This window comes from Phalacrocorax aristotelis, chromosome 2 (assembly GCF_949628215.1).
Source record: "Phalacrocorax aristotelis chromosome 2, bGulAri2.1, whole genome shotgun sequence".
Lineage (NCBI taxonomy): Eukaryota > Metazoa > Chordata > Aves > Suliformes > Phalacrocoracidae > Phalacrocorax > Phalacrocorax aristotelis.
In genome coordinates this window covers 155391418-155535596 of record NC_134277.1, presented here as the reverse complement: position 1 = coordinate 155535596, position 144179 = coordinate 155391418, and the positions used below count along the sequence as shown (strand labels likewise).

General features: G+C 42.3%; 1 protein-coding gene across 1 annotated transcript; it reads right to left on the bottom strand.

Moving 5' to 3' along the window:
- Nucleotides 1–35272: 35272 nt before the first annotated feature.
- FER1L6 (fer-1 like family member 6) lies at nt 35273–136374 on the bottom strand. The gene is made up of 41 exons (XM_075085760.1): nt 136327–136374; nt 108200–108282; nt 104934–105060; nt 104220–104274; nt 103993–104124; nt 103205–103267; nt 97840–97918; nt 96202–96358; nt 94950–95136; nt 93134–93326; nt 91740–92089; nt 87875–87983; nt 85929–86109; nt 81262–81382; nt 79857–79957; nt 79105–79195; nt 78213–78332; nt 75328–75480; nt 73762–73948; nt 73254–73378; nt 71173–71307; nt 70455–70604; nt 66415–66525; nt 64045–64206; nt 62728–62911; nt 62330–62520; nt 60759–60881; nt 60591–60630; nt 58690–58805; nt 57754–57885; nt 56596–56721; nt 55435–55562; nt 53487–53657; nt 52185–52345; nt 49000–49142; nt 48334–48422; nt 46312–46410; nt 43741–43982; nt 43471–43634; nt 41170–41270; nt 35273–36974 (listed from the first exon to the last, which is right to left on the bottom strand). The coding sequence occupies exons 1-41, from the start codon at nt 136344–136346 to the stop codon at nt 36788–36790; spliced, it is 5589 nt and encodes a 1862-aa protein (XP_074941861.1). The 5' UTR covers nt 136347–136374; the 3' UTR covers nt 35273–36787.
- Between the last annotated feature and the right edge of the window lie 7805 nt (nt 136375–144179).

The window sequence follows — 144179 nt, the reverse complement described above, 5'->3', positions numbered from 1 at the left end:
GGTATAAATAACTGCAAAAGCTACCAAAATCTGCAAGTTACACACTGAACTGTTAAGTCAAGGGCAATTACAAACCACAGTAATCAAATATGAAGATGATATTTAAAATAAGGACAGAGGTGGGGAGAAAAAAAAGTAAAAATAGCAAGCAACAAAATTCAATGTGCTCTGTAGCCTGGAGACATGCAGAAAGGATTGGGACATATTTCTGCCTTTCATTCCCTTATGCCAGTCAGTTCCATGCAGCATGTGTTGTGAAGGACCTGGAGAAACACCCAAGCAAAAGTCATAAAATAGCAACAAGACCACAATGTATGAGGAAACTTAATCCAGAGCCCAGAGCATGGTAGAACTCATGGGTGAAGGTAGCTGTGGTAATTCCTTACAGAGAGGAATTCAGCCAGTTTAAAAATAGAAGCTGTCAGGCAAAACAAAAAGTCCTGGAGACAAGCAAGTGGCTGCAGCAGATTTTTGTTTGAAAAGCTAAGGTGGAGGAAAACTTCTATCTTCATCCAGCCTTTCTGTTTCTTGAGATTCAGAAGAAGCCAGGAAAACAGATCAAAATCTCTTCCCACTGAGCATCCCATTTCATGGGAAAATGAAGATAGTGTGTAATATGAGCTATCGCCTCTTCTTCAGTTACTGTATTGATGCTCTCTTTGCTCCCACAGTTTGAGAGGTTACGTAGAGGCCAGATGCTCTTAAAAATGTAATTTGCTGCCTATGTCAAAGCAGGACTTTTTGTTTGTTTGTTTCTCCAGGACTCAGAAACACTCATCTGCATCCCTACTAATGCTTCCAGCCAGTTGCCTCTGGCAAGGAAGGAAGGGATCTATTCTTAAAGTAACCAGATTATGTCATAAATGGGAATAGGCAGAAGTAGACAAACAACGGCCAGAGCAATCTATCAGTCATTCCCAAGGGGCTCTTAGCAAACAGCTTTGATGCACTCTCAGTACTAGAATTTACTGACACTGTAACCAAATAAAGCTCAATGCATTGCAAGAAGAACAAAGCATTTTCATCGATTATGTGCTGCATGCAAACCAATAAACAAGTCATCAAAGTACATACTTTTCCAGATAATTTATTTTAAACAGACAGGGCATAGACTTTTTGTGCCATAAAATACCTCTGCTGTGGTTAGGTAGGGAAAGATACATCATACCTAAGTTTGGATGGCTATAGTGCACATATCTCCATATGAGCTTCACGTTGTAAGCTCCTGCCACTGTCAATGGAAATAAAAATTAGGCAATTTTAAATAAGATTTATGCAGTGTATTTTAGATATTGACTTTAGAGTGAGATAATGGACACTGCTATGCCTAGCTGTAACCACTGTTAAGTGAAGCCAAATGAATGTCTCTGACATACTGTTCTCTTGATCACATGAACCCCACCAAAGGATCATCCTAACAGAGCTTGGCCTGTGTAGACTCCCAGTCCTACCCGGTAAATGTAACCCTGTGCCCCATCTGGGGACACTGGTTTATCTTTACCTACAGTGTTTGATGGTCATCTGGGACAACCTCACTTATCTGCTAGAGCTGGTAGCGTCTAACCTTTATCTTGGTAGCCCCAGGCAGAGCAACACTGGGAGGACTATGGCTAGGTACAGACCTATGCCTTTGAGGCAGCACCATCTGAAGCAGATCTCTGTTCTGGACTTTGTTTTAGTATCTTTTAAATTCTGGGCTGCATCAAACGCAGCATGGCCAGCAGGTCAAGGTTCAGTGAGTTTGCCCCTCTACTCCTCTCTGGTGAGACCCCACCCACAGGGCTGCATCCAGCTCTGGAGCCCTCAGCACAGGAAAGACAAGGAAATGTTGAAGTAGGTCCAGAGGAGGGCAACAAAAATGATCAGAGGAAAGGAACACCTCTCCTACAAGGACAGGCTGAGAGAGCTGGCATTGTTCAGCCTGGAAAAGAGAAGTCTCCAGGGAGCCCTTACTGCAGCCTTTCAGTACTTAAAGGGGGCCTACAAGAAAGATGGGAACAGACTTTTTAGCAGGGCCTGTTGTGACAGGACAAAGGGTAATGGCTTTAAACTAAAAGAGGGTAGATTCAGACTAGATATAAGGAAGAAACTTTTACAATGAGGGTAATGAAACACTGGCACAGGTTGCCCAGAGAGGTTGTAGGTGCCCCATCCCTGGAAACATTGAAGGTCAGGTTGGACGGGGCTCTGAGCAACCTGATCTAGTTGAAGATGTCCCTGTTCAATGCAGGGGGTTTGGACTAGATGACCTCTAAAGGTCACTTCCAACCCAAGCTGTTCTATGATTCTATGATCTTAAAGGATGCCTGAGCACTACCCATTTCACTTGCTAGCACTGATAAGGACTGCAAGAGCTGTACTTTGCAGAGTACATTACAGAATATTGCTAGGAGGATCGACAGTCTAGTATTTTCTAATTCTGGTGAAACGGGTGTTGACAGTAGTATATCAGCCTGTAAAGATCTGAGGCATAGATAAGGTCCCCCCAAATCTCTTAGTCTTCAGTAACACACTCTGGTATTTAGGTGACTAATTTCCACTTGGCTTCTGCTGTAGATATATCTTGCTCTCCTTGTCTTTCTCTTGAAGCTGCTTGCCATTTCTTTGTTTTATTCCACAGAATTTGTTTATTTTGCAAGCTTATATCTGTTCAAGGGGACCTGAAAAGCATGCAGTAGGCCTGAAGTCAGAGTCTGAGGAGGTTGTCCCTGATTCATTTCTGTTCCTTTAGCTCCTCAGGAATGGCATTTTCCACTACTGGGAAATTCTAGCATTTCTGACGTTTCATTCCAAACAGGAAAGAAAAATTGGAAATCTGGAATTTTATGCCAATACAGACACTTTCAGCTGAGTGCCAGGGAATTAAGGAGAAAAGTTTGAACTCTCCTAAACAACTATTTTTTCAAATGAAAGTTGTTAGAATACGTTCAGCCACAACTTAATGAATTCTACGTCCTTATTCAGTTCTGACTTTCTTCACTAAATTCACTTGACAGGATACTGGCTTAAGAGAGATTATTTTGCCAGCATGCTGTTCTGTAACATTTGCTAATTTTACTCAAATAGCTTTTCCCCAGATTGCCCATGGGTAGCTGGTATAAACAGTAGCATATATATTGTGACTACTTTTCCAGTTTCAAAGCAAGTTTAAGTTTATTTGCTACTGTGATGTCTGTTTGGCAAATGGCTTCTGGTCAAAGCTATGCTGTAAATTATAGAATCACCTTCTGTGTTTCTGCAATTAAAAAGTAAGGATCAGTATTAAAATGTCATACTGTAATGCCAGTAATGACCTTATGTGCACACTCAGGCGATGAGCATTTTCCCTGTATTTCTGTTTATGCTAATGAAGTGGCTTTGTTCTTGTTATTGCCTTTTCTGTGGCAAAGGTAGGAAATGCTAGATGGATCTCTGGTGTAAACCAACACACCTAATGAAGGGACAGATTTGATTAAGTGAATTTGAAGAGCTTTCCTCCGGCTTGTAGAAAATATGGATATGGATCATCAGAAAAAGCACAGCGGGATACAAAGGGATTTTGTTCTGTGCATATGCTGGGGTAAGCAGTATGAGTGCATATATTTGCATGCTCAAGGTACAAGAGGGAGATGATATTTTTTATTGTGGGCAATTGAACATGAACTTCTTCAGTACTCTCTGGGTCCCACCCAAAACCAGCAGAGCGCTTCTGAGTAAGCCAGTTCCACAGGGACTGTGCAGCCATCACCTCGCTTCACCTCTGTCCTGGCCTTCTAATGTTTCCTCTGTGAGCAACAGCTGCACATCAGGGTAAGCTCCCCTCAGGCCAAGGCTTGACCGGCATCCTCTTCCCACATTGCCCTGTAGAGGGATGTCACTGGCAAAATACCTTCATTCCATCCTCCTCCTCCCTTCCTTTTTTGATCAGGGGACAGGAGCATCTCTCTTATGAGGAAAGGCTGAGAGACCTGGGTTTGTTCCGCCCGGAGAAGAGAAGAATGAGGCAGAATCTTATCAATGCTTATAAATATCTGGGGGACGGGTGTCAAGAGGATGGGGCCAGGCTCTTTTCAGTGGTGCCCAACGACAGGACAAGGGGCAATGGGCACAAATTGGAACACAGGAAGTTCCACCTGAATATGAGGAAAAACTTATTTACTTTGAGGGTGACAGAGCAGTGGAACAGGCTGCCCAGGGAGGTTGTGGAGTCTCCTTCCCTGGAGACATTCAACCCTCCCCGGACATGTTCCTGTGCCCCCTGCTCTGGGTGTCCCTGTTGAAGCAGGGCGGTTGGATGAGATGATCTCCAGAGGTCCCTTCCAACCCCTACCATTCTGTGAGTCTGTGATTCTGTGAGTCTGTGATTCCCAGTCTGCTTTCTGCACCTTCAGTTCTCAGGAAATAAAATGTTGTTGCAACAACTGTAAGTGAAATGAATAATTATAATGGCTCATATCCTTCATGTTTCTCAAAACACTTCAATGATGTCTGTAAGTTGACATCTCATTCTTCTGAGGCATAGGTCTCTGGGGCAGAAGGGGAAAATAAGGATTGTAGGGCAGTATCGGTGCCAGTCTTTAGACATCTAAAAATCTGCATGTTTAGTTTTAACTGGTTGCACATGGCTCCTCTATGACTCCACTATGGGTCACGCAACAAACCAATTATGAAAGAGGCATAGGAATCATTTCACTCAACTTTAGACATGTCTATTTGAAATTCTCACCCTAAGTTTCCTTTCCACTCAGTGGAGAGAAGTAGGCTATGATTCATCGTGTCTGTGATAGGGTAAGGTGAACTGCACCTATTCCTCTCCATTGATCATAAAGGTAATTTAGTGACTAGCTTGGCAACTGATGTCTATGCTTTAGAAGCTGATGTTCAGTGAGACGCATTTCATCCATTGTGATAAATGTCAGTGTTCTCTGAGATTATTTTTGATACACCATCAAGACCACCTGCTGCCATGTGATGTACATCATGTTCAGACTCAGCTCCAAGTTACAAATGAGACTGTTTGATGTTGCTTGGTCTTGGGTGTAATTTGTAGTTCTTATCTCACGGATTCAGCAAATTTTGTAACTAAAACGTTCGACAAAATTATTGACTACAAAGGCCATTTGTCAGCCAGAACTTGTGTAAAAGGGTGAGAAAACAAGATGAAAGGACCATTTTTGTGGCCATGACATTAGTCAGCATTATAGAGAGTTTTAGAACCAATTAGCCTTGGTCAAGGAGGATAAACAAGAGGAAAAAAGAACAACTGGACAAGAAATTGCTTTGTGGGCTGTTGCGACTACTGAAAGCCACGTCTTTCACACCCACTACATTCTGGTGTACATCTCTGAAGAGACCCAGGTTTTTCCAACCTTGGGCCATTGCCAATCCCAGGTAAGAAATGTCCTGTCCTGAATTGCCAGATTATCAAGTTTACTCACTGTTAGCTGCTTCACCAGAATCTGCCTTCATTCCTGCTGACTGTTTTGGGAGACAGCATTTGTAGGATTGGCAATATGCAGAGTCAAGATCTCCAGGCAGTACGAACATGTCATATTCCTTTTCTCTTTATTCTCAGTTATATAATCTTGTATGATAAACTTAAAATGAAGTAGTTTTCACTCATTGTATCTTCTAGTAAAGAAGACCCAAGGCATACCTCCTGAGCACGCAGTGTGGAAAGTGTCTCATAACTGTGTGAGACACCTCATCTCAGCACAGACAACCATCTTTGGCTAGGACAAATTACAGTCGTTCCATCTTTGCCTACACAGCCACAGGGATACACATCTTCTTGAGGCAGTTATACTCGAATCCTATCTGAGTCCCTCCTGATAGTCTTAGTACCACAGGAATCATATAGCCATGTCTTAAAGGACAGTTTTGATTTAACTAGAGAAAACAGGGAGATAAAATATTATAATTTATTGCTGATCAAAAAAAAAGACATCTCAGACATAATTTTAATGGAGTGGGAGGGTGGTATGTTTAAAGAATCATATCAATTTTTCTGAATTAATTATTGAGATAAAAATTTCTGATATAATCAACAAGGAAAGATTAAATCATATTGAGAAGCAGATACTGTATTCAGAAATCAAGACATTCAATTGCATATATGCCACAAGAGAAAGATAAAGGGCAGACAGCTTCTTGATCATAATTTCAGTTTTTATCTGTGTCTTTCTAATAATAAGGACTCCATTTCTTCTGGGTTCACTCTTACACAGATGTCAACTTTGCAGGCCAGGTCAGCAAAAATAAAACAGTAAACTGAAATGTAATGGAGGAATATGTTTGGTTTTTACAACATTCTTGTGACTGTCTGTGTAGGGCAGAATCAGCCCTACCTGAGGCATGCTGGGCTTGAAATCATGTCCATTTCCAGGAGAACATTTGTATAAGCACGTTTTGTGTTTATTCCAATGTGGTCATCTTCTCTAAAGTTGAGCTGATTGAATTCATAGCTGAACAAGAAAACAAACAAATAAAATTACCAAAAAAAAAAAAAAAGTGAGAGGAAGTAAATAGCCCAGAAGAAAACAATTTTTATCTTCTATTCAGCCAGGTCTGAAAGTCATATGCTGCATGCCTCAGTGAACTGACATTTTCTTGCAAGTCACATATACCTTGTTTAGCAGAATTAGCTCAAAACTGACTCACTGCCTGCACTCTCATTTCACAGCGCTCATTAACTGGCATAGCTGTCTTAGCAGAGGATCATGTTTGCTCTACATAAAAGCATGAGCAGAACAAGCAATTTCAGACTTCAAGATACGTTTATTGTCTAAACGACAGCTAGCTGTTTGATTGGATGGATTCCTTTGTTATCCAGAGAAACGACTGCTCTAGACATTACCTGCTGACCACAAGTGGAAGGAAAGATGGACCATGAGTCTGGAAATAGATGGAATACCTGTATTGGCTATTTGCAGAAGCAGGCTTCTGAAAAGATGGACATGCCTTCAAGTCCCTGGTACTCAGGCTAATCCCACTGAGGATTCACTGGGGAGACATGTGTTGACTTCAGTAGCAGCTGAATTGTGCCTCATTTCCCCACAGAATTATGATGGAGGATCCAAACTGACTACTGATATATACTCTCTACCATCTGCGTCATAAATGCTGGATTTCTGCACACAGGCACAGGCCATTAGCAGTGCAAAATGTTCCTAGGTTAGGTCCTCTAATGCACTAAATGATTGACTAATGTAATCTATAAGTGGAAATTGTATGTTTTCCTCAAGTTGCCTCTTTGACAGTGCCTTTGAAATACTCCTTGAACTTCCTTAGATATGAAGCATTATGCTGTACCTGCTTTCAGAAATAACCAGTGCTGAGAACAAAAAATAGACAGAACAAGTTTTCTTCACCATGTCCATTTACTTACACGTGACTTTATTTTTTAATTAAAATTTTAAAAATGAACATGATGAGAACATGAAGAAAACCAGGGATCTCCTGTGCTGGTACATTCAGTCCCTGTGTCCCTGTACAGAGGGGAGATTGCCTAGACAAAGCAGTTTTGGGGGCATGTTGGTCAGTTCAGCACAGGAGCAGGTACCCACAGAGGTGGAAGAATCTTTGGTGTTGGAGATCGCCAAAACTCAGCTGCACAAGACCCTGAGCCTCCTCGTCTAATTTTGAAGTTAGCCATGCTTTGAGCAGGAAGCTGGACTAGATGACCTCCAGAGGTCCTTTCCAACCATAAAGTACCTAAACCAAGGGACTATATAAAGCTGTTGAGACGTTAGAAAATACAGTAAGAATAGAAGAAACCATCTACTTGGTGGTCTGAGAAGAAACAGAGACAGGAAATTTAGAAATAAAACCAACCCCAACCTACAAACCTTTCTTTCAAATCTTTCTTTCAAATTATTGAATTGCCATCATACCTAGGCCCATAATAATAATAATTGAAATCAATTGTGTTTTCATTTCATACTGTGTCCTACTGCTACAGTAGAGAACAAGCTTTCCTTTTTGCAGTTTTCAGTTTCTTTTTTTCCCCTGATTTGTGTCCCACTGTTCTACATTTTTGTAGTATCTGTTCACTACCAAAAGAAAACACAGTGCAAGAAATTGCATCTGTTACCACACTCTCCAGTCACTGAGGTTCACGAATGTGAATCCTTAGTGCAACTCTTCCATGGGGTGCCATCTTCCTGTATACCCAGACCCAAATTATCAAGGATATTTGGTGACCATCTACCCCTTTAGGCAAGGCAGGCTGCTGTGTAGGTGTTGCCAGCTCTTCCACAGTTCAGCCTGCCACCCTGATCTCTCAGATGTTATACTTCTCTGCCACTGAGCTTTTACAAATCCACCAGCTGTGCCCTATAGCAACCTACCTAGGGTTAAAGGCCCAAAAAGGTGCAGGTAAGGGCCTCACAGCATGTCTTTGCCTTGAACAGAGAGCTTCAGAAAATCCTGCTGGCACCTTCTGCTTGCTGTTGAACTACCAGTCAAGAACAGAAGCAACAAAGCTCTCTCCCCAAGAAGTACCAGACACTTGGTTATATAAATGTGGTGAAATGGAGGAATATGAGCAGAAAGGAGGGATGGGAGTGGGACACTGAGAGTGTTTCACGGAAAGGAGACAGGACACCTAAGTAAGTGACCTGGAGGGAAATAGAGACTAAAGTCTGGCTGGGACCTGTCTGTGGCTTATCAGCCAGCTATGTTTTCAAATCCCCATCCTGTAGAGAAAGATATAGGTCCAAGGCTGAAACTTTCTAGTAGATGGTCAAGAGGGCCAAGCTGAGCATGACTGCATTTAAATATCTTTGAAGACTTGGCCTTCTCTGATTTATACACCCTCCAGCTGAACTGCCTCTGACCTGGCAATGGAGTGACCAGGCTTACTGTGGGCTGCAGCTTGTCTGTCCATAAGGGCAGCACTGTGCAAACCCTCAGGGACTGCTGAGGATTGTGGAGCTTTTTCTGATCTTGCTGTACCAGAGCTCCACGGTGGAGGTGCCAGCAGATGGCACTCCGGAATACACCGAGCAGTCCCAGAGTGGCCAAGGCTAGGGAGAAATTTGTGTCCGGCAAATAGTTTCCTATGTGCAGCACTTTCTGCAAGCTGCTCTCAAAACACATCCAGAAACAGAAAAGCAGGTTTTATTTCACAATGAATTTTTTTTAAATGGAGATAGATAAAGATAGAAATAGATGTATATATAGAGATAGTTAATTTCATGGTTGCGAGAATAGAAATGTTATTGCAGCCAAGATAGTGGGGGGAAAAAAAGAAAAAGAAATTGAAGTGGGAGCATGAATCAGGTAATTTCCATCAAATTCCAAGACTTCTGTGCACAGGGGATGGAAAGAGATGAAAACTCTACTAAGCACACATTTCCTACTCTAGTCCAATGTGTAAAAGTGCAAACCTGGCTAGAGCGGAAAGAAAAATATTCCAGGAAAGAAAAAATTAGTAATTATATTGGATTTTCAAGTGAAAAAAAATATCATCTTATTTTCCATGAAGGAAGGTTAGAAACAAGGAAGAGTAAGTCACAAACCTCCACGTGTAACCAGCTTTTGCTGGAGTAGAGGGAGGCAGCTGACCCAAGTCACCAGAAGAACTGTGACACAGCTGGGACCAGGCAGTGGGTCGCCCATATCCACATCTAACCTATCCTACCTCCCTTGTGCATCTCATTCAGCAGTTCTCCTCCCTGGATCAAAAATATTACATCTGTTTTTTATTTCCTAGAGTACTTTTCACCTGCCACATTACTTGTTCAGCATTACATGTGAGCTATAAATGAGAAAATATGTGTATTATGCCTCTGTACCAGGGTGGAGAGCTGCTTGTCCAGTCTTGCTTTCCCAATCCACATTTTCCAGATGTGCTGCTTTTCCTTTTTCCTGTGATGAACCTCTCTTTCTCTCTGCTCCTTTCCTGAGTATTTCATTGCCTTTCACCTAAAGTTTCACAGATTTTCTTCCTTCTACCCTCAAAATAAGCAAAAAAAAAAAAGGAGGTAGACACTTTTAATAGCTGCATTTTCTTACTGAAGAATACATGGCTGCAAACTCAGAGGAAGAAGTAAATTTCAAAAATTTAATCAGCTCAATGAATGGTAGATACTGCTGACTGAAAGAAATTATACGAAACTCGCTGCTGGGAAGGAGGTTTTATTGACATTCTGTCCTCACTGAATTCTCAGCGCTGGAAAATGATGAGGTCTTGTATCCATGGAGATACCCAAGGGATTAATTTGGTCTTTCTTGTTACTTCATGTCATGTACAGTGGATGTTACATGGCACAGACTGAAGTACACGGTTTGGTTGAGATATTGACTGTGATATTCATGCAATTACCTGCTGCCTCAAGCATCTCAGTGAAATGGCTCGTGCAATGCACATTTGCAGGGGATGACCACAGCCTTCTCCTTTTTTCATGAGCTCATGTGCCAAGGCAGTATGTTGAACTGTCAAGAGGAAGGATCTGCACTTCTTTCCAGCCCCTTTTATTCAAAACTGCTGCTGCAGAATGGCTCCCTTTGGCCTACGTACTGTGGAAACAGCTTTAGGTTGCCCTTCTAAGACCCTGTCGCAGGATGCAAAGTGCCCAGAGGCAAGGTGCTGAGGTACCAACAGCTGTGTCAGATAGGACCATGGATGGCTGAGCCATAGGCTGACTGAGCCTCTGGACCTCATGTGCCATTTAGCCTGGTATAGATGAGATGGTCAGAAAAGTTACCTGTCTTAATTTAAATTATATCAGTTTAAATTAGACCATGACAGCCAAATGAATAGTGCTATTTTATTCTGTGGAAACTATTTGAGTAAGAACATGAGAACCGACAGAGTGGCTCGGAGCACGGGCCCATCCAAGGGCCCTTTGGTCAGCAGCTGGTGGCTGATGCTTAGGGGAGAAGGTAAGACGGGGGCAACAGAGTGATACTTCCCTCAGTACAAAATTTTGAACCTCCAGAAAGCTGCATCTGGGGGACTTTCCAAGACAAAGTTTATATCTGAAAAAATCATGCTAAATGGCTTCTGATGTCTATCTGTTCTACTGTAAATTCCTTCTGGCCTTTCTTTGAATCCTTTCATACATTTTACCCCCCATAACACCCTAAGGCAATGAGTTCACAGCTTAATTTAGGTATCACATTAATAAATCCTTCCTTTGGTTTGTTTGAAACTGCTGTCAGGTATCATTACAACAGAAAACACTACATGGCTACAGTTAGGTGGGATGCCATGAAAAAGGCAGAATAAAAGATAATGGACATGGATGGACTGGTTGGGATATGCCAGGCAACAATAAAATAGCACTGGCCCACCGGTAAGCCAGCAATGTCAGGAGGTTTTGATGTCCAAGTGCCTAATGTCAAGATAGGGAAGCTGCACTGCTGCCCCCATCCCAAGAGCAGAATTTTTGGTTGTCTGTGCCTTGCAGGTTGTTCCCTGCACAGAGCAATGTTTGACATGGAAGAAGATAGCAGTGCTTATTTGATTTTCTTGGCCAGTCTGGAGGCAATTATCCATGTGCCAGTTAATGGGGGAACTTTTTTCTCAGTGGGTTGCAGACATCAGATCACTTAGATGCTTTAACAGAACTTCAGACATTAATTAAGTACTTCAAGTTAAGGAAAAAAAAAAGCAAAAAGTTTGGAGTTGACAAGCCCCAGAGAAATACAAGTAGTGTCAGGCTGAGACTGCCTGAAGTGCCAGAAGAATTTGCAAGTCAGTAAAGATTTATACTGGGGACTACCCTCTTCTCTTAGGTCCATGGGAACATACTGCAATGTGAATCCTGATGTGTTTGTTCTTAGTGCCTATGATTTAGAGGAAGTCTACACTGGTCATTGAGCTTGCTCCAGCAAGGCACTGCAGCCAAGGATGAAAAATAGGTATGAACAAATTGTGGGTATTCAGCAGGGTGATACTGAGAGAGAAATCATCCTCATATGCTCATGACTGGAATCTAAATAAGACCTAAAAATGTGCTGTGCTGGGATGACTTGGGGAATTTGCAGAGATCCCTTGGCATGTTTCAGGGCTGTTGAAGAAATTATTTCTAAGCCTGCCTTTGCAGGAGGTTCATGATGGCAGAAGTTATTGGTGAGAAAATACTGGGTTCTGGGAAACTCTTGGCTACATTTGGTTTCTTAATGTATAATCTTGGTCCTCTGCATCTGAGAATATGTCCGATGCCATGTTCCCTAGGGGGCACACGAGACCTCCAGGCAACTCCAGCAGTGGGGTCTAATTCTTCTTCAACAGTGAATATCAAATAGCAGCTCTAGTCCTTTTGCTAGTTGCCAAGGGTTCACAACACTTCTTGGTAAAGTGAACAGCCCAGAGAGGGAAGTGATGCTTTTTTACCCTAGGAAGTAGCCTTTAAAGTCAGCAGTCCAGTGATGGATGGGTAGGTGGAAATCTCTGCTACACAATTAACCATGGAATGACCCTTGACCAATATGTGAAAAACAGCAATTTCCAGGGCTGGAAAGCTGCTCCCTTTCCTGAAGACCGTGTATTCACCCTGTTCTGAATGAAAGACATGGGGAAAGCCCCAGTCATACCTCCTTACCAAGCCTTTCAGAGGAATAATGTGCAGGTGCAAACATACCCAGGCTACAAGACCACCTGGCTTCTCTTATTATTATAGTTCTCATTACTGAGTCTGTAGTAATTACATTCAATTCCACACTGTAAGTTTTGGAGCTGCCCTCAGACAGACGTAATACCCTAAATCCAATTAGTTATGATCTCTCTCCTAGAGACAGACCACATCTTTTAATGAAAGACCCATATAATTTTTAAATAACAACAAATTCTTGGCCACCTTGACAAAAACATCTTAAAAAGGCTGCCACCATCACAGTCCTTGGCAGAGAGTGCCAGAGGCAATGGTCTTGGCACAGGATTTATGGCAGTTGGAGATACATGAGATCCAGTACCTGATACTTGAGATACGGCTGTATGGAGAAGTACTTCTCCCCTGTCTGAAGAAGAACAACTCATGGAAATGCTTTCAGATTATGGGTTCAGAAATTCAGTAAAAGCAAACCCAATAATATCAGGTTCCAACACCAAGCGAGGTTAGAAATCCTCTTGAAGCCTTACCTAAGACCATCATTCCTGTGAATACAACTATCACTACTCAAATACCCTTTTTATCTGACAAAAGAACTCTGAATCCCAGGGTAATGTTTTCATTCCTAGACACTATATATACCATCTCTCAATTCTCAGTTGAAAGCATTTAGCTTTTACATATGCAAATAATCACTTAACCTGTTACACCATTGTTTTAATTGGACAGGCAAAGATAACAAAACCCTAGAACCTTGTCATACAGGTTATGTTAATGTATTTCCAGATTAGGTAAAAAAGAATAGCCAAAAAATGTGTTGTATGTAGGGGACACCCCTTCTGGCTCAGTACCTCACAGACCAAGCCTCCAGCCACAGGATGAGGGTAATTCCTGTGACTTGCTTGCTGGTCCTTCAGTCTTCAGATCCCAGCTTCTCTTTTTCCCATGTTTTCCTTTCAATTTAAAATATTGTTAACATCCAGTTGGTTGTCTTTAAATGCCTGGTACAGATGAATCCTAAATAAAGTGATTTGTGTCTACTGTTTGCGTCATTTACGGAGAAATTTCGCATCTGTGATGCTTTGTCGCTTTTTAGTTGTAGTATCACATCCTTTATTTTGCCTTGTCTTGCACTTATTTGTTTACAGTATCCCAGCAACAGCAATCAGGGGCCTGACTGAATTGACATAATTTTCTATTGGCATGGGGAAAGCAAAAATGATGGTGAGACAAGGTAATATGTTGCCTGCTCATTTGAACAACATGGAGTCTGAATACACAAAATGGCATTATTTTAGCTATACCCAAGCTTTTTCTTATGAACCAAAAAAGAGATTTCTTTATGACTGAGATATTGGGCCAAAGGAAAAACTCAGATTTTATTTTCAACTACAGAAAAGAAAGAAACAGGATTTATACCTCAGCCTTCCCCAGATGAATTGTTGCCGTCATGGGATTACGGCTCCATTTAGTGAGTAATGGGACACAACCAACCTCTTTCATAATTTCCCATGAGAAAGGATATTCCTGACTGAAGCATTAACTCCAGGGAAAGTTTTATAGAGAAAGGGACATTTACCTGGTCTCCTCCTCCCTGTCTCATGCCCTGCTGTGGCTTAGGGACTGCACCACTCTTACTTACCACTGTACCATTTGTGTAATATGATTCACGCATCATACTGAGAGTTTAGGCATTGAGGTCAGGACTAGGGATTCAGTGATGGGGCAAGTGGCTTAAGTCCTGGTTCTAGGGTGCTGCATGGTCCCTTCATGGACCTCACTCACTCATCTTTAAGACTTCTCCATGTTTGGTCACTCCCAGGGCTTACTTAATGCAATATCCCATGTTTTTTCTTTAAAAATCCTCTCTGTCTACCCTTTTAAACCTGAACTGATATGTAGCTATATCCTTCTAATATCCACTTTAAATTTCCTTCTAGAAACCACAGCATCCATTTTACAACCAGTACATTAATTTCTTCCACTAGCAGAAACCAGTTTCTGTTACATATTTCCTCTCTTCCAGCCTCCGGAATGTTTTTATTCTTCATTGAAACAGATAAATAAACTGCAGTATTGTGTAAAAAACTTGGGAAAATATTAATCTTATTAAACAAAAGAAAGCATTAAAATAGAAATAGACTGTTCAAAAAAGCTTCACTGGTTATGGTTAGTTGAGATACAACCTCACACAGTGGAATAATGTTGTAGTTCTACTGGTTTTCTGGCTGATTTACTTTGGATGAAGATACATTACAAAAATAAAAATAATTGAGTGGAATTCTAAATGGCTTCAACAATTTTCTATCAACTGATTACTGGTCTAGAGTTACTCTTATGCAAGTCCTTCATTTCTTTTCATTCACCACTCTTTGGATAGCTGAATCACTGCCTTTTATTGCACCAGAAAAGGGATCATAAAATAATTTATAAGCAAGAATCAATCTTCTGCCTAGCCTGTCACAAGTAATCCACCGTTAACAGAAGTGGGAGGCTGAGTTTGTGTTAGAGACAGTCTTTGGGAGATACTATTATGTGGAATATTTTGTGTCTGATCTACAAAGTTCATTTAAGAATTACAATCTGATCTGAGGTCAGGATAAGACATAGAATTTAGATGACGTGCACATAAGCCACATGTCCGCCCTTTACTTCATTTTTGAAGTGTTCGTATTCTCTCTGAATGTCTGAAACAAGAGTTTTTCTCTTGCTATCTCATGCTCAGATTCTGCATATAATAGTCTGTAAGGTCACTCTGCATATAATGACACCTTGGTGTAAAAAAGATTTAGAAGTGGCCTGATACAATAAGGTACCTTCCACAATTCAATGTGTTATGCACATCTGTCCTTATGCTCTTATGCTCCCCAAGCACCTTTCGACTGAAAAGTTGTAATAACAGCTTTACAGATCCACTGAGATTAATGATGGGGAAAATAAACAGTTTGACTATTGTCTTCCTTCTCTTGGGCTGGCTGCAGTACATGCCTACAAAATACAGACAGCAAAGTAACTGGACCTGCCTGACTCCCCCACCCTTCCCCAAACAATACAGCTCAGCTGGTCACACCAGTCTAATTATTAAGGTGACTTTTGCAATTAGCCTACATGGCCCCTGAAGTTTCCCTGCTGCCCTGTTCAGCATGAATTAGGTTTCAACCGGAGCACTTGGGTCCATTCAGAGGAAGTGACATGGAAACATTAAAAAAGTCTTGAAATACACATCAGGTTCCTGATGTAGAACCAAAGGGAGAAAGAAGTAATCCCCATTTCCATCCCATGATGGGCAGGATAAGAAGTAATCAAAGAAACTTGGAAGAACGTACAGAGAGCAGAAAACACTTTCTGTGAGGTCAATGCATGAGGAACGACCTACTTGCCTGCCCTGAAGGCAGGATCCTTCCAATCCTACAATTTGCCTTATTAGCATGTCTCCCATTACTTGTAATTTTGCTCAGCTTTGTTGAAATTTGCTTGAGCCTGGGAAATCTCCCTGGACCTGAGGTTTAGTGAAACTTTCAGCCCTAGCAGCAGAAAAGTTTTGGTTTCCACCACTTCTCTTGGCTCCATTCCTGACTTAGTTTGGGAAAACTGCAGTCTTTGGTATTCTCAATCATCCAATCCAAACTGGACAGGCAACATCAAAAACACCCAAAACCTCAACAGAGACAGCATCACACAGAATCACAGGGAATACTCTGCATTCAAGGTATCAAGCTCAGCCCCTCTTGGCTCTTGAAATACATTATGTTTGATCAGGTGTTGAAGTTCGTTCTGTTGCTACTTTTCACAGTATGTGGCAGTCTTACAAGATGCCTTTAATGTCTCACATGCAGCTTTTTTTCCCCTGTAAACTAAACAAAAAAGTGATGGAAGTGTGGCTACCTCTCCAAGAATTGGTATAGGACTTATCTCAGTCCCATATTTCTGCTAACTTTAAATCCTCTCCTTGATTTTGGGAATTGAGATGAAGCACAAGCCTTTGCCATCTATTTGATGTCAGTCTGTTAGGGTCACTAGATTAGCTGCTTTTGTTGCTGTAGTGCTGTACAAAGCTCCTGCACCTTCATCTGCACCCTGCTGATACTTTCAGGGGGAGAGGACCATGCAGATCCTGCTAGCCTTTCTGAACAGGATCTGCTCCATGCTGTCATTCATGGAACCAGCATCCAGCTTCTGGGCTGGTTTCATTATGAAATGTTTGGGATTTTGGTTTGTGGTTGGTTCCCCCTGCCCCCCAATCAAACACCTATTTACAGCACAGTTTAATTCCTCAGCTGGTTAGCTTTAATAATAGTAATCAGCAGACTGGAAGAGCATACTTGATTTCTGAAGCCTCTGCAATGATCTTCCTGCTGATTACTTGAAGAACAGCAATGCCCTGCACCCCAGACAGGAGTGCAAGAAACTTCTGTGTCAGGACAGTTATGAAAATGCATCAATGATATCACCATTTGAAGAAAACCAAACAGATATCTCATATTCTCCAAAAGAGATTGATGGGTAAATGCTGTGATGAGACGATAGAAGGATAATCGTACTTTCACTTGGTCAAATATGGAGGTGAGATAATTCCTTCTTTCTTCATCGTTATCTTAGATAGGGTCATGCCCCCACATTGGCTGAGGTGAGGCAATGCAGTCCATGTGAGGAGGCAGAGATACCTGCTGGGGCAATCATACTGGGCATGGGCTGTGATCTCAGCAGGATCATAGAATACAAACTCTGAGGCAGGAAAGACCCAAGTGTTTTTGGAGACTGCCTTGTGACAAGAGCAGGCGAAGAGAGATGGGTGCCTGGAGCTGAAGGCTGTCCCTCAGTTGCTGGAGAGGGACCGCTGCCTGGGAGCTGGCACCAGGGGAAACCGCCTTATGAACCCCCCTTACTTTACATGCCACCACTTGTCCTGGGTGGCAGGTCCCAGAGGTGCTGCCTGTGCACATGTCTAATTCGCATTGTTACTGCTGAAGAGTCTTCTCACTGCCCCAAGACTTCTAACACCAGGCAAGGCAGGGATGCCAACATGGAAGGTTTATTTCAGCCAAGCCAAAGGATAGGTAGCTGCATTTCAAGAGGTGAAAAAGATTACAAAAGTGAAAGGCAGGATAAAGGAAACCAACCTCAGATCCTACCTGTGCAGAAACATTACTCCCTGGTACTTGCTGATATGCCCTATGGCTTTTCTCAGCTCCTGGAGAGCAGAAAGGAGTTCAGGCATCGCCACTCACCTCCCTGCATGCTGCTATTCAATGTCAAATCCCTAAAGGGGTTCGACCTCCGAGCTCTTGGCCCTGACCAAACATCTTCCTCATCCCTCCCAGAGCAGCTGTGGCTGAGCTCTTTCTTGATCCTTTTACCTGTGATGGACTTCCTTTCCCAGCTGTATTTGAATTTTGCTTGCTGGTTCTTCCCTGTAATAGGAAGGCAGCCTTGGTGGCTCAGGATATGGGACCATATGCTCTCATGCCTTCCCCTGTCATATCTTTTGGAGAGAGGCTCAGAAGTATAACATGCAAATGTAACAGAAGCTCCTTTGTCCTCCCAGATGACCCCTCAGTTTTAAAGTCTCCTTTGGCTGGGACCTTCCTTCTGCTGTAATGAATCACACGCTGTAGGATGCATCTATTGTAAATACACTGTAGGCAACCCGCGGTCCTACAGATCTTTATCTCTCCACAGGGACCAAGAACTACATCACTAATGCAGAGGATGGAGTTGTCCAAACTGCTCACTCCCACGCCTGCCTGCACACCTCTCAGAGAGGGTTTGCTGGGAAATCAGTATTTATTTATTTATTGTGCCATGGGATATGGGGGAAGCAGTTCATTCCTTTGTTCACTACCTGAGAGGAAAACCTTTTCCTTGATTTAAATAACTATGAATGGCTCTGTTGGCACACTTTTTGAGTGTCTCAAACTCTTTAAAGTTTTATTACATCACTGATACTATGTCAGATTTTACAGATGGAAACGGAAGTTAAGGAGACCAACAACACACTGAGCTGCACTGGAGAACCATTGCCAACAGGTAGAGAGAGGTGACCCCTCCCCTCTGCTCAGCACTGATGAGATATGTCTGGGTGTTGTACCCAGGGCCAGGCTCCCAGTACAAGAGATGGACATAGTGGAGCAAGTCCAGCAAAGGGACATGAAGACGATTAAGGGTCTGGAGCAGCTCCCTGGAGCTGGGACTGTTCAGCCTGGAGACAGAGCTTTGGGGATCTTTTCTGTGTGTATAAATATCTGATGGGGAAGGAATAAAGAAGACAGAGCCAGGGTCTTTTCAGTGGCAGCCAGTGACAGGACAAGACACAAGGGGCACAATATGAAATACAGGAACAACTTTTTCATTTTACAAGGTCTCCCAATTCCATGAACAGCATGGGGACTATTTGCTTCTGCATCCCCATAAGAATAAATACACTGAAAAAGAGAACTCAAAGCCAGGGCTGTGTACCTGCTCTGTGGCACCAGTGTGACAACAGCTCTGGTACTCTGTAAGAAGCATCGTGCTTCCACATGCCCCACCACATCGCAATGTGACTCTGTAGCTAGCATCAGGAGATCATGAAAAGAAGATAAACTTTTTTGTGAAATATGCATCCCACCACAGGCTCCTGCAATATGTGTGCTTGTGCTTAGCTTGTGTTTCAACTGGTTTTGCAAATATTTAATGCTCCAAATAATTAACTGGGTGTTCAGTGCAGAAGCCATTGCAAAAGGTTCAATAAACCATTTGACTCAAATCTCCTGCATTACCTAATACTTGTGTGAGGGGGGATGCTTTGGAAGAAGTCACAGTAGCCAAGGTCAGAAAACAACCTTCATATTGCATTGCAGATCCAGCCATGTTAAGCATCGAGTCAGGAGAAGAGCATAGGGTGGGTTTTCTGCAATATGAAAGAAAAACTTGACATTTTCAGAAAAACAATGGTTTTGGAGAGGTTTGCAGCTGCAGTAGTTTGGCTGCAAAAAGTTGTTATTTAAAAGCGTTCATTTGCAGACACACTAGGAGAAGAACAAGTAACTTTCAACTCTAATTGTATAGTTTGAAAATAGTGCAATGATTTCGAAGGCCAGCGCAATACAGTGAGTATAAATATGGCCTGGTTTGAACCTCCCATTGCTTCACTAGGCTTTGGGTGGACCAAGCACAGAAAGGCCCTTATTATTGCTACTGTTGGATCAGAAGTGAGATTTCTGAGCTGGAAAAGACTACAGGGCTTGGTAGCATTGCAGAAATGTCTGACATGGGAGATGTAGGAAGATCAAGCGACGTACACTGTTCAGACTGATCAGTGCAGCGATGTAAAGCTTAGGAGGTCCTGAGGATGATATTCAGAAAGCATATTAAGAGCATTTAGGCAGGAGGGTAGTCTCAAAGCCACAGAGCTCACTTGTTTCTAATTTGGGCAACACAGTACGTGCCCATTTTCATACACAACAGCCAGGGACAACCAGACAGACGCTGACTTTTGATTCACTAGTGCATTTGCAGCAAAGATAGGACATGCAATCTGGAACCCCACTCTCCTGGACTACCAGGTCCAACTCCTGTAAAAACCTGTGTGGTTTTTACTCAGCCCATACACCTCCCCTTTAAAAGTGAGATTTGGCAGCTCCTCAGTACTGGGGATTTCAAAAACAAAGTTGATGCTTGAAAGAATCAGAATAGTTATTGTAAAACTCTCAGAAATTTTCAGCTTTTAGAAATAATTTAAAAGTACGTCAGATACTACACCTTTTGTTTTCTTCCAGACAGCATGTTCACCAAGCTCAGACCTCCAGCAACTTTCCCTAGTAGAGCTGAACATGGATGCAAGTCAAATGAAAGCATCAGAGTTGCTAAAGGCTGTAAATTAATTTAGGCAGCTTATGTTTTATTTGTTTACAAGAGGCAGCCTTTTGTAAGCCATCAACAGAAGGGGTGGGTACTCCCTGCCACAGCTACTGCAGCTCCCTCAGGGCTGCCTTTGTGCTCAGCTATAAGTCGTACCCGAGCACCCAATTTCACAGCATTCAGCCTCTCTTCAGGACACTGCAGGGCTGCCCAGATGCTGTTTTTCAAGAAGCAAGTTGAGAAAAGAAAGTTAAACACCGTTTAACAGCATTGTTCTTGCAACTTCAAAGAAAGGAAGAAAAAAAAAAGAAATTTCTGTGGACTAACAGAACCTTTTTCCTTGATGTTTTAAGGGAAGACAGGTTTCCGTTGAATGGGACTCAATTGCATCTTCACTGCTTCTGAAGAGTCAGATATGTCTGCCCATGCTTCCTCGCCTCTCCTGCTGCCTGAGGTGGTGCTCGGAGGCTCTCACACCTCCACAGAGTGCTCTTTGCCATCTGAGGCTAGTTTAAATACTGTAAAATAAGATTATCCCAGGCTTGCTTTCATCTAAGACCCAGATGAGATGCAGGCAGTGCCCCCTGAAAGAGTCTATTACCATGTAAACAGGTCAGGAGTTTTGTTTGTTTATGAGAGGCAGCATACCTTAATGGCAGACTGCCAAGAGTTGGAAATATTTTTCACAGAAAGCTTCCAATTTGTTTATTATAGAAGGCATCAGCAGCACCTTCATGTTGAATGAGATCCTCTTCTAAAATCTAATTTCCACCCTAACCTTGATTGCAGTGAATGAGCAGAATAAACAGGAAAGCTGAGAGGAGAGAATGAAGTATCTTCTGAGTAGCTGGGAAGTGCTGGCTCCTAGCTGTGGTGGTGGTTTCAGATGTTAAACTGCATTTGTTCAGTGTGCAAGGGGCTCTCTGGCAGTCATCCTTTGATTTTTTTTTTTGATACTGTAAGAAAGGATCAGTGTTATCACAGGGGAGAGTTACAGCACATCAGTTGTATTAGGGGTGGTTTCCAGGTTTCCTCCAAGTCTCCCTCAATCACTAAATGCTTGATCTTCCCCGGCTGTAACCTCTACAAATAAATTGTACTTTTTCTTGCTTTTTCTTGTTCTCAGTGCAACTTTCTGCTGAATTGGAGGTTATGGTTGTCTTTGCACAAGTGCTAAGAAAACTCAAGGTGAAGAAAAGCCTCAATGTGACTGTATGAGGTCCCAAGATGGAGATGTTAATCACAGCTTAAAGTCTGCTTCAAAGGGCCCACATCAAATAGCTGCTTAATGAGGGCACATAGAGCCAACTGTGAACACAGTGAGAGATGTGAGCAGGAAGGACACTGAGGTCCCTCTGCACTCCGTTGTTTCTCCTGTGCCTGGGAGCAACCCGTTCCTGTGTAGCAATTAAAGAATGCCTCTCCTCAAAAAGCCTATATCCCACCACCAAATTTCCACTTCTCTCCAAAAATTAGCTCACAAGTAGTATATTTTCATAGAGCAAGTATGCTCCCTGAAATTACTGACCACCCAGAAGTCCTATCTCCATCCCCTATGCCCACATCAGGCAGGCAGTGCGCTGAGAATAACCTTTCCCAGCCTTACAAATTCTCAGTCCTGAAACAATCTTCCAAGTAGAGTGTAATCATACAGACTTGATGTATTTTTCACTCTGGTTCCACAAGGTTAAAGCAGCCACTTTCGTTCCTATTAGCCACACAGGGACATTGAGCACAGTCCGCCATCCTGGCTAGGTCCTTTTCAGCTCATCAGAGTGGTTGCAGGTCTTCTCTGAAGAAAATGGGATGGGTTATGGGAAGAGGTTATTTGAATATACGTGATATTCAAGCAATAACAAAGTATACTGCATTCATACACACACATTCCTGCTAAGGTATACTGCTATGCAGAGACTTTAAAAAATCTTCCTAAAATCCAAACTCTTCCTAGTTGTTCTCTCAAAAAAACAGTTAAGGAAACTTACAAAACTTCTGCCAAATATCAGCCTGGGAAGTAAAATTCATATTCTTATTGCATTCCAAAAATCAGTGACTCTGTAGCAATATGTTTTTTATGACACTTACTTTCCCTTCTCCCTGATAATCTCTTTGTGTTCCACATTTTCTACACTATCTTGCCTTCTCTTTTCTCAGGCAATACCTACCTCAGCACCTTTCTCTCCCTCCTGTTAATATGTCTCCACTTGAGAGGTACCAACCATGTTTTCTTCAGCAATGGTCTGATACACAGCTCATCGAACTGTGACAAGTTTTCTCTGCTGTTACATGCCCAAGAAACTTCCTGCTTCTATTGCAGATATGAAGGTGGTCTTGTGTGCTCAAAAATTTGCCTAATTCTTCCTTTTACACAGTTTGGTATAAAAAGAGATGGTGTCTTGACTTACATACCTTGTCTTGACTTAATAATTTTTATATTCTTTATTTGTTAAGGAAATGTTCACATAGGGATTTGCTTTAGGATGCCAGAGTGACTGCGCTCAGTGCTGCAGTTTGTCTGCAGCACAGGGAGGGATGCATTTGCATCACCAACACCCTCATTAGGCCAGGTGGATTTAGAGTCCCTGCAGCACACTAACTGCAAGCTGCACTGGCATAACAGCTTCTCTACCAAAGAACTTACTTTAAAAATATAACTGCATGTAATTATGAATTACTTAGTCTACAAACAGGGAATAAGGAAAAAAGAACAATTTTGCCCTTTAACTAAACCGGTCACTTTATGCTTTACCAGTTGGATTATGGCAAGCCAATATATAAAATTCCAGGGAGTTATGATGAGCTGAGAGAATTCTGGCATGAGTCTGCTCCGTTTCAGTCAACAATAAGAGGTGACCAGTGAAAGCACAGCACAGATTATGGATAAATATTAACATCCCGTTGAAAATGGTAGATGTGGCTCAAAATCACAAATGATGTGCTAGAATCTTCTCCACCTTGTCCATTTGGTCATATTCTCCAATTTTACTCATTTTCAAACTGAAATGTTACTCGTTCTTTTGCCATAGCTGAGAAATTATTTAATTAGACTTCTTTCCAGCTTTTGCAATAAAAGGACTGAAATCAACAAAACTGGAAGGCAGTAGGTTTGTCTATTGGCCCAGCCTTGCTCTGCTGAACTCGCTGATTGTTAACTCAGCACCATATCATAACTGTGACGGTTTGATTGCTAGGTCTATCGAAACAGCTTGTTCTCGGTCCCTGCTGCAAAGCAATCTGAACCCAGGAGATTTCTCTCTGATGTCACTTCAGGTCACCCTAGTGTGTGCTGTATGTGCCTTTTTTTCCAGCTTGAAATGCTCTTGACTAGGAGGGTTCAATTCTGCAGCCACTGACTGCTAAAAATGCTTCATGGCATCACCTGCCCCTTCTCAATATGTCCCATAAGGTGTTATTTTCAGCAATAGTTCATATCCAGGCTTGGAGAAGCATCTGCAGATCTCCTGGTGAAGACAGGCTGGTGAGGTCCTCATATCAGGTGCTGCAGTGGGGGATGGTGGAGTCAGCGCAAGCAGCTGACTGTCCCACTTCTGCTCCTGCCTCACAGTGCCCGCGCCACCATAGCAGTGCAGATGGGGCATCTGAAGTCAACCTTGCCTTGGTGCCTTCCCAGGTAATGTTCCTAAATGGCACCCCCTGCTGCAGAGGTGCACCTGGTGATCCTGGATGAGGGAAATTGATCTCCAGGGCTGCAATCAAACTGCAGGAGTTTAGAGAGGCTTTTTTCTTTTAAGGGAGGTTTGTTGTTTTTTTTTCCCCAGTCCTCATCTTGAGTCCTGCACAACAAGCCTGAAAATGTGAAATCTTGAAGCTACTAACAGCTTTTCTATAGTGCAGCGTTTGATCACAGTGGCTCTTTCTTTACTGTGTGTTCAGTTTCTTCTTACATTCAAAACTATCAGAAACACATATATTTAATGAGCGTTAACAGAGGTTTTTCCAAAGCCTTCAACAGCAAAGTTACTTACTCTCAATCTGTTGATGGTTTGAAGTCTAGCAATCTTAGGCCCAGCACACATCAGGAACAAAACTCCCGCCGTGTTCAGTGGGAGCAAAATTGCTTCCCCGTGTGATGCTTTGCTACACCAGGGGCTGAAGACTGGCAGAGAGGCATTTCAGATTAATGTTTAAGCTGTGCCGGGGATGACTGACCACACAAACCACATTGTCTGTTCGGTGATTAGTTGAGCGTGAATTCTCTGGCACACCAATGTTTCAGGAGCTGTGCTCTGATGGTGGGCCTCACCGCGAGAGCTTTGCAAGGTGCAAGCAGGAGATGTACCAGCTGCACGAAGCTCAGCAGATGACTTGCAACTGCACACACCATTCAGAGCTGCACTCTGTTTGCTTCCCTTTCAGTGAGGCATGTGGTAGCAAGTAAAACCAACCCACAAGGATTCCTGTGTAAATGTCCTTACAACCCTGGGATGAAAGGTATTTTGATGGATTAAAAGAAGAGATCACAGTCATACATACTCATAAGTCAAGAGTTCTGTGAAAGCTCTGATTTAATGTTAATAAGCAGTGTAATCAAAGAGCTTTCACATATGAAGTACGTGCAAGCTGCCCCAGGTTAAAATAACATTTTCACTGATAAATTTGCCTTGCCCTCTCAAAAGCACTGACAAAACTATACTGCTTGTTTTCCTGAGGCAGGGATCATCCTTTATTTAATGCATTTCCAAGAGAAATTGCCAGTGGTTTTGAATCAACTGTAGCCTGGGAGAAACTTGCATAAAGACCTGCAAAAGTACTGAAATGCCAATGGACCCAGAGAGCTGAGATGAGACCAGACCATGTAGGGGTGGGCTAGTAGTGTCAAAGGTTGATCCTGCTCAGCACTGAGGAGGCTCAGCAGTGTCAGAGCCCATCCTCCATCACACATCCCACAGGGCACCTCAGTCCAGCTGGTAAGTCTGCTACCACCATGCTCGGGCTGCTCTGAAACCTGGCGGTAGCAGGACTAGCTGTGAAATTTAGAGCTGGTTCCTCCTCCGGCATCCTGCTGTGGATTGGGATGCGCTGGAGCTGGGTTCCAGGTCTGGGTCTGGTTTGTGCTGCCAAACCTTCTTGTAAAATGCACTTTCTGTAGCTCATTTTCACTTATTTTCAAGCAGGCTGGATGTTTCCTAGTCCCAATGACAGCAGAGATGTGATCCACCTGCTTTTAGCCTTTAATTTACAGCCAATAATTAAAGAAATTCAATAATACAGACTCAGGAAATAATATGCTGTGGGTACTTAGCGCCACACAAAGCACTGATGAGCCCAGTTAAACCAGGTGTGCATCTACTTTTCATTGCTGGTAGAAGATAAGCTTACTCCATCAGTATTTAAAATGAAAGAAGAACACACAAGGTTGCTTTCTTCCAAACAGGGAATTACTTGTCTGCTCTTGCAGTACTGCAAACAGGTGGCACAGGGGAAAATAAACAGGGGGTTTAGCTGTTCACTTGGCAATGGTGAATGGTTAATTTCAGCATTGAGTGAAAATTTATTTAGAAACGTTCTTGTCTTGTGATCAGGGACCTCAGGGAAAGCCTTGTGCTCTTGAAGCATGCAGAGGAGAGGTCTGAAAACGTGGATCACCTGAAAGTTAATTAATGGGTAGGATTCATATTGCATGCTGTGTTCATCCTTCAGCCCTGTCAGATGGGATCATTTAACAATGCAAGGCATGATCAGCAGGGCTTGTTAAATATTACAGCTTTTCCAAGATCAGACTCAAACAGTGATTGATATGTCTCTCTCCAGGTGTCATTCCCCCAGCCTGTCTGGGAGGCCTGCGGGATGCTCACAGTGACATGAGGAACGCCCTCACAGGGGGAACAAAATGAATGGGAGTAAATTCAAAGTCAAACCCATTGCTTTTTGTGCAGCTACTGAGATGTAGGTGACAGTAAGGGTAAGAGTAAGTAAGTGGCAGTCAGTGTTTAGTTTAGTGTGCGGCAAGATAATTTTCTTGCCATAAATAAATTATTGTATTTGAATACTAACCAAGTGGAACAACCTCTCAGGCAGATGTCAGACCTTTTTCTTCCTGTTTCTTAAAAAAGGTTTTATCTCTGGCATTAGCAGTTGAATGTCAGGGATGCCCCACATGCCTGGGTGCCACAGGGTGTCAGCATCCCAATGACTACAGGTGCAAGTGATTTACAGGTGCAGCATCTGTTTTTGGGTCCAATGGGAAGATCACCCTGGATAACCTAACACCTGCTGGGAAATAATTTGCCTGATATAGTAAGAAACATCTTTGGAAAGAGGGCATTCAGCTGTGCAAGTTCCCACCATCTGGAGCATGTTTGTGATACAAGCCCCCAGAGATTGATGGAAGAGTTTAGCCCCTCATACGGCTTTGTGCACAGCTCTGCCACTGACCCTGCTGGCTGCTGCTCGGTGGACAGCCAGCTCGGGCTGATGGCTCACAGTCCATTGGATACAGCAGCCCTAAGTTCTGGTCAGTCTGTGCTTTCTTGTCCCTAAACCCAGGTGACTTCTCAAACCACTAAATGCAAATGGAAACACCAAAGCCAATCTGTAAAACTTCAGCCCCAAAATCAAAGGTAATTTAGGAGGAAGTAAAGTTCTTGGAAATAAAGGTGTTCTGGGACTTGACTTGGGGGGGTCCAGGGGCTCCACAGTCACTGGAATTTTAGATGGCTGTAATGGGATTTCAACTACAAACAGTTGTTTCCAAACTTTTGCTTTTTAGCTGCCTACACAATCTTTGGTTTTACAAACCAAAAAGGCCCTGACCAAACCTGTGGAGTCAATAAAAAGGGTTTGGCCTCTCCATCTTTCTCCTCCCCATAAGAGATGTTACAGAGAAAAAATGCTGATAAGACATCCCAGCTTTACTTTTCAGGCAGAAAAGACTTTCATGTCCAAAACTCAGACAACTGGAGGAGCTAATCCCTATTTCTTGAGCACATGTCCTGGCCCCACCCTCTAAAGGTCTGTCCTGGTGGGCAGTGAGCATCACTGGTGAGAGATGCTGACCCAGGATCACACGGACAGCAGTGGAGAAGGTAGATATTCAGCTCTGTTGAGGGTTGGTTTACCATGCTCCTGGGAGGGCAAATCACAGTACCTGGCTTTGAAGCCCAGCTTCCATATTGTCACACTTTATGCATCCAGTCCATAAGTGCTCCTCACAAATAGCTACTCCAGCTCCCTGTGCCAAGAACAGGAAGACTTGGCCCCGGTACATCAAAAACCACCCATGCTCCCAGAGCTGTGAGAGAGCCCTCTTTGTGGTCATAGCTGCCGATGGGGCATCTGCATGAGCCGCACCCCCTCAGGGCTCAGCCAGAACAAAGTCAAAACAAACCATTTCCAAATAAAGATGTTGAAGGATGAGAAATGTGTGAACCGCGCAGAACAAGATGACTCTCACTAATTCTTTGATTAACAGATTGCTCTTATTATTACTGTTTGCTTAATATATTGACTTCACTGTATGATATTCACTGCGGTTGGGTTCCAAGGCTCTAAAGTAGCCTTTGAAGCTGCTATAGTGTAGTACTTTTGCACACGCATCCATCTGCACTGTGGGAACCAGCTCTACAGAGCTGCCAGTTGAAGGCAGAGCTGTTCCCTTGGGTGAAGCTATTCAAACACCAAGAGCTAAGAACATAATGATGGTGTCAAGAGGTCATAGGCTTTTGAAAAGTGCTTTGTTTGGTGTTTCAGTGAAGTTCTATTACAATAGCTAATTAAAAGTTCATCATATGCACCATATGCAGCCAACATTTATTTGCTGTACAGTCATATTGACAGACCAGTGTTTTGTCAGTGTATTAGAATTATGTGCTTGTTTCTGGAGTAGATTAACTATTGCTTATCTGTCAGGAAAAAGAAACATCACTAACAAATCAGTAAACAAAAAAATAAATCCTTGTCTCTCATGAGGTATCAACAGTCTTTGGAGCTACGTTTGGCTCTTTTTCTAACATTTTCCTGAAATCTGGCATGTAAGTTGCAGTTCACAGCTGGCATGGACCAGCGTACTCTGAGCACAACAAACCTATTCATATTTCCTCATGCTTGAAACCTGTCCCTTAGCCCAGCAGGGGCTTGCAGATGTAACCACTGCTCATGGGCACAAGGTGCTTTGATTGAGGATGAAGGTTTGAGAGGCAGGGCTTCCAAACAAGGCAGCTGGGCCAGCTGTGGCCACTTGGGCTGCAGGTAAAAAGAGTGGGTGAGGGAACCCCTCTGAGTTGTGGTACCCCAGGGTGGCCAACTGCCCTGGTTCAGGGACCTTTCTGGGTGAGAATTGTGGAAAATAACAAAGAACTTAGAGTAAAAGGAACCACTGGAGGAAGGTGACAACAGTATAACTATTTTGTTCAACCATGCTACCTAGCAATGTAGATATATGAAGAATTCTTGGTTTATTTTTAATATATTTGAATAGATATTACAGTATTTCCCAATCACCAATGACTCTCAATTTTGCCTACTAATGGATGCCAAATTTCTGTACATGCCTTTCCTAAAAGACCTTCGGGGAAGAAGTCTTATAACACCTGCAGATACCACCTGCAAGTCTACCATGTTTTCAGTGCCTGAATGGCAAAGGAAAATGCAGGCTGGGGCTGGACAGGGAAATTGGAGTTGGCTTCCTTCCACACTGCCAGCCTCCCCTTCTCTCCAGCTTCTGAGCCAGCAGTTGCGTGCAGTGGACTTGCTGATTTCCACCTTGCTCCCTGGCAGGAGCCAGCTGCTGCAGGAAGACTACCAGCCACCAGTGCAGCAAAAGAGGGAGATGTTACTGGTAACGGTGTCCTCCTGCACCAGCTGGTCAAGCTTTCAAGGAGCTCCTTTCAAGGAGCTGTGATATGAAAAATGATCTGTGCTGTGATGAGCAGGTATCTCTAAAAGAGCAGGGTCCTGGAATTAGCCTGTTATTTAGCTGTCTCTGTCATCAGAGACAGTTCAGCCAGGGCCACTCTTCGGTCAGTGAGAGAGAGGGAATAGACAGAGATTTTTCCAGCTTGCTCTTAATGAATGTGGCCTCCATTACTGCCACAGAGTCCTGGAGCCATGGCAGAGGTACTAATTGAAGTACCTCTGATTAGCCTCCATACCTGCTTGCAGAAGTGATTAAAAGAGATGCAGTCTTGAAGATTTTTATAAATCATCCTTTCTCCATCAGAAATATGTGAAAAGTTGATAATTTTTTGCTTTTGAGATGGGGACTTAATTAGAAACAGGAAGGGAGAGGTAGTTGTCATGTACCAAATGTCTGGGAGCCTGGAACCATATCTTGGGTTGAGTTTTTCCCCAGTCAAAAATAGCTGATAGAAAATGTATAAATTAGTCTGGAAGGAGACAGGACTCTGCACTTAGGAGCTGAAGGCAAACAGGCTATTCAGCCAAGCTCATAAATATCCCTTTTGGATCTCACAGCCACACACAGAGCAATGAGGAGCTCCTCCTGGCAATCAAAAGCATTTCTGTGATTAATGTGTGGAGGAAACAAATTTGTATGTTGCCTCATCAGGGGTTTGTTTCTTCCAAATGTAAAAGTCATTTTAATTTAGTCATTCGTCACTACTGGACCAATCTGCCGGGCGCAGTGCAGTTTGCGGGCTGGGAGCAAGGCAGAGAATATTCTGCATAAAGCAAAGCAGGGCAGACCCCCTGCGAACCCGCCTGACCCTGCTGGCTTCATGACCATGACTGAACCACCTTCCCAACAAACACCTCAGAAGCAGCAGCAACTGCAATGTTACAAGGTATTTCTGTGCTTGTGGAACAATTCAGTGCACTGGGATGGAGCTTTGATTTATAACATTCTACATAGGATAGATACAGCTGACTCTTACCTATATGGACAACAGAGTGGTGACAGTTAAACATGAAAGGCTCTAGGATACCTTCAAAAGCCTTGTGCTTGAAATCTGTCCCTTAGCCCAGTGGGGGCTTGCAGATGTAACCACTGCTCATGGGCACAAGGTGCTTTGATTGAGGATGAAGGTTTGAGAGGCAGGGCTTCCAAACAAGGCAGCTGGGCCAGCTGTGGCCACCTGGGGGGTGAGGGAACCCCTCTGAGGTGTGATACCCCAGGGTGGATGAAAACCTGACTCTCTGTGCCCTCTCAAAAAGCAAGGAAATGGTGTCATTTCTCTCTATTTGTGGTGTTTTTCTACACCAAGAATTCAAACGTCAGCACTTGGCCTGCCACGTGGTTATGTCCCTGTGTAGGAAAAGTCTGCTCTGCCTCTTAGGTGAAGCCTGGTTTATACTGAAAGCTTTAGTCTCCCTGAAACATTTCAGGGATACAGGCTGATAGTTTATTTTCAGTCAGTCAAGAGTCCTCTGGATTGAGTGGCTGAGCTGTCTGTTTTGTGACATTGCTGGCATTTTGGAGCAGGTGTGGAGCTGCTGTGAGACAAACACAGCTGTGCAACCATGGCTCTGCAACAATAGCCATGCAACCACGGCCATGCAACCACAGCTGCTGCTGATTCATTTGGGAGAGCTGTGGTCCAGCAGCAAAGTAGGTGTTAACTGCTGCAGTGGGATGGCTAAAGGGTTGGGGCAGTCAGCAAAAACATGTATTTCCATTGCTCCCCTGAAAATGGAAGGAACTGCATAAACAATAGCCAGCAAAAATTCTTTCCACTGTGGAAACAAATTAGAAAATCTCTGATGAGAAGCACAGTGTGTGAGTTGCTAGAGTTTCTCCCATGTGTGAAAGGGATCTTCTGACGCTCCTGTTCTCCTCCATGTCCTGCTCTTCCAGAGTCTGAGCAATGCAAGGCCATGATGCCAGGGTGGGCTGGCACAGCTCCTCAGATCCTGCCATCACCTCTCACAGTGGCTGCAGGGGCTCCCCCAAGTCTCCTGGCTTGTACTGGCATTGGGGGAGAGGCAAGCACACACCATGCTGGCTTTCAGCACAGGACCTGGAAATATTTGTCGATCAGCTAGGTTGTCAGAAAGGCCCCCACAAAGCCCATTTATTTTGGGATGGAGGCAGACATGCTGCCTCATTCGCAACAGAAGCAAATCAGCCTTTTGCCAAGGTCACATCGAAACAGGAGAGGGGTGTACCTGCTGCCAAGGGCTCTGTGCCAGCATCAAGGGGTCAGATGGCAAAGAAAGGAAAACAGACCTCCAGAGAAGGTCTCTGGAGAAACCACTAAGCTGCAGATGTGAGTGTAGCCCATCTGGACAACCCATGTACCAGCCTGGTCCTGCATGCTGCTGCAATGCTACCTCACCATATGAAATGCAGACTATCTGCACAGCACACAGAAACTGGCAGGATCCTGGTGAATTTTTGCAGAAATGACTTTGCAGATGATAAGCATGTTCTGGCTGGCCGAGCATGAGCCTGGGCTTGAAACTTCATCCTCCAGCACAGCCTCAGGGCTGTACCTTGCTGGAGCCAGGGCTGTTTGGGATGCTGTCGTTGTCCTGGCCAGTTCAGCATCAATGGAGACTTGGTGGGAACTTGGCTCACAGGGAAATCAAACGCTGCTTTTCTCTGCCTCACTCAATGGACAGGGAAGGGGTATTAGAAATTATGGGAGTTTTCTCCCATCCTCTTTTATACTGTGGTATTCAAGCTCCCAAGTTGTGGTGGCAGTAGAGGGAAGCCTATGCTTGAGTGTTCGTGGGGGTTTTGTGATGGGCTGGGATGTTATGAATTGGGACTAGCTAGTAATGGGTGCTGCACGCGGCACCATCCTTAACTCCCATTGAGTCCAGTGATCATTTCGCACTACAGTGTGTTCCGGATGAGCATACATCAACAGCTAGTCTTCAGCAGCTGGGCCAGGGTAACTTTTGCTTAGACAGGTAAATGTTGGTTTTTTATTGCAGATTTGTGTAGCAAGATTCAGGAACAGCAATTGTATTCTTTGGGAGCTGCTATACTGTGCAGTGTGAGACAAGACTTTTTTTATTTCGAATTAGCTATATGGGAATGCAAAACTGTCAAAAGAGGCCAATAACCATGAGACTCACCTTTTACAGTCATGTACCTGGCCATCATGTGGCCAAATCAGTAATAACAGCTCTTTTCTGTCCTTGCAGTAGGAAATCAGGCAAGACTGCAGCAAACCCCACTGTGCTGGTGTTACTGATAACTGTCTGCTTTGATTGGCTGACCTCAAAACTTCTGCTGCTTCTTAAGCATTTCATGTTCTTGCTCGCCTGTAGTATTACCATGCCGCTGTATGTTCCCAAACTGAGCCAATAAAAATGACAGAGGTATAAATGAATAGATATTTTGCTCAAGGACTCATAATTCAGTAATCTGTTGGTGTTTTTTTTCAGTATTGGTCCTTTTTATGGGAGGCCCTGACAGCATAGATTGGATAGTGATTTTTTCTATCCCTTTCCTCCTGCTCTGTTAAAGCAAGTGGTTTCATGTCTGTGCTCTGCAATGGCAGTAATGCTTCTTCCTTCTGACTTCTGTAATAATAAAATTTTATAAAGATTTCATTTTAGTATGCCCATGAATATGCCTGGAGCTGAGCTTTTTCTCTGCAGAGAGCCATTCCTCTTCTTGTGGTTTACACCGGTTCTTGATGAGGTTCTGCTTTGCTTTTCCTCCTTAGAAGCAGACTTTCCATTTCTTTTCCTCAGATATTCTCCAGCTGTATCACCAGAACAAGGCAGAGGTCCATCTTCCCTTGTTGCCCCGTCTCTACTGTGGTGCTGTTGGACATCTGCTGGTAGCATTTTTAAACCTGTACAATTTCTTCTGGTGCAGTTTTGCCCAGTGATTGAAAATGCAGCACATCCACTTACAAAAATGGCCACGCGCATGGGTGACATCAAGTCACTATTTTCTGTGTGTCCTGATGTGTCCTGTTGAGAGCAGCAAAGCTTTGGCACCAATATGTGTTTCCATGCTAGAGCTGGCTTCAGTCTGGTGAGCACAACCATCTGCCATGTCTGTCCTCAGTCACCCAGCTTGATGAGCCCATAGGTCTAATCAGCTACAACTGAAGCAGGAAGAGGTGATCAATGCCCAACAACACTAAATCATGGGACTCTGTTCTCACTCTGATCTTTAAATACCAACAGGATGTGAGTTTGCGTCTAAAAATGTGACACAGGGTACCTGAAATCAGGCACTCAGAAATTATTACACCCCAAAATTGAGTCTATCTTCAACAGTTCAGGCATAGGTCTCTTTGTCTTTCAGGTTTGCCCCCCAAAAGGATAACATCTGCTCCCACCTGACATTTTTGTATGCAAAAAGCAGTGTTTATTATTGCTAACCAAATGTCTCAAAGCAGGATGTGCCTTTTGAGATCAACAGTGCTAGGCTATTATTTCCAAATATTTTGGGGATTCCTGGCTAGCCTTTCCATTCCAAGAGCACAATCTTACATCCACAGATCTTGTATTTGCCAATGGTAGCACTCAGCTATTTAATGAGCTATTTGTGGTCAGCAACCAGTTGATAAAACTTCAAGCTGTATGAGCTGGCCTCAAAATTGAGCTGGCATAATTGCAGACTAATGTTGAGATAACTGGATAATTGGGTAAGGATCTCTTCTTTTTGTATTAAATAGACAGGAGCCCTTGACAATAACAACAAACCTCAGTGTAAACCTCACTCCCTACTAACCACAAAGCCCATGTCACCTAAATTCACTTAAGATGCAAAATCATAACATCTGGCACCTGTATGACTAGTCCAGCATTGAGTGTTGCTGTTTTTTGTCTCTAATACTTACTGACAGCCCTACCTCTCCGGCTACTTTGCAGCCATCTGGAAGATCATGGAAAGGTATTTGATTTAGCTTTTTCCCATAAGACAACACCATCCAGCTCAGCCTACATTTGTCAAGTGTCGTGACAGGCAGTTTAAGAGTTGTGGAAGAGTTAGCTTGCTTGCTTTTTGGCTGCGTGATGCCCTTTTTAGCCCAGACTGCAGGGCTATGCAGGGGTAATGGGACCTCAGTGTTCAGTGATACAAGGGGCTCAGGAATGGTTGTGCTGCAGGGGACTGAAGATCCCAGGGGCAGCAGGAGTGAAGAGGATGGCTATTTGCACTGGGATGCAAGGGATGAAGAGGGACAGGATCTTTGCATGGTCCCTGCTCATCCAGACTCAGACCAGGAATTGGAGGGGGATGTCATTTCATCCATCTTGTCCTAACAGTGCTGCTGCCACTGTGTGCTTGCTGCTGGGGTCCAGAGGCAAGGCTTGGGCCTGGAACCATGCAGGAGAACCGTCTGGCAAGGGCAGGGTGCTCAAGGCATAGTCCAGTGCTTCACACAGTTCATGGCAGCAAGGGCAAACAAGTAGAGTAGACAGATGGACACAGCAGCTGCCATGCAGGATCAGGCCTATTGCCCCGACACACTGGAAAAAAATCAAGAACCATTGGCTTAATGGCTGTCACAACATACCCCCTCTTGTCACAATTTGTCTCCGGCCTTTCGCAACAAAATAATTTTATTTGCTCTTATTGGAGCCTTTAAAATTCTTTTCCAAAATTCATGGTATGGTAAGACATATTAGGAGAAATAACATTTCCGTTTGTGTTTCATACAGGTCCAATTGCAAAATAGCAGAAAATTGAAAAACAAGTGGTTTCAGAGGAATGTGTCACAAGTAATGTGTAAGCAGAGACTGCACCAGATGAGGGCCCAGTGTAAAGGGATACGGGACAAAGAGGGACTTGAGGGTGATCAGCACCTTTTCACATCACTGTCTTCTGTTGCTACATTTAACTACTGCAGATTCAACCACGTAATTTTGTTCTAATTTCCTGGTCATATTAAATATACTTCTAAAGGAAAATAGCCTAACAGTAAAATCCATCCAGTGTGGTCCTTTGCCACATGTCTAGTTGTAATGTAATTACTCAGGTACCTAAATAATTTAGTTATATTTATTTTATACTTAGCACATGAAATTTAGAAGAAATACAGAGTCACAATCTGCTGGGTGAGGAGGGGATGGGATGGTTTCAACCTGCCTGTAGCCATCTGCCTTTATAATGGAATAAGGAAGTGGCACCCTTACAGCAATTCGTCCCATCCAAAATAAGCCTCTAAAATGTTTTTTAAATGTAAAATAATTTCTCTGTGGAAGCTTCACTGATACCCATTTTTCAGAGTAATGCAGTTACCTGTGTTGTAGGGCAGAGAACACAGAGGCTCACTGCACAACCTCAACAGGCCAGGTACAAACAGCACCACACAAGCTTCCCACAGAGGCGGCCTCTGAGAGTAATGCAGATGCCTACGTGTCTATTCCTGCACCTTGAGCTTGGCAGAATTATCAGCATTTCCAGGATTTGTTTTTCTTGCCTTGTGATACTTCAAAATTTGCAAAGGGTGCTTGCACGCTGTGTGATCTGGGCATGATTGAAAGCATTTTCTCAAAGGCCACCTTTACAACATGTCTAACCATGGATGAGACTAGAGGAGATTTCTATAGCTACTTCAAATTCATACGCACTCATTTTAAGGCCAAGTGGGGTCCTTAAGTTAGCAAGCCTTGCCTTGTGCATGACACAGGCTGCAGCGTTTTCTGTATTCTTAAGTAGGATGAGGATTTTCGCATTGACAGCTGTGTAAGGTTTTATTCCTCATTTTCTTTAATCCTCTATGATTTGTTCCGCTCTGCAGCTTTTCTCTTTTCCATTCCTCCTTCCCCCTGCTTTTCAAGCAGCAGGATTCTCCCAGTTGTCTCTCCTTTACAAGGTTCATTTGCTACTTCAGTGCCTGTGGCTGAGTCTTCATCTTCCCAGTCCCTCTCCTCCAGCATCCTCCAGCACTTTCAAACTGCAGCTGAAAAAAGTTCTTTCCATCTCTGCTCTTAACTGTCACCAACACTTACCTCATTTATAAGTGTGTGAGATGTCTTTACAGAGCACAGAACTTTTACTGAGAGGTGGAGGATGACACCGAATGAGACAATTTAATCTTAGATTTTTTCTTTTAATAAACCTTTTATCTCAAAAAAAAGCATGCCATTATAAGGTCATTGAAAAATAGTGTGAATCATTAATTACAAAACTATGCAGACTGAACTATACATTTAACTTTTTATACAGATTTTGCTCTTAATATTTAATCATTTTGCTGTGACAATAAAACCTTGACTGACAGGTCAGTTTCCTAGCATTAAGGAATTTACTTTAAAACAAAATTTTAGATGCAGAATCAAACTTTCATTGTCAATAAAGCTGCAGCAGAATGTTAACGAAAATGTACATTAAGGCTGGGCTTGAATGAGCAGCCAAAGAAGACATTAAAATATTCTGAGAGCTCCCGTTTCTGATACGAATAGTTATGTTTTCTCTTCACAAGGAATGAGATGTGTTTCAGGTTGATTAATTCTGTATGCCTGACTTCTATTTTTAACTGAAGTGTTTGTATATGATTAGTTACAATGAGAGCCATAACTTACCCTTGTCCTACAACTATCCTACGACTGATTGCACCTGGCAGCGTGTAGATGAAAAGCACCAGGAAGACAATGAGAATAAGTAGAATAATGCCAATGATGATGTACTTCTTGTAATTTCTCCAGATCAGATGATACAAACACTTGAAAGGATTTACAAACCAAGAGAAGGATGTGTCTGGTCGGCTAAAAGGGGAGAAAGAAAAAGAATAACTTTTGTAAAGGCAGATCCATCTATTTCCAAAAATACCCCACTGCAAAATGTATGTTTGAGTCTAAAAATTACTTTAACTCCTGGGAAGCTGATGAAGAGTTTAGAGGGAAATTCCATGAGTTTCACATATTATTGGGTCACTCTTCTTCTATCCATCCCTGAGCCCAAGCTCCACACACTACTCAGAACAAAATTCAGTTCACACTTTGTAGCTACTCAATTTAAGGCAAGATATGGGGTTCAAATTTACAGACAAGATCATGATAAATCCTAAAGAAGAAATGCAGACATCTTGAACTTGAGTACAAAAGCTTTCTAATCTTTTCAAGGAACTTAGCATTGCAAAAGCACTAATGAGCCACTATAAAAATTCTGATTGCTCAGTGATAGTCATAGTGCCGTAACAGTCAGAGCCAGCTCAGGCCTGGCATATGGCCCAAAATGGCATATTTTCAGAAGGAGATTTAAAGCAGACGTCCTGAAAACAGGAGATGAGATGAAACCTGAAATCGAGGTAGTTTGCCTGGGTACATAAAGAGGAGCCACCTTCTTCTGGTGGAGAATATCTGCACTCCACTGTCCTAATTTTTTTCCGAACGTTGCCCTATGTCATATTCTCCTCACTAAACAGGAGTTTTTTCACACTGTGCAGCAAAGCTGGCTACAGACAGAGAGGAAACCAATGTTCTCCTTCAGAAAAATGTTAGCATAGTCTCTCCTCCGGCATGCCACCCAGCTTTGGAGGTCACTATGCCTCTGACTTCAACAGCCCTACCCCTGCGATGAGCTGAGGCAACGTCTGTCAGCTTTGTGTGATGGGATGACCTGACGAGTATGGTGGTGTGTAGAAACATTAACACCTGCAAAACTGGGTGCAGGTTGTCTTTCTTAACCAATCTGTAACTGTGCAGATGGTGCAGCAGTAAGGAGAATGAAATTCAGACTGAGGATCACAAAAAGCAATGGCCTTGTCTCACTCCAGAAAGCTGTTTAAGAAATTTAAGCAATGTCTTAGTCAACTGGAGAATTCAGCATTCAGCTTGTGGAAGTGAAAGCCAATGTGACAGAAAGGCTGTAAAAGGCCAAGTGATTATCTTTTCATTAAAAACTGTGTTTTACACTGAGGTGGAAATGACTCAGAAATAAATCAACAAATAAACCCTCCAGGTTAAGAGGAATTATTAAAAAAAAAAAAAAGATACTCCAAAGAGTAAAACTTACTGAACAGACTCATTACCATTAGTCTGCGTGTTCCAACTACTCAAAGGCTTTTCATAACCTTTAAAGACAGGGGGTAAAAGCCGTACTGTTGCTCATTTGTTTTCTTTGCATTGTAGGCAATAGCATTCGGTACCAGTTATAGCAGAGTATTTGTTATAATAGGGTGCATCCGGAAAAGCATCCTGTCTTGATCGGCGGAGATGAAGAGATGGATAACTTCATGGTGCTTTGGCCAGCAGGAAATTACACTCACTGCACCTTATTTCTCATTTGCATGTTTCTCTTTAGTTCCCAGACATTTAATCTTTGTCCACCTTTGCTCTGGTATGTTAAAGAGTCTGCTACTGCCTAGTAGCTCCTAGAAGATAACTCTGGTTTTGAAATTATTTGGTTTCTTAATTTAAAAACTTAATTATACGAAACAATCTGAAAATTTCTCTTTTCCTCTGTGTGAGCCTAGACGATTAGCAGAAAAAATGTGAACCTACAGTCCTGGCATAGAGATACAGAGGTCCTGACACAAAGCTCCTTAAGATCCACGTCTTCCTGAAGAGAACTCATTTCAAGTGCAGAAACAGTAATCTCTTATCTCTCAGTAGATTTTGACTGCTCTGCATGTATGAAGCTCATATTCCATCACTCGGGGATGCTCAGCTGGCAAACTTTAATATCATCTTTATGGAACTGAGGCATGCAATGTCTTCAGCTATGAGTTTCTTTTCTTTCCAGAAATGAGTGTCTAGCTAAAATAGTGTTTATTATCCACATGCTGATATCACTTTAGTAACTTCAGGATTTATTTTGCCTAACTTTAAAACTTAGATGCCCAACCTGGTTAGTCATGTGGGCTGTCTGCGTGTGGGGAGGAAGGATCTTCTGGAGGATGATTCACCTCTTTCCCCAACTCCCATCTTAAGATACGTGTGTTAGGTAAATGGGGTGACTCACCCACCTGTGCATGAGCAGCTACAAAAGGAGTCTGAATGGCTTCCACCTGAGATGGGTGACGTCAAGTGAGACTAGTCCCACCCTAATTTTAATTTAATTGAGGCATACATCTCAGTTAAGTGTAGAGCTGGGTTGAGCCATGTGTTGGCTATGTATTTCATCATAAAAACTTGGATGTGGAGCCTCTCTGATTACTCAGTGCAAGATCTGGAGGAAGACTGGCTTTGTGGCTTCTGGGTCAAAACGCCTCCAGGCTGGCTGTGCAGCAAAGAAGGGGCCACCAGGCTGTTGCAAACCTTTTGGTCCAACAGCATATTTGTGGATAAAATGCCCTTGAGGTGAAAACACAGGGAGCCCTGGAGCCCCAGGACGCTTGGGGTGCATGGGCTGGGCCTGAAAAAATGAGAGGGGGCTTTTGTGCATCCTGTTGACAACCTTCTGGACATGTAATATTTCTATTACACACTACACTGCCTCTTTAAACTGCCTAGGCTGATTGCTTCCCACCAGATGCATTTCAGAGCTATCCCAGTCTTCTTTTCTCTGTAAGACAGTGCTTTAGTTTCATTACTGGAAATCTTTCAGGCAGACATATGTCAGGCATAGATCACCCTGCCTTTGGGTAAAGATATTGGGTGAAACGATTGATTAAAGTCTTTCCAAGGCTAGTTTTCAACAAGTCTCTGATACATCTAATTTTCAGGCTAAATTTATACTCTTTGTAGGGGTATTGGTGATTCCACCTTTATGCTGTTTTCTCCTCTTTCATGTTTGTCCTGAGATATATATCAAACCAACAAAATTAAACAGAATGTGCAATGATTACCATTATGATCAGCAATTGATTTTTAGAAGCTTTGGTAGCAGGAAATATAACATCAATTTTTCTCTCATTACTTTAGTAGAACAAAGTACTTGAGCCAAAATAGATTAGAAATACATTTTTTCTGAATGCAAAAATCTCAGCTGATAATATTTTTTTGATGTGGCAAATACTGAAAGATAAAATGCTCCTTCTAGATCAACTGCCTTTGTTAAACCATTTAAAATGTCTTCATTTAAGTCTTATGATTAAGTATAAACATCTTCATTCTTTCTGAAGTGTAAAAAAATTAGAGATAGATTTGCTAAAGTCTTATCATTCCTGCATGACCCAATTTTCATGTTTTATGAGTCTCTATCTGCAAGTGATTAATTTATGCAAGAATAACTAGATGTATGCATCTAGTTATTAACTAGAGGTCAGTTTTCCATGGATATGTAGCAGCTAAGACACCTTTAAATGTGTGCAGATAATTCTTAGAATCATAGAATTATTTAAGCTGGAAAAGACCCTTAAGACTGAGTCCAACTGTAAACTAACTGCCGAGTTCACCACTATACCATGTCCCTAAGCACCACGTCTACAAGCCTTTTAAATACCTCCAGGGATGGTGACTCAACTACTTCCCTGGGAAGCCTGTTCCAATGCTTGACAACCCTTTTGGTGAAGAAATTTTTGCTAATATCCAAAATTCTTGTTTCCTAATACTAAGACTCTGTCTCCTAATGGTCATATAAAAAAAAATCTGGACAGAGAAAATATTTCATACAGTCATTTTAAAGCACTTAAACATTAATGGCTTATAGTTATCCTCTTAACATAATAAATATCATCCATCTTTGCATAAGTTATGATGGTTTAAGATGTTATCATATGCCAGGTCCATTATGGAATGAGCCCATACGTGAACTGTAGTTGAGGAAAAATGGGCAGATTTATTTTGGGTTCCAGAGGAAGGCATTTCAGCCATCCTGGAAAGTGTTGCCAGCTACAAGTCCTGGCAGCCAGCCCCGCCAAGAGGGAACCCAGCAATGAACAAATTGGCCAAACTGCATGCTCGAGGTTACAGCAGGAAAGAGAAGAAAAGCCAGGGGGGGAGCAAGGACACCTGCTCTTCCCCGTATCCAGCTGAACACCCCTGTCCCAGCTTACTTAATTCGTATGCTCCTACTCACTTGGGTTTTTCCAAGGGCTCGGGCTCCTTTCGAGCTTTGCCTACTGGATTCTTCTCAGCTTCTTCTGCTGTGACTAAGTGAAACTCAGCTTCCACTTTGCCCTGGATCAGAGAGGTGAAACGTAAACATCCAACCCTGGGTTATTGTAATTAAATCACAGAAGAATTCAGCTTGTGGAGAAATTATGACATGAGCTGAGGGTGAAGGAATCTGATTAAAGAAAATAAGATAAAGTCTTTGCAAATAAAGAGAAAACACAAAGGAAAGCCCAAGCACCAAATTCCTGACTTGTGCTCAAGGACCATGAGGAAGGGGAGGTAGTATGTTTTCTTCTAGACCCATAAGTAACTTTTCTGCTTCCTAAATTACAACATAATTCATCTGAACAGACCTGTCTTCCATCTAGCACACATCCTGGTGAAGCCCAACAGCTGAGCTGGAAGCTGTGCTGATGGTTTGGACAAGGTGCAGTCCATCAGTGGGGGGAAATTCAGCCAGTCACAAGCTGTGGAGCAGTTGAGCTGTGGGGTCTCAGCTTGCAAGAAGATGATGAATAGAAATGAGACCTGTGTGCAGAAAATGTCTAGTCCTAGAGCTCTGTTCAGGCTAAAAGAATAGGGGTCTGACAGTTGGATTCCAAGTCAATTTTCTTCATAGATGGCCAGAAGATGATAGTCAGAACTGTGAGAAAAGGATAACTTTGGTCAGCAGCAACTGACTGATAATTTCTAGAATTCAGAAAAGTCATAATGGAATATAACTGCTGCTTTACTGCTTGTTTTTATCGTGACAAGCCATTAAAGCTTGTTGAGTGACTAATAAAACATTAGCACTTATAAAAGATCATGTCTGCTACACCTTGCCATAGAAATATGTAATCTGAGTTATTTGGACTATTAGTATCAACTGTAACTTCTGCTATAGAAGCTAGGGCTTCCTAAATATGGGTTAAATATTTGTTTTTCTCTTGTACCCACAGCACAAATCTGTTGTTAAGTCTGTCTGTGTTATGTTACAGAGACATTCTCCCTTTTCCCTGTTTATTGGGGGTTTTCAGTACTATCTCCTCTATACATTTAATTAAGCCAAGCAAAAAAAAAATTTAAGATTTCAGAGATTTAAAGATTCCAGTAACAATTAAGAGTGGGTAAAAATCAAATCAGCTTCATAAAATCTGTGATGGATGAAAAACAGACAAATGGCTTTTCATGTATTTGTTACTTTCCTACCCCATACATCTGTGGATATCAAAAACTAAAGTGTTAATCTACGGCCAGTGGCTGGGATTCAGCACAGAACTGGGCTGAAAGAAGGGTGCGGATAAAAGGGATTAATGTGGAAGACAAGGAGATTGAGAGGTGAAAGTGGACCAAAGACCATGTGCAGAGTTAACTTTTGTGATGTACTTCATGCCTAGATACATGCACTCCACCTAGGAAACGGAGGAGCAGAGCTGTCTCTCACTTACACTGAGTATCCCTATACTGCTGTACTAGTACAAAGGAGACTTAAAGACAGGGAAAATGGAGAAGTTGTGTTAAATACTGAGAATTTCAGTGTGGCTCCAGATTATACACAGAAAGCATTACAACATTATGAAGAGAAGTTATAGCAGAAAACTCTGAGATAAACGGATACACACTGAGTGAGATTTATAACCTGCTGCAAGCCTTGTTATTTTAGAGGCTTCAGGGAAATTAAAATTGGTGTGGCAGCATTTGTGCTCTTCTTAGGATAATACTTCTAACATAACAAGTCTTGCAGAGTTTGGGGGAAGTTGTCATTGTCCTTTGCATTCCTTAATGCCAAATGTATCCTGCCACTAAACTAAAAAGTGTTCACTTAGTGAGCATACTTCAACCGGAATAGAGAACTGTGCTTTTTCTACTTGAGCTGTGTCGCTAGCAAGGAGAATAATGGTAGACTCCACTCCAAAATCAGTTCCTTGGACCTGGTTGCAGTGCAAAATAAAGAGAAAAGAAATAAATAAGCAGGTGAGATTCCTCCCAGGATTTCCCCAGCTGACAAAGTTGGCTGGAAACATCTGATTTTCCGCTCTACCACTGTGCTGGGAGACAAACATTAGAAGAAAGCAACGAAAAAGTACAAAGTGCTCTGGTTGCCTGGGATTGTATGAACCACATCAATGGGGGACCACTGTAGCATTTGGAGGAGTCCTATGCATTACCAGTGGCAGTTGTTCTTCAGATGCCATATCCAAAATTATGATGTCTGTCTCAGGATCTCAGCAGAGCGTATCAGCCCCAGAGAAAATCTGTTCATCTGTAGTGAGCTGCCTACCGTGAGCTCCCCAGCCTTGACAAAAGGCCACCAGCCTCTGACACGCTTCTGCTGAAATATGGAGATCTTGTTTTCTGCACCTGCTGCCACGACCATCTCTAGGTTACAGCTCTTGGCTGTCTTTGCTGCTCGAGGGAACCCATTCAGGTTCAATTCAAGAGAGCCTGGAGGGATAAGTAATGTGACAACACTCAGAAACCAGACAGATATATAAAATACTGGTCTGGCAAAACCTCAGGTGAAGTTCAGATAGATCCATTGCACACTTACCCAAGAAATCGTCTGAAGAGAGTCTTTCAAAGTCCCACACCTGAAGCACCAGTTCAGCAGGTATTTTGCTCTCTGTCTTTTCCAAGGAAAATATGTTTTCTCTTTTACTAACCACCATTTTTTTCTCTGCTGGGAGATAGTAGAATGGGAACAGAAAGCGCCAGTTGAAGTTGCCCTCTCCTGTCAAGGAGTTGTAATGTACATCTGTCTCCTGTTTGTCCTCTTCCAGGCCCTTTATCCATCTACGGCAAAAACATAGTGGAATACACTGCTGTCACCGGGTGAGCTGGAGTTGTGGTTGTTGTTATTTGGTTACAAGCACGATAATTTACTAATTCCTCCCTAATCAATACAAGGTAACACACCGTTCAGGACGGCTACACACAGTGACAGCCCTGGCTCAGGGATCTCAGCTACCTCTGAGCCATGGCACAGGCTGCAGCAATGGCCAGTGATGATCAAAATTTGAGAGTGAGAACGTGATTTTTGTTTAGATCAGATCCCAAAGTACCAGTTGGCCACTTACTATTGGCCAAGATGTCTGTCTTGTTTGGGACCAGCAAGGACAGCATCATTCATTTATCCACTACTAATCACCCTGTATTCATGTTGTGCCACGCTAATAAACTCTGTGTCGATGTCCCTAGACTGATTTAAGTGCTCAGTATTGGAGTCTAAACCATTTGTAGTTTGGAGGCTATAAATATGCCATAAATAAATAAACCAATCTCCCTGTTTTTTTCTTGTAACTTCCTCTTGATTTCTGCTGCAGTGTGCACAACATCTGATGTGCAATACTATGTTACAAAAGGACAAAACTTTCCTAAACATGATCTTGTCTTCTGGAGAGCTCCACAGAGGTAATGATCCAGCTAGGTATGCTTTAGTTCTGAAGGTGATTTATCACAGCTTGAGTAAAGACTAGCATTTTTGCACTGCATCCAAAGAGTGGCTTTCCCCTGCAACCCCATTATTTCAAAAAGTAATTGGGAAAAACAGTAACAATCCCAAGCACAGCACTGCCCCTAGTGCAAATCCATGCCTGGTGACAGATTCAGTGCCATGTGCACTGTCTGAATGTAAGGGGATTTGTGTCGTCATCATTAAGGCACAGAAGCAAAAAATTATCCACTCCGGACTTTCCCTTTCAGACTGCTCTGGCATTGATAGTGGTGTCCTCATGTTATCACACAGCTCAGCACAAAGGCTGGCTCCCTATTTATTTCCTCTATTTTGTGCTCTCAGCTACTCTGCTGCTGCTCTGAACACATTAGTTTATTGCTAAGTTGGATATATCTGTGTGAGCACCAGTGATTTCAGAGTAGTTCCTCTCAGGGAATTGCAAAGGGAGGTTTGCTTAGTCAGTGTGTGCAATAACCACCCTCACAGCATGCTGGGGGCCTTATGACTATATTAGTGTGTGCTTCACCCAGGTTAATATCACCTGCTCCAAAAGAGTGGTACCGCTCCCGGTGCCCCACACAGCTTGGTCAGAGCTCACACAAATTTCCCTGGTAAAATGCATGTAGATATACCCTGCAGGAGTAAGAGCTGCCACCAGACTGCCCTTATGCTTACTTTGTATTACTTATAATGTTCCTGTAATTTTGAGAACCTGCAAAGTGGAAAATTTCATCCCTTCCCTGCTTCATCAGTTCCAGTGGTCCCTCCTCCAGCTCTTTGCATTTGGTCATTGGCAATACTGCAACAGATTTTCAGGGAAATTCATTCTTCCATATGCCTAGCACTGTACAAATTCAGATTTTTCCAGAACTCCACAATGACACAATTCATATTGGCATATTATTCCCCCTCTCTAGTAGTGGAAACACAGCAAGAAATCTAAGACCAGTCTCACATCTGAGATTTCCAGTACTCCCTACTGCCAGTTATGCCATAATTCCTCCCACCCCTTTCTGGTACTTGTATTCAAATCCTGCTCAGAACCAGGAAGTACAAAGCAGTACTCCGAAACAGTAAATTTAAGAAGTAATCTGCTACGATCGCAGGAGAAAGCTGGTTTGAGTGTCAAGCTCCCCTTTCACTCTCTCTCTTTCATTTTATTTATGTGATATGTCTTACTGATTATCCCAGTAAGACCTGTGGAGCTGTGAAAGACACTTTGTCTGCAGCGGGAAAGAGATGGAGAGCAGAAAAGTGCCCACACGATGTTCTCCGCAGCATGGCCATGTTCATTCACCCACACATGCTCCCCACATGAGGTTAGAATATATTTTCAGTATAAATAGCCTAGAGAAGACCTGCCTTCTTGTTTCCAATGTGGCCACAGTTACCTTTTCTCTGATTACATCAAACATCTCTGCATCTGTGTAAGCTCTTACAGTTCAAGATCTGTAAGTGTTTGATCTCTGTTTGCTAAACTGTGGGCTTGGTTCTCTTCTTGTGCTGTCTCTGCCTGAGTGAGAAGTAACAACTAGAATAATTTTACAGTTACTTGTTTTTAAGAACGGGGGAAAAAAAAAGAAGCGGTATCCAATATAGATGAGTAATTGGGCAGGCATTTAGAGCAAAGTGAAGACATATCCTGAAGACATATCCTGAAGAACTTACCCTTTTACATAGATATCACTTGATTTTTGCCCCGTAAAGATATTTTCATCTTCTAGAATTACATCCTCTGTATTCCAGATTATTACCCTCAGTTCATAGCTGAAAAAGAAAAGAAAGCAGGCCTGTGTATACTCAAGCCCTGGTCAGACACTAATGTAAACCTCTATCAAATCGTGCTTTTATAAAGTGATAAATGTTGTATTTGTGCAAAACTCTTAAAATAGCATCATCCTCAGGCTACTTCTGTTTACAAGAATCTAGTCATAGTGTGGGAATGGTGGCTTCTTTCAGCCTTTGAAGCATGCCAGACAACAGTGGGGTCACAGGCAGCTTCAGAGGGATAGAAAATTCCTTGCTTTTTATGTGCCTGCTCCTTTTCAATTCTTTTCACAAAAAAATGCTGCAGTGAAAAAAGGCAAAGTTGATCTGAACACATCATCAGAGCAGTCTCCAGAACAGCAAGCAGCTTGCTAATGAAAAACAGAGCTACCTGGGAGGTGCTTTTCAGAAGAAATGCCTAAAAAACTTTGTATTTGGTTGGCGTATTTTTGGTGCAATCCAGTGCATTGAAAGGGAAGAGTTTTTTATGGTGGCCATCCAAAGCTCTAGAGGCTTGAACTGAAATACAGATATTACAGGTGACATAAAAAATTGGTACTCAAAAATTTAGGTATGCCTTGAGTCATTGTATGAACTGCAAAATTATTTTAAAAACCCTATGTTTGAGAACATCAACATATGATTTTTCTGATATGACATGTGTTGTCTTGGAAATAGGCTCAATCTCAGGTGTGAAAAATTTTGCCCCAGAAGTTAACAGATATCACAGGCCATGGAACTCTTAAGGAGAAGACGACCATGAAAACCAAGCCTCTGCACTAGCCAAAGAAACTTTTATATGCAATACTCTGTCAGCTCCTTGTTCAGTCGAAGATTGTCAGTAAGTGTTTTCATGAAGTGTTTGAAGTCTTATGGAGCCTGGAGCCTCTTTTGCTGCAGCAAATATGCATTTCTCAGTAAAATGTGTAACTCGTGTTTGCATGTTTACTTTCTTTCTCGTAATTAGTAGTTTGACAATATTTTTCCCTGCTTTTGTAGACCACAATAATTGCAGCAACATTTTGGTTTTGTGGTATGATTAGTTTTAAATTTGGATTTTGTTGGAAAATGCTTGTTGTTAAGGAGCTTTATAGAAAGTTCTGGTCTGAAAAAAGTAATTGTTACATAGACTGTTATTTTTGTCAAATCTTGGCTTTTGTAAAAGGTAAGGAAAAGAAACAAGTTTTTATTACATTGTTTCTTGTTCAAACATTAATAATACACAAATAATACCTGATGCTGCTTCAGACATAAAATTCTCAGGAAAGGCCTCGGTAAAATATTGGAATAAAGCTGATACTGGGTGGGCTGAGAACTCTGTTGCTCATTTTTGTGTTTCAATTACAAACATTCACTTAGCTTGAAGAACTATGTGTAGTGTTGCATATAAAGCAGTATCTGTGTGAAACTTGAGAGGTTATTCTAAATGTATATCTTCTGTCTGTTGCTGCTTTATGTGTTTCTTCATCTTATCTTTGAATGAAGTGCTGAAAATCCATTAGGTGTAATACTATTGCATCAGATTAAAGATCTCAACCAGGGTCAAGTAAGTTATCTAGCTGAAAGAGGTAGTGAAACCAGAATTACTTCTTTCAGCTCAACAAGTGGATGATAACATCAGAATTATTAAGGGACTCTTGCCTCTAGCCACCTGCAATCTCTCTATGAAAAAGGGATACCTTTCTAAAAGAGGCATGTGATGTCCCTTGATGCAAAAATCACCATGTTTTTTGAGTTGTTTGGTGGAAGAGATCAAACTAGATGCTCTCTTTTTACTTAAAGTCATGTGAACCTAAGAAAACATTTCTCAGGATCACAGAAGTTTTTTGTGATAGCTCTTTTCATAGTTCTTTCCAGACACTTAAGAAAGACTCAGTCTTTGAAGACTTATGCCACTGTGCTGGGAAGAAAGCAGAGTATTACCCTTTGGGTTTTCTTGGTGAAATGTCCACCGGGGGTCCTGGCAGAGGCATATCTTCAGGAAACATGTCGACCCACATCCGTACACGACCCTTGAAAACAAAGAGATAAACATCTCCGTAACCCTAATTTAGAGAGACTTCAAAAGGCATTAAATGTAGTTCTGACATCCAAAACCATCGCTTTCTTATAAGCACCAACCAGCTCACTATCCTGTAACTATGATTTCATCTATAAACTTACTATACAATATATTTTTTTCATACACACATTTTATCATTCTCTCAGGAATTTGGTGAAGTTGGAGTTGAGCTCAAACATTGGCAAGTTCAAGGTAAAAGCCATATGAAAATAGGACGTGATGAAAGGATTAAAAAGAACCAAAGCCCAAATACAAGCAGAGTTTGTGTTAACTTAATAAATTAAAGCATTTAAAAGAATGAAAATATGCAGTCACACCTTGTGTAATTACTGTGTATTTAGGTAACTGGCTGTATATATATACATGTGTGACAATTTCCAGGTTGATACTGTACGAAGTCTCATGTATGGTACAGTATTTGGATGCTGTGTCTCTAAGTTTGCAGGTACAAATAGAAACCACAGCAACTGCAGGAAAGAAAAACTGCTCCTGGGTCTACCGTCAGCACGATCTCTGAGCTGCTCTACCTGTTCAATGCCTGGCTTATTCTTATGGTAGAGAGGCCGAGTCTCAACATGCTCTGGGACCAGTTTGTACCCAGCTCCAGGGATTTCTTCCCAAGCGTGTAATACCTTTAAGGAAAGATGTTCATACGATTCAACTGGCTCCTCTATAGGAAAAAGTAAAACAAAAAGAACAAAGACAGCTGAATTATAATATTAAATCTCTTGGTAATATGTTCCATTAATTATTAAAGCTGATCATTCAAAATCAGCTTGGGTTAAAAGGAATGTTTTCTATATCCCAGCTAAGTAAAGAAGTGTCTTGGAAATAAGGATACCCACCAGGGTAACTAGGAGATTAGCAGGAGATTAACTCAGGCAGCAGTCTATCTATAAAACACAGTGAATCATTTCACTATTACAGCAGCAGTTTCTAACAGGAAGGTGGTAGAAATCTGTGAACTACACTTTTTACAGAAAAGTGCAAATGTGAGGCCTTTATACAGTTCATGAAAGACAAGGAGACTTGGATTTTGACAGACCTGACAGTAAATAGGCACTAGGAGTCATATCTACAGCTCATTTTGCCTTGTGATGGCAGCACATAAGAATCCCCTGGAGAACCGAATCACACCTCATAGGAAAAGGGTTGAAGTCCATGGGCAAGAACATGCTACCTCCTGACCAGCTCAGCTTGGGCATTGGAGGAAGGGAGACCCCAGAGAATGGCAGCTCAAGGAAAGACCAATGCTAATAGTGAAGGTAGGGTGGATACTGGAAAGCAGAGGAAGCCTTTGAGCTCTTCAGCTTCTATTTCCTCACTTTTTGTGTGGGCTCCACACAAAAGGAAACCAGACTTTTGAAGAGGGATGTCTTTTACGTTAGGAGAGCAGCACCTAAGAGAGAAGAAAGTGAAGACTCCTTTCTGTCAGCAAACAGTTATCACTTTTCCTGCCGTGTTGCTATCTCTGATTTGCTGGTAGGAGACAAAAGGTTTGTTTGGGTTTTAAACAGCAGGTATTAAACTCTTCTCAATGCCTCAGAGAGGGAGGAAAGATGACCCTATGGTTATGAGTCCTAGTTCCCTCTTGTGCACAGATACGTGTTTGAGACATTGTGGTTTAACCCTAGCCAGCAACTAAGCCCCAAACAGCCTCTCACTCACTCCCCTGCCAGTGCAGTGGGGGAGAGAATCAGAAGGGTAAAAGTGAGAAAACTTGTGGGTTGAGATAAGAACAGTTTAATAATCTAAATAAAGTAAAATGGTAGTAGTTGTAGTAGTAGCAACAATAGTAATAATAATAATCATATACAAAGCAAGTGATGCATGATACAATTTCTCACCACCCACAGTGATTGCTCCTCCCTGAGCAGCTATCGCTGCCTCCTGACCAACTCCACCCGGTTTATATACTGACCATGACATCATATGGCAAGGAATATCCCTTTGGCCAGTTTGGGTCAGCTGTCCTGGCTGTGCCCCATCCCAGCCTCCTCGCTGGCAGGGTATGGGAAGCTGAAAAGTCCTTAACTAGTGTAAGAACTACTTAGCAACAACTAAACCATCACTGTGTTATCAACATTATTCTCATATTAAATACAAACACATCACTACACCAGCTACTAGGAGGAAAATTAACTCCATCCCACCTGAAACCAGGATAGAGTGGTGTATTTCATCTAACTTTAGCCAGCTAAAAGCAAGGTCTTTAGCCTGAGATACTCAGTCAGGCAGCCTCAATAGCAAGGACAGATTGTTCCATGATAATGCATATAATCTCTCAGGCACCTTTCTAAAGATTGTTTTCACCCTCTGAAGATGCTTATCTCTTCCCATTGGCTACAGGTAGTCCTAGACTACCTGGGAGCAGTGGTCAGGCAGTTGGACTAGATGACTGTTGTAGGTCCCTTCCAACAGAACTATACTATTCTATTCTATTCTATTCTATTCTATTCTATTCTATTCTATTCTATTCTATTCAACTTCTATGCTCCTACAGCAATGTAAAATTTTTCTTTTCCTTGCAATTTAAATCTGGATGTAAGGCCCACAAGTATAATTTTCTCTACCTGTAAAGTGGAAATGGTACTACTCCCCCGTTTCGGTACTCCTCTATATGTCAAATCTGTGGTCTTTGTTAGTTTTATAGACCCAAATGATGACCAGCACAGGAACCCAGAAGGAAATAAAGACCCAGATGTACTTGTCAGAACAGCAGTCTGGATAAGGATCATGCAGAAGACTGTATGCTGTAAACTACTTCTTTACAATGTTGAAAAACTTGTGTACATAAAGACTTTGGATCTTGCCATCTGGTTCTGTATTTCCTTGCTTTTGGTTTCCATCATCTTGTCTGAGGCTGGTTTGTGTGAAGCTCATTTTAGTGAACCAGAGTTTTTATCAAGAGATCCTGTTGCTGGCAGTCTTGGCCATCTGCCAGTGAAGAAAACAAACAGCAATGCTGGAGTCACAAATCTCTCTCAGGCCAAGAAACCAAAAACACATCAACTCTTCTCCCTTCAGCAGTGCTACCTGAACAGCCTTCTAGTCGAGGTGAGAGCTATATTTTGTAGCTGCCAAGGGGAATTTTGTTGAAGACAGATAAACACAGATAACGGAGTAGAGGTTTCCCTACACTGCCAGGTGTCCACTACTATCTCCAAGACCAGCTCCTCTTCTTCCTCCTTGAAAGTCTCCATCCTCACACCTCTTTTCCTTACCCTAAGGGTAAAACTGAATCATAGAATGGTTTGGGTTGGAAGGGACCTCCAAAGGTCATCTCTCCAACCCCCTGCCATGGGCAGGGACATTTTCACTGATAGCTCTGTCCCATTCCACCTCTGTGTGATACGGACAGTCAACTTATTGGTAGCTTTGCCCTCTTTTTAATCTGGGGGCTCTGAAAGCAAGTTTTGCCTTGCCCTCTGGATTCATGGACCCCACAGATACCTGGATTTACACAGTGCTGTGTTAGTGCTTCAGAAAAGCAGTCAAAGTGGTAATAATCAAGAGGAAGAAAAAACAAAAAAATATTAGCAATAGCTAATATACACACAGCCTTCATCACCACCGTTATATGAGTATTTCAAAGCAGAGACAGGTTCCAGTAATCTGACTTTAGAGTGCATAGCACAACAGGCCCCCGCTACAGCTTGGGCAGGCTGTTGGTACTGCTACAATGCAGATGAATAATAATGAACTACATTACCGTTCTCATCTTCTGTGAAGACTGTCTGTCCCTTAAACACTTTTGTTCCTACTTGTATCTCTCCTGGCCGCATGAAGGGTCCACTTATTCTGTAGTCCTTACACAGCTTGGTGAGGATCTCACTTGGCTTGGCTGCATCTCGCCATGCATTGTATCCTTCTCTGCAAGGAGGAACAGAGACTGAAGAGAAATGGGTGAGGCTTTCCTTCAACAAAGTGCACAGGCAAATCAGGACTTCCCATGCAGAGGGAAGCAGCTTTGTGGTCAGAGGCCCTGACATCTGCTCAGCAAATTTTTCCTTTGAATTGTCCAGAACTACTTTTCTCTCGAGGCACCCACTCTGTCTGCTCAGGTCCTGGGGCCAACTACTCGCCAGGGGGTTGAGGCAGCCTTACCCACAGCTTAGATAAAGTAGCCGAGGCACTGGCATGTTCCCCAAGAGGAAAAGGACCAGAGCTTTTTCCCTGTTCTACCTAAAGGATTCAAGTCTACACCTCCATTTAAGGGGATGTGTTCTGTTCCTTCCGCGTGCAGATGAGAAGCCGAGGTTATCTGGGACCTGGAACAAGCACGTAAAGAAATACCTCACACTGGAGTTTGAGCTGGCAAGGGAAGTCTTGGGGTTTGGACTGTGCCCCTGGATTGCTTTTTTACGTTGTTTACCCTTTGTTTGTAGATAAAATAAACAGTCATAGGAGAAGAACCAGAAAGCTACATCTCCCAGGTTAGCGCCCCACCCCAGGGCAATGGAGTTATTTTAATTTGGCTTTCTCTGCATTAATTAATCTTTGTGAACAACATCCTTGAGAATGCAGCTGTGTAACAGGTACCAGGAACTCAGCACCACCACCTCTGTGACCAAAGGCCATGCCAGCAGCCTCTCTCTGCTCCCGCTCCCCCCGGTTCCACGCCAGTCCCACTGGCCTTGCTGCAATCACTCCACTTGCAGCTGACTAATGGAGAGCAGGGTAGAGCCCTGTCGTGACTTCTCTGACATATTTTTTTTTTCCATTTGCCCTTTATGCCTGTCCAAAGGCAGTTTATCAAGCAGGTATGTTATACATATGCTGTTTACTCTCTAAAATACTTGGTGAACAGTGTTGTTAATTTTAAAATATCCACTTTCTACCGAGGCTGGCAGCTACCTAAAGCCACTGCTAAGCTCTTTGGTGAATTTTAATTAAAACACCTCCTGTGACACTTTTGTGCTGGGGAAAGCATAATATTTAGCCACATCTGGACTTTCTCTTTCAAGTCAAGTCATTCACTATATGTTCTGTTGCTGTCTGAAGAAGTACTTACATTTCATATTGACTTTGTAACCCACAGGTAGCTCGGTGCATGCTGTAGAAACGATTTTCCAAATCAATTTTAGTCTCTCCAATGAGATCATCTGTTCCCACGAAGTCATGGTCATAGATCAGGACTGTGAGCAAGGAATCCTTGGGGAACGTAGCTTGGATTTCAAATGATCTAGAGCAAAAAATAAGACCTATGTGCAGTCAAATCAGTTTTGAAGCCTAAAAGACTAAGTTAATGAATACTGTGCAAACAACCTGTGGACAGTGTCTCTTAAAATAAGCAGTGGGGTCCTTTGGTAGTGGGTTTTTTTCAATGAAATATATGAACATACTGGAAACACACAGTGCAAAAGTATTTTCTTTCTCCTGCCTACCCTGTACAGTACCTACCTACAGTGGACAGAGCAATGGAACTGAGCTGGTCAGCTGCAATGATTTATCCTGAGTTCAATAGAGGTAAAAGTATGGAAATTATAAGGCAAATGAAGCTGGATGTAAGAGTTCTCACACGCTTTTCAGAACACCCAAAAGGCACATCTGAGTCTTCCCTGTTTTATTCCAAAAGCTCCAGGTTAAATATTGAATATAAGAATCTGGGGCACCCAACAAAATGATCAGGCAAAAGCTTTAAATGAGTCTCAAAAAAGCAAAGATCAGAATTCCCTTTTCCCTCAGTGCATTTTTCAGGGACAGGAATTATCTTCGAGATGTTTAGGGAAGCTGAAAATATAAAAGTGATTTTAAAAGGGATTTGACAGATTAGTGGAAAACAGGACATCCTCATCAGCACAACACTGGTTCCAGGTTTCTCCAAAACACAGGCAAAACTGAGCTTCGTCTCCTGAAGGACGAGTTTGCTCCTTTCTCTCAAAGTGGGCAAAGAAACAGCAGAGCAGTTTTTGGAGGAGAGAGAGAGGTTTGGGAATGGTCTGGGATTGCTAGATGTTGGTGGTGCCATGCTGACCAGGGCTTCTAGGATGACAAGAGGTGGTTACCATGACTGATGCGTTACTGCTGCAAAGGAGTTGCTGGTCCAGTCACCCCAGTGCTGCCAGTGGCAGCAGCAGCAAAGACTATTCAAATGAACAGCCCATTCCTAACCTTGTCCAAAACCAACACTGGCAATTTCCCATTCTGTCTCTATGCATCTATAATAGCTGTGCTTTACAGTTTATCATAATCACAGTTCAGTTGAGATGGCATGCTATGGAGGGACCACTCTGTTCTTGTCTTGTCTCCTTACACTTTTTTCTTTAAGTCTCTGCTTTTGCACACAGGACCCTGGCCTAGGAGGCTTTCAGTCCAACATAGTATAGTTTCTCTGTCTTAATGTTCTTACGGAACAACTCCATCCCAATTCAAAACATTTTCAACCTTCTTAAAACAGGGAAACTTACTGGCAAAATTTCACAGCTATTAGCATTAACAATATAAATAAGTATAAGGCATTGATAACACAAGGTTGATGTTTACTGACAGCTTGCTCCTTTCTCTCCTGTTCAGAAGACTGTGTGGGTTCAAAAAACTAGTTTTTTTGGTCCTAGTCCTAAAATGATGAGATTTATTTGGCACTCTGTTCAACCTCAAATAGCAACAAAGTTTGTGAAATCACACTTTACTGTGCTGATATTTATTTCACTTTAAAGTTAAAAATCGCATTAATTTGCACAGGCAAGATAATTTGTTGTCTCATTTCCTCTCATGCACCATTTTGCAAAACCTCTCACAGATTGCATTCCGTGATGTGTTTTGACTGGTATGAAGATGAAACAATTTATAATCATACAGGATGACACCAATTCTCAACATTTTAACCAGTAAAATTACAAAACATCCAAACAGGCAGAAATCAGCATAAAACACAAACACATTGTAATACTAATAGTAATAGTCATGGCAAGTGATAAAGCAGAAATCACCCCTGAATAAGAAAATAAGCCATCACTGACCTTCCAAATACTGGGTTTAGCTGCTTAGGGATGTAGTTTTCCCTGTCTTTAATTTCCGTGTTGCCCAGTCTCAGTACAATATAGGGATCTGACTTGCCATCTGGATCAGCTGGGCTGAGGTTTAATGCCTGTTAGGAAGAAAGACTGTGTCCTCAAGAAGCTTACTTAAATGCAGCATGGTCACAACACAGGACTGTGGGTTTTCTACCCAGTTCTGGGTGTTCTGGAAGCGCAGGGGTTTTGCTTGCCTTGTGTAATATAAAATTTGGCATTTGGATTTGCAGGCTACTGGGAAAAGATGATCTGGAGGAGACGAGAGCTTGCAAAGGCGAAGCAGATGTAAGTGCAGTCCCACCACTAAGATGGAAAAAGAGATGAGCATGAGAGGCAACACTGAGGAAGAAGCTGGCTGCACAAGTGCATGTAGGAGTGAGGGAAGGTTTCCCAAAACTATTGATCCAGACCCATGAATGGTGCAAAACAACTCTTCAGACTGTATTTATGAGACAGCTTGGAAGTCTTTATATTCAGGAAGTAAAGCAACATCTTCCTATTCTTCTCGTCTGTTCTGTTTGTCATTGTCTCTTTGCATGCCATTCTTCCCCTCTTAGAACACCTGCACCTCTCTTGTCTCTCTGAAATATCAGCTCCTTCTACCCCTTTGACTTCTCACATTGGGCTCCCTCATCATCTCGTCCTCTATATTTCTACCTCTTTCTCTACCCCATAACTTATTCACAACATCTACCTTTGATTACATGCACTTCACAGCACTTAAACAATATGTTCCCATTTCCCCCTTTCTGAGAAGGCTTTGCTTAAATGTGTGTCATTTTGAAATAACTCTACTGATTAAAATTGGCTAGAACATATTTTGGCTGGAACAGGTTGTCCATACTATGCTAGTTGTGTCACTAGCCCTTTCAGTTTTAACAAGCAAAGTGATTCTCCAGTCTTGTGATTAATCATGAGGAATATGTAATGTTTTCTACTCTGAACACCCATTTCTACAACATGAAACATTGTCTGAAATATGTCAAAAAAATTTCTAGCACACAGAGAGGATTTTCAGAAGCTTCACTGCAAAGACGTTGGAGGTAAACTGAGTTGAAGAGAAATGTTCAAGTTATTTCAAGGTTAAAGGAACATCTGTCTACTTACTGCCACAATATAAACCCTGATGAGGACTTTGATGGAGTGGTTTAGTGGTATCCCTTGCAGGATGCGGGGCTGCCCTCCATCTAGCAGGCTGCCGTCCTCAGGACTTGGGTATATGCAGAAGGAGCCCTGAAATACAGTGTCTTTTATCTCCCTCGAAAACAGATCAAGTACAATATAAAAACAACCCTTTGAATGCAAATTAAATATCATTTGTGCAGCCTGTGCTGCAGCACATACATATACACAACACATTTTGTGGTACCACTCAAAGGGAACACAGGCTTCAGTGCACTAAACATCATCTTTTAAAATGTCTTTGATCTATAACATGGTACTATAATCATACCTACATTATGGCAAGAAGTACTTGCATGCTCTTAGCTCTCAATTTTATTATTTAAAGGACTAACACCTGCAGGTGTTCTAAATCTAGTTTTCTTAGTATTATGATTCTAAAAATAATATTTTGCCCTTAACTGTGTTTGAAAATTGATAATTCCACTGAGTTGGTTTTACAACAGTGTGACTGGAATCCACTGCATTTTTGCAGCCGCTATACAACTTATATAAATCAATATGGACTCAGGCTGCTGGGTAGCTCATACTGCCTGAAAGCCAATAGCAAGTAATTTGAACAGAAATTTGCATTGCAAACTAATTGAGGTATCAATGAGTTTAATCAGTTCCTCTACAAAGTGCTTGAAATCTTACTAACATTATTCGTGCTTTGAACTACATTTTCAGATTGCCTAATGGTACCCTGGATCAGGCTGTGCAATTTTTTCCAACCGGAGTAGCTGTAAGGGCCTCCATTGAAATTACTGAAAATTACATATAAGCTGCTGTAACTGATAGTGCAGTAATAAAGTTGCATTAGCGGAATCCAGATAACATAATATATCTCTTCTTCCCCTTCTGTGATTTGAAGCTTTTTTGTAATTCCTTGTTTCTAAACAACAGTGAGCACCTGGTGCCGGAGGTTGCTTTCATCTATCAGATAATGGGAAAGGAAAAATATGACTTGAGATGCAATAAAAGAGATAACTACTTACAACAGACTGTCAATGTATTTTTGTTTGATCTTTGGTATACCTGAAATATGCATGAAGACATAAAAGTCTGTAAAATATTACCCATTTAATCAACATTAAAATTTACCTTAAATTTTCCTATTATTCTGTCTTCAGAGTCAGCATGAACTTCATCATTCGATTTTCCTCTTAAGAGCTGGAAAGTTTTCACCCAGTCCTCAAAGTTATTAAATTCACTCTCCAAGTCTCCATCATAAATCTTTGAAAATAGGAGAATGCTTACTTTTTGTGGTGCAGTGAATATATTTATAGCAACTTTCTTATTACAAGATGAGATGACTAGAAATCAATTTTGACTCAAAATAGAGATTTTAATAAACCCAAGGTTTTGCAAAAGTCCTTGAGGAAAAGAAAAGTTAATTCCCCACTTAAAACAGGAGCAGTTTTGTCCTTAACCAAAGTCCTAGGGGGAAGGGCCTAGACTAGCGCCATCTCCTAAAAAGTGGAAACAGCAGTTTCAAATTCCCCGTTATTCAGCTACAACCTAATCCAAGCAGTCCTAATCTTTTCAAACCTCCTCATCTCTCCAGTCATTTTACATGACCCATATAGTTTTCTTTGAAATCTTTCTGTTGTTACCCAACCAAATCTAATGTAAGCTGAATATTACCTCCCTATCAGGGAGGATGCACAAGCAGTTACAGAAATGCTTTCCATATACTTTTTAAAGTCATTCTTAATAGGTTGTAGTATTTCCAACGTGAAATTTGGGATTTCCAACTTCAGTGTTTTACAGGTGAACAACAAAACTGAATTTTCACTTAAGCCTCTCTGGGTGTGTCCAAACTGGTAAATTGAAGGTCTAAGGCCAAGCAGGCCACATCCACCCTATGAGACCTTGGTTTCCTCTGGGCCCCAAGTGCTGATGTGCATTGTCACTATCATTTTGTGTGTTTTATTCATTTTCAGGTGTCTGAAATAAATGTAAGGAGGGTATTGCTAAACCCAGCTTTGAGTAGCCAGTGAATAACAGCCTTAGCCTCCAGCCTTACTTCTCTCTTACCTGCAGCGTTGCTAGGTTCGAAGTTTCTTTCTGTTTCCTTTTCAGTGTCTTATCCTTCTTCTTTTTGTCTGGATCCTCTTCTATGATCAATGCAATGTGGTCAGAAGTCTGCTTATCTGCAGAGATTTCATGACATCGTGTAGGTTTTGAATTAGCAAAACACATCAAATGCTTCAGATAAGGATGTAAAGTACATTTTTAAGATTCCCCTTTGCTCCTTCTTTAGTCATTCTTCCATGGCCAAGCACAGAGTCCTCTCTTTTCCCACCACTCCTCCCAAGCAGAGAGCTAGCATTTTATCCGCTCTGTGTCTAACAGTTTTCATGATGAGCTTGGTGGACCAGGTGTGATAGTGTCTTGTATCACTCCTTCCCTGCTGGCCATCTCCCAGAACATCCTTTTCCTTCCACTCTGACTGATCCCAGATGTAAACTAACAGATCTTAACAGCTTTCACATAAAATTTAAGGCCTATTGAAAACTGGAAGCTGCTGTTTAGGCTGACCAGTACTTCAGATGTCAGGTGATTCAAGTCCATCTCTGCTTAATGGCATCACAAAATAGTGTGAATCTCACCTTGGGAAAGCTCAGAAGTATGAGAAATGGGAGGAGGTGTCTGACCAGCCTCAAGCCAGACTCTGAACACTGAGAGGGGACTTCCCAACAGATAGAGGATGAGCCCTCAAAAATGGCACTGAGATGGTTCAGTTCTTTGGCTGAAATCCGGGTTTTGAGTTCACTTTACTTTTGTTTTTGAATACTTCATCTGTGTTTGATATCACTAAATGCTTCAAAATACATATATCTATGTATATGTTATATCAGCGCCCTCCTGTATGTATAATGCTATCATTATAGGTAAAAATATGTAACAAAAATTATCAGAAAAAAATTTACAAGACCTGAAGTTATCAGTCAAAAACAATATGCTACAATTGAATAGCATGTGGGTGGATGAACACAATGTCAAGTAAATTTCTAATTGTAAGTGAACATCGCATCTTTGTAGAACATTTTCTATCAAAATATTTCCTTGATGTGGACAAGTGACTTCCACTCAGAAACTGAACTCTGACTCATCTCTCAGCAGCCCTGATAATCACTGAAACACCGTCAGCTGCTATTTCCAGAATTCTACCATCTGACATTTAGGTCATGTCTTCCATCCAGAGCAATACTAACACAGTTTAAAATAGAAATCACCTCAATCACTGGCAAAGTGCAGTCAGCTCTGGCATGGGAAGATGCTATAGTTTAATTCTGAATAGTAGCTCTGTGTAAACAGTAAACATTTTTCTTTCCCAATCTGCTCAAGCAGTCACATTTGTCCAAAACCGCTTTTTTTCTAGAGCTCTGTTTGATTGTGGGAGGACATGCTAAGCCATGGAGTATATATGTATGGAGATACATATACATACACACACAGAGAGCATATTTCTGGCCAACTATTTTAGGTTCTTGTTCTTGTGCAAAAAATTTCTGCTAGAACTTGAGCTAGACACAGAGTTTTTCAGCTATGGAAGTAACACACATGACTACAGAGTCTCCTAGCAGAAGCTGTTCCTACATCATTGATCCTGAATTGGATTCAACACTGAGAGAAGTTTCTTTTTCTGAATCTGTTACAAATGCAACCTAAGTTTAGGATAATCTCTACCTTCTACCATTTAGGACTTTGACTTTGCAAATCTTTGTACATGAGATTTGAATGACAGGAAACTCATATTAACCCAACACTGCCTGAGAAGTTTTAACCTACCCACCATCTGATCAGCTGTACAGGGAAGAACCCAGTATACTGACAGTACTCTGTTACCAGACATTAATTTCTGATAGCAAAATAGTAGAGAAGCAAAACATTAGTAGCACAAAACAATAGAAAGATTCAAATAATTTTCTTACCATCTTCAGGGTTTCCCTCACTGGAAAAAATTCCTTTTGACTTTCAAAAGAAAAAGACAATGGACAAACTCATTATAAATGTAATACCAAAAAGGAATCATTCAGCAATAAATCTACTTTTACAACATTGCTCATCCATGACAGTTCTGGGCATGCTGGGTGACTTACCTTTCCCATTTTGAGCACAGAAGCATGGTATTTGGACCACCAGTCAATAACATTTTCAGCTGATTCATCTGCAATTGTTCTTCTTCTTCTCTTTGTTGACCGTCGGATGGGTTTTTTCATGTCCTACCGAAACATGGGGAAATAACTGTTGAACCCTAGAACTGTTTAAAACTAATCACCTGACTCATGACATCAAGCATGAAGTATGTGAAGAAAATGTCAACCTCCAAGAGCTAAATAAAATGCAATATAAATTAGTGTATCTGTCTTTTATTCCAAAACACTTCATCATGGTCATCAGATTATTAAAGCTATCTCTCTATTACCTAATGATGATGCCAAAACTTTGAATGTTTGAGACATTGCCACAGGTGCAAGCCATACAACAGGTAAATCTACAGAGAAATAGATAATGATGTTTTAAGGGATGCAAATATTCAGTTACAAATTGGGTTCTCCATTTAAGTCTGCAAGTATTTTAAGAACTCCCATTATTACTTTATTGCCTTTTAGAAGAAGAAAGAGTCCCAACAATTGCTGCAGTTCAGCTGTTCTCTTCTTACAGAAAGCTAAAATCTGAACCTGAAGATCACCTGCTCATGTGGCAAATCTTACTAACTTTATTCTTGCCTAAAGATAGGCCCCTGTTAAATAGCGTGTTTCATCCTACACCCCTACAGAGAGTTGTCAGCTTGGCTGGGGAGACCAGAGCAAAGATAGATAATTGGGAATGATGGATAGATAAGTGGGAATGATAATTAATATAACACAGATGGCTAAATTACAGGGTTCCCTTTACTACTCTTTTCTTAGTATACTTTGTTGTCATACATTAAAATTGTTCTGTACCAGATGAAGAACCCAGACTGGTGTGTACATCTAGGGAACAAGATGTCCCTGCAGTTTCTTTGACCTCCTAATTGTGAAGGATGCTGGAAACATCTGACCACTGAAATATCAAAGGTTAAAGAAGCATGCTTTATGTAGCTGCAGAAACAGCTTCTGAAATGAAAGTCAGTCCTGCATCCTTTGCTTTTACTGTTGTTAATAAAAAAGGGATTGTGATGGGGGAAACTACAGAGAAAGGAGCATCACGTGCTTCTGAACAAAAAACAATGTGTACTATCTAGAGCGTATACTGTACTGTAAACACTATGCTGACCAGAATTGCCTTGTTTTCCTGTGTGATAACACAAGGGGGCTTTCATCCCTGCCTAAATGCCATGGGCACAGAAACAGTCATTCACAGTAAGAGTTTTTCAATTAAGTTAGATCATTCAAGGCCAGGAAAAGCAAAAATCCTACTACTCCAGTGGTACTTGCCACTGAGATGACCATTTAGCGCAAAAGGAAAGAAAGGAAGTATCTGTTAATGGAAATAATGAAATTATGTGGGCTCAAAGATGTATTGCTAACTAGTCTCTCAAGGGCCAGCAAGCTAGCATGAGTGTTAACATCAGTACCCAGAATCTCTAGTCCTGAGATAAGTAAGAGGTTACCATTTTATAAGGGAGGGCTGAAGTCTGGAAGACTGCAACAGAAAGTTAGCTGGCAGCTTCAGCTATACCCACCTTCTGTTTTCTATCTTTCCCTGGTTCAGAAAGAGAGTGCTCTGTTGTTGAGACACTTGTTCTGTGTGTTGCAAGATATGGGTCTGGCTCTACCACTGTACATTTACCCTGTTCCACCTCAGCGTAGACATGATCAGCTAAAAATGGTTCTTCTCGGGATAATTCAGCAGGCTGAGATGACTCAGGTGAAGCTGAAATTGAAACTTTGCAAGTTAGGTAAGATTTTGTCAGAAATGCTATCATCATATTTGGTGATCATGAAATGATCATATCATTAAGGGTTTGACTCTACACTCAATACAATAAAGCATATCTCCAAGTACGTGCCTAGTGTTAAGCCTCTGAGTAGGTGCTTTGTCTTTTTATCTTTTTATTAGAGGTCATGATTGGACACTTACCTTTCCCAGTTTCTACAATGTCTAGTCTGTTTGGTGTAGCTTGAGGACCCAGCTGGGCCTTACATAGGAATTGCTTGAGGCAGTTGATGGTGTGCGTTCCAACAAGAGTACTCCTCCCAAATGCTCTCCAGTCAACCACGCAGATACTTAGTGGCGGATGCAAGAGTTCATTTTCAGGCAGCTCCTAGTGGAGAAGGACAGACAACAGCATGAGAATTGCAAGAGAATATAGAATATTTGTTGTGCACAGCAATGAGGCTTTTACTCTTCCTTCCCTTTTCCTCCTTGGCTATTAACATACTCAAAATGCAAAATGCATACAGCATAGGCAATATAGTCTGTCCATGGTTTTCTGCAAAGTCTGGAGAAAGACTTGGTCTTAAGAATACAGAGTGGACTGTACAGACTGCCCTACAGAGTTGAGTCCCATGCTGTCATATATAAGCATCTCTTGTTAGAATAAACTGGGATAATGAGGAACATTCAGAAGGAATGAACACTGTGTTTGAAGTTGTGAGTCTTAATGCCACTGCTGCTTTGCTAAAGGCTATTAACTATCTGTCTCAGTTTGTCCAACCATGAGATGTGGACACCAGGTGGTTACATGCCTTATAGGATGAATTACAAAGGGTAAAATAGCCCTTTGGACATGTGATGTACAGTGGAATCTAAAAATACTGTAGCAACCATACTTCAGTATCCAGGTTAGTGTTTTGACATCCTTTTGTCTCATAAACTTCTCTCTTGATGCTAGCAACTAGAGCAAATCAAACAGGTTATTTTTTTCTGATGCTGACCTTCATCCACTGAAAGTGCTAGTTCTTATAACCCAGCCAACAGGTGATAATTAAATTTCCAGTCCTTAACAGCAAGTGTTACAATATGAAAAGGTCCAGAGCTCATAAGCCAGAAATGATCAATCCCCTTAATAGCCCATTAACATACAAAGGAAAATTAAAATACTGAAAGAAAATAAAGGAAACTGAGCAATACCCTGCAAAATGGGAAAGGAGGAGGAAAAAGTACTAAAAATATCTGTTATCTGCCAACAAGTTCCAACCTCTCAGTAAAAATCTGATTGCAATGCATTTCCTTGCCTACTTGGGACATAACATGGGGAACATAATCTTTTATCATACAGTTGTAGCAGAAGTCTTTTAAAGCATCTTCATTTAAAGCATCTTCAAAAGAACTGATGTTCCTTGGTATTTAATCAAGACAGAGAGGAAATTATTTCACAATAAATGAAGGAAATTAGTAATTAACATCTTGCCTAACCAGAGAACAGACAGGCAAGGAGCAGCATGCTGTACGCACCACTTCAAACCAGTCTGCAAGGCCAACGAAATTGGGGTTTTTCTTGTAGCTCTGGATAACAGAGGATTTCACTCCTTTCCCTGCACATTCAATGAGAACCTGGGGGCGATCTACAGAAAGGAGCTGGACTTTCTTCATCTCTCTAACACCCCAGAACAGGACCTGTGGTGGACAGAAAGAGAAACATTGGTAGCCTGCAGAGACCCCTCAATCTGGGGAAAGCCACCACTGGGATCCCATCACCTTGTGTACCTTTTGGAATGCAGGAAAAAATGCAAACAACTTAAATCTGATATCAAATAACCATCAGGATTATGGTGGAAGTTAAAGCAATGCATAACATCCAACTGTTATCAGGAAGCTATTGCCAACAGCAAGCCATAATAATCATGTTTGCAAAAGTTGTCTTTTCAGCGGGGCAAGGGGACCATCCATCTGATCAGCAGGGGCTTGGTTTGTTTAAAATGTCAGAGCAGTTGAAGGAGCGAACAAATCCCATATGAGCAGAGGTGATTAATAGAGGTTTGCCAGCTGAGCTAGCCCTCAGGTCTGCAATGGATGGCAGGAGGTCTTCAAGCAGCTTTCCTTCAAAGGACTGTGCTCCTGGTCTGGAGGACAAGAAGGAGTTTGGGTCTGTAGAAAAAAATGGGTCTTTATACAGCACACATTGGGGGGCCCTGAAGGAGAGGGCTGGGGCGGTGAGAAATGGTTACGTTATGGTTGGTGAAAGGTGCTGTGAGTCTCACGAAAGTGAAATGAAGACTGGAACCGAAAGGGAGCTTGGGGGGCTTTGTGAACAGCTTGAATGCTGGCAGGACTGGGGATTTGTGTGAGTCGGGGAGTAGCAAAGGGTGCTGGAGGGTCCTGAGGATCGGTAAGATCTTTGTTGCTGGAGGCTCCTGGTTAAAATTGGGACACACTTCTGCAGTGACAATGTCTCCAAGGTCTTTTCCGCAGTGTGAGATATAGTATATAATATCTTAACAAAAATAGTTGCGTTATATTCATTCTGTGTCATTTCCTTGCTGGATACCCTCCAGAGTTCATATTTCATTATATATGCATGCACTTCAGCTATAAACCTGTTCTTGTAGCAATTTCACTGTCTGGATCTGGATGCAATTTCCCCAGTTTTAAGCTGCCCAAGGTATCAGACTGAGAAGTGGAACTGTCCTAGGCTCCCTCCAAAACCAAGGGAGATAGAGATGCACTTCCAAAACATAATTTAATATATTTAAGATGTGAATCACTCTTGGAGGGTCTGCTCTGCTCAGGTGTCCAAACAGGAAGCCTACAGTCAGGATGGTTCTAAGCTGGGTGCCTTAGAGCTGGTTGGGAAGAATTTCTATCTTATACAGCAGTATAAGATAGAAAATTCACAAGCAGTGCAAAGCAATTGTACTGCAAGGGCAGTGGGAAGGCCTTTATAGCACAATACTTAGAGGAACACCTAAGTTTAAGAATTTAAGTTGTCCCTCTAGTGTCAGCAGAGTAGTTCATGGCTTATTTATCTTGCAGGGTTTGGTGTAAAAAAAAATACTGCTAACAAAAATTATTTCCTATGTACAGAGAAGAAGAGTTTTACTAAATGATAGAGCAGAGCTAACAGTTGTTCTCTCCTTTTCAGCAGCTCTATTGCTTGATCTTTAAAGCCAAAGCCGGAACTGCTTTTGGGCTCCCGAACAAGTATTTCTGGGGAAGGGCCACCAGTTTATGCAAGCAGGGTCTGACTTGGCACAGCAAAATCGGCAAGTAAGCTGCTGGTGTGTAGGCTGCAGGATGACTGACAGGGAGTGGTGAGGCTGGGCAGCATCCAGGCATTACACTGACGTTAAAGGCTGCCACATTTCCCTGCTTTCTAACATAAAGGGACTTTGGGTCCAAATGGGAGCTGACTGCTCACAGATGCAAGAGAGGGTGGGAGAGAAGGCGCAAACATTTGTATGCAAGCAGGTCACATCGCTTGGCTGAAGTTTGGGACCCAGAAAAAGCCTGGGAGGTGACTGATGTAGAACTTCACCTCCAGTGAGGTCAGCTGCATGGGGAAGCTCTCCATCTCCTGCAGAAACTTCCCTGGCTGCACAGAGCGCAGGTCCATCAGCCATGTTCTGCCACAGGAGCAGTCCTTTGCCAGCAGGTCAGGACTGAGACATAGCTTTTTCTGGCCTCAGGTGGAAGCACTGCCTCACATGCCCAGCCTCTGAGAATCAATTTGTTTGGAGCTTACCACATATATTTTGGTATCCGTATGCTATTTTTACATGATTCTTATTCATCAGGATTTTAAAATCATCATCCCTTACTGTCACAGTTCAGTAAGAGAATAAAAGAAGATGACATCTGGAAATGGAAACATTCTAAGTAACTCACCTCCACTCTGTACTTGCTTAAAACAGGCCGGATGTTAGCTGGGACTGGGTAAATCTGGCCAACATCCGGTGGATCCAGTGGGGGAAGTCTGTCTGGATCTGACTCAGGAATCTGAAAAATTAAGCAGTCATAACTTAGGCTGTTTTTTTTTAATAAAACCAGTATTACACGTATCTGTGAATGGTACATGGAACACATCAATTTAATGCAGTTTTACAAGACCTGTTGCAGAGCAAACAGGTTATGCTGTGAGAGGAATGTGACCTGGATTGTTATCTGTCATGCTGTGATGCTAAAACATTTGGCAGGAAGAGTATTCAATAGATTGGGTTTATGCACCTTTCTGAAAAAAAGTCTCCTTTGCCCCAGCAGGACGGAGTCTGCCCTAAAGACATGCGTGTGCTAAGGCATGGTAATTCTATTTGTTAAAAATGGAAAGCATGGTAATTCTATTTAACAAAAATCCTGCACAAAATTTCTTAGAGGATTTTCATAGGAAAATTCTAGATCTGACTTTAGTTAAAAAAGGCTGGTGAACAGAGAGTACACATCAGCTAAATCGCACATTTGCCAGACAGACATAATGCTCTTCAGCCACTATGAGATAGAAGCCCTGCATTATTGCATGCTGTCAGTGTATGAGAACTTGCAAATCACATCTCCAGTGTTAGGGCTTGGTCTTCTCTGTGCAACTACTAAAATCTTGTGGCAGGCGGCTCTTAAGCTCTTTGTGTGTGATTGCACATAATCCTGGCCCACGTTCAGGAGCTTATTTGGGCGTGCAGGACTGCCCTGTGCTAGGTGAGTGGGAGGAGAGCACACTCCACCATGGCTCCGAGGCTTGACCATCTCTTTGCCTCTTGCTGCGCTCCAGGCTCTGCTGCCTGTTTGGTTCACCATCTGTGGGAAAGCTCCCTGGCTTCGTTTCCCAATTGCTTCCTAATTTTCAACAGTGTGTTATTTATGGCCTTCTCAGTCACATGCAGGGCAGGTCTGAAGCCTGAGCTGATTTAGCAAATTTCTACATAAAACCGTTGAAGCCAGGACCTGATGATAACTCCTACTAGAAACTCAGTTGGTGATAGCAGAGAACAGTAGGAACACGGGTTTCACAGGTGAGCTAACAACCTGCAGACAGAGCTCTCCTCAGCTTTCACATCAAGTACAGTACCTGAAGTGTACGGTACGTATGGCTTCCAGGAAAAAGAAACACAACTTTTTGAGTGTTTCAGTGTTCCTAAGCTAACTTGTCACCGTTGAAAGGTGAAGCAGCTGAGGTACAGCTCTCAAAGGACCTGTAAAGTTGAAGTCTTCTGCTTCTTTTAACTAGGCCATCTGTCTGTTGTCTGCATTTATGTACACTTGTGTGCGAGTTTAATTAGCATAAGGGATAAAGGGTATGTTCCCTAGTACCTTGTGGGTGAAGTAGGAGATGGGTGGAAAACATATCTTCTAGCATAGCACCCGCAGCATATGTAAGTATTCACATAATTAACAGCAATAATTCACATGCACGTTTACTGCCTTTTATGAGTAAAAAGCCTAAGCAATTCATTTAATAGAATTTGTGGAACTTGAGCCCAGAGATGTAGGTCTAGTTTTGCTGTTCCCCAGTGTATCTGGTTTCTATCGGCCACCTCTGTGATGCAGTTTAAAAAGCCAAACAGAAACACACAACTTTGTGAACAATACCTGCCTGTCTAGAAGTCCACCTGTTTAGCTTTAATTATATCCAGAGCTTCCAACACTATATTAACTGACATTAAATGCTCAAAAAAATTGCCCAGTAATAGAATAACTGGTACTTTAAATAAAACAAGAGGCAAAGACTACCTGAACTAGATCACATACCAGGTGTAATGTCCCTTCACACAGTTCACATCTCAGGGATCCACTTCCATTGCATTATCTGACTTGGGTACTGATGATAGGTGATCAACACAAATATATTAATCTGCATGATACAGTGATTTATGCATATGTAATTTCTGAACTACGCTATTTATTTAAATTTTTTAAGAACTAGAACATACGTAACTATTTGTATCTCCTCTTACAGCTGTGAGAAGGGATTCGTTCCAAAGGACATGGCTTAGAAGAGGAAGGCTGGTGAGATCTCTCATTCGAGGGCAGAACTGCCTCATAAAGAGTTTTATTAAACAGCACTCCAGGACTGCAAAACCAAAGACTGATATCAAATCATGCTAGCCTGGATCTTCTCTTTTGTTCTTTTTAAGTGTTGCAGTTCACTGAACAGTTTGATATATTGCAAAGTCCCCAGTGTTCCAAAATCTAACAACCACTAGTGGAGTTGAGAGTGTTTCTTTACTACACGGTGAAACTCTGTTAATTTCAGTTAAATTAGCTTGGTATAACTCAGAAAGGACTTTGCTTCATGGTCACACTGAAAATGCACAGAACAAGAGGTGAAAAATCTAACACTCAAACAACAGTAGAGGAAAATAGCCACAAAGTGCGTTTGCAAGAGGATTTTGCTCTTTTGATTAAAAAAAACAACCAAACAAAAAAAAGGCCCACCAAAACAAAACAGTAAATCCTGAGTCCACTTTGAGTAAAACCAATACTCCTAATATTCATTAGTCTGTATTTTTGTAGTGTGCTATTTTTCTAATTGCCAAGATCTTTAGTTATAAGAATAATTTTATCCCTCCAGCAATACCCAGCATAATAGCATTCATTTTGAGAAAGGAGCATTCACTTCTTACACAACATTTCTTCAGCTGAACAAAACGGTACCTGCAGATCAGAGTTATTGAGCACGGTATGTCATGGGAAAGGTTATAGGCTCAGAATGAGAATAAATCAGTGATGAGAGATTTTTGTTTCCATCCTCATGCAGAGCATCATCAGGAAGCCCCTGATGTTGGAAGAAGCCACCAGCACACTGGCTCTGGGAATGCTTTGAAGCCTGCCAGATGTTTACATATTTTTTTTTAATTTCTTTAATGTCCATATTGTTATTATCTGCCATCTGAGATGCTCTAGAGTGTTGTCACTGAGAAGAATAATAAAGAGCATGAAAACAAGGAGGGCAGGGTCTTTACTTACAGTTCTTGTCAACATTCTAGAGAAGTCTTAGGGGTACATTTGGATATATCCCAGAAGCAGTGCCGCTTCCTTTGTCCCAAAAGATGGCAAAAAAAAATACAATGCCCTCTTCGTTCACCAAAAAGTGGATTTCAAGAAAAAAGTGGTAAAATTATGACCAAGGTACTAGATTCTATCCCTAGGTACCCACCATAATGAGGAAATGTTCCACATGGTGACATATTTCAGGCTTTCACTGAGAACATAATTAGCCCATCATGCTTAAAAGCCTGTTTTATCCTGGCAATTTCTCCAAAACTTTTCACAGAGTTCCACTTTTTTCCCATTTCAGATTTCAGAACAAACTGCTGTAGGTTTTCAGCAGAGAGGTTTCCTCCAGCTGGTGGTTCTGCAAATTTCACTGGAACTCCCTGAAATCCCAGGCACCATACACCCCACCGATGCATCTGCTGGACTAGTCCCAGAGGTACGCTGAATTTGCTTTGTGTCTAACAGTTGGAAACCAGTGTAATATTTCTCTTAATATATTAGGGGCATCTGAAAACTGAGACTCCCTAATCCAATCCTTATTATTCACCACTCCCTTTTTCTAAGAGAGGAAGTAGTGCTGAGACCTTCAGGGTTGCTAAAATCAGGGCCATGTGCTACTCCAAAGAACAACTTGTTGCAATGGCAGTGGTATTTTCACAGTTGTTCTCAGGCCAAAGCCTAATTTAGGGCAGGGCAAGTGATGGGCAAATGAGGCTCAGAGCATGCGAGGGCTGGTGGTGGTGTGAGCATGGGCAGTGGCTCTGTTACCCTGGTAAGGTGGAGGCAGTGATGGAGGTTGCATGGGGACTATGAGGACCAACACTAAGATCCTATTTCAGTTGCAGTTCCCACTAATTCAAGAGGGTGATGGGCCTTGATGCCACAGCTGCTTTTGTAAGCCCAGGGTGTAAAAGTATAACCATCCAGAAAGTCTAGTTTACCTCCAGAAGCTCAAAGGTAGCCAGAAGGTCTCCTCCTGAAAGATTTCCACAATACACTGGGTGGTAAGAAAGTTTAGGTGGTTGATACTTTTGATGAGCAAGTGTCACCACAGGGGCAGCCACTGTAGACCCAATATATTCTGCTTTACCCTAAATAAAGGAGAATATAGATGTCAAATCCATTTGAATTTCACAGCTGTCACAGGAGCCAAAACGATGCAGACCTTAGTATTTGTGAAAAAAAAAACCAAACACCTTCTCCTGAAGTAAACAGCAAAGCAAAATGCAAGGCAGCTATGAAAATGGAGGAGTTGAGTATTTAGTACTTCTTCAAAGCATCCAAAGTTTCTGAGCTCTAGATTGGACCAATGAGACTGTGTCAGAGTTTGCATGGTCAGAGCTAAATCCATGTCTCCCCAGCCTTAGACACAATATTTACACTTGTGTGCAAGGGAGGTGGGGGCAAGGTGCTTCTGATTTCTCTAAGCCAGTCTATGGGAGCAAGAATCACTTGGGAAAAAACAAGGCCACAGCATTGCAAGGACATAAAGTGAGTCTCAGGGCTCACTTTCAGATGTTAAACTGCAAACCACTGTAAGAATGAGCTCTATTCGGCAAGGTCATCCATTTAATGCCTATTCAGTGACACAGCTTTGCTTTCACACTGGCAGTAAGATGTAAGAGCCCAGGTTTTTACTAAGAAGGATTTCGAGTTTACCACTGCATCATCATCATACAGCTCGATGACAATCTCTGGTGGGAACTGAGCAATCTCCTCTCTGTCGCCGTGAAGCACAATGCTGTTGAAAAGCAGCATCTGGTTCCAGGTGGGGGATAACGTCTGAGAAATGATCTAATGAAAAAGATGAAATGTTTAATGAGCTATGAACTTCTTGATTGGGAGTTCTTCAGCAGGATGTGCTGATCTGCTGGTGACATCCTTTCCCACAGCCTGAATAATTCCTTCTTTGAGACACCTTATTTTTCAGCAGCTATTCCCAGCCAGAAGAAAATTATTCTTTCACTTTTAGGCCAGTATCCTGGTGTCTTCATTTCCCTGTTTTCCTCACAGAGCCCTCACAGGCATATCAATACAAGATCACCAGTCTGGCAGACAAAGCTCAATATTAAATTTAGAGGAAAGCTGTTGGTTTAGGAAAGCATGTGCATGCCCGATGCTATTAAAATAAAGCCTTTGTCCTAAACCAAGACCAGTTTTCACTTCTCCAGAGTACATTTTTTTCAATCTTTTTTTTACTTCAGTGTAATGACACATGACACTATTTAAAAAAAAAAAAAGAAGAAAAAGATATTTTAATGAATTGCTCGTAACAAATCAATAGTTTTTAATTTGTTGTAATTTGGCTTATGTGGATGCTTATAGCATTTCATCATACACAATGTTTTAACTGTCTTGGCAGGAAAAATATTTAACAAAGATAACATTTAAAGAGGAAAAATACACCAACTGCAAAATGACTCATAGCCTGCTATTGTTCTTTCAAATGGAAATAAGGCTCTTGACTACAGTTTATTGGCACTTGGCTGACAGTCTTCTGAAAACATGCAAGTCATTGGCTGCAATATTTTATTCAAGCAGTGAATAAACTTAACACTTCTATGCCTATAAAATGCTATTTTTCCTGGGCTAAACTCTACTTTCCTGAATCTGGTGCATCTAAACACATTCATTGGCTTCATTCATCAACTTTTTTTAGGAGTTACAATCACATTACAGGAAAAAAATCAGTTCGTATCCTTGAGGCAAAACCAGCACCGTCACCTATGACTTAGAGCAGAGTTTTTTGCTTCCTGCTCCCTTAGGCGTGTGCTACAGAACTCGATTCCTAAGAAAAGAGGGTGTCAGAGGAATGTTAGAATTAATCAAATTAAAACAGTCTTCTGTGGAGTTTTTTGGGGGGAGGGATTGGATGGGGGAGTTAAGCACTTTTTCTGAAGCAAGACCATGTTTGGCCCATCAAATTCTGCTTGTGGCATGGGTTTCAGAACTTTCAGTCCCATTTTAAGTCTAGGGTAGTTATAGAGGTCTCAGGACCTCTGAAAGTCAGTCCTCATATTCTGTGAGGGACCATCCTCCTGCTCATTTTCCGAGCTGTGCTTCAACCCTTCTTGCTGGAGGTCTGTAGAAGTTCCCCTTCCTCTCTAGAGGCTCCATCAAATGTCCATAGGAGACCATTTGCCCCCTGGATATACCTGAGGAAGAGGTCTCACATCTCCCTATGGACACATTTTTGCAGCATTTAAGTGATGCAGAAAGTCTCACACCTCTCTGTTTTCAGCTCATTTCAACTTTGCCACTCTAAAACCACCAGTGTGCTTTGCTGAATTCCATCGCAAAGAGCCATGTTGGCTCACATGGCTAAAGAAGCCATATAAAGGCCGTTACTCTTTGGTCAATCATTGCATGCATAGACTATGGGAAAAAAGAACTATGGGGGTTCATCTTCATGCAAGCAATAACAACAGCCCAAAATTAAAACATACAGAAAAAGATCTAGAGAAAGGTAATTCACTTGCTTCAAAGGCCCAGCAGTCCCAGAGAATCTAACAACTGAAAGAGATAAAATAAACTAGTACTACTGCACCTTATTTTATAATAGTGGGTTACACTTAAACTCTTGCCTCGCTTGCAGAGGATTGTCAGGAGTTGCCCTTTAACAGCAGGCATCTGATTTTTTCCTGCAAGGTACCTCCTTGCAAAACCAAAAATTTTTCTTTTTATTGCTTACTTGGAAAAAAAATGTGTTTTCTTTTACTGAAAGAGACTTTGGAACTTACCTTCGTGGTCTGGCAGTGTGATGTGAAAGTTACTTTTGCAAAAGGATCCGAAAGTCCAGTGCTGTCAGCTGCAATGAGTCCCCTTGCCTGATACATGTGGGCTCTTAGCTGGAAGAAGTGCGGAGCTAAATCATTGCAAAGAAAACAGTAATGTCAGCTTCATGGAAATGGTGCAGCAGTTTTTATCTCCCATCACTAGGTGTTCAACACTGTAGCTTCATCAGGAGAACTGAAAGATGTTTCCCCATTATGAGGAGATAGACACAGGGAACAGAAATTGCAGGAGAACAGATCCTTCCTTTCCCTGACATCTGCAAAGCGTCGGTGGCAGGACTGATGACTTGGCAAAAAAACCAGCCTTTTCTGATCAAAAGATGCTAAGCCTTGATCATCTTAGAACAGTTACTTTAAACAGAAGTTTTGCAGTCCTTTGAATTAGGGTTTTTGAGGTCATGTTTTTCTTACAAGCCCTTCTAATTGCTAATATGGAGAAGAAATAATGCCTTACTTTTATACAGCAGGCAGGCAGATGAGGGCACCATGGTGTGCCCTGAGCTGGTGTTGGATAGTATTTTGGTCTCATATCCTACAGGTAAATTCTCCATGATGCTATGGGCAAAGCTGGCAGGTCCAAGCCATAGGTAGATATCCACCTTTGCCTGCACAGTCCAGCCCAGCGGGCGCTTGCCTGGTAACTGAAGAAAAAAAATCCACTCATCACCAACAAGTTCAAGAGACACGGCTGGATGCTGAGTCCTACCAAGCCAGAGTGAAATAAAGAAGAATTCACTAAGCTGATATAATGAAAAATAGCATTTCTCCACAGTGAGTGGCCCTAAGACTCATTTAGCATGAGGAAATTCTGTGATTCTTAGGGAAGAAATGAGTAGTTTTTGTGGTTGAAAGTCTATGTAAATGGTGTACTGGCTAATATGCAGAGGTTTGCGCAGACAGCTAATAGCTGCAAGCATATCAGTGCTGGCTGGTACCTTGCTTTTCCCAGACTTTAGCCCACTTTACATTTCATACAGTTTTGCTGGTCTCCAATAGTTAGTCCTGTGTAATATTAAAAATATTACCCCACTGGGTGGGTCAGAAAACGTATTCCAATATAAAAGATTACTAATCTTGACAAACAATACTATTATTTCCTTCCTCTTCACTCCCACTTCATCTAGCTCTGCTAAGCTCAGTGCTTAGTATTATCTGTTCTTAAGGTAATTCTTGATATCGAAGGGGATGGAGAGTTAATCATGGTATTTTTTGTTTATGCAGGCAAATAGTACTGTGCTTAACAAGTACCTATGGCAACTATCAGGAGCTTATATATTTCTATCTGCTCTTTAGCTGTGTTTTATGGGAGTGCTCCCAGCAGGTCCAGGTGAGAAACCACTAAAAAGTCCTTATACGAAGTTACTATTGTCTCAAGTGTTTGGGCTTTTCCTGCTGGCCATAGCAACAATTAAATTGCATAATATCCCTGTGCCAGGTACTACCAATCACTCTGCCTTTGTAGGAGTATATTCACTAAGACTTTCCTTCAGGATGAATAATCCCATAACAATATTTAGACATATATTGCGCAAACCTACACACATTTTAAATAGCAAGCATAAATAATTGCGTATTACCTCTGTGTACCTAGGTTTCCTTGTTACATGTGTTGTTGTGTGCTGATCTCTTACCAATCTCCTCCCAGTCTCTCATGTGCTGCATTCTGATGTCTTTGCCAGTAAAGAGGCTGTACCTCTTCTATCTGTTTATGTGTATATCTATAGATAAACAATGCTATAAACTTGCCATAACAAGTAGTGAGAGAATTAATTACTCAGACACCAAAAGCCTGGCAACAATACAGTGCTTAAAGAAGGATAAGCATAAATATAAGAAGTAAATGTTAATAGATGGCAGATATAAATGTGTACACATTTTTAGTATATTACTATATTTATATATTTAAATATACCATATTTAATATATTAAAGACAAGCCTGTAAAATAAATCCCTGTAAGAAATGTGAATACTGAATTCTCCCCAGGCATTACCTGTGTTAGCAGAGCACCCCAGACTTACTTTCAGGAAATGGGTCTTAATCTTCCCACAGTCCTTGCCTCTCTGCTCTTTCGCTGGGGAGTAGAGTATGTTTTTTGCTGGGACTCTTGCATATGCAACTCTCTTGTTGCTGCTGAGCATCCAGATGAACACATCAGGTACCGTATTCTGTGGCTGTTAAATGACAAGGAATATTGAACTAAAACTGAATTCTTTCTATGAGCCACCACCATTACTTTTTGTTAAAACACTCTATACCAAAAAACTGATTCCCTCATGGCTCCTGTGGAGTGGCAGATGTGCATCCAGAATAAAAGAAGCTGTCACTTCATGCTTTGCAGTCCAAACCTGCATTCCTAAGCACAGCTGAAAGTAAAGAGCTTTGTAGAGTGACTATGGAGCACCCAGTCTATAAATTGTTCCAGGAGAAACTAAAACTAAAAATCTGGGTACGACTGTCTCAGGAAATAACTTATCCACAGACTGCTTAAGCTGAAAGTAGCTACCATGGAAATACCATCAACTTCATCCATACCAGCAAAGCAAAAAGGATCAGGGCCAAACTGAAGCATTGTCACACAGTCACCTATGCTGTGTGAGGATGCTCCATGGCATGGCCTTGCCCTGCCCCAAATAACATTTCCCCAAGGAAAGCCTGAGTATGGTTTGAAGCAAAGACCAGCCCAGGGGCTGTTCCCAAGAGGCACTGTGAGCAATGTCACTCTGTTTTGGGAAGGAAAAGAATTTGGGCACAGGATGCGAACCATGCCAGGCTCTGTCACTTGCTCTCTGAGCCAGGGAATAACCACAGTCCTGTTTAGTTTGCTAGCACAGACTGCTCTCAAAGAGACAGTATTCCACTGGATGGATTTTGGCCTGGCCAAATATGGCTGTTCTGCCATTATTACAGAACCACAGAATAGTACGGATTGGAAGGGACCTCTGGAGATCATCTCATCCAACCGCCCTGCTTCAACAGGTACACCCAGAGCAGGGGGCACAGGAACGTGTCCAAGCGGGTGTTGAATATTTCCAGAGAAGGAGACTCCATAGCCATTCTGGGCAGCCTGTGCCCCTGCTCTGTCACCCTCAAAGTAAATAAGTTTTTTCTCATATTGAGGTGGAACTTCCTGTGTTCCAACTTGTGCCCATTGCCCCTTGGCCTGTCGTTGGGCACTAATTAAAAGAACCTAGTCCCATCCTCTTGACACCCATCCCCCAGATATTTATAAGCATTGATAAGATCCCCCCTCATTCTTCTCTTCTCCAGGCTGAACAAACCCAGGTTTCTCAGCCTTTCCTCATAAGAGAGATGCTCCATCCCCCTGATCATCTTCGTAGCTCTCCGCTGAACTCTTTCCAGTAGTTTCTGTCTTTCTTGAACTGGGGAGCCCAGAATGGGACAGACTACTCCATATATGGTCTTGCTAGGGCAGTAGAGGGGGAGGATAACCTCCCTTGATCTGCTGGCCACACTCCTTTTAATGCAGCCCAGGATATTTTTGGCCTTCTTGGCCATAAGGGCACATTGCTGGCTCATGGTCAGCTTGTTGTCCACCAGCACTCCCAGGACCTTCTCAACAGAGCTGCTTTCCAGCAGGTAAACACCCAACCTGTACTAGTGCATGGGGTTGTTCCTCCCCAGGTGCAGGTCCTTGCACTTGCTCTTGTTGAATTTCATGGGGCTCCCTTCGGCCCAGCTCTCCAGCCTGTCCAGGTCTCGTTGGATGGCAGCACAGCCTTCTGGTGTATCAGTCACTCCTCCCAGCTTGGTGTCATCAGCAAACTTGCTGAGGTTACACTCTATCCCATCATCCAGGTCATTGATGAATATATTAAACAGGACTGGACCCAGCACAGACTCCTGGGGAACACCCCTAGTTACCAGATTCTGCACCATTGATCACAACCCTCTGAGCTCTGCCATTCAGCCAGTTCTCAATCCACCTCACTGTCCACCCATCTAACCCACACTTCCTAAGCTTGCCTATGAGGATGCTATAGGAGACACTGTTGAAAGCCTTGCTGAAGTCAAAATAAACAACATCCACTGCTGTTCCTTCATCGACACAGTTATCCATGCCATCACAGAAGTCTATCAGGTTGGTCAAGCATGATCTTTGCTTGGTGAATCCAAGTTGACTACTTCTGATAAACTTCTTTTCCTCTACATGCCTAGAGATGACCTCCAGAATGAACTGTTCCATCACCTTTCCATAGATGGAGGTGAAGCTACTGGCCTACAGTTCCTGGGTTCTCCTTCTTGCCCTTTTTAAAGACTGTAGTGGATTGGCTACCCTCCAGTCCTCAGGCACCTCTTCTGTCCTCCATGACCTTTGAAAGATGATGGACAGTGACTTAGCAACAGCATCCGCCAGCTCCCTCAGCACTCGTGGGTGCATCCCATCACGGCAAGTGGATTTGTGAGGGTCCAGTTTGCCTAAATGATCTCTAACCCAATCCTCCACAACCAAGGGAAAGTCTTCCTTTCTCCAGATTTTCTTAGGCTTAATAATATGTCTAAGCAGTAGCTGTACAGTGAAGTATATTACAGAGAACACATAGCTCATACCAGTCCAAATCACAATCACAGGTGGAGACATGAATTCAGATCAGAAAGCGGTCTGTCTCCAAACTACTAGGACACATATGGGATGACCTTATGGTTAAAAAAAAAAAAAAGGAAGAAAAAAATTCTCTGTACTGCATCCTCTCCATACTACATAGCCCAGCATTTTCTACCCCAGGCTGTTAACAGCTCCGTTTAATGCAAAACATGATTGGGCCCAGATATCCAAAGAAGAACTTTTTGGATAACCAGGCCGGGAGTTATTATTCACATGGGATTATGTAAATCAAAGTCAAACCCTGTATTTAAAATTTAGCTGAATTTCCATGTGGATTACCTCATCAACCAAGAATCGAATTTTATCTATAAAGCTCTGAGTCTCATGCATCATTTTATCCAGTGGGATCTTCTTTTTCTGCTGCTGAACAATCCCCTTGGCATCACTGGCCATTGCTTCCTGCAGTCAGGAAAGACAATATGTATTTTTTATGCATTATCAAGTAGTCTGAACTGGACCCAGGAGGAGAAAAGTTGAAAGAAGAAGATGGAGACACTTGGTTCAAGGTAACAGTTACCTTCTTTGTCACAACAGAAGGTGATCAACTCTTGGGAGCTGAATAACATAAAATGCAAATGTCCCCCATTTTCTCTTTGTTTGTATCTGTACTGCATGTATGGAAGTCCCAAGAGACATGTGATTACCACCTAGAATTATCAGGCCTTGGTCCTGACAGAAGTCACAACCAAATTCTGTGGTACAAACAGTAAATAAAGCTAACAAACATTCAGACAACCTCCACACAGTTTGGTTTCTTCTTACTGGTTCCCTGGAGGAGATGACTAGGTCCAGGAATATCAAATGCCAGACTTTACTAGTCTTGTAGTTCTGCCCTACCACAGTAATTAAACATCTAACAGCAGTGTTAATTTGGTATTTTTCCACTGAACTCAGCGTCATCCCATTTTAAGATGCCTGGAAAAGAAAAATCAGCTTATTATAATGTCTTATTCGTATTTTTATACACGTTCTGAATTATTTTAGGGCACCTTACAACCCTTTATATTAAGAACAGTGGGGTTTAGTTTTAAAAATGCTCTTGGATATGACATTCATATTAATTACAAAGCATTTGAGTATGGTGAACTCAAATAGAAATTAAAATATATACAACCAGCATGCTTTCAGTTAACATCATTGCATCAATGCTTAAAGGAAAAAAGACACATACCAGCTCTTGCTTGAACAGCATGAATCTCTTTTTGTCCAAAGCAGTGTAGTTCAACCCTTTGGGCTTCTTTTCAGCAACAGTTATGAAGGCCCTACGACACAAGAATTACAGGTTCTTTAAATGTGTTATTGTTTTCATGTGAGCTGATAAAATTCATTAGAATGAAATGTTCTCTGTCTGCTGCAGTACATGAACCAGAAGACAGAGATGCTGAAATTCTCTAAAATAAATATTGAACACCTATAAGATTCAAAGAATAGAGTCCAAAAACGCTGCACCACATTCTACAAAAGCAGGGTTAATATCTAGAAATTAGGGTTTATATCTATTTTGGGCCCAATCATGTCTTCTGCTGCAGAGGTCACTGGGTGATTTATCCCAGTATGGAGAATCCTTTGCTTTTATCTCAACTTTGTCCTTTTTTATAGTACGTCTATTACACACTTTGTTTAATCCTACTTATCTCCTATACATTCTATTCTTAGAGTCTAGAAAGCCAAAATAATACGAAAATGATTGGCAGTAGTCTACTGTCAATACTGAATATTGACAATAGCAATAAAACATTTTCTCTATATAAATAGAAACTGCAATTTAGGGAGGCCTTTGCCTTTATAGCAAAATAGATAAAATATATATCTCAGTAAGTTTACTGTATTTTTTTGTATTATCATCAGTTTGCTTGTCTAGCCTTGAATTTGTAGCCAACATAGAACATTGATCTTCTGTAAGCCTCTAGTAAAAGTAGTTACCTGCTTTGATTGATAAAATCATTTAGAGTTGTCCTCATTTTCTCCTCAGATGCAATCTCTGAAACCTTGATCAAGTCCTTCACTTGCTTTAATGATTCTTCCTATGAAAAACACATGACAAAGCCATTATGTAAAGGAGGGCACTTTGTCATTCTGCCAGTATTATAGCACCATTATTCACTGTATGACTAGCAAGAATGAGGGAGGTAACTTTATAACCTGACAGAACAGGACCCTTGATATATCTCTACACTTGAAGTGCACAGAGAGAAGGCTCTGGCAGCACGATTTATTTTGACCTTTCCGCACTCTCTCCAACTACTAGTCCAAGCTACTACTGCTTGAAGCAGCTTTGTTTCTCACTTCTTTGGTGAAGATCAGTCAGTGGGAAACATTCTCCACTAGGTAGGAGGAAAAACTTTAGTTCTCCTTGGTTCTGTTTCCAGCCCTGCTGCTTAAATTTAGCAAGTTGATGGAGGTACCTTCTTAAATATTAGTGGGCACCTGAATCTATATGTAAAGTTTACTGCAACACCTCCTGTTATCACTGAGAAATGGAGTCTGTTCTTACAAACTAAAATAAATGGCTGGATTTCCAGCAAGGCGTGTGGGTGTTCAAGTACACTGAGAAACATATCTCTCCATATATATATTCAGATGTTTAATTTTCAAATACCTGCATTAAAAATATTGGCCTATAAGCCACTGTCTTCTCATGATACAACCTTGCATGAGTATCAGTTCAGTGTTGCTGCTCATGAGGTATATAAGGATAAATGAGGGATGACTCAGACTCTTAATCTGAGTAACACAAACTAAAACATTCAACATTAGAAGTCACTTAAAAAACCCCTTACTACTACTTTCTTGATACTGTTGCTAGTCAACTTTAAACAACGGTAGAAAAAAACATCATTACGCGAAAACACTATGACTAGGGCATCACAGTGACTGCCCATGAGACAATATGCCATTTTGTCTCTATCAATGTTTTTAGGAAAACTAAAGTCAAAAAGTGTCCTTTAAAGAGTGTCCAGCATAAACACATGTTAAACCATGTGGTCTGGGCAAGAAGACATCAGAGGAAGAACCATAGAAGGCAGAATTATTCTGTATCTCATATTTTAATTGTTTGGCCGTTCTTACAAAGAATAAAAGGTTTCTGAGAAAAGAAGACAGCTCTATGGTCAAAAAAAAATGTGGAGACGAATACTTGACTCACTCTAATAGATCAAAGCAATCTGGAAAAAAAAAGGCGGGGGGGGACTGATATCAGCTACTCTTTCATAAAATGAACACCAAGAAATGCAGTTGGGAGAAATTTTGCAGGTCTGTTTTCAGGAATGTGACCTCTTGCTGCCATACTCTGCTGAATACATGAGCCTGGGAGATGGCTGCCACTTACCAGGTGATCCGCCATTTTCTCAAGAGTGTTGGAAGAGTACAGACGAAAGGTTTGGTTGCCCCAGTAGCTCTTGACACAGATACAGGGCTTCCTCTCGTCGTACGGCAGGTACTGGTGGTTCCTGTGAAAACAAAGTACAGAGCAGGTCACAAAGGTGAGAGAGGAGTTCAGAGGGAGGCGCAGGAAAGGAAAACTGGTGCTCTTTCACAGCACAGAAACTGAAGGCACAACGTGATGTGTTCACTTGTGCTAACCAGTAAAACAAACACAAACATCAGTTATACCACCTGTAAGATTCCCTGAAGAGAAAAAGCTTGAAGTCAATCAATCTAATTCCAGTGTTTCCAGGATGGGAGAAAAGCTGGGCAGAGAGGCATGCAGAGAAGCTCTGAAATACTGTTAATGGTGGGAAGCAACAGGAGGAAAAGGAGCAAAGATTAAAATCTGATCACCTCTTTGAGAGCAATAGCTCTGCACACTGCACAGCGGGAGAGGCATGGCAGTCTCACCACATTACTTTCACCATATCCTTTTATTCAGAAGCAATAGCTAGTGGAGATTGACATTCCTTAGCAGAAGCTGATCTGCAGGACCCTGCTTAGTAAAAGTGATAACAAAATCATAACAACTCAGTGACAAAATGCATCCTGCTGCTCTCTCTTTTCTCACTTTTTGCCTTACATCCAAATTTCCACATTGACTGTTTTTGTAATGCTGCTTTCTTCAGGTGTTCAGCAGTATGAGTGTTTTGACCTGAAAAAAATGAGCAAAACGCCAGCATAACCAGAGGCTCTGCAGACTTTAATGCACACCTGCCACAAAGCCTGATGTTTTGATTACGGTTGTGGTAGACACTGTGTCAAAATCATGTACCTGATAAGCCCATTGTCCTCCCTTTATATAAATACTAGAGCCCTATGAAACACCATGCTTAGCTGTACTGGATTTACCAATAGCGGTCTCATAATTTTCTTTACTAATTGTGGAACAATCGAGAGCTTTTTAATGAAGCTCTATAAATTCCTTTATGTTCTTCTGGAAATGGTTCTAACCCAATACCACTAATACATGCCCTGCAGCTGAGAAGAGGATGCGCTGGAGAGCTATTTTATGCTGTAAACTTGTGTCATGTTTTAATCCCAGTCAGCAGCTAAGCACCATGCAGCCACTCACTCGCTTCACCCTGGTGGGATGGGGGAGAGAATCAGAAGAGTAAAAGTGAGAAAACTCGTGGGTTGAGATAAAGACAGTTTAATAGCAAACACCGCATGTGCAAGCAAAGCAAACCGAGGAATTCATTCACTACTTCCCTCCGGCAGGCAGGTGTTCAGCCATCTCCAGGAAAGCAGGGCTCCATCCCACGTAATGGTTACTTGGGAAGACAAAACACCATCACTCCAAATGTCCCCCCCTTCCTTCTTCTTCCCCCAGCTTTATATGCTGAAATATGACATCCTATGGTGTGGAATATCCCTTTGGTCAGCTGGGGTCAGCTGTCCCAGCCGTGTCCCCTCCCAACTCCTTGTGCACCGCCAGCCACTCACTGGTGGCGTGGGGTGAGAGGCAGAAAAGGCCTTGACTCTGTGTAAGCCCTGCCTAGTAGTAAAGAAAACATCCCTGTGTTACCAAGACTGTTTCCAGCACAAATCCAAAACATAGTCCTGTACAAGTTACTATGGAAAAAATTAACTCTATCCCAGCCAAAACCAGCATCACTTGCCTTGGTATTCTCTGCCTTCAGTATTTCTCCACAGAAACTGATTCCCTAAATAATAAAGAATAAAACCACTGAGATTCCTGCTCTTCACAACTGGCAGAAAAAAAATGGTTGCATTTTCTATTTCCTCCCCTCTGGGAAAGGCTGAGATATCCAAGAAAGGAGAGCGCACTTGGTATGAGAAGAAGGCTTGACTTCTTCCATTTCAAGGTCTCTCTATCTGAGCACAGTCAAGTTTTTAGAAAGTCCTGACCATTCACTCCTGAAATCCAGAGCTCCAATAGGCTGATTTGCCTAAGCATGGGCATCCAGGAGAGGATGGGTCTCTCATGTTTGCTTCTAAGGATGCCTCAGATAACCTAAGTCATTTCAGATAGAATTGAGCATGTGTTTAACCAGTAAGCTGAGCCCACAGAAACCAAATCACTTGTCGTTCTTGAGCATCCTATTCGTAACTCCTAACTTCCACACATCCCTAATAGATTTTTGTGAGAATATCTTTGTTTAAAAATATGAAGATCTTATCTACAACTTCATTTTACTGCCCTATGGGATATCAAAAGAGAAACAGAACTTCCCATTTACTTTCTCCTCAACAACCTACAGCAAGATGAGCATTACCCATTGAATTCAGTGCATAGTGGAGCTACACAGGTCTCGGGCAATCATTAATTTTGGTAGTTTCATAAGAGGGAAGAACAATTCAATTATCTCCCAATGCCAGAACGTCTTAACCTGAAATTCATAGAGCTTATGAGTCTTTTCATAGTATTTACTAAGAAAACTATATAGCCATGAAATAACTCACATGGAAGACTGAACTTTCATGACTATTATTCCCTCTATGAGAATTTGGGGGAACCACTTTTTCACTATTAGCTTATCCTTGTTATACATTTTGATATAAATGTGGAAGACTCCTGGCAATTTCATGGTGTCTGCTTTAGAAGTCTTATTGCTCTGTCTGCTTTTTTAGTTGGTGGTTTTAATCTCCAAAATGGATTCTTATTATTGTTTTCTATTGTTCATTTATTATTCTAAAATGCAGAGTTTATCTAAACTATTGGATATCCCACTAAGTACTGATTAATACTAAAAATATCCAGGGATGAGACAAGTAAGATGCCAATATGAGATGACAGCCATAAAGTTATTAGTTGGTATCTGAGGCTGGCTAAACTGTTTCAGATAGCACAGGAGGGGAAAAAAAGGATGTAGCATTTTACACAAATTTGAGGAAGAGGGATCTTTAATGAAAGAAAAAATTGTTAATATTGGAGTGAGTGAAGAAGCAAATAGCAGATTTGAAGAATGACTCGTTCTTTTACAACAGTTCTTTAAATCTGAATTTTTGTTAAGGGAAAAACTAAAAATCCCACAGTCTCTCAGGAAGAATATTAACCCAGCATGTACCCAAACTGCAGTGCTGTTAATGAGGAGAGACAACTATCTTTCTGTCAAACATTGTCTTTCTCCCTCCATTCTCTTTATTTCTTTGCTTCAGAAACAAAAATTTCTACCATGGTATTTTCATTCTTATTTTCTTCCACTAGCTCTTATTTAATCTGACTGAGCCATTGATTGCAAGAAAGGATGGAAGCACTTTTTAACTTTAGGTGGGTCCAGAAACCAAACAGATCCAGGCTGATATTTCTCACCTGGTCGTTATATCTGTAAACGGCTTGGCAGTGCCTGGCCTTCTAAAGAAAGCGGTACCATCTAGTCTTGGCACTCAGCAGTACTGGGGATCGTTCTACCTACCAAAGTGATAGAGTTATAACTGTTGTGACTAAAACTTGTTGCTTTGGGGGAGTCAGCAAGGCTTCCAGACAAGAAGCTCCTAAACAAATTTACAGTGACAATATTTGACCTTAGAAAAGCAGATGTACAGAACCATAAAGATAAGGAACTGCAGAGCAAACACTAAACCAGAACAGACTATGCCTCAAGGACAGTATATACGTGATCTCAGAACTGAGTTTGCGTGAAAGCAAAATTTAACTAGCTGACACAGTGAGGAAGAGTATATCCTTCATCCAGAGACCCCTGATGGCCACCCAGAGACCCCAACAGGCATGCACAAAGGACATTTGCATATGATAATGAGTTCTTAGAAAATTAATGAATATGTATATCTTTTCTCAGAAAACTAATGAATAGGTATATAAAGCTTGTATAAGTTATGCAACTAACCCTGTGCAGGCACGCATATTAGGAGGAGTGATCCCCTGTGCATCCAGCACTGCAATAAAGAATACCTGCTTAATAGTAATTTGGACTATTGAGTCCTGATTTTGGCTTTTCACAGCATCAAAAACAACAAAGAAAATATTTCCTTTTATTAGCATCTTTGAAATAAATTTAACCTTTACACATCTGGTTATAATCAAAGCCATTTAGAAAACTGTTTCGCATCTTTTCATCCATTTGTCTTTTCTTTTTTCAATTACTATTTCCTCCTACTTCGGTTACTACTTGCTATTTAAATCTACATCTATAATTATTAGTTCTGGAAAGTGTTCTGGGAAGTGAACTTTGTCTTAACCAGACTTCAATATTTTTGGTGTGTTATTCTGGTCCTGGAGCTGGTCGCTGGGTGGATGTTACTTGTGATCAGAGTATGAGACCCTAAACCAGGGATAGCACTAAAGGAGTTGCACTTTTTATAGCTTTCCAATGCATGGTTGCTATAATGCAGCCCTTTTAGAAACACCAGAAGTTCAAGAGTCCATGAGGCCAAGATCAGAAGAAGAGTGTAAAATGGCTCAGAGCCCATTCACTTCAGTGGAGTGTAGAAAGTTTACTGTTGTGAAAGATGTAATTGAGGATTTGAAAGCTTCAGTCCCACACAACCTGTTTAATGCTGCCAGGGTTCATTAACGAGTCCTGCAGGATTACAAAATAGGAGCCAGAGTCCTACACGAGAAGGTTTTGAAACACATATCCTCACCTGTTCCCATCTGTGATCAGCGGCTTCTCGGGGGGTGTGGTAGATATCAGGGGTACTCCAAGGTCATTAGGAATACCATCCTCCTCCTCATGCAGTAGGCTTTCTTCTGCTTCTCCATCATGTGTCTTCTTTTTCCCTCCAGCTCCTGCTGACAGCCCATCAGCAATATTTCCAAAGTTCCCTAGAGACACAGGGTTACAAGTGAAGATATAACTAGCTTGGAGGTGGTAAACCTGAATGAGGTTTAAAAAAGAGAAAGACCAGTCATACCAGTAGAAAATCTTTGTCCCCTCCTGTTCATTAGCTGTTCTGGCCATACCACAATTTATAAATATCCTGACAGGGTATGTCAGTCCTAATGACTTTTCAGACTCCAGGACAGTGCTTCCTTACCTGCCCTATGTGATATATACCTAGTATAGTACTCCCACCACTAAGTGATGTGATCCTCTGGTTGCTGGCCCCCAGGAGCTTCTGCTTTTGCTAAAGAAATTCAGAAGCAAAAACAACACTGCTGTTGATATTTCTAGACCCAGGAGCCCTAATATATGTTTGATTTACATAGAAAATGTATGTCTTCTTTACAACATACGGATGATTATTTCAAAATATGATCTCAGAATTGCTAAAGCTCATTTTCAGAAAGCAAATTTTGCATAGTAGGGTTGCAGAGCTAGTAAAAACAATGCTTTGAGGCCCCAGCTTCAAGCCTAATGCCAGACAACTCTGCTAATGATACAGCCACCTTCTCTGATATGATTTTTGCCTTAAAGGACAATTATCAGCACTGGGAAAGAGGTGCATCCATCAGACTGATACTTACAGATTTTGTTAGAGACAGGCAGAAAACATTCCCTACAAGAGAAGCATGTGCTGAATTACCCCATACAACATCCTGATCTGGACTGTTGATTCAGACTTTCACATAAATAATGGCCATTTGCCAAATTTGGATCCAAACATCAACAGCACAGGTAGCTGGTAGATGTTCAGGTCCAGAGTTCAGAGCTAGATTCATCTTTAGTATTAATTCTGACAAGAATCAGTATAATTTCTGCCCAAATATACAAATTAGTTTCTTGTCATTCTCAGCTCTGCTTCCTGCTAAATTTCAACAGGAATTAGTATCACTCATTGATTGCCTTGTTTGTCACAGATATCTCTCCCTGCACCCACAGCCTTACAGTTGAACATGCTCAGGTACACAAGCACAAAGATGGGAACTGCCAGGGTGCTACTGTGTACTTGGACTCTAAGTGGGGGTAGTACAGAGATAAGCAAAGCTCTGCAAGGGAAATTAGACTAATTCAAGCTGCTCTCTTAAGGGAAATTTCTTCTGCTTTGAAAATACCCACTCAATGTTCATGAAAATGTCTTCATTTTCTCTTTAGTCTGCTCCTGGGGACAATTCATCTCCACCATGAGGAGGTCCTCATGGACAGTACAGTCCTGCTTTACTCAGAAGGATGACAGGACTTAGCAGGAGGATCTTGGAGGACAAGTTGGTGCATGCATTTTGAGGCTTGGCTGTACATCACCCCCATGTCACACCCACAGACCTACATGTAGCTGAACGGGGTTGGCCAAGATAGGCCATATGGATCCTCCCTGCAAAGGGGCTCCCTTACAACCAGGGTCTAACTGCAATGGGCACACAGAATGAACTCTGCGCTGAAGTAAATTATTTGAGTTTGGGCTCCCAAGAGATTAGGAGGCTAAATAGTGGGTGAAAGGATCTGTATTAATACAGGGCATCTGGGACTAGAGAAATCCAGGCACCAGTATGCCCACCTTGACTGCTATCCACAGAAACGATGATCAGGGTTTAATTCAAATGTAAGCCCTACTCTGAAGTTGACTCCTAAGACACAGCTGCCAGTAACACATAGCATTCCCTTGCTCCTGAGACTCCCTCTCAGCTTTGGAGAATAGCTTAACACACTTACCAATGGATACCTCAAAGGTTATTGGCTTGTCCCCAACCTTCCTATCAATCATTGTGGCTTCAAAAAATGTCCCAAAGAGGAGGAATTCCTCAGATTTCTCTTCATAGATCTATTGGAGAAGAAGGAGGCAGAAAAATGACATTTCTTTTACCTTCTATTCTTTTTTACAGCACAGAGGAGTCTTTATAAGTCTCTAACAGCTGTGTTACTGTCTTAGATCTATTGGTCTGAGGTGGTCACTAAGGCACAATTTGTAGGATGAAGTAATACCTCTTGTCTGACAAATTGATATGATTGGAAAAAAGAGATAAGCCCGTGTGACTTTGGTCTCGTTAAAATTGACAATTTTGACAATATTGTCATGACAACAATAACAATTGTCCAGTTATATCATAACTGGTTATGTAAAAGTCATTACCCCTCACTTCATACTCTGCCTCACAGGTAGTCACTATAAAATGGTTTCAGCATCTTCACATGCTCTTATACCATCATTCAAACTACACATCTATGGAAGTTCAAGGGCAGTTTAAGGGCACTCTTTTAGCACAACAGCAACAAAATATTACCATCTCGATGTAAGTCATTTATCAGCAGGTGTGACAGAAGTCTTCTTTTGCATTGGAATAGTAAATGCTGCCATCATAATGCATCTAAGCAGGAGAGTTCTCACCTTGCTCTTCTTTCCCCAGGGTGACTCAAACCTATTGCCTATGTGTCTGTACTATCAAGACTTTGACCTTGTTAAATGTCAAGACTTTGACACTCAGCTCCCAGTGACACCAGTAAGACACAAAAGCCTGCTGAAACCTAGCAGTCCTTCATATTTTTTTAATCCTGCTGTGTTTTAAACCACAGGCACAAAAGTGGGTCTCAGTGTGGGGGCAGTGCAGTCCTCCACTCCTTGCCTTCCCTGGCATCACAGCACAGAAACCAGTAACCCAGTAACCTTGTCTTCAGCTTTTGACAGAATTTAGAAAGGGTCTCACCACAGCAGCACACCCTGAAAGGTGTAACGAGCGGAGTTTCAAGGCTCTGCTAGGTTCTGTATAAGCCTACTGGAGACCCAGCATCTGCTTGTCCCTGGCACACACTCTCACTCAAGGAAGGGCAGCCAACACCTCTAGCACTCCTGGGTCATTAACAAAACAAGCTAATAGTGTGGCCATCAGGAGTAGGGGAGTGATCATGCCCCTGTACTCGGCACTGGTGAGGCCGCCCCTCAATACAGTGTTCAGGTTTGGGCCCCTCACTACAAGAAGGACATTGAGGTGCTGGAGTGTGTCCAGAGAAGGGCAATGAAGCTGGTGAAGGGTCTGGAGAGCAGGTCTTATGAGGAGCAGCTGAGGGAGCTGGGGCTGTTTAGCCTGGAGAAAAGGAGGCTGAGAGGAGGCTGACCTTATCGCTCTCTACAGCTACCCGCAAGGAGGTTGTAGCAACTTGAGTGTTGGTCTCTTCTCCCAGGTCACTAGTGATAGGACAAGTGGAAATGGCCTCAAGCTGTGTCAGGGATATTTAGATTGGATATTAGGAAAAATGTCCTTAACTGAAAGAGTGGTCAGGCACTGGAACAGGCTGCCCAGAGAGGTGGTGGAGTCACCATCTCTGGGGGTGTTCAAAAAACAGGTAGACATGGCACTTCAGGGCATGGTTTAGGAGACATGGTAGTGTTGGGTTGATGGTTGGACTTGATGATCCTAGAGGTCTTTTCCAACCTTAATGATTCTATGATTCTACGATTAGCCCCAAATCAAGACTAAGCTCAAGGAGATATATTTTATGGTTTGAGTTCTTTCCAAATTTACACCCTGACTACCACGATCTCTCCAATGTAACCCCTACTCATTTCACAGTATACTGAAGACCATTAAGCAAGACCAGTACTAGTGTCTTTTGCAACAGAATGAGGCAATGAATAAAACATCGCTTGTATATGAATATTTGTTTCGTTGACTTTTGCAAAGCAGAAACAGCTTTTGACATGGCCCATGATCTCTTCATTTTGAAAAACCTCTACTATACACAGTAAAAGTGCGTAAGTCTTCAGTGAAAGGATTAGCAGCATCACATATCAAAGCTAACACCACAAACAGATCTCAGCTCCAGAGTAGCTTTAGCTTCCCTGCACCTTGATTATTTTCAGCCTGAACCTAGAGCAGAGGGTGCCTAATAAAGCTGAGGCTCAGAGACTATGACACACATATCTATCTCCCATTATAAAGAAAGCAAATTGCAAATGTTTAATGCCTTCTTGTTGCCATAAAAGGCCAATAAAGTTTGCTGTGGGGCTTGATAGTTTGCCTCTGTTGTCTCAGGGGCTCTATGAGACATTTTTCGCCTTATTTGTAATGTCTCCAGTTCCTGCTTTTCCTTTCAGAGAGTTATAATACAATTACTGTGTCTACTGTAGCATGAAATATTGTTGAATGTCAAGAATATCAAGAATCACTGTATTATATTGGTGCCTTCTACTCATTCTTATTTGAAACTGAGGCACAGCAGCCAGAAATAAATCCTTATTACTATTATTAATATTGATTGGTGTTATCGCAGGGTTTGTTCCTCTACCTGGAGTATTTAGCTAGTACCTAAGACCACAGCGTTTGGGCTGCTCACATTAATGGATTTCTTCCATATAAAGGAAAATCTATATGGAAATAAATTTCTTCTCATGTCACCTCTATTACAGTCTTCCGAGAAGAATTGAGGGACAGAGGCAATTTACAACTATATGAGTACATAAAGCAAGACCAGGGCACAGGTACGTACAACTGGGTTGCAATTACCCATGCCGTTTCTTTGCTAACACACCTTGATCTGCTCCAGCTAGCACTCATGCCAGCAATGCCAGGGCACAGGCCAAGGAAGAGCACTTGTCAAGGCTAGGCCTCAAGACTAAAGACATTTTCTCCTCTTCTATTTACTTGAAGAGGTGGAGTCAGAAGACCAAGAACCAGATCTAATAAAGGACACAAGTGCCTTAAGCACTGAGGTGGGGCTCCCACTACAAAAGTTAATTTTAAATCAATGTCATACTGAAGTGGAAAGAAAAGTGGTTATGAGAAGATTTTTCTTCCTATTTATTCTGTAATAAAAATAGAACTTGCATATGCATCAATGTGCTATTGCTCCCAGACAGTGATGTGATGGAGCAGAGAATTAAAGCTCAAGCATTGGCTCAGCACCTGAGCCTACATGCCCTGCCACAGCTGCACAACCTTCTCAAAGCACTGTAGCACAGATCTTCCCATGATGTAACCTAGTACAACAGGTGGAGTTAGGAAACCATTTCGGTGTTAACATCAGTTAACACCAGTTGAGACTGAGCACATGCTTTTCAGCCCCTCTCCTAAAGAAATTAGCAATCTAAAACTACATTGACAATGCAGGGTTAAAGGAGGAGAGTAAAACAGGCTAGGCTGTATCTCTCTGCATTTGCACAAATTCTATGTCAGAGATTCCCTACTGACTTCAGTTGGCAACTACTGATTTTCTCAAATGAATGCAGGAAGTCAGACTTCATAATTGCCCCCATCGATTCCCTGTCATTTAACAGATATTACATTGTATAAGTTTCTGGTAGGAACCCATGGATGCAGCTAATGCAGAAGGGACAACAGGACAGGAGACTAAATTTTATAGAAACCAAGTCCTACTTGAGATTTTTTTTAGGAGTTACAGGTACACATTAATGCTCCTTTTGTGCTGCATTATTATGGGAAGGTCCCAGGACTATGGAGGCATAGAGAAGCTGTTGGGAGCACACAAAAGCAGTATTATATGGCCTGAACCAAAATACACACATCTGTACCATCCTTGGAGGTTTAGGGACACATGTCAATGAATCTCTTAATACCATACTGACCTCTAAGGGCACATCAAATGGCTCGATTTCCACTTCAGTTGAGTTCATCTTATCTGAAGGGGAAGCTGACTTTCGATCCGCTCCTGCTTTCTCAGTTTTATCTTTTCCTTTGGGTGCTTTGAAGTCTTTATCTTTAGATGACATTTTGATATCCTTGATAATACTTGAAAACTTTGACTCACGGACTCCTCCTGAAAGTATCTCCACAGCAATCTCAATGAATAGACGTCCCCTGAAGGAGACCCCTTCTCCAAAACCTTCATTAAGCTCCTGGTGGTCATCCATGAGGCTGTGGTTCCTGGGTGAGCCGTAGAGATTTATCCAGGCAGGCCCAAAGGTAGGCAAAAACCCTGAAGATGAAGCACCTTTTATGACATTTCTTCTTGGTGTTAGCACATTCTCACTGTCTGCTCCAAGAAATCTTGCCTCTTGCACACCAAAAGCCAAACCTGGACCCATTTCTACACAAGTGGGGACCACCTCACATAAAGCACTCTTTTGCAGGGCAATTCTTAGGCACCAAGGAGCCTCAGACAATACCAAACCAGGAACTCTGCTGGCATGGAGCTCTTTCTCAGAAGGTGTTCGTACCACACGTGCTGGGGCATGAGGCCTATTGCACCTCTTGAAAAAAAGAGCTTGCTCCCATAGACTGAGGGGTGGGACATGGTGGGAGAGGAACGGAGGCTTTCTCACCTTGTTCAAAATGTTCCCAAGTCCATGTCACTACTCAGTTTATATGATTTATCTTTCATTTTCTGATTAAGGACTTAGAGATTCGAATTGCCAAGTTTAAGGAGTTACTGTGCCGTTGCTGAGCTGTGATAACTGACCATGTTCCACATGTAGATCACAAAACATAAATAAGGCTGTACATGTAGACTCAAACACCAGTGAAAAGACTCCAGATAGTGAGCTTTACCTCACATACGTGAGGACAAGCACACTAGTCCATGGTACCTCCTTGAGCTGTGATAGCACCAAGCTGAGCCTTACCTAAACACTTTGCTCTTACTAGGCAGATCAAAAATGCAAACCCGCTCAGCCCATGATTTGCACTTTGTGCATCCATTGCCCAACAGAAACTCGCACAAACTATAAACTTACATCAGTCATCCCTAATGGACTAGAGTAGACTACTGCCACAGTCACAAAGAAGGTACCAAATTATGTAGCAGCCCTGTAACAAGAAAGGCAGTGGTAGACCACCATGCACCAAGGACAAGGTAATATAACTTCACATTAAGTAAGAGAAGATCTCTCAGAAACAACAAAAGCTATGGATGTTCATTGAGCTCTGGGCATTCCTAAAATTGGATCAGCCAGTGCCCAGATCCCAAGCAAGTAGATTTTACCTTAAGGGCATATTCTGAAACAGACATTTTCCCCTTTACCTTTGTCACCATCTTGTTCATTCGATATTTTTTTCAAGTCAATGAAGTGGGTGGCTAAGGCCACATCATTCATGCTGCCTTCGTCCCAGACCTGGATTTTGACTCTTCGGCAGAGTGGAGGGAACATTTCCTTGAAGATAATCTGTTCGTGCCATACTGGATCTGCACAGTTCTTTTGCACTGTTGTCCGACCCTGAAATGAAAGTCCAGCAAATTGAACCCCAGAGGGGTCAGACTCTGGAGAATGGCAATGAGTATAGCACAAATTACACTTAGCAACAACTCTCCAGTAATTTTTAAAGCACAAATATCCTATCTTGAAAGTACTTTGGCTTTTCTATTAGGTTGTTTATTTTCCCCTCCATATATAATAAAAGACCACATTATGGCTAAAGAATTCTCACCTGCACAGAGCAGAGCCTGGAATAAGATCTGATTCTTCAGGGCCCTTATGCACAAAACATATCTGTGAAGCCAGACTGGCATTTCTGCTACAAACTGCACATCTTCAAATGGCTTTTGAAATACCTGGGTAGTGGTAATGCTGCACAATTTGTCTCATAAAAGATGAAATTCATTACAGCTGCCAGACTGCATGTACCAATGGAATTATCTTAAATGAGGCAATTTATCTAGTATAAAATATGATTACTGTGGCTTGTGTTCTAGGCATATACTTATGTGCTAGGGATGTAGAGACGGGAGCTATTCCTAGCCTGAAAGAGATGGCCAGACCATTTCATAGTCCATGCAGCTGCAGGCTGTGGCAGGCCCTCTACTCCCACATTTGGTGGGGAAAACTGAGTCAGGAAATGAACCAATGATACCTCTAAACCCATATTTTACACACCAGCATGCAAACTCACATCAGTGACCCTTTCTTATGTCTTCTTCAGCCGTCTATTAAACCTGAAGTAGCTGCATGTGTTTGACTGTTTTAACCCATACTAGTTTGAGAGGTAATACTTTTCAATTTGGATTCACAATAAAACACAAAATCAGCATCAAGGGCCTTATTCTCATGCCTGAAACCTCTGCAAAGGACTAACTGGAGTTCTCCCTAAAGCTTCCTTGCACACAGAAAGCATTGCTGGCTTAAAATCTTTTCCAGTTTGATTCTTTCCTTATTTACACCAATAATCAAGACAAGCTTCCTGACAAGCTTCCAGTGTTTCATGGGTGTACCCCAGAGGAACCAGGCCCCTGGACCTCCTCTATGCTCCTCTTCCACCAAAGTCAGAAGGCCCCTCTCAGAAGCTCTCTGCAGCACCATGATTGATGTTGAAAGAGCTCTGGAAGCAATGAAGTCAGGCAACACTGAAACAGTCCACTCAAATGCTTCCTCTTCTGCTACCCATAGAAAAGCTGCAAGCGTCCTGAATTACAGCAGAGAAATTCAAGCGGTAAATACACAGCCCTGAAATCCAGACTGAACCACCTTTATTAATTTCAGCCCTGCTTCATTTTTTCACTCTAGGAAGACCAGAACATAGCGCTTACCTAATACCACACCAGGTAATTCACTGTCTTGTAACTTGATGTTTTAGTAACAGATCTATAGAATTCTCTTTCCCCTCCTGCTGCCTGACTCTAACCTACTGCTGTGAGGCTGATATTAGATTTGCTGGCATTAAGGGTTTCCATCACTTTGTTCCTGCATCATTTAAGAACTGAAAATTTTCTTTCTGACAACAGAAATATGTGTTTTACTTAATTTATCTAACTATAAGCTAAAGGACATCAGCATAATCACCTGCCTATAGCACAGCTAATAGGAAAGAAGGCCTACATTTGTGATCAAGAGGATCCCAATTACCATTTGACCTGCAAACATGACCACCACATAGGGATCCACAAGGTCCTTACTGTCGCCTATGAATGCTTTGGTGACATTGGCCATGATGCTAGAGTTCATCTTTGGAAGTCCTTCTGCTTTGTAAATTCTCACATAAAATCTGGCCCAAGGTCTTTCAGATGGAAAGCCTTTGGGGATCAAGAGGTTCCTGAAAGAAAAAAGAAGCCATTTCCTTAAAATTGAAAACTCAGACAATGAAGTGATATTTTTTCCAACAAAATTGTCATCTCGAGTTAGCTTACATCCTAAGAAGACACAAAAAGGTATATGAATTTGCTTCTGCATCTAAACCAGTATATTTTCTAGTTACCTTGAAAAAAATAATACCACATTACTCAGCAAACTTGCCTTTGTGATACGGAACCAGGTCCAGTTAAATCAGGTTGCTCAGGACCTTGTAGAGTAAATTCTGAATATCTCCAATGATGGAGATTCCCCACTCTCTGGGCCCTTGTTCCATTTGACCACCCCTATGGTAAAAAAAATTTCTTGTATCTGTTCTGAAATTCCCTTGTTCTAACATGTGTCCAAAGCCTCTCATCCTTCTACTATGTTCCTCTAAAAAGAGTCTGGCTCTGACCTTTTCATGTAGGATAACCCTTAACCTGTTCTTCTTAATGCTTAAGAAACCAACCTTCCCACCACCACACACCACTTTCCCTGTAGACCGTGTGCTTCAGCCCGCCATCATCTTGGTGACTCTCCTTGGACTTGGTCCAGTATGTCAGTACTGACCAAAAACATTGCTCCTATATAATTTAAAGTATGCTGCCAGCATACTTTACCACCTTTTCCTTGTATTTTACAAGGAGAATGCTAATGCACTTGAGTTTATCTAAGGATATGGAAAATATCCATGCACACACATCTGATAGAGAAGGAATAGCTTTTCCTTGTATTTTTTCTTTTGACTTCATCGCTTTTCAGAAGTATTTAACTGGTTTCAGATAAATAAATCTTCTGTCAGGGATAATCTGGCACTTAGACACAGGGCATGGTCAACTCTATCAGGTGCAGAGAAGTGACCCTAAAATGCCCTTCAATTTAGTTGAGAGGATTGTAAAACTCTTTTTGAGCACTTCAGAACAGCCAGGTGTACAATGCTATCCTGCTATTACTCCTGAGTTAGCAAGGAAAGGACTGAAAGGAGGGTAGAGGACTCCTGAGGTACTCAGTAAAGAAAAAAACAGTAAAAACGAAACTATTGCAGTACTTTTCAATCTGCTCCTCAGTATCAGCTGTTTTCTGCGTAGCTTGTATTGCATCACCTTTCCCAGTCACACTGATGTCACACTTCAGGTATCCTTTGGCTCCCGTCCTAATGTCGGCAGGATCTGTGAGAAGCGCCCACTTGTCACAAAACTGGTGACCTGTAAGATGGGCAAACTTAAACACCCAAATAAAGGGTGCAAAAAACGCAAATATTTCTGTTCCTTACTCCCAGAAAGGGCACTGCAAACATTTGTGCTTTCAGGAGGATCATACTGGAGTTCACTTGTTTACCAGGCACATCTAGAGGGTCCAAAATGTTGTGTAACCAAAAACACAAACAAAGGATTGATCTAGAGCTCATCAGGAACAAGCTCTGAGATCAGTGACTAAATACCAGTTGGGTGAGATTTCAGCAGCTGAATTAAGGCTGAGGCTTTATGAGGAAAGGCCAACTTTTTGATGAGAAGCATCTGAAGATCTCAGGTCTCTCCAGCAGCAAAACCTTTGCTGGGAGCTGTGGCCAGGCATAACACTGGCAGCAGGTTGAGCAAGGAAGGAAGGAGGGTGGACAGCCATCAGAGGAAGAAGCAGCAGCCAGAATCAGGTTCAGCTCCATATTTTCAGTGGGAAAATGCCCAGGACAATTCACCCACAAGTCCTTGCTGCAGCACTTCTTCAGCAAATCCCCTTGAGCAAGGTCCTAAAACCTTACATTAAGTCCTTGGCCATCACCTTGGGTGTGTAAAGGAGTGGGAGGGAGACATCAGGGTGTACCAGGGACATGAGCTCAAGATCAATCCTCAGACACCACCCTCTGTAAAAGTGTGAGCAAGGAATACAGGACAGAATTCGGAGACTAACGCAGTCTGAGCGTGGACGTAAACTGCTCACTTTAGTCAGGCCATTTCTCTCTACTGACTCTTGCAGGAGCCTTGAAGAGATGGTGGCCTGAATAACTCTACACTTTTGCTGTAACTGGGTGACATCTATAGCAAGTGGCCTAAATATGATCATTCCCAAAAACTGAGAAGAGACCAGATCTTTGAGTAATTATGGAAGAGAGAAAGATACATGTTTTGTGGGTAGTTGTAAAAACAGGCCAAAAAAGGGGTAGGTAATCTTTCTTAACTTCAAATTTCAGAAGGTACTGGAGAGCTCTGAAGATGGCAGGTCAAGTGGACCCAAGGTGACCTCTTTGTCACTCCCTCTCCCATTATTGTCTGCTGCTTCTCTCATCTTGTGCTTGCATAACCATTCCTTCCACAGTCCATCCCGCTCTACCTCCCTCCACCCCTTTTACCCCAACACACAGAGTAGAGCTTTGGATGCTCTGCAACAAATGATGGAACTGAGTTTTGCAGAACATTCAGCTGCCCGCTCTGACTCCCTAAAGAAAAGCCATCTTTGGTAAGTGCTTCCCACCAATGGACAGATTTTCAAGGTGTTTTCAGTGTTGAACATTTTTCCAAAAATTTGGCTGATGCTCTGGTAACCAAATATGAAAACAACCCTTCCAAAAACCTTGATAAGTTAGAAACCACAAGCATCTAAGTGGAAAAGCAGCACATCTCCCTTTCCTCTCCTTCCCTGCCTTACATCTTATTTAACAGACAAAAAGGGCAGAAAGTACACCACTTACCTGGCTGACCATACACTGTCCCCAGATCTACTTTAAAGGAGCCTATCAGCACACTCCCAATCAGTTTATTGTGCATAACCTGTTAGAAAAAGGCCAGTTAAAGAATGTCACTATCTCTCTTCCCAGGCAGCATAAGAAGAGCAATCCAAACAAAGATCACATTTGGTTCAGCGGCAATAAACAGCGACATCCAGCACCACCCAAAACGGGGTGCACATAGCCACAGCAGACACTGCAAGCATTTGAAATCTGTTCTTTACCCAACATTGTGCTAATTTAGAAACTGATATAGTAGCATCTGGGTGGAATCACACAGGTTCATCCCAGGTCCTGGATTTTATACAGTGGGAATCAGATGGATGTATCTTCAGAGCAGGTGCAGTTATATTACTTATTCTGGCAGTTTTCAATAAATCATAATGCATATAAACACATGGGGCATAACCAGTTTCACACTAGGCTACAGAAATCGTATAACTTTCTGTGCAATAGCTGAATTGCCATAAGAAATGAGTACACCCAGAGGAGAAAGAATTAAAGTGTTTCTTTCAACATTTCAGTGTGCACATAAACCAAGAGACTCAATTCTGATTTACTCCTCACAATATTAATGAAATCAGAGAAGTAATATAGATGTAAATGAGATGGCAAGCAGGCCCCAGAGAGTCTGTCTCCTTATCCTTCCTGCCAAGTAATGAATTTAATTTAATTCAAATTTAATTCACATTTAATTAATAATTTTCTGTTGTCACAATTCCTGGATCTAGGTGTTTCTGTGTCTGGTTTTCAAATACAGGCATGTGCTTCACTTTATAGACAAGACAGAGGCTAGCAGCATCTTTGTTGTGGTTTAACCCAGCAGGCAGCTAAACACCACACAGCTGTTGATTCACTCCCTCCGCAGTGGAATGGGGTACAGAATTGGGGCTGAGATAAAGACAATTTAATAGGACAGAAAAGGAAAATAAAATAACAATAATGATAAAAGAATATACAAAACAAGCGATGCACAATTCAATTGCTCACTACCCACTCACCAATGCCCAGCCACTTCCCAAGTAGCGGACGTGTCCCAGTGGCCGAACCCCCAGGTTTTTTGTTCAGCATGACCTCATATGGTATGGAAGAAGGGTGCAGAATGTGCTGGTTTTGGCTGGTATAGAGTTAATTTTTTCCATAGTAACTTGTACAGGACTATGTTTTGGATTTGTGCTGGAAACAGTCTTGGTAACACAGGGATGTTTTCTTTACTACTAGGCAGGGCTTACACAGAGTCAAGTTCTGCCTCTCACCCCACCCCACCAGTGAGTGGCTGGCGGTGCACAAGGAGTTGGGAGGGGACACGGCTGGGACAGCTGACCCCAGCTGACCAAAGGGATATTCCACACCATAGGATGTCATATTTCAGCATATAAAGCTGGGGGAAGAAGAAGGAAGGGGGGGACATTTGGAGTGATGGTATTTTGTCTTCCCAAGTAACCATTACGTGGGATGGAGCCCTGCTTTCCTGGAGATGGCTGAACACCTGCCTGCCGGAGGGAAGTAGTGAATGAATTCCTCGGTTTGTTTTGCTTGCACACGCAGCTTTTGTTTTACCTATTAAAATGTCTTTATCTCAACCCACGAGTTTTCTCACTTTTACTCTTCTGATTCTCTCCCCCATCCCACCAGGGTGCAGGGAGTGAACAAGCAGCTTCATGGGGCTGAGCTGGCAGCTGGGGTTAAACCACAACAGTCCTTTTTCTTTGTTGTTTTTGAGATAAAGACAATTTAATAAGTAAAGGAAAGATTTGCTCTAGAACTGTATTTCCCAAAAAATGTATCTCACCTGTTTTCAGAATAGCTTAAAATGTTAAAACTTATTCCTGGGTTGTGGAAAAGCTTCTGAAATCAGGGTAAATTGTCTGGGACACCTTGGCCAAATTGCAAAGAGAAACTAAGTCCATGGGATTCAAGTCCACAGAAGCTAAATCTAAATCTTGGAGCTAAACAACCAAGGCTCTGAGAGCATTGTAGGACTCTGTAAGACATCATACCCTAGCTTTGGACCTACACATCCTAGATAGGGATACAAGATGTCTCTGATTTTGCATTGGATTTGTCATGTGACTTCATTCTGTGCGTTTTTCTTTAAGACCAGGAGACACATGTTCCAAAGTAAAGATCACTGACACCTTCATCAACATCTACCAGAATTTTGCAGCATAAAGTCATTCCCTGTTAAAGCTGCCTGGGGCAACTGTGCTCCTGTGATTTAGGGAACACACTCAGTCCTTGGTAAGCCCTCACTTCAACACTGAAGGAATTTCTAGGGCTGAAAAATCCACATCAGACAAAGAAGCAATTTTATTTCACTCTACTATTAAAGCTAAAAAATTAAGCAACCTTCATGTGGGAGAGGAGCCAGTATGAAGCCAACACTGCATGCACTGGTGCTGCTTTTCCTCAATCCCTGAAGCTGCCAGGTCCTATCATAGCATTAGACCCTTGCTCCTATGAGGTTGGATTAGGGCACATGAGGGGAGGGAACATGCCATGGAAACTGGTGGGTTTCATCCTGAAGCCAGGCAAAATTACAGCTTTGGAGGAACTACATGGAAATAGGAGCTTGCCCAAATCAACTGATCCAACACAGAATGGGCTGAAGGGATAAGAAGGCTGTAGCCTTTCTGTAGCCAGAAAAAAAAAAAAAAAGTTTCTTTAAGATCCAGAAACAAGAGGAAGATATGTGGTTAGTCCAAGATGGTGGTGTCTAATTGCTCTTTGCATTTTCTCTCCAGGGCATGACAGCATGTTCAGAAAGCATTAAATGTGTAAACCTCACTTCTCCTTCCTTGAGATTTGCTGTGTGAAATGTGGTGCCCTTGGGTAAATGTCCCCTGTTCCCTGAAAAGATGGGGGTTTCCGCTCCCAACACATGTTGCTTTTAACTGCTGAGGAAATAATTCACTGCTTCTATTAAATGCACCTTTCCTGGTACTTTTCTTTCAAGTGTATTTTTTCTAATATAATAACGCAGGTGAGCATGAAGCTTGTAGCAAACACCTCGTCTCTGAGAGGGAGCATTGCATCTACGTCATATCTAGTTAAAGGTTTGTGCCTTTTCACAAGGGATTGACTCTATATGATTGAAGGATTTTCTTCAGATTTTCTGAATGAGGGCAAGAATGTACAGTATTAAACTGGGGAGTATTTCTGTACTGGAGACACAGGTTTAACATAAAAGGGGCATCTCAGTTTTACCACAGTATTACTACAAGGTTGCTGGAATTCACTGGAATATATTAATGAAGAAAAAGATCTATTAATTAGCAGGTGGCTGAAAAATCAAAAATTTCACTTTCCCCTCAAATGCAGGGTTTGAATACTGCTAGACTAACTGCTGAACTGTTGGACAATAGCACAACTGGTTTTTGTTTCCCTTGAGCTTCCATATGCAGATAAGTTCATTTCACAGATTAATCAAAATCAGTGCTTGAATGATTGCTGGTAATGGAGGCTGCCAATCTTTGTTTCTCCTTAAGAGAGATTCATGCTAAGCAAGTGCTGTGAAATTTTCCATCCCCAAGGGTTTCCTTCACTACCAGCACACACATTTCCTCTATTTGTTTCTATTCCCCTGATATATTGCATTCTCCAGAACTATGTTGCAAGGTAATGAATCTCTGTTTTCAGTAGCATACATAGCATTGCACTGGGCTAGTTTGGTTTTTCTTTTTTTAAAGAAGTCTTTCCTATCTAGAAGACCTTCAATTTCTCAGTGTTGCACCTTCACCAGCTATAAATCAAATAAGTTTGCTGAGCCTGATGAAACTATGCAGATCTACAGCAGGTAACAGCGACACATTTGCCCACACCCCAACACGCTTGGAAAGTTGTCACTCTTCCCTCCACCACCAAATATATGGAATCCTTATCAAAAGAATGTGAGATTGGAAAGACTGCCCATATCTTGGATAAAAATAACTATGCAACCCCAAGCAGCAGTAGCTCATATTGATACCTGGTTAGCAGATACTAACCATGTCAGAAACATATGTGTGTTATATCACACTGTAATGTAAGTCATAACAGCAAGACGATATCTACACCCACGCAAAAGATGGGCCATTGTCAGCTGTAGTAAACTCTGTCCTCAGGGATAAATGAAGGTCAGATCTGCAGATACCTTATGTGTGTATGAATTTCATATATTTGAGCTGTGCATGTGGTACAGTGGATTTGAACTGGAGCTTAGGATTCAGACTGTTAATTTACTACCAGCATTGAGAACCTAGTTGTTCAGCTGGCCATGTGTAAATGAACACCTTTTATTTCTGTAGCTGGGAAAAGTCACTTTATTGGCAGCTCAGAAAACAGGTACACAGTGAACATCTCTAAGAGGTTTTGCTGTTTCCTATAGCTCCTGAGCACTGCCTGTCTCTGTCAAACACAACCAGCACAGGCCCTTGGTACTGTACCCTGGTGTACTTTTTTGAAATGGACAAAGCACTTCAGGGAAAAAGAACCTTTCCTGGGGCAACAACACACAGCTCATTTCTCTGTCCAAGTGGTGGGACTTTTGGCAATAGAAATGCAAAAAAAAAAAAAAAAGCTCATGAAGGGCACAGCTTGTGATATTTCTAATACAAATACAGCACTGTCCAGAGTCTCATGAGATCTTCCTTCCTTTCTTAGCAGCTTTGCTAAATGTGGTGACGAACTTCAGGAGCTTCAGGTAAGATAATTAGCATGGCTGTAGACGTGGCCTTCCAAACTGCAAATCATTATCTAATGTCCCAAGTCAAAGAGCATGTGTGTCTTCTGTCAGGGCTGTTCTGAGATGTCAACATAGCTTCGCCAGGACTTTACTTGCAGCAAGCAGTGGGAGCAGCACTGACTGCTAGGAGCCCACTCCCATGCTAATAGCAACCAGTCACTGATGCTCCCAGACAGCCCAAGAGCCGCTGCTGAGGGTAAGGTACTTGGATAGTTCAGTTAGAAACAGTTGTATCTAGGAATTGAGATAAACCAGAAGTTTCAACTCAGTAATTTGAAACAAGTAGCAACATGAAAATTAGAGGGATGAAGACAATGCTGACAACAGTTAACTAAGCTGAATTTTCTCATTCTACCTTGCAGATTGCCAAGCCCACAATGAGTATCCCTGAAAATGCACACTTAACCTTCCTTTAGAGTTGTGTTCCCTCAAATCACTGCCAGCTGCCTTTCCTCCTTTTCCTCTCCCCTATCCTTTTTCTTTCCTATACGTCATGCTGATTTTATGAAATGCAGTCTTGGTACTTGCATTAAGAAGAAATATTTAGAGCTGAAGTTACACAAACAGCAATGGCTTTTACTGTGCTAAGCGTTCCTGGGTACTTACAGAGATGTTGATTATTTTGTCGAACAGGAACACCTGCGGTCCAACGAAATCAAACACAAAGTACTGTGGGAAAAGGGGACAGCAGATCAGAATCGTCCTTGTGCTGCTAGCCAGCGCTGTCAGCAGCATGCTTTATCTTTCTGGGTTACCACACAGAGCCCCACTGAGACACTGGGGGAGCTGGGGCGCAGTGGTGGTGCCTCCCCCTCTCGTCTCTGTCATGGCCCAGACCTGTTTTATACTCTCCTCCTTGCATGGCTGCACAGCACTGCCCTTCACAGATGCCTGTGGCCCTCACTCCACATGAGAGGTTATTGTTCAAAAGGGACATGAGGCACAAGGAAAACAAAAGGACCGGGTGGTTTTGTGAATTGTTTTGGTCTCATTTGTCACCAGCTAGGACAAACACATGTCAAGGAAATGCTGAAACAGAGAAATGGTAGAAAAGGCAGGTGGGGGGGTGGGGGGTGGGGGTGGGGGTGAGGGGAGTTTAGAAAAAGCTCCCAAACTGATCATCTGAAAAAATGCAGAGGCAGTGGTAGTAGGGCAGGATGCGGTGGAGGGAGTGGGGAACGGGATGGGCAGACCTTAAGAAGAGAAAGAGCAAATAGAGCTAAACCCAAGGGAGCTATTACTGGTGCCAAGCCTGAAACTCAGACAGCTCCTGGACAGACCTCCCTGCACAGACATGTAGGTGTTACAAACCTGGTTCATCCCCTTTTGAGCTACCAAGCAGTGGAGGCCACCCAGAGCCATGGAAGAAAATACCTTCAAGAGAAAGCACCTACCTCATTGTAGAAAGGGGAGTTTGTGCCTTCCTTTACTGTTGTTTGTTTTTTCTCATCACCTATCTCGATGATCACCACAGGGTCAATCTTATCACCCGCCAGGTGCCTGGCCTCGATGATGGTGATGGCAATCTGTGGGGCACAAGGACACCACGTGCACTCTTAGGCTCAGGTCCAGCCTGCCTGGGGATTTCCCAGGTGCATAAGGGCCATCACTCCCTGCTCACCTGGTAGTTCTGGGATTTCATCTCCTCTTCATGAATTCTGGTCACCAGCTTTGCCCTGTTTAAGTGACAAAACAGGTCATTAGGCATCTCTAGGCAGGAGCTGGTACTTGGACACATGTTGTAAAAACTTCTCCTCACCAAGCAAGCTATGCTTATGCTAAATGCCTATGGCAGGCAGCTTTTTCGTGAACTGTTAGGCTTGATTTCATCAGCAGAGACCATCTTTGTCTTTCTCATATACTTGGTAATAGGGAAATGTTTTGCATCCACACAGACCAGTGCAGCTACCTGCCATACATGGGAATTATTTCACTTGTGATCCCATCAAACCTCACTCCATGCCTTTCCCGTGTGAAAAACAAAACAACTACACAAGGCTATACAAGGATACAAGCTCTCTTGGCTATAGAGATTGCTGTCCTCTTTGGCTCATTTTTATTAGCAGAGTTCATTAGCACAGTTGAGGTACTCTCAGCATCCATTTCAGTCTCTACCTGCACTGGATAGCATCTGGTGACAATCTGTCTTGAGATGGTAAGATTTTGCTGACAAGTACATCCCACTCTGTCATGTGGGAGAGCAGGAGTGAAGGGATCACTGCAGTCAGCAAATGGATTTTCTGTCAGCAGATGTGTTGTCCTAGGGCAATGCCATTCCCAAGAAGGATGGAAAAGGTGTTTTGGGGGATGTTAGGTAAGGTACACCAAGGAGCACCTTTTCCTCTTTGGGCTTAAGGATCCAAAAACATTAGACAATGCATCACTGTTCATTAGGTCTTCCTCTCCCTCTTCTTGTTTTCCAAGAGTGTCACGGTGAAGATCTGCACTTTCATCATGATCACCTGATGAAGAGAACAATCAAGAAAGTAAAACCCACCTCTGATTTCTACTAGCAAAAAGCTAACTTAGAGCAAAGCAGTGAATTCATCAGCATGAACTGAATATTTTTTTTATTTGGGTATCACAATTAGAGATACAGTAGTGTTTTTTTTAAGCAGCATTGATTACAGCAGCTCCCCTCCTGTGCAAAATCATATACCATATAAATTGTGGCTGTAACTGCTCTCTTCACCCCATGTGCCCTCACAACAGGCACATGCATACTAGTCACATCTGACTGCCCCATCACATCAAAGACAGTGGGACAGATTACTGATGGGTTCTGCACGTATTATTTTGCAGCAGTGAGTCTGCCCTCCATGGTTTGTCATAACACTTTGAGACACTTCAGACCCTTCTAAGCAACCAAAGCAGAGCCTAGCTTAGAAATCATTTCTCACCTTTCCCCTTTGCAGAGATGATGAACTGGAGGATCAAGGACAGGAAAAGAGAGTTGAAGAGCATGATTCATGGGATGTCTTGTAGGAAGTTATATTCAGATGAGACAAATAGCTTCCAGAAGTGCTTATTTTTCTCCCTGGCCATAAAGAGAATCTTAGCAACTAGCTCAGATGTACACATCTACATTTGGCCAGAGAAGCCCTTCCAACACTGCTCTGCTTTGCCCTCCTAGTCCAACAGAAGTACTACCAGCATCTCCGCCTCTTGCCAAACATGTCCGAGTTCAACAACACCTGTCTTGGGAATGAAGCCATGTGTTTTAGGTGAAATTTTTAAATTTGGGTGCCTGTAGTTCATTCCAATAAGTACATTTATAAGCAAAAAATGTTCAGTGACTATGGACGTGAGTTATTTCTGGTGTAGAAGGTGTCAAGTGGTACCTGCAAGAGTAAAGATGACTTGCCCAACAGCACCCAGGAGCTTAGGAGACCTTATGGATGACGTTGCATCAAATGAAAGGACACACATCCAAGTGCATTTTCTGCAAGTACTCTACACTGTGCTCCCACTACAAACTAGACAAAGGGTTGTAATAGTGCTTCCTTGTCTCTTTGCAAAGGCATGGTCACTTGAGGGGTGTTTAGAAACTGGTGATGGCAGCAAAGGTCATTCCATTGTACAGTAAAACTCACTTGGATAGTTCTCAACAAGTCCAAATGTTCTTTTTTCAGCTGGCTTCCAGCTTCCCTACTCCAAAGCAAACCACCAGACAGGTACAGCCAGACACAACTTCAGTTCACGTTGCAAGGCAGCCAGGCATGAGCCAGCTCCATGAATGTTCCTCCATTAGCAATCTCATGTAACACACGCTCAATGAAGGTTACTTCAGTAGCAACCTCATATAACATATATGCTCCTTGACTGCCCCTCTGGCTCTTGTCCAACCTCCCTAGGCCACAGGGAAGGTGAACGCCTTTCTGTATCCCTGTAGGAATAGCCTGATTTTCAGCCCCTGAGGCAAAGGCGTCTATTCATAGTTTTGCATCTGTAGCACCAAGTTCCTATGACTGTCCTCCATATCCTATTTACTCTAGAGCATGCTGTTTGACTACGGGCTTGTAATAGTCTGTATTGTTTGCTCTGAGGCTAAAGCACATAACACTTCCCCCTGGTTGGGGGACAGGCGTGTGTCAGCATGATGCCCTGCCAGGACCACTTTTTGTGAGTTCCATGTTATTTCTATTGAGATGTAGACTCTTTGCAATGCTTCTTTCCCTTTACAGCTCCATTTTTCTGACATTTTAATATCTGAATCACTATCCTTTTTTCCCTTCAAAGACCATATGTATGTTATGCATAACCGACCAGCATGAATTATTCCCCTGTATGGATCCAGTGACAGAAAATGCAAATGGTTCAGTAAGTGACAACATTCCCCTACTGCACACTTCCCCAGTAGATGTCCTAAGCCCAAATCCCAGTCAAGACAAGACAGAACCAGTGATTGCTGTATCTTTGCTAGTTCAAACTCTTCAGCAGCAAAGACGCTAACAAAACAGGTTAAGATGCAGCATAAGAACCCCAATCTATCCAGTGGTTCAGACACAATCATTTGAAATAAACAAAGATCTGAATGCTCACATGGAAGAATGAAGCAAACTACAATATAGTGTCATCTTGTAGAGCGTTGTATATTTCATGGAGCATAAGATAAACTCCAACATGTCTGTAATTGTAAGAAGTTTAATGGTCTTTAGTTTTCTCTGTTCCAAAGCCCAAACCCCTTGCTGTAAGGACGAGAGGAGAATAATTTTAAAAGTAGTGGCTTTTAGCTAAATAATTGCTTGTGGCACAAAATATGTATTCTTGTTTCTACCCAACAGTGATTCAAAACACACATGGCTGGCTTATTGCAACACTGTACTTCAAGGGCTGCACTAAACACATAATAGTCCATGTTTTAAAAATTCCCTGAAATTTGAGACATGAAACTGCAAAACAAAGCTATAGAAGGTGAAGACTTTGTTGTGGCTGAACTACAGGGTTTGGTGATGGCAGGACTGTGGTGATAGGAGAAAAATGACAGTGGTAGGATGTGCAGGGGAATGTATCCTTAGCTTGGAAATCAATTATGTCTTAAGAGAAAGAAATAGGAGACTCTGCCTGTCTTATGGATGTATGCATATTTGTTAAAAATAATTATTAAAAATAAAAATCAAAATAAAATTAAATAGCTGCCGTACATTTAAGAGGAGAATTGCTACTAAGTAAAGTTCCCAGCTTTATCAAGCCAGCCCATCCAGCCATCAGAGCCTATTCAGGTTGTGTTCTTATGGTTTCTAGAAGAAGCAGGTCTTCTGGAGGAATTACACACCTGTAATGGATGATCTATTTCTAAAGCAGGGAAAAAAAAACTTTCAAAAATGTGTCATCTCTCTATAGTAAAAGTCAGGCTAATATTTTTGTTTTACTTTACCAGATACAGCAGTCTGAGTTCACAGAATCTGAAGGTGGACTTAATGAAACAGTTAAAGCAAAAAGAATTAGCTCTCTGTTTACTTGGGAGTGGTAAGGAGTTTACTGCCCATTTTATCAATACTAAGCCCCAAGACATAATTCAAATGAGTTCACAAGAAATCAGATATAATATAATCCCCCACCTGCTCTTCCTAGTTGTAATATTGATTTATGAGGACTTACCCAGTGCATCTTTGTTTGCAATAGTCAACCCTTTCTCGCCTTTTTTCTTCTTCTTCAGCTTCATGCCAGCAAAAAGCCCCTTTCTGAAAAAGTAAAGAAAAGTGATTGGTGCAATATTTTCAAGCCCTTTTCTGTGCTGGGCTCTAATTTAACTCAAGGAGCTGTTAAGGAGTTTTGTTTTCCAAGTGAGATCATTATATTCTGATCTTACTTTTACTGAAAGCAGACAAGAGAAAGCTCTGGGTTTATGCTTAATTTAATTTTGTTTATTTTTAAACTTTGGTCCTGTACAGGCAAACATACTGAGAGAAGAGCCAAAACTTCTTTTCAAACCAAGACAGCAAGAGTCAAAAAAAAAAAAAGGAAATCCAAGATAAGTTTCCAATCTACTGACTTCTCACACACATAATTCTTATGCCTGTGACAAGACCAGAGATAAAAGCTTCTCACAGATTACAGGTTCCAGATCAAAAGCAGTTTTCCAGTGAATTAAGATAAACATGAAAGCATTTGTGTAAACGTCCTTGGTGACAACACCCGCCGTATCAGTGGCACATATAGCACAACAGCTTTTGCCATTTATTTAGTTAATTCCAAGGAAACTAATATGCTCCCTTCCAGCAGCAAAGCCATGAACAGGACTGGACAAGGGTTTCTCCTCAAGCTCTGTTACAGAGATGCTTCAGCCCAGCATCAACCCCAGCTACCACTGCATGGGGCTTTTCTGCCTCCCTCTTCTTCCTATACTGGATTAGGGAATGCATCCATCTTAAAATTAATCAACCCAGTTAAAGCTTGGTGAGGTAATTTTTCAGATCATGCCTGGCTGAAGTGGCTTTATAGCCTCATTAGGGTTTCTTGTTCCTTGCATTCAACTCAGTTTTAGCCACAACTTGCCAGGAGCCTACCATAGTCATCCAGGAACGAGGTACATTCATGGGGTGAGACATAGGCAGGGAAGCATGGCCCCAGTCTGGTTGCCATCACAGATAAAATATGTCAAGACATTCAGTAAGGGCCCATGGTGCAGTCCTGCTTCTTGGGAAACTGATGGCAAAACTGCCCATAGTCCCGAGACAGGTGGGAGTACAGCTGCTGAGCTAAGATACAGCACCTTTCCCAGTGACAGTACAGGCCCAAGGTGTCTGTTCAGAAGTCTGTGCTGGTTGTCCTTTTCCTATTTTACTCTTCCATTGGTCCTTCAGCTTTTCAGTGAGTAGAGAGAGTAGAGAGAAAGAGCAGTTGTGCTTTGTAGAGTTGGTTTTAAAGAGGAGGGTGAAAGGAAATATCTCTACAAATGTCATACCGTGTGTTCCCCTCAACAAAGGGCATCCTTTTTCCCCCCTTAGCCAACAGTCCCTCCTTCTTGGTTGCAAGCCAGCCTCAGCCCACCAAATTCTTTGTTTGCCCCATCTCGGGGTCAGGGAGCACTGGTCCTGCAGTAGGGCACCGATGCTGTTCTGACATTTTGCAAGTACAGAACAAAGTATGACTACAAGACTAATAACTTTAACAGTCTCAAATTCACACCTGAGCTACTGCTCCAGCTTCTGCTCTGCCATACCCTAGAGCCAAGGCAGGAGCTGATACACTGCAGTGAAGGAAAGCTGTGGGAAGGTGATGGAAATTCTCCCTCTTACCCCTGAGCAGTGCTCAGCACAGCATCCATTCTCAGCAATGTGGAAGAGAAACACCATTTACAGCATTAAAACTGTGCTCAGAGAGCCCCTTTCAACCCAAGATTTTGGAGGAGGGGTGGGAAGCAGCCAGCTGTCCTGCAATTGCTTCTCTGAGATATTAAAGTGGGGAATTTAGCACAGTTATCCTTATGCTTTGGGAGAGGACTGGCTGTTTTTCATTTATCTTCATGGGTTTCTTATCTTTTCTTCCTCTTACAAAATGTGTTTTTTTAAGGCGCATGATTCATCATCAAAGAGGGGTTTGGGGAGTGGAAATCAAATCTCTGAGCACTGGAGCATGCAATTTAATTTTTCCAGGTTTCTGAAGCTTTCTGGAGACTTGAACCAGGGTTTAATAATGACCCTTAGAGCCTGCACATATCTTTTTTTGCTGCCAGTCAAGGTCTGGTAAAACAGTCACAGTAATGCAGGAAACATACACAAAAGGTCTTCCTTAATGATAAACTGGACAGTGCTTGGAATAGGAGGGGGCAATAATAGGCTTTTGGCTTTGAATGCCTGAAATAAAATTAAAAAAAGAAAAGACAGGAAAATAAATCAGTAGAACCAAACCAAGCTTGAGAGGCTATTTTCATTAAATAAAAGCCCATGGACTTAAAATTTCGGATTAACCAGACCAACCTGACTTATACTCAGAAATCCAAAGTCATTGCAAACAATTCACTTGGTTTTATTTGATGGTGAAAATGTAAATCCCATTGTTGCAGATCTTACCTGTTTGCTGAAATCAACATAGTTCAGATTTCATATTATACAATAGTGAAATATGTGGTTCTGTTTGCGGGCAATTTGGTCCTTGTCAATTTGAAATGCCATGAAAAACATTTCAGCATATCTGAAACACTTCATTTTGAAACGTCGAAATTACATGGGTTTATATTTTGAAAATATACTTCTTTCCACCTCATTTTGAGACCTGAAACATTCAGCAAATCCCACACAAATTTGTGAGCAGTGGTGGATTTCAACCCACCTAGAACTCTACTTTTATTAGTATATTGCTGTGTACTATTTTCCCAATTGTTGGTCACATTGGTTCAAGAGGAGCTCTCTGTGGGCATGATTTCATACTACAGTTTTTCCGAGGAAACAAATATGCCGCATATTTCAGAGGGAGAAACAACCTAAGCTGCCGGAGAATTTTGTGTTATTAACTTTACTGACAAACAAACCAAGTGGTGAGAGTGATGACCTGGATGATGGGATAGAGTGTAACCTCAGCAAGTTCGCTGATGACACCAAGCTGGGAGGAGCGGCTGATACACCAGAAGGCTGTGCTGCCACCCAGCGAGACCTGGACAGGCTGGAGAGTCGGGCCAAGGGGAACCTCATGAAATTCAACAAGAGCAAGGGCAAGGTCCTGCACCTGGGGAGGAACAACGCCATGTACCAGTACAGGTTGGGGGTTGAACTACGGGAAAGCGACTCCACTGAGAAGGACGTGAGAGTGCTGGGGGCAGCAAGCTGACCCTGAGCCAGCAATGTGCCCTTGTGGCCAAGAAGGCCAATGGCATCCTGGGCTGCATTAAAAGGAGTGTGGCCAGCAGATCAAGGGAGGTTATCCTCCCCCTCTACTCTGCCCTACTGAGACCACATTTGGAGTACTGTGTCCAGTTTTGGGCCCTCCAGTTTAAGAAGGACAGGGAACTGCTTCAGCAAGTCCAGTGGAGAGCTACAAAGATGATCAGGGGACTGGAGCATCTCCCTTATGAGGAAAGGCTGAGAGACCTGGGTTTGTTCAGCCTGGAGAAGAAGAGACTGAAGGGGGATTTCATCAATACCTATAAATATCTAAAGGGTGGGTGTCAGGACGATGGGACTAGGCTCTTTTAATTAGTGCCCAACGACAGGACAAGGGGCAATGGGCACAAATTGGAACACAGGAAGTTCCACCTCAATATGAGAAAAAACTTCTTTCTTGTGAGGGTGACAGTGGCACAGGCTGCCCAGGGAGGCTGTGGAGTCCCTTCCCTGGAGACATTCAAAACCCACCTGGAGGTGGTCCTGTGCCCCCTGCTCTGGGTGTCCCTGCTCAAGCAGGGGGGTTGGGCAAGACAGTCTCCAGAGGTCCCTTCCAACCCCTGCCATTCTCTGATTCTGTGATAATGGCAACATTTTTCAGGTTCTCTGTTGGCCACAAGCATGCAGTGATAAACATTCAGCACACTGTTTCCCCCTATCATCAGAGGACTCATTTGCCTAAATTGCTGTAGGAATAAAAACTTACATGGGGAAACACACAGCCCAACTAGCTCAAACAAGCAGGCACCTAAAAGCTAAGCAAACCTGATCGCAATCAGTGCTTAAACATCTGAAATCACCTGCAAATTCAACGGTGCATTTAGCTGTAGAGGAAAAGTTACTGCAAACTGGAAAGGGAAGCTGATAACATTTAAAAGTTGTATTCAGAGCAAGCAAATTAAGTTTACTGGCCAGGCCCAAGATGGATGTCAGCAATGCTGGGCACAACCACAGAAAATGCACAACTTCCATGAGCCAAAGAATGCCAAAACCTGTGTGAGTGGAAATGTAGTACCAAGACAAAAATGGCTCAAGCAAAGCAGGATTCAGAGGACAACGGGAGGAAAAGGCCATTAAAAAGCCTGATCTGGAAAGCACATCATCTTCCATGATTTTTGTGTTTACATAGCACCAAAACTGCTTAAAGACAGAACTGCAGAAGGTGCCATGGAGTGACAGAAAGAGGAACAGCCAAGCTTGTCATAACTCCATAGGTGCCAACAGCAAAATATATCTTTCAGGCAAACCAGATTTCAATCTCAGCTTTTTAGTCTGTGGAAGTTCAGGCCCAGAAAGGCATCATGGTGCACCGGAGCTCTCCTGCACCCATGGCCCCACCAGTTACCTTGGCCAAGGGCAACTGTGACCATGCAGAAAAGTGTCCCTCAAAAGCACCAGAGAGGCAGCAAGCACAAGCTACCTGCAAGGCTCATCTATGGGAAAGGGGAAGAGCATGAGATTGTTCACCAAGATGGCAGGGCAGCGTTCATTATACATGGGATTTGCCAGAGACAATCTTCTCTCTAAAGGTGTAAGCTACGTAAATGAGGTTTTCAGGGAACTGAAGGTATCAGTCCTTCACAACAGAGAGGTTCCATCACTTTGATATATAAACTGCCTGTCATCCAGTGACAGTGTACATGCTCCAAATATCGTGCACAAGGATAACATCCACAATGCTTAATAAAATCATTTAGGCTTCTTAAAAATGTTCTGTGAAAACTCTTTTTGTAATAGAAAGTTTGTTCTCTTGGAAAGAAAAGAAAATAGTACTTTCTTCAAATTTCCACAAAGAAAGTTTCTTTTCACTGCAGCTTTGACATAAACTCAAGTTACTCCTTCCTCTCTCCCCAAGATTGTCAAAACTTTCACAGGAAAATGTTGCCAAGGATGGAAAGTTTCAGGCTTCCACATGGTTTCACCAAATTTGATAATGTCCCCAGTTATTCACACCCATCTCTTATCCCTAAGACTGGCATGAAACTGTATGCCACCTCTGGGTAGACCCCAGATATGTTGTGAGGAATTGTCTCCTGTGCTCCTCGCAGGACCTCCTGGCTGTCCACAAGGCACAAACATGGCACTGCAAGAACCTGGGAAATCAGGAGATACTTGGGGTGCAGACCCTTTGCAGTACAGAAAAAGTCTTTCATCTGTGAACCATGGTGAGGTTGGAGATTGTTAGTATTGTGGTAGTACTGACAAACTCCAGTGACAATTTAGTCCTAATATGCTACATGATACACAAATACAGATAAGGATTTTGTTCCTTCTTGGAGCCAACAAGCTAATTCAAGATACAGTAAAACAAATTCATGTTCAAAGAGAATGTGGAAGAAAGAGTTCCTACAGGCTACTAACATGCTTATCGTGGAGGTTTCCCATTGTAAGTGCCTTGATTGGAAGCAATTAAAAAATAAGCCATCTCAGCTAATCAAGAATATTGCTTAGTTCAAAAAGGACTGAGTCTCCCAGCTCCTTCCACATGGGGATAGTGAAAGACTCTGGAGTAAGGACAACATTTTTTCTTCTGCATAGGTACAGTGACAATGCAGCTCCTAGTTTATGACTCTGATTCATTGAGATTTCCCTGATACAAATAGTTTATGAGTGGGACACCAACCATACCACAACATTTGACTACATTCAGACTGTATCAGATTTGCACCAGAAATCTGTAAATGCAAGGGTTCATTTCCCGTTGTCAATGCCACAGGTCCACTGGGTCTCTGACTTAATTTTCATGCTCTCTGAAAAAGATTCAAACTGTATTCTACTCTCGTCAAGACTTATTCATGGCAGCTTCCCACATTCCAGCTTTGTTACCTTTCCAAAAATTCCTTTCATGCCCTTTCTTTTTCATTTAAGCTGTCCCATCATCACAGAGGCTTCATGATCACTTCTTGCACTGCATAACGTTCTCTCAGATATCCAATAATTGCAATTTGCAGTCTAGTTTAAAGGACAGCTGGCAAAAAAAAGGCACTTTGGAGTTGTCAGCAAGAGAGTTCAAGTGACCTTACTAAATACTGAATCTCCTTGGAGTTTTTTCACATTGTTTAAACTTAGTTTCTTCTTCCAGCAAAATCCTTCCAGAAGTCTGTGTGCTCAGAGAATTGATGTATGAGAATAGCTTCTTGCTTGTGGGAACAGTCACATATAATCCAGAGACAAATGGGCACTTCTAGGGTGCAAGTTTTCTGACTCACTCTAGACATTTACTGTAGGATGGCAGAAATCACTTCTCCATTGGTTATAAAGTCAGAAGAACAACCTGAGCCATGTAAACACAGGGCTGTATAGCTTGAGGAAGGACCTTCTGTACCCTTCTAAAAGGCCTCCTCTTAGTGCAGCTTTCTTGTTCAAACAAAACCCAGTCTTGGACTTAACCTGCATTAGACAGAGATGCTTGTCAAAGCCCGTTTTTGTAGCCATGAGCCTTGGGATGCCCTTCCCTAATGCTCGCATTTGAACCACTCACAGTGGGCACAGACGAATGAAACCAAGGAGGTGGGAGTTGAGGATCCTTGGAAACATGGAGTGCACACACAGAAACAAACCCTTTTTATCCAGTGCATCTCCCAAGACCACCCAGAAGTCTTCACGAGGACAGGGTAGGTGAGCTGTCAATGTGCTCCTGGCAGCAGAAAATCCTTATTGGAGCAGCTGCCCCCCCTTTTCCCCTCAAGTCTCTTTTTCCCTGGAAGCAGCAGTCTCAGCAAACCTTTTGGCACCATTAGAATTATTTCATTTGGGGATGATCAAAGGTTTGTGCAGCTCAGATCTGAGCCAACTCCAGTGCCTAAGGATTGTAAAGCTATGGGTACAGTGATTGCCTTGGCTGAGAAAGCGTTAGAAACTGAAGAAAGAGGGAAAACAGCCTTCAGCCTTTCTGCACATGAATGTAAAATATGTTAGGTGGGTCTATATCTTTGCATTTTGTTATCTGGATTTTGTAAGGTGGCTTGTATTTTTTTTGCAGATCCTTAAAATTCTTCCTCCTTCAATAAAACTTAATTTTCCAGAGTTTTGCAGTACATCAACCAGTAGCGCACGAGGTGAAAATTTATCTCTAGAGGATTAGTTCTAATTTTCATTAAAAAGCACAAGCAAAAAGAACATAATTCCCTAGGTGATAAAAATGTTTTCTCTTTCCTTTCCAAATGCAAAAAAGTAAGAAAGATTCTTGGCTCATTTTATCACTTCCACAATATGTACTATTCAAGGAAATCGAAAGGAAAAGTAAATTCTCTCATAATTTAAACCACTTATTCTAAAAAGTAAAGCATAATTACAATGCAAAGATGGACCTTGACAATAAAAAGCCTAATCAATCTAAAGCTATAATGTGAGCATAACTGGTTAATTCAGAAACATTTTTTTTAAACTAGTATGCCATTTGTGATAATAAATGAAGTCCCAGGGAAGAAATTTGTTGCATTATATTTAATTGTCAAAGAGGGCTGAATAAAATAACTTCTGTGTACTTGGTCAGTTGGAAAGCAAGGAACACCTTAATGAATGGTTGAGGATGTACTCATTTCATGCCTTCTTTTCTCAAGATTACAGAAGTTAAGGAAAGATTTTTTTTTCTGTTTATTTATTTAATTTATCTCCTTTGCCAGTGCAGATTTGCTTCATACAGTATATTGTCAGATACTTTATTCTGACTCAGTAATGAGACTCCCTTTATCCAAAAACCATTATTTCTGCTGTGGTCCTTTCACAGCCTGGAGCTCTTACTAGCTGCCTTGACTTGTTTCCATTTTTCCTGATTTCCCACTGGTTCTGCTGTTTTGACAGGTCCAAGGATTTGCAGTGGAAACGCTTCAGCTCCTCAGGAAGGTGAATACACAATCCTATATGACAAGCTGCTATTTAAAAACCAGCTGTGGCACACAGAGGTATCAGTTCTGAAGCTTGGTGGTTTTTGCATCTATGTGACACTACGACATTATATGCCTTGCCTCAAATATTAATATCTCATCAGCAATAGGAAAACAAAATTGCAAGGTCACAATATGGTGGTTCATGTTAGTTATATGCTAAACCTGTATGTTCAAAATAGCTGTTAGAACTCAGGAAAGAAATTCTGCTGTCTTTGTGGATAATTCTCTATAAAACTTCCGTTTATTGCACTGCAGCAGTCAGAAACTGAAATCAACCATTAGGAAGTGTAAGAAATGAGATAAAATTATGGCAGGGAACATCATATGCCACTAAATGACTGTATTTTGACTACTGCTTGTTGCTCCAATTGGCTCCTCTTGAAAAGAGCACAGAACTCAGCAATGTGCAGAAAACACTGGTAAGTGTGGTCAGAGGAGGGTAATGGCTCCTGGCGGAGTCTACTCAGCCTGGAAAAGAGATGATAGACTGTGTTTTTAAGGTAGTGCACTGAGGTGAAAATAATCAAACATGCCTGAGAAGTGCTGAACTTGGAAATGGCAATCGAACTTAAGGAGATGGTACCGGGGTCATCACTGGTAGTCTCTGAAGTCAGCAGCTCAGTGTGCATCATCGGTCAAAAAGCCAACACAGTGCTAGGTATCATCAGGATGGATATTGGGAAGAAGCCACTGGGTGTCATTTTGCCCTAAAGCATTAGTGAACCCACACGGGATCATAAGAGAGGATCACAGAATAATTCAGGTTGATATCTCAAATACTGTGTGCAAGTCTGGTCTCCATATCTCAAGAAATATAACAGGGTTAGAAGAGGCACAGAAAAGGGTGGGAGAAGCCACCTGATGAGAAACTGAAACAATTTGGACTCTTCTTCTGGAGAAGGGATGACTAAGTGGGAATAGGATCAAAGTTTATAAATTTAAGCTCATTAATAAGATGAAAGCAGAACTGCTTGTTAGTCAGCAAAACCCATGACACTAGAATGAGGATGCACTTGATGAAACACGTCTAAAAATATTAAAAGGACCAGACAGGGATGTATCCATTAACACTCATGATAAAAATTTCCTGGATGCTAGGGGGAATGGACTACAGAAAGTGGCCAGGCTCACATGCTCTCCCTGAATATCATCTCCTTTTGTCACTGCTGAAGACAGAGCATCTTGCCAGATAGATACTTGATGTGACCTCATAGAGTATTGCTCATGTTCTCATAGTTCACTGATCATAAATACCAGATATGGCTGGGTCACCTGGCAGTCACGCTGGATTTGAACCAGGTATGGGTTCGTTCTCACATTTCTGTCAGAATAATCAAAGCACACAACTCAAGCTTTTGCCAGAATTATACCTAATCCAACATAAAGCATCATAGTGAAAAAACTAATCCGTTCTTGGAACACACTTGAACAGGAAGGTGAGTTCATGATCAATTAGCATGGTGTCATGTGATCACCATGTTCTTGAGAAGTACCTGGATTTACTGTGTTGTCTAACTGCAGCTGAAGTGGTGTTTGGAAATGAGCTATAAAATAATGAGTGACATGGAGAGATAAATAGAGGAGTGTCTCGGTTTCAGTCCTCAGACCACAAAACAGGAGCACTCAATGACATCAGGCAACAAGTTTAAAACAAATGAGCAGGAATGTTCTCCAGTAAGACCCATAAATCATAAGATACATTGCAAGGGTGGTTGCTGAGACCAAGGAATTCAAAGAGATTTCAGGTAAATTTATGGGGTTCCTGGCCAGAGTGTCCAATATCTGTCCAGCTCAAACTTCCTAACTGCATGTAACTGCTAAGGGCAGGATCACTCTCTCATACCTGTTTCACAGATTCTATTCCCAAGTACCTTGGCTGCTTTTGGGAGGCAGAAGCATGGTGTACAGTGGGGTAACAGAGACCTTACATCTTGTCCTGGTTGCTTCTATGTTTTTAGCGTTCTAATGAAAAAAATATTATTTCCCTAGAGGCTCTTTATGCAGAATGACTAAAAGATGATCTGGAAGAAGAAATACGAGGTATATCCAAACACCCTCTGAACAACATATAGTTTGAACTTTTGAATTGTGTACAATTCTGCCACAAACTATCTTAAAATCCAAAGGTCTGAGAAGGCTTCAGAGACAGCAACATCACAGCACGGGACCTCTGCAAACACTGGCCATTTACCCAGGCACATACAGCCTTGGTTCTTTCAAATCCTGTCCCTTCTGCAGAAAAGCAATTACTTTTTATTGACACGTTTAGCACCCTTACACGTCATGAGTCATGACAGAGGAGAAGCCACTTCCTGAACAGGTGCAAATCAGTAGTCATATTCAACGACTTTTCTTATGTCAATGCACAAGAGCTGGGTAACAGGTCTACTAAATACTAACATACGCCCACAAAATAAAGAATGTAGTTATTACACACAGGGAGTTCTTTTCTCCCATTCCTGCACCTCTCAGAGTCCTTTTCTCCCTCCACAGCAAGCTTGAGACATCACCTGCTGGTCTCAGAAAGTCTTCCCTTGCTTTTGTGCAGGTAGAAATGCTTAAAGAAAGCACAAGGCAGCATGGAATAGATAAATTCCAACAATAATAATTGTGTCTGTCAGGAGCAGTTAAACATTAAAGGACTTTTTTTTTTCCTTCAGGAAGACATCTTTAAATATAATTAGCTGAATTTAATTCAAACCTTGGAAGAATTCCCTGAGGGTATTAGACACACCTGTGGGCCTGAGGTGGCACTGCTGAGGGCTCCATCCTGCTGTTTTTCTTCTAGTCACTACCTTTTATATCAGGAACAGGCTCTCCAAGCTCATATTTGCATTTAAGACTGCATTTAAGTTTGCTACTTGCTGGTAGCAAATATGGTGCCTGGTTAGTCTCACTGGTAAACACTGAACAAGAACAAAGACTTATCCCTGTGCAAACACTAACTCCTCTTGCTCTGCAGTCACCTGTGGAGGCAAGCCATCAAGCCATATGCTGACCTCAAGCAACATCTCCAAGCTAAAAGGGCACCAAGATTTTCACACCCACAAAGACACCTTGAAAAGGTTTACATTTCAGACAGGCTGAGCAACCACTCTCTGGAAAAATAGGTCTATATGAAGTATTCATGTATTTATACCCAGTTATTGTTTAATAAGAACATAATTTCTTTTTCTCTATTTCATCACTTTTTCCACCCATAACTTTCCTGACTTGTCTCTATTGCAGCCCATTGTACAGGGCTCTGGATTGTGGTTCCCCCTTCTACCCCTCCCATCTCCCCATTTAAAAGGCTTAATGTGTGTTATCTTTAGTTAGTAAACTTCTACATTATTCACAGCTCTCGCCTCTGGTCTTGTACGTACAGCTACTTCCTTGATATTTCCCCTTGGACAGACTCCAGTCCTTACTGAGAACAGGTCACAGGGGCACTAGACCTCTTTTGTTCTGCAATTCCCACAAGACCATTTTCATGCTGTTCTTAACCTTGTCTGATGGGAACTGACCTATAGAGAGGATAGTCTGTTACCATGAGGCTGAATATCTCTTTAAGGACACCTTTAGAATTAAGTATTTGAACCCCAGCAGAGCAGGGGGATTCATTCTTCCCAAGGTACGTAATTAAGTTCACTGCCGTGATGAAGTACCCGTACCATGTGAGGCATTAGTAGTTTTACTGGAGTGAGAAATGCAGGAGAGAAATGAAACTATGTTAGGCAGCTTAACCCAAGCTATCAGCCAGGTTCATAATTCTGCATCCTTTCATTGCTTTTGGGTGACTTCTGGGAGACAGCTGCCTCTGCAGGTCAGGGCTATTTGCTCTGCCTTCGTTCAACAAGGTACAAGCTTCTAGCCTAGCTGCCCAGAAGCTGCCCTGCCCTTCACCAGCACCAATCATACTCATTTGACTTGAGTGGTTGGGCAAAGCTCTTCTAGGAGGAGAAACAGTAATTAAATCAGATACCTCATACAATCTTATATCTTTAAAAAGCCTGTGCAAAATCTCTATTTCTCCAGTGAAACAGAAAATGAATTGCTTTTTTTTTTTTTCCATTTACCCTTCTGAAGTTTGCAGTTAGCCTCAAGTTCTTATTCTGGCTTTTTATGGGGGTGCTTTTCTTCAATTTCTTTTCCTACTTTCCCTCATCTTCATTCTGTTTCTGCTACAAACAAGACACCATGAAAAATAATAACAATAACAGAAATCACCAGCAGCACATGCCTTAGGTTTGGGTGATGATGTGCCTGTGCCCCAGGATGTTACTGTTGCTTTAGCCTTCTAATGCCCTAAAAAGTTTAATAACTTCTATAGTGAAAAGCATGAGCTACACTCAGGAAGGGTATAGCAACATGTGTAATAGTATATAATAGCACAGCTAGTCCAGGTGGAATTGGCTGACAGCAGAAGAGTGTGGTCTCTGGGACATGCCACACAACACTGCCACTTCAAAGCACCTTCACCAAAGCAAGGTTTAATGCACTGTTTCCAGATGAAATCCTACACACCACGAGCAGCCCATTAGCCCTCTCAGTGGAGGGTTGTTCACAGCCTGGTAAAAAAATAAAAATTAAAAAAAAAAAATTCAACCCCATGTCTCTTGCAAGGCTGAATTCAGAAATTATTCATTACAAATATGGAACAGTTTCACTATCTTACCCTAAAATTTGCAGTTGAATAATCTGAATTGGCAGCTCTGCAGGGAAAATGCTGTCAGGGAGAGACAGTCACCAGCACCGTGAGTACCCACCAGTGGCTGATCAGTTTTGCTCACCAGCATCCTGACAGGCAACCAAACTCTCCTTGCAAAGACAGCCTCCCTGCCAGGCTGCAAACGACCTACACCATCTGGGTGCTATATAGTTTCTTTCTAAGCGCACAAAACTTCCCATAAGACCTGAAACAAGCCAGCAAGCATCCATTTTCCTCAGCTGGAAACAGTGGCTCTGTAGTGAGCACCCAGTTAGTACTTAAGCAGAAAAAGCTGAGGCAACCTTTTAACAGCTGCTCTGTCCTAATCAGGACTTTTTTCTTTATTTTTCTTTCTTTTTTTTTTTTCTTTTTTTTTTTTTAAAGGATGGTAACAAAACCAGCTCTTGATAAAACAGCCTAAAGAGGAGACACTGTTGGGAAAAAAGAGAAAGTAGAGAGCATGGGTGTCTTCATTGTTTCATTTTGTATAGGAAATGTTTCCAGGCTGTAGATTTAATAGCCAAGATTCAATGTGCAAGAGGTGTAAATCAGCCTGCAGGTTACATGGATACTTGCCTTTTCTAGAGGGCTTTTTTAAGTGGAGGTTTAATGCTGAAAGATGTGGATATAAACATGTACACTGCTCCTCAGTCCGTGTGCCTCCAGACTGGCAAGATTTTATATGGAGGAGAAGTCCCACTGACTGTTTTATAACTAAGTGTAGTAACAGCAAGGAGAGGCTGCAAGGGTGGTACTGCTGTTCTCATTGCCAGGAAGGACCACGTTGCTATGTTTCCACCTGCAACTTCTGCTCATATTTCCCAAAGTTTACTTTTCTAGAGCTGCTGTGCAACAAGTAGGGCAGAAGCAGACTCCATGTATGTGTCTATATATACACTGAAATCAATCCACGTTTGAAAAGCACGTGGTACAATGGAGAGCCTTGTTGTAGGAACTACGCTTTCCTTTCATTATTAATCACTAAAAAAGTGATGGTTGCTCTACAGAAGATACATGCTGAATTACTGAAATTGGGCTAGGTGATGTTTCCTACCTGTACATCCTTTGCATTGATAATTCCTTTCCCCTCACCTTCTGCCTGTCTTAGTGAAACTAAAAGCTCTTTGGGACAGAAACGGTCTCTGTCTGTGTACATATCCTGGCTCAGACACAGTGGGGTCCTGGGCTCTACCTGCCATCTCCTCAAGGGCAGTGAAAAATGTCACCAGAATTATTTTGGCCATTGCTGTGGCACACAGTAAATGCCCCCTGCAGGGCACGGTGTCCAGGGTTGGATAGCAGGCTTCAGGCAGGTGGCGGCCAAAGCTGAAGCTGTCTTCAGCAGGTGGTTAACAGCATTATATTGAAAGTGGCATAAAGCATAGGGGGCTGGTTCTTGCTGTGGTGTTAACACAGGGAAGCGTCAGCAAACAGTGCCATGGGCACCCTGCCTTCACCAACCAGGCATCACAGATCACAAAACATTCATATCAAATTGCTGCCTGGGGGGCTACATTTCCCTGAGCCTTGAATCTTTTCTTCCCTCCCCTAGTAAACCCATCCCTGGTAATATATGCTGAACTCATTTTTCCCTGCTGTGCTCGGAGGCCAACTGTGCTTTGCATCTCCCATTGCCATCCAGCAGAAAGACCCTGCGTGCCGAGCTGTGAGCATCAGCCCATCAGCCACAGCACCAATGCCTTCGTGCCTGCTGTGCAAGGCAGCACAGGGCAGTAATCTCCCTGCCCAGCGAACTGCTGTGTGCCACAGGAGCAGCTGAACAGGAAGTGCTGGGGTTTTCTTTTTATGAATCTCAGGCTGAACAGAAAATTCCCTTGTATTCACGAAGGGGGTGTTTCTCTGAGCACCAACCATAGGACGTTTAAGAGTGTAAAGGAACAGAAAGCTTACATGAAGGGAGGTTTTCAATAGTCAATATGTTAAAAAAATGACTCAGACCCTTTTCTGTCATAAAAAGGCAGACCAGTCCTGGGCTAAGTCAGGTCTCCAGTGGAAGGGAAGGGATAAGGAGAAAGTCAAGATATTGAGTCTATTTCCATGTTGACTCCTGCCACATCCATAAAGGCTTTGGGTGGCTTGTCCAGCTAATGGATTTAAAACATTTACCTGTCTCACAGGGAGAACATCAAGAGCCTTTGATGTTGTTTGAGAAGTGCTCTGATAAAAAACACAGTATTTATAGAGATGGGCCAGTGCATCTAAGGAAAGACTCCCTTGAACAAAATGGTTCCTCACAACTACTATAAGCACTTTATATTATAAGTACTATAATCCATGTGTTTTGTTTTGTGTTTCTCTAATGGGTGCAGAATATTTTTCCCAATCACCTTTGAAACCCTGAGGGACCCCGTGTCTTTTGCTCTGTGGGATCTGGACTGAGCCAAATGGTCCCAAACTGGGCATGTTGCTGCCAAATGCAAGCTGCTACATAGGAGTTAATTCTTGTTGTTGTATGTCAGAGAACCTGAACCACAAATCATCTGCTGCTGGGGAGTCCTCAAAGTGTTGGAACAACATTATTTAAGAGAATGAGGTGCTTGGTTAGAAAAACTGAGAAGCTTAAAAAGGTCACCTCCTCAGCATGTATAAATTGGCATGTTATCTCAGTGACTGGGTGACCCTAGAAGTGGGATTACTGTAATTTTTGAGGGAAGGATCCATGTGTTAAAAACCAGGCAGAGGCATCCAAGTTAATGATCCAGCTGAAAATAAGTAAAGATGTTTGATGAGACCTCGTATAAAAAGCAGGATTTTACTTCAAATGATGCTGCAAGCTGATTGTGGACAAAGAGAAGCACAGATATGGAAGTACCCATACAGGACCATAGCAGGAGCATTTTCCCAATGCTTCCTGCAGCTTCAGCGAGCATGTTGCAGGGTAGTCAGCCAGAGATGGAGATATAGAACACGCTTATTACAGCAAGTCCTGGCTGGTGCAAGGCAATGCTGTTGGGTTACCCTCAGTGATAGCATTTCTTACTGAATATTGAATTGATGGATGCTTTGATGTAAAGGAAAATATTTCAAATTTAAAAATAAAATAAATGCTTTGTGGAAGTGAAGTACTACACTCAGTGCCCCACACAGAGGGACCTTTGCTTTGGGATATCATCTCTAACTCAATTTTTTGCACCTGCTTGACTAGAAATTTTTTACTTCAGGAAGAGAAAAACATACTGAATGCAGAGCGGGCGGTACTTGGGAGCTCTGAATTGTAATCCCAACTTTGCCTCAAGGCAGCTGAGCAGCGGCTGGCAGGTCTCTGTGATGCTGCTTCCCCCCCCCCCCCACCTGCCTGCTTGTACAGCGAGTGCTGCAGCACGGCTCAGGTACCACAAAGTAGCTCAGACCGCTGTAATGCCTTTAGTTCTACTTTTGAAATGTCATAAAAACCTACTATATCTGTAGAAATAATGAAGTATCAGTGACAGGCTTGGGTCTGTACTGGTCTGCAAAAGAAACCTGCTCAGCCAGCAAGGCAGAGAGAAGCCTCATTGCCAGGTCAGTCAGGAGGGGTCTATAATCAGCCTATATTCAGTGCTGATTCCTCACTTTGTGCCCTGTGGGTGTAAAAGCAAGCCTGGGTCTCTGTCCTGGACAGGAACTATTCCTGACCAAGCTTTGTTCCCATGAAGTCAGGCAGACAAATATCCCTTACCGAGTCATTTCTCACAGGCAGTGGTTCAACCCTTCACAGGCAGTGGTGGGTCTCAGCATTCAAGCCCAGCTCAGCTGTGCATCCTACTTCTCCCTGAGGGACCTGTTATTTTACAGTACTCCCAACATACTTAATCTTCGACTTTCCAAAGACTGTTGGCAAGATTTGTCCACAAATTACTGTGGGGCTAGAAGAAGAAAGGAATAATAAGTCCCATCTGGGTGGACTTAGCGCACAATAATTTGTGAGGTTTGGATATGGTTGTAGGGTCAGTCCCAAGTCAGAAGTTAGTCTCTTGTCAAGGTATGAATCAGGCCACAGTGGTTTAACATCTCTCCCTCCCTTCCCCATACATGTGTTCCCAGTCATCAAAGGCTTCCTGGGCCACAGATATGAAACATGATTAGGGCCACCTATTTTGTACCAAACCCTGCCAGTCCCAAAGGCAGAGCAGTGAGCTCTCCCATGCTTTGATGGGGAAACAAGGCTTTTCCTTCTGCTCAGTACAGCTATTAGGGCTCATGGCCCAAAACTACAGCCCACCGATACAACCCCCAGAGTGCTGGCTGGTTCATCAGTCTCCGGTGATGACATAAAATACTCTGTGAATGCCAGTTAAACAGTGACATTTGCAAAGATGCTTCTGTTTTATCAGCACATTGTTTGCACTAGAACGTAATTGTTGGCTGTTCAGCGGGGAAGTATTAATCCTAAATGGATCCTTTCTGGCATAGGACAAAACCAGACTGTTTGCTGTGGGAAGTGCTCAGCATCTGACCTCATCACGCACATGGTGAGATTCTCTACTAAGTAGACATGAAGTTTAAACACTGCTCAGGAGGCAAAGCAGGTTGAGTTCCATAAACAAAAAGGTGTCTAAGCACAAAGCAGCTCAGAAACCACTCCAATTGGCACAGAGCCTTTTCTTTATTCCAGCCTCAGAAAGGTTGTAGCTTACCTTACCAAGACAAGTACAGAGGTCCAACAGCAAGAGACCTGTTGCGCACATGCAAGGACCCTGATGGGCAGAAGTGGAGGATAAGGGATGTAGGTTGCCCTCCCAGAGTTTTACCAAAAGCTACTGCCAATTCTTCAGCACATAATATAGTTCTCTATTTACATCTGCCTATCTATGAGATTAAAGTAATGATTTTTGCATTGCCCATGTGCTGACAACACTTTTTCATTTCCTATGTCCCTGTGATCTTACATCACCAACACTGGACCTCTTTCCTTTTTAAATCTATCTTTCTATCACAAATCTGTTCTTATTGTCCTACTGTTCTTTTTGTCCTGTTTGGACTGGAACTGCCTATTTCAGTCTCAGTCCAAATAAGTAACAAGACAGTTGTTGACCAATGTAAAAGATGCCTCTAGATGAAGAGGCTAGTAGCGGCTGTTTTTGACATTTTCTGAAACAGGTTGAATATCCCACTTCTCTTGAAGTGCTAAGAATTCATTTATTTCTGGCTCAGTGGGGCTGTGAAATGCTGGAGCTTAACAGTCATATATTCCAAAATAATATCCTCTTCTGCAAAACTTTCAAATTAATCTTCAGTATAATTTTAGAGGATTATCTTCATAACAGACTTATATCTTTTGAAAGCCAGAAGAGCAGATGCTGCCTTCAGCATTTCTATAGAGATCAAGTTTAAAATTAGTGTTTTGTGAAATAGTTGGTACAATAATTGTGTCCAAGTTCAGACAGCAATCATTGTAGAGTCATTTGATTTTCACTCTGGATGGCCTGTACCCTGCCAGGCCAAATAAACTACTTCCTTCTCTGGTCCTGAACTAGTCATGAGAGACAGGAAAAAATACCACCTTGAACAATTATTTATAGAGCGTTAGGTTATTGCCCAAGCCAAATCCCAGGGAGCTTCCAAGGGCTACAAGCAAGACACGGGGCTGCTACCACTCAGTGCTAGGTGACCCGCTGGAGGTGTTGATCGGAGGCAGTGATGGCCAGCCACAAGTACATGTGCTTCAGGCTGATGCTGCCAAACACCTTTAAATCAACCTCCACTGGTGCTCCGCTGGTTTCCATTTGCTACCAGAAAATCCAAACTTGTAAAAAGAAATTGTGCAACGAGCCCAGACTTTCCACAAGATCACCCTTTCATTCAAAGCCAGCTGTACCTTGCAGATGAGAGGGCCTGAAAGTTTCCCAGGCAAACATCTTTTGTCTCCATTTCTAGCCATCAATATAACATCATTCATCAATATTGTTCCTTTACTGGTGCTGGAGGGAAGCTGTTCAAATAAAGGCTGAATAAATGACTAGAGTACTACTAGTACCTAAACCAAATACCTTTATGCCTCAGTATTTGCTTCCCATCAATGTCCCTGAGAGCATCCTGCCTTCACAGGGTGCAACTCAAAGGACTTTGCTGTTCTGGGGTATAAATCACACTTTGTCAACAATAAGCACATTTGGTTGAACCAAGAACTTTTAGTTACTGCAGTATTTCTGAAGGTGTTTGGAAACAGCCAAGCCCCAGCATTTGCCACAAGTGTTGTTAGTATCAGAGATGGAAATGGCTTGTTAAAAATAGATGTCTGCATAGTCTGGCAAGGAGCCTGCCTCCAAAGAAAAATTTGGAATGAGCCTCCTTGCAAAGGATCAGGTCTGCAACCCTTGTGCTTCAAATTTCATACATATTTTACTGGGACTATTTAATAAAGAAGAAAAGCAAACAAACAAGAAATAAGATACAGATTATTATATGAAGAAAGATTGTTGGAGGAATGACTAATATGCCCCCTTTTGTATAAACATACAGACAAATAATTAATCTTCTATTAATAGAATCATAGAATGAGACATCTTGCACTAGGTCAGCTTGCTCAAAGCCCCATCCAGCCTGACCTTGAACGCTGCCAATGAAGGGGCATCCACAACTTCTCTGAGCAACTTGTTCCAGTGTCTCACCACCCTAAAAATTTCTTCCTTACGTCCAGTCTAAACCTACCCTCTTTCAGTTTAACACTGTTGCCCCTTGTCCTGTCACTATAGTCCCTGGTAAAACATCTTTCTCCATCTTTTTCATAAGCCACCTTTAAGTATTGAAAGGCTGCAGTAAGGTCTCCCTGGAGCCTTCTCTTCTCCAGGCTGAACAATGCCGACTGTGTCAGCCTCTCTTCACAGGAGAGGTGTTCCAATCCTCTAATAATTTTTGTGTCCCTCGTCTGGACCCACGCCAACAGGTCTGTGTCTTTCCTGTGCTGAGGGCTCCAGAGCTGGACGCAGCCCTGCAGGTGGGGTCCCACCAGAGCGGAGCGGAGGGGCAGAATCACTTCCCTTGACCTGCTCAACACACTTCTTTTGATGCAGCCCAGGATATGATTGGCTTTCTGGGCTGCAAGAGCACACTGCCACTTTGTGTCCAATTTTTTGTCCACCAGTACCCCCCAGTCCATCTCTGCAAGGCTCCTCAAAACCCCTTCATCCCCCAGCCTGTACTGATACCAGGGTTGCCCTGACCCAGGTGCAGGACCTTGTACTTGGCTTTGTTGAATTTCACAAGGTTCACACAGGCCCACTCCTCAAGCCTGTCAAGGTCCCTCTGGATGGCACTAGCAAATCAGTTCAGCTTGGTGTCATCCACAGACTTGCTGAGGGTATTCATATTACTGAAGGAGGAAAGCAGTACATCACTGAAGTAATTTTCCACATCCACTATTTCAAAAACATTTTTTTCCCCAGAACATTTGATTCGCTTTTCCTTGTGCTGCAGCCCCTAATAGACCTGCTGAGCTGTAGTGGATTGGACTATGTCCCCAAACTTGAAATAAAAGTCATCCACTATGTTCACCATTGCCTAGGTCAAGTAAGGGAGTGTCCCACTTCATGTTAGCAGGCAGGATGCCCACTGGCAGACCAGTGGAGACAGAGAGGCTCTTCCAGACAACATTTAACAGCAAAGGCTTATCTGTATTAGATGAACTGTTTTCAGGAGGAATACTTCCCTCAATGACAACAAGGAGCCTGGATCCTATATAATACCTAAAATTAATCAGGATATTCCCAGTCAGCCTCCTATTGCCTTTCTACTGTGATAAGCCCGTCTCAGAACACACTTCCTTTTGTTTATTTTAAATGTATTCCTCAGTAATGCAGCAGAAATATCTACAGATAATAACTAGAGGATTTCAGAGAGATCTGCAAGGGCAAGCATAGACTCATTTTTAAAGATGCTGAAATCAAGGAACAGAGAAGTTAATGATCCTACAGAGGCTAGGCTATAAGTCATTGCTCACAGTTCCTATCTCCTTGCCCAAAAGGCAGGATTAGTTGGGACATAGTTAAGGCATGTGAAAACAGGTGAGAAGTGAAAGCTGATTTTGGCTTTAGAAAGGATTACTTATTTTTGTCACAAGCAATGCATTACAGCAAGTGTCTTTTTTATCTTCTATGCTTCCCTGTCACCAAAAAATCCCCAGTATGAATGAATCACAGAATAATCATAGAATGCCCTGAGTTGGAAGGGACCTACAAAGATCACTGAGTCCAACCCCTGTCCCTGCACAGGACAACCCCAAAATTCACACCATATCTCCGAGAGTGTTGTCCAACTGCTTCCTGAATATTGCCAGGCTTGGTGCCGTGACTGCCTCCCTGGGGAGCCTGTTCCAGGGCTCCACCACCCTCTGGGTGAAGAACCTTTTCCTAATATCCAACCTAACCCTCCCCTGGCACATCTTCCTGCCATTCCCTCGGGTCCTATCGTTGGTCACCAGAGAGAAGAGATCAGCGCCTGCCCCTCCTCTCGCGCTTGTGAGGAAGCTGCAGGCAGCGATGAGGTCTGCCCTCAGCCTCCTCTTCTCCAGGCTGAACAAACCAAGTGACTTTAGCTGCTCCTCATATGGCTTCCCCCCTAAACCCTTCACCAACTTCATGGCCCTCCTCTGGACACTCTCTAGTAGCTTTATATCCCTAATGCACTGTGGCGCCCCAAACTGCCCACAGCACTGGAGGTGAGGCCGCACCAGCGCAGAGCAGAGCGGGACAATCCCCTCCCTCGCCCGGCTGCAGCGCAGGGCCTGATGCACCCCAGGGCACGGTTGGCCCTCTTGGCTGCTGTTGCTGTACGCTTCTATGGGAGAACTTATCTTGGGCCGCATATCTCCAGGACACAGGGCTCTACCCACCCTGGGGACAGTGATGCACAGACATCAATATGATGGATACAAAATGTCTGTTTATTTAGCTGCGTCACACGCTTATATAGCTCTTGAGCTTCCTGTTCCTGCCACTCCTATGGGGAGGAGCCTATCTTTCCGTCACATCCCGTGATCTTCCGGTCGCCGATCCCTGTCTATTCCCCTACAGGCTGCCAGGGCACACTGTTGGCTCATGTTCAACTTGCCACCGACCAGACCCCCAGGTCCCTCTCCGCAGAGCTGCTCTCCAGCCTCTCGTTCCCCAGTCTGTGTGTACACCCAGGGTTGCCGTGCCCCAGGTGCAAAATCTGGCACTTGCCCTTGTTAAACTTTGTATCGTTGGTGATTGCCCAGCTCTCCAGTCTGTCCAGATCCCTCTGCAGGGCCTCTCTGCCCTCAGGAGTGTCAACATCTCCTCCCGATTTTGTGTCATCAGCAAACTTAATTAGCATTCCTTCAAGCCCTGCATCCAAGTAATTTATGAAGAGATTAAGGAGTACCGGCCCTAAGATGGATCCCTGCAGAACCCTGCTAGTGACTGGCCACCAGCCCGATGTTACCCCATTTACTATGGCCCTTTAGAGACTGACCCATCAGCCAGTTGCTCACCCGTTGCATTACATGTTTATCCAGCTGTGTGATGGACATTTTATCCATGAGGATACTGTGAGAGACAGTATTGAAAGCTTTACTGAAATCCAAAAATATCACATTGACTGGCTTCCCTTGGTCAACTAGGTGGGTAACCTTGTCAGAGAGGGAAATTAAGTTACATTAAGAAATAAGAAATTAAGTAAACATTAGCTGGAGCAATGTGAGACACTCTGGGAGAGGCAAAACAGCCATTTGCTCTCAGTGGAGAGACCATCCTACAACACCTCTGTCTTGGAGGAAGCCACAATGTGCAGCAGACTTTTTGACACATATGCCTTCAACAGGGACACACCACATCCTGGTGGTTTTCCACCTGTGAGTCCATTGTAAGGTACGTGCCTTTTTCTGCCACTTCTACCAGGACAGTGTTTCTGACAGTGTTGGCTAAACCCATCATTTTAGAGCTAGTCAAAGCCCTGAGCTACAGCTGGGAAGAGACACAGCTGATGAGAACAGGATTCAGACACAGTTGAGTTGGCTTATATTGGTACAAGTCATTAACTACAGGAAATTCCAAGTAATTTCACTTAACATAAATGTCTGTTGTAGGAGACTAAATTTAGTCTGATTATCTCCTGTTTTCTAGGAGTATAGAAGCCCAGAGTTACTGCCGATCAGGCGTAGTATGCGTGTCTCACCCTCAGTTTACATGTGCAGGTTGGATAATGATTCTTCCAGGCTTTTTGCATGGCTTCAGCCTGCACAGCCAGAAACACAAAATTCCAAAATATCCATTGTCACAGAAAAGGTTGTGTTCTTCAGAAATTCTATAAAACACACAGAAAATCCACCTCATCCCCTCATGAGGCAGTAAGAGAAAGAGCTAGCAGGAAAAATACACTTTGCTTCGATTTTGGTGTTTGCAAAGGTGCAGCTTAAAAAAAAAAAAGAAAAAAAAAGAAAAACCATAAAACAAGATTTCTGGGGTGATTTTCAAATCAAAATGAAGTAGGAAATATGGATCAACATTGAAAAGAGACATTTAGGCCAGATGCTCCGTTGGTGTCAATGACTACAGTCCTTCTGATAGTTTCCCCACTTACACCAGCTGGATCCAGCTCAGCCACCTGGCCAGCACTTTCATCAGAAAACATAAGAGGATAAAGACAAAAAGACTCCATAAAGTCACAATATAGGGTTTATTTGAGCGTGATCTGTTGCCACACATCTAGATGCCAGTGACAGATTCATCTCACCTAACCTCAGACATCTAGAGGGAGGCTGCTACATCCCATCCAGTCATCCCAGGCAAGCTGTATCAAGTAGACATCAGAAATCTATCCATGTTAATCAGGCACCAAAAATGTTCATTTCTCTCCATCAACTGGGAAGGGAGTCTAGACACCTGAGACATCTACATTTGTCCAGATTAATCCCACTCCCGTGCGGCAAGCCTAAGCAAGAGGGTGTTAAAACAACAACAAAAAAAAAAGATATATCAAACTTTCTTAATAAGACAGAGAGAGATTTCTAATACAGAGAGATTGTGTAGAGTGTTTTGAGGAAAGAAAAAAAAAAAGGATGCTTTTGTAAAATCCAGGGATTTCACTTGAGAAGCCCAAATGTAGGGGTTTCCCTGCCCTTGCACTGATTCATACATGGAGCACGGCTCATCTTTTTATGAATATGATCAGTTTAGCTCTACTGCAGGGCTCTAGACAAGTAACTTGATGTCAGCAGTTCTCTCGGTCAGTGAAGGGGAGACAGCAGCATGAGTTCTTGCCTGCCCATGCTTGGCATCAGGAAATCTCCCCATTCCAAAGAGATATTATCCACCACCCTGCCCTGATGGAGAAGCAAGTGATATTACAAAGCCTGTCTAAGCCACCAGTGCTTTGGTCCTCAAATGCTACCTGTCAGTGCCTCTTCGAAGCCCTCTCAGGTCATTACAGGCATCCTTTGAGGTTAAACAGGGCTGAGTAGTGTCCTGCAAGTAGCAAGCTCTCTGAAGGAATGGAGATGCCTACAGCCCTGGTCCCCATTGAATGTATTTATTTTATGTGTTTGTAATAAACAGTTTAAGGCAGAAATAAACATTGGTACAAGTAACATAAAATATAACAGAAAGGGTCGATGGGGAAAAGCTGCATTAGAACCAATTCAGCAAAACTTCCTTGAAGTGTGCACAGCACATGTGCATTACAGGAAGGAACCAAGGCTGTGTTACACACGGGAGTCAACTCATATTTTCCAAATACTGTCCAAAGACCTCACCATCAGTCACCTTTTCAATCCATGCAGTTCATTTTAGTCAGATGAAGTTATTCAGTGATACCATTAGCAGGAGCTAACAGTCTCACTACCGTCTAGGAGCAAGACCTGAATGCCAACCTCCCAGAGCTTTTACAGTAGCTCCATAATAAACAATAAAAAGGCAATAAAATTAAAACAATTAGCAATAAAGAAGTAACAAGGAGACAGGAAGAGGAGGAATGAGTTGATTCAAAGAGCAGCAGTTTCACTGTTGGCAGGGGATGTCCCAGTGTTTCACTGCCACTGCGTGTGCAGCAAGTTGCTGGTTGTCACAGCAGATCACAGCTGCTTTCCTACATCCCCCAGGCGAAAGGGGACTGGAGGAGATCACCTCCTCCCAGGACAGCTTTCTCCATCTGCAGAGAATGAAACCAGGACCTTGCTGCCTCAGACTTCCCAAGTCACCTGCTGGAGGCACAGGCTTGCTCTCTGGTGCCTGTACATCACCCTGACCCATGAAAATGCCAGGAAAAAGGATTCAAGATATGTAATGAGGAAAGAGGAAGAAGGTTGCATTTTATGCACCCCTGAGTGAAAAGTGTTCTGGAGGTTCTTGCTCAAACTACTTCAGAGTACCATTGATTTTTTGTTTCTTTCTTGGTGGAGAGTACTTTCTGGGCCTCATAAGCCACCACACTTCATTTAGGTGCAAAACCAGCAACAGGATGTTTCCTACTGTGTTTACAGGCTTAACACCAGGGGCTACTTCTACACAGACAGATCATACAACCCTCAAGCTGGATTTTGCCTTTCCCAGCAAGGAAAACTTGCATTCATAGCTCACAGCTTGCCCAATACTCAGACCTCTAAATCCGAACTTTCAAGTTTTTCATGTGCCAGGACTTTTACACATGGGAGCTGGGGATGTGCTGGCTTGAGCCAAACTTCAGGCACTGAGCATATCCAAATCCCACGCTTGGACATCACTAGTCAAGTTAGGAGAGGTCAAACTGTGACACTGAGCAAAGGAACCCCAAGATGCCAAATGCCATCGTGAACCAGCTAAACAAACCAGCACCCCAGAGCCCCGGCAGATGCTTATTCTGTGCTCACATGCAAGGACTAGATTGTGCCATGAGGCACAGGACCCAGGGAGCTTGTGAGGGGATTCTGCCCCTGCCTTTCCCTCAGCAGTGGTGCAGACGATAATCTATAGCACAGGGCAGAAAAAGGAGGGATTACAATTCCCTGAGCACTTACAGAGAAATCTAAACCCTCCTCCAAAGCACCGTCAGCATAGTCAGATGCTTCTTGCAGCCACACAGAACTCGCCAAGGGGTGGCCCCACTCCTTCCTTGCTGCATGTTGGGTGGTTTTTCTGACAAACTCCCTGTGCCGGCCTCAGCCCAAAGCTGCCTTGCGATGTGGATTTCCTTCCAGCGCAGCACACAACACAGCTGCATGCCAGCAGTGTCAAAGTGTTCAGACTATGGGGTGACAAAGAGCTTTACACAAGTGGGAACAACTGTGCCTTGTTTTCAGTTGCAAAATTATTTTTTGTCCCATTTATAATAATTGTGCAATTTTTAAAAAAATCAGTCATTTACACCTTAATAAATAGCTGAAGTCACATAATTTTTTTTAGTGGCTCAAATCCTGCTGTCAGGTATGTTGATGTCAACTCTGAAGCAATTACGTATTTCTCCAGAGTTATCCCAGAATTGCATCTGAGATAGGTAAAACCAGAATCAACAAGTAGAATGTCAGCTCTAATATTACTCATATCTCCTGACTACCCATAGAAACTAGGTTCACTTCTGAAGTTACAATAGAAGGACATAAGAAAACAAGGCCATGAACTGAACTAAATGCCAAATATTTCAGCATCCTCAGAGTAAAAATTTGTTGATGTCAGAATGAGCAATCTAAGCAAAGGACCCACAAGAAATTGGTATTAATATTTTTTAGATTAGATTCATGTCATTGTGTTATTTCATATTTTCCTTTGAAGAATTCAAATTCCCAAGTCTTGAGCACTGCTTGTTTACAACACCCTGCACTGTTGTGACTATGGTTTCTTAAAAATCGACTATGTCAATTGAAATGAGATGTATCTAATCCATGAAAAACAAGCCATTACCACTTTCCAAATCTAATAAATTGTTTAGAGTCAACTTTTAAAACCCTGAACCTGGGAACTCTCTGGTGCAGAGACTAATCCAACACCACAGCCACCTGACAGAGAAGATCAGACCCACAGAATAGTAAATGACTCAGGCTCCAAAACCATGTAACTCTGTCAGCAGAACAAATCCATTTCAGCAGAAGTAACAGAAAAGCTGATCTAAATCTTACCAGAGCTAATACTAGATTAGTTTCACGTACATTTTCTTAGACTGTTTCAATGAAGGAAGAAAACTATTGAAACAAAATATGGCTTTCTCTTCACACACAAAACCTTGTTGCAGTTCTCATAGAATTTAGGGCAGACAAAAAATAAAATTTGTCACTATGTTACATTTATTTAACCACTACTATATTTTTACTAATTATATAAATTAATTTATGGTAAATTCTCAGGCAAATCTTCTAAGCACTTTGGCCAAGCTTTGGTCTCAGTTCCACATCTCTCAGTCTGTAGAGATGCTACCGAATCCCTTAAAAAGTCCTGGGTTTGATCTATTACAGCCAGGACAAAATTTGTTTGCTAGTATCACATTCAGCTCTACTGCAAAAGAAGGTAGAAACAAGAAAATACACTATAAGCAGGGCATCCTATTTAAATAATCCTACTGTAAACAGAAATACAGAAACATACAAATAAGTATGGTTATATGCGTACATATACACTCATAGGCACAAACAACCATAGATTCCACTGTTCTCTTTCAGCAAGAAGTCAGTATCATTTCCTTATGAAAAACAAGCACTTCACAAATTAGAATTAATCCTCATCTCATTAATTGATTTGATTTCAGGAAAATAAGATCATTTCCAGCTGCCGCACCTGAGCATTAAAAGATTTAAGTGTCAAATTTTGCCCTCAGATGCATCCTACTGAAGTCAAAAGTTCTCACTGTGGAAAGCAAAGCATACATGCATCTACCTAAGAAACACGGCATCCTGTTTCTACATACTTCTTCAAGGCAGAATCACAAAGCTGCAGGAAGAGGTACCAGGTATATTACACCAACTGATGTGGCCATAGAAACCACTCTCATGGGGTTTTCGAGCCCAAAGCCCTGGACCAGGGCCCCCTGGCTGATTTTTATTCTCCTACTTGCACTGCTGCATTGACGTAGATCAAGTGTAAACCAGGGTAATCCCGAAGACACTACTCTTCTAAAAAACAAGGGACGGGGAAAGAAAACCCTAAAGACACAAAAAATATGCTTGCCAGAAACATTAATCTCCTCCCATTTGCAGTTCAGTAGAATTAATGATCTTTCCTTAAATTCTTTAAAGTATAAAAATAATAAATACAAAACTTGCTCACATAAATGAAACCCAGATGCAAGCACCTCCATGTTAAAATTCTGTCTTTAAGTATTTCTAAACCTCATTTTTCTTGCTAGAGAATGTCTTCTATTTTCACTGCCAAAAAAAAAAAAAAAAAAGAAAACCAGAAGAGGCATTACCTTGGCTTTTTTTCCTCCATCTCCTATGCTTTCCTACTGCCCAGTGTCAAAATGGCCTTCAGCAACTCATCCAGCACTTGCAAGACACACCGCTCTTCTTCCATTGGCTGCCATAGGGATTCTGCCTGTATTCATGATTAACCCACCAAGATATCTGACAAGTAGGGTGAGGCTGTTTAAACACTTAATTGTATTGATGACTCATTCTAGATAAGGTTTCCCAAAGCACTGAAGTCTACGAGTGCAGTTAGCTGCTTAGTTAAGCCTTGCCAAAACTCTGTGGTTTTGGCTCAGAGTGCTCCTTTACAGAGATGTTTTTTCCTCCTCCTGCCACGAGTGGGTTCTCCCCACTGCTGTGGTCAGGTGGAACCAGTTTATGATTCAGCCAGCACTTTTGCTCATAAAACAGCTTCAGAAACACAACGGCCTGATGTTCTGGGGTGTGACGATGCCAAAATGGGGTATGCATTTCCTTTCACGGGGCTTCATGCAGTTCAGGTATTTGCAGCACTTATACAACTTCTACTCCTTCTCCACCTACACAGACCCTCTCTCCAGACTTGTGAGTCCACACTATTCTCACCAGTGTACAAATATCCCAATGAGATAATTGGTTTGGCCAAGATATTAGAGACTGCTGGAGTGGATAGGCAAAAGAAAAAGCTCAGGAGTTTAGTTCCTTCCAGGGTTCAGAGATATTGTTCCCTGTATATCCTGCACATATGGAAAAAGCATTTTCTTGATGAAGACTGTCCAACAACAAGCAGCTCAGTGAGGCTGTACAGTCTCTGTCCTTGCAGGTTTTCAATACTTTGGTGGACAAAGCCCTGAGCAACCTGGTCTGCACTCATGGCTGGCCCTGCTTGGAGTGGGGGTTGGAGTAGAGACCACCTGGGGGCCCTTCCAGCCTCATCTCTCCTGTGATCCTATCCTACAATCCCATATCCTGACACTCGTAATGGGGTGTGCAGGTATATCAGGATTTACAGCGTGGGTTGAGAATTAAATCTTGTCCCTGTAGTGATGTTGGTGTTACTGTGATCATACAAGTCACACATCCTCTTTGAACTACAGCTTATGCAGCTGCAGTATGGGGATGATTCAAGTTCCTTAGTTCCCTGGGGCATTTGCAAGCATAGTACAAAATTTTCAGATTATTCATATAGCAAATTATGATCTATGGTGTCACAGCAATACAGCAAATGCAATATTTCCATTAGTCCTTGGAGCAATACAAATGTAAACTTTGGGACAAAGCACAGACATAGTTTAGGCAATGTCTTGATTAACCTAATTAAACTAACTGAACATCAACCTGCTGATCAAATACAGAAGGTGTCAACCAGCTGATTGTTTAATCTCTCATATAAAAAATATATCCATGCTTCATTGTGCTGCACAGTTCTGCAAGAGTAAACCTGTTTCATGTATTAAAAAATACCATTCACACAAAAGGATAAACAAACTGCTGCAGTTAATACAATTAGCACAAAAAGAGGAATCCTGGCTCACTGTGCAGTAGATTGCATATGCAGTCATTTTGCTTCTCAGTTCAACAGCTTTGCAATTCACGTTCAAGCACTGCCAAAGGATTGTGTTGAGGATCAAATGGGGAAGAACAGAAAAGGCTGATTTCTTGGCAAGAGGAATGTCTTATATCACAAAGGTTAATTCGGGTCTTTCCAAACAGAAACTGCTCTCAATCTTGGTTAAAAACAGGTTATGTCAGAGGCACACAATAAAGAGCATCAACATTTGTTAGGATTTTATTTTATTTTATTTTTTAGGGTTTATGGAGGGTTTAGCACCTGGCTAGTCAGCACAGATGTTCTAGGTGCTAAAGAAAACACACAGGGACACATTCGTACTATCTAGTTTAGACATTTATCATCGGTGGGGTTTCATGCAGTAATATGAGTCAATTTAACAGCTCACTGCTGCTGAGAAGGGATGGGGGCATGACTCCCCCTTACCAGTCCCCTCTTCTGCTCTCAGCCATGTTCCTGATGCTGACACGAACTGTAGCAACACTGCTCTGAGACAGTTTAACTCACTAATCACCAGAAACCAGTGGACAATTTGGAACTATTTTGCAGTGGGAACCAGGGAGTCTGGACCCAGGAGGAAAGGAGGGAGAGCCATCACACAGCAGGGATCAGGAAGAGAGACAGGAGGGAAGATGGAGCCATCAGGTTGGCTCAGATGCTGATGAAACCACAACCTGAAGTACTTGTTCTAGATTCACAGGTTCCCTGTGAGGTCTATGAAGAGCTGTTTCTTCCTTCCTTCACACAGAGATAAGTTTATCCTGGCAAAGTAGTTCTAGCAGCTGCCTGAGGTAAGACTTTAGGTATGTGTAGGTGGGCACTCATCAGGGCAACAGCTGGAGACAGGAGAGGACCCAAGTTCAGAAATAAGGATGCAGAGGGAACAATTCTGCCTCAATAGAGGCAATCAGTGCCATCTCTGATGCTTAAGGACACCCAGCTTGGTCTCCCTTCACTGCTCCAGAAATATGTAGTGTCCTATGGATCCTGTGCAATACCTGCCATCCCTTGAGGGTGGCTGAGCTCCCTGGCACCTCTAATGGCACTAGATGCCCGTGTTTATATGGTTCCCATTTTGCATGCAATTAGGGGGATTGAGTGCGAACACCCTAATTTTTGATATGTAATGCTGCAGGGCTGAATTCTGAAAACTGATTCAAATACAGCAGAAGATGGAAACTCAATTTTTTTTGAAAGTCATTCCAAGCTATTCTCAGTCAGTTCAGTTCCCACATTCAACAAACTTTTCCTTTCACAGTGCTAGGTTCTTTCACTTCTTAATTATTTGGAGCATTTTTCTGAAGCACAGTTAGCTCAGTGGATATTATAGCCACCAGTGATTACTACGTTACAGAACTGATGCAGTTTCCTTCTCATTTAGGATACCGATCCATCTTAAGGAGGGAGAATCATCTCACATGGTGCCAGGCATCTATCAGGGTCCAGCTGCCCTTGATTCACCACTCCAGGGCCCTTCCTAATGTATCTGTCCAGAGGAGGCCAGCAGAGCTATGCCTCACTGCTCTGCATGGACTAGAAAGGGCTTTATGAGATTAAGTGACATTAATCTCACCCTAGCTTTTTTATTTCTCTAATTCCCTGGAAGAAGCCAGTCTCATGGCTCTGTGGGAGACCACTGAAGGTTTTACTGCACAGGAGGCCCAGGAGAGTTACTCTGAATTAACTTTTAAAGTGGACAAATTCAACTGCATTAATCTCTCTATAGAGACACATGCTCATAATTACTGTGACAGTAATTTGATTTGATTTGCTTATGTTTGGAAGTGAAATAAATGAAATTGAAATAAGGAATACTTGAGTGCCCTGGAGGAGGTCACCCAGGAGTCCAATGGGGTCTGTCTGATCTGTTTGATCACCACGGGGGAGAGGAGGCTGCAAAATACTAACCGTGAGTTGAAAAGCAGCAAAAGGTGATGGTCTACTGTTTGCAGGGAGGAAAGGAAGAAGGAAAGTGTGTCGATACCAGGATTTCACTCTGCCAATACCTTACAGTTAATACATACTCATAGAAATGGAAGGGTATTTTTACAGTATAGACTTTTGTAGTATAAATAGTCAATAATGATTGACTTTACTGGAAATCCACAGTGGGGCTTCTGCTGCCCTCCAACAGTGGGATTTGGTTTGGTATCAGTTGACACTAATAACTCAAGGCCAACACTTGAACATTTTTTTCAAAACAGCTACTTGATGATTAAATATGGAAAACGTTGTATGTTTCTATAGTGGGGTAAAAAAGCAGAAGCAGGTCTGTCCGAACCCACCTCGAGTGATGCAGTGCTGATCGCAGAGAGGTCTCTGGCTGAGAGATTTAGTGAGCCCAGGCACTTTCCTGTTTCCCAGGTGGGTGACTTCTAGAAACTGCTGTGACTCATAGGTGTTTACCCACTAATACTTCCTCAAGCCCTGACAAAATGAGTTGATTAGACAAGAGTTGATATGATTGTCATCGTTAGTTTGAACAGCGCCATTATGCTTGCAAGGGAGGGTTTGTGTAACGTAATGTAGTGGGTTGAAATGGTGAGGAGAAGCACGGTCCAGGTAAAGCACATTGCTGGACAGAAATGGGAAAACAGGCAATGAGGAAAAGGGCTCCACCTAGGCAGACGCAAAGCTGGCAGATGTTCTCATACACTTCAGAAGAAAAGGGGAAAAACAGACAAATGGAGCAGTTTATTGTGAAAATTCACTTGGGGATCTCATTACAAGAATATTTTATTTATGTAGCGGTTATGTCTAAGGCATGTCTGCCTTCTGTGGACAAAGCATCCATCATTTCTTTGTTTTGTGACAAAAAGTGTTGTCTCTCTATATACCTAGTTTTAATATTCTGTGCAGTCCTTCCAAAAAAAGACAGTAGAAATTGGCAGGGGACAGAGGAGAGTGACTGAGATGCCCAAGGGAATGCAGTAGCCTCCAGACAAGTTGCAGCTCCAAAAATTAGGACACTGATGCTTGGAAAAGACAAACGTGTGGGACATATTAGGGCCTCTGAAATCATTAGTGGAATGGCAAAGATAAGCAAGAAACACTTGTTCACTGTTTCTTGCTGTAGAAGCATTTTGCATAAGACGCATAACTACAGTGTTGAACAGATGAAACAGTTCAGCTGTTGCTACTTAATGCGGGGCCATGTAATGTTGGTATACCAGGACAAACTCGGGGTAAAACTACCCTATTCAGAGCACAGGGCACAAGGTTTTCAAATACAGTAGGTTTTTAAAGCAAAGGTTTTTTACATTCACTATTACTAGATCATCATCTTTGGCTCCTCTAGTTCAGATTTCTTGGAGAAAGTCACTGGGTTTTCATGAATAAATTCAGTCCTGAAAAGGTGGTTATTGATGTAAAAGGTTTGGAATAGATGGAATAGACATCATGCACTGCTACTGTAAAAACATTTTCCGTGCACTGAAATGGAAACTACAACCTGCCATAAAATTTTGATGGCCCCTTTCTCTCTGCTTTCTAAACAGGAGCTCCCTGAGACACACAGATAACATCTTATGCTGCCTAACTGAAGCTGGTGTGGAGTCTGGAGCATATCAGGGAGGCTGCAGCCCATGTCTGCCCTGACAGAGCCTGGGCAAAACGTAACCCTGGCCCACCATCTCCAGGAAATGATTGTGCTAGAAGTCATTCAGGCATGAGGTCTCCTGTAGGTCCAAGCCTTGCAGAGAAAGGGAGGTAAGAAGTGGCCCTCCTTTTCTCTGAATTAGTTAGTAGAGGTAGCATCAGTTATGGCAAGAGGAATATCTGCTGGGAAGTGATGGTGGGGCATGCTCCTGAGAAACCCTGCTAAAGGGCCAAGCCCCCCAAGAGTTGGATTTTCCTGGTCAGTAGCAGCTGGGAAGGAAGGGAGGAAAGAGAAGGAATAGCAAAGCACTTCACCCCAACACCTCTAACAACCACAGTCCCCAGTGCCACCTGCTCCAGCGCTTGCCTAAACCCAATGCCTAAATTTTGCCTAAATCAACCATTTTTTGTTTTGACACTGTCTTTTAGTGCAATTGGTTGGCCTGGAGTTCTTGCACTGGAAAAGGCAGTGAACATGATGTCCACCGCCTCCCCAGGAGGCTCTGGGTTTTATAGACCTCTATCATGCCCTCCCTCGTCTCTTTTTTTCTTTGAAAAGTTGCAATATCCTGTTGTTCTCAGCTGTTTCCTATCCTTTCAATTATCAAAGCTGTTCTGTCTGAACCCTCCCTGCTCCCTTATAGCCTTTCTGAGGGGGGAAACCTTCTGCTTCCACCACCACAAGGGTTTTAGGAGGGGCCACCCCCCTTCACTAGCACCAGCACAGCCTGACCACAAAGGAAGACATCTCCATTTCCAAATGCACAGCAAAGAGAGAAGCAGGAATCTGTCACACAGCTGCAGGATGTGAGTTGCAGCTGGTGTGGAAGATGACTGTGGGCAGAGAGACCACCACTGTCCAGTTTTCCTCTATGACCCCACTCTCCGGCACCCACAGCAGCCACAGGACCACCAGGTTGCTTGGTTCCTCCATCCACAGGCAGCTATGTGTGAGACCAGGTCATGTACCCAGGTACACTGTGACACCTTACACATCTCAGCAGCATGAAGCCCTCTCATCCACCGCAGGAAACTGAGCACCACATTCCAGCACAAGTCATGACATGGCCACGGAGAAGGGCTGTACCACTGTAATACCTGTGGGATGGAGCACATGAGACTGCTCAGCAAAGTCTGCTCCCAGTGATTGCAGTGGGACCATGGGTGCTCAGCACCTTGCAGGCCTGGATGCTGAGCACCCACAGACATAGGTGCTATGTAGTCACAATGCTACTTTGGGGACATTTCTGACTCCCTGACATGACAGCCTTGAATGCTCTGGGTTTTCTTCCCCTGACTTGCTGTGCTTAAGCACAAGGAAACAAACACGGCAAAGATCTGTTTTCTCTGTAGCTCACGCCGTAATTCCTACAACACTGGTATCTTCTCCCACTGAAACCCACCTACTACATGATTGCCTTTACAGCAGGAATATTTGTACTACTGCTGAAAGCAAACACAGTATTAGTCTCCAGAATACTGTCATTTTTGCATACACAGAGGGTTTATCTCATTTTACTTCACTTATCAGCTTACTTCCATCTTAAAACAATCCATTTCCCCCCTTACCCACAAACCTAATAAAAAGGTGCAAAATGAAGACAACCATCCACAGGCCAACTCTTACATAAAAGGAAGAACTTGAACCTTCTGCCAAATTTCCTATTTTTCTTCTGCTGTTTTCTCTCCTCTTTGAGAAGGAAGTTGTGTTACAAATTGCACACAATTTACTAGGTCGTGATCCACATAATGTTGATGACAGAGGTGAGATTCATCTCTCCTAACTCCAGATGTCTGCAGACTAAATGTTCATGTGTGAATTAGTCGTCTGGAGCCTCTCGGTCAATGGAGGTAAAAAAGCATTTTGAGAGCTTGGCTGACCTAACACGCTTCTAGAGACCTCATGCAGGTGTGGACATCTGCCAGGGGAACACCCTGAGATCTCCCTGCAGGTTCAGATTTAACATTTGCATCCATGGCCCAGGAAAGAGAGTGGAATAACAGACCCAGTAGTCCTTCCCAGTCTTTTGGTAGTAAGATTACACTTGCTGGCATAACAAGAAGACATATCTATTAACTAACACCATGAAGAGAGTAGCTCCTGTTCACTTACTCTCATCAAGCTCAAAACGTTACACCACCATAGTCTTGCTCCAAATTGCTACCACATTAGCTGACGCCACCCAAAAGCTCCGCAATGTTTGATTTTGGCATCAAATAGAAAGGACGTCATGTGACTATGTACCAGACTGACCTGCCCTGCAGTGTGATCACTGACATCTTATCCATCTGCTCCACAGGCAAAGCTTCAACCACACCCTTCACCTAGTTTTACTTAACAAAATCAGATGTGGCTTACACAGACTTGTAATCTTGGATTGGATCCCCCACTACTGTTACCTGAGCACTTCCCAATGGTTTGAAGGTATCATACAAAGACATGTCTCTGCTTCACATGCATCCCTTTCTCACTTTTACTTACAGTATGGAGAGACTGGAATTTACAAGGCTAGATTTCTCCCACATGATTCAAATAAATTTATTCTCCTCATTTGCATTCTTATGCTTCCCATGCAGCTCAGACATAGATGTTTTGGTTTCCCTCTGTAATGAAATTCTGTATAAACCATTCACACAGTTGTGCCTGCAGAACTGTAGTTAAAAACATGATAAAGTCGGTTTGCTTCCTTCCTCAGCTGTGTTTCTTTA

Bases quoted from the DNA above. Each gene is read 5' to 3' on its own strand.
- FER1L6 (XM_075085760.1), bottom strand. From the start codon at position 136,346: ATGGAGGAAAAAAAGCCAAG. The intron at 79,196-79,856 runs GTAACTACTTTT...CTTGTGTCGTAG, and splicing joins GATTTTATCAATCAAAGCAG to GGCCTTCATAACTGTTGCTG. The intron at 60,631-60,758 runs GTAAGTCACCCA...TTCTTTTGAAAG, and splicing joins CTGTGCTCAAAATGGGAAAG to TCAAAAGGAATTTTTTCCAG.